Source organism: Callorhinchus milii, unplaced genomic scaffold (assembly GCF_018977255.1).
Source record: "Callorhinchus milii isolate IMCB2004 unplaced genomic scaffold, IMCB_Cmil_1.0 Scaffold2, whole genome shotgun sequence".
NCBI lineage: Eukaryota > Metazoa > Chordata > Chondrichthyes > Chimaeriformes > Callorhinchidae > Callorhinchus > Callorhinchus milii.
In genome coordinates, this window is record NW_024704743.1 from 37,228,240 (window position 1) to 37,344,823 (window position 116,584).

A 116,584-nucleotide genomic window follows, 5' to 3' on the forward strand; every position below is an offset into this window, starting at 1 on the left:
GAGTTCTGGATGATCTGCAGCCTGTGGAGGGAGGAGTCGGGGAGGCCGACAAGCAGTGAGTTTGCATAGTTGGGCTTCGATGTAATGAAGGCGTGCACGAGGGTTTCGGCGGCCTGTGGTGTGGACAGTGGCAGAGCCGGGCGATGTTGCGGAGGTGGGGGAAGGCAGAGCAGGTCATGGCGCAGATGTGGGGTAGAAAGGATAGTTGAGGGTCAAACAAGCCCCCAAGTTACTGGACTGACTTAGTAAGGTGGAGTGTGTAACCATGGATGGTGATGCTGTCAGCGCCTGAGGTGTGGAGGCGCTGACCGGAGCCAATCAGGAGAGCCTCGGTCTTGCTGACGTTCAACTGTAGAAAGTTAGCTCTCATCCAGGACTTGATGTCTGACAGACATTCTGTGGTCCAGTGGTCCTGGAGTCAAAGGTGGAGGCAGAGAGGTAGAGTTGGGTGTCATCCGCATATGTGTGGAAGTTGACCCCATGTCTGTGGATGATGTCACCAAGAGGGAGCCCTGAGGAACACCACACGAGACAGTCCGAGGGCTGGAGGAGAAGCCGTTTGCTCGCAGTTGGCATTTGAGGTGAGGATAGGTGAGGTGTGAGAGGGTGGGCGGAGGAGTCGGTTCGTGATGGAGAAGAGGAGCCTGGGGTTGTCCTTAGCCTCCAAGATTGTCTTGGAGTAGAACGACGATTTATTGGAGATGAGGGCGGAGCAGGAGGATTTGACATGGTCCAGCCAAATCTGCCGGTGGACAGTTAGGTTTAATTTAAGCCGGTGCACTCAGCGGAATACGCCTGGGATTTAAGGGAGCGGAGGTGGCTGGTGTACCAAGGTGATTTGCGTGAGTAGGAGATGGTTCGGGAAGAGAGAGGAGTGAAGGAATCGAGAGTGGAGGAGAGGGAGCTGTGGAGAAGGGTGATCGAGGATGATAGGTCATTGCGGGAGGACGCCCAGAGGGGAAGGAGATCAGATGACTCCAAGGCAGCCGAGAGGGAGGGCAGTCATGACAACATCAACAACTTGCATTTATGTAGCGCCTGTCGTGCTGTGTAGTGGTATAGAATGTTTAACAATGGCATAGTTTGGTACAAACCAAGGAGAAAGGGGAGATGACTGTGTAAGCCCTCTGAGACACGAGCTACCCTGCGTGAGAGCCACTATATAAATGCAAGTTGTTGTTGTTGTATGCATGGTTGAAGAGGAAAAGTCTTCAGGTGTGATCTGAAGACGGGCAAAGAGGGGGTAAGATGGAGGGATTGAGTTCCAGAGAGTTCCAGAGGTTCGAGGAGCAGTGACCGAAACCACAGCCGCTGATGGTGGAGTGGTGGGTGAGATAATGTCAAGAACCAATACTGTATATTCAAAAAAAAGTTTTTAAAAAAATTAGATAGAACCTATTTAATAATAATAATAATCCTTGAATTTGATATAGCGCTTTTCACGTCAGGAGGACGTCCCAAAGCGCTTCACAGAACACACTGTAAAGTGAATTGACTGTATATTTGTGGGCGAACGCGGCAGCCAATTTGCAACCCCTTCTGGTTATTTCTATTTTCCTCATGATGTGTATGTGAAGTTTCCGTGTACAAAGTACATTTTGTTCTTTTATCTTTCAACGAAAGACCCTCAAGGATAATTTGATAATATAATTTCATGCAGGTTCACAGTGTTAGCAGTAGCTCAAATGCAATGTGCTCACGAGGACCAATGGTCATGATATGTAAATTCTGAAGAAAATCAGACCCCAGACTTCCTTCAATATACAAGAAGCTATGGGAGCTGGGAATGTTTGCATTAACCCAAGGAGGCTCGCGGGAGATTTTTTTGAAGTATTTAAGATTATAAATGTTTGACACAGTCAACAAATCGAGAACAAAGAGATAGGGAGAAAAGCTCCAAAAAACACAGGTGAACAGACTGGTTAGATTTGTCTCTTCACTTTCACAAATTTCTAACATGTAAACCAGATATCAACAGGCTATTGTATGAAATACATGCTTTTCTCACTTACTTCTACCAGAAGTCTTATGAGATAGAAGTCTTAATTGTTAAAAGTCATTAAAGGTTAAGAAAATTATGGAGGTAAAATTACGGAGGTTCAAAGTATTCCCCTTCATCCTGTCCTGAGATGGAGAGGGGAGACGGATATTTCTTTGGACAGCCGGGTGTCTGGCACATATGCAAACCCATCACTATGCTTAAGTGACTTTAAACAAGACTGAGAGTTCGACATAGTTATGCCACCTACACATGGAAATTTCTGTGTGTCTGGAATAAAATTCCCACAGTTTGCCCAGCTCGGGCTCCTGAAGATCTTTCTCTTTGAGTGTGCCTACAGTCACCTCCCCGCTCTCCCTAGCTTGGCATCAAGCACCACCACTGTTAAGTGCTCTAAGATGCTATCCCGTGTGAAAGGCACTGTATAAATGCAAGTCGTTGATGTACTGCGTTTACATTGCCACATGGCACCGCTCCAACTTCTACTCTCTGCCCTCAAAATCTTTTTACTAAAGTAACTTGCATTTGATGCCGCGAGCTTCACCTCAGGCAGACATCTCAAGGTGTTTCAGAGGATTTCCTGTCAATAGAATAAAAAAATAAAACTGATCGTTCACTTCATGGCTGTAGAGTATAGTGACTGTGTATTTTGTGGGAAATTGCGGCAATCAATTTGTGAGCAGCAATGTTCCACAAACAGCCCTGAAGGGAACGACCAACTTTTATCTACCAAGCAGGGAATTTCAAAAAAAAATTCCTCTCCTTAAAAGTTCCACTCAACAGTGACTCTTAAACCCCGAGATTTTCCTTCGTGTTTGATTATTCTTTCAAATATCGTGAATGAGAGAAAAAAAAATTTTTTTTTTGGGTGTGGGGGGGGGGGGTCCAGCTTTAAGAGCGGAGGTGCAGACTGAGCGCATTGCTCTGTATTTCCCCCCCCACCCCCCCCTGCCCGTCCGCTACACACACACAGACAGACACACAGACAGACACACAGGACCGTACGGACGGTCCTGTGTGTCTGTCTGTGTGTGTGTGTGTCTGTCTGTGTGTGTCTGTCTGTCTGTGTGAAACGTTGCTCATCGCAAAGGGATCGGCGGCTGAGGTCAAGCGTTTGAACGTCACCCTTCAATGAACAAAACACAAGAGTTTTGAGACTCGGTGCTCTTCCCCCCCAAAAAAACATTAGGGTATTCGTGTTGTTGTTTTAGATATCCGGATATAAAAGTTTCCTAAAAAGGGAGAGAGAGAGAGAGAGTGTTGGAGGGAAAGGAAAGGAAAGGGGGGGTTTAAGAAGTTGCTGAGAAACTTCCGCAGTGGGCGCGCCATTGTAATGCACGGGATCACTCGTGAGCCCAGAGCCCGACGCAGCTCCCAGGAGGATCAGGATCAACAACAACAACAACCACCACCACCACCACCAGCAGCAACAACTAACTACAAAGCTACGTTTATGCAGCGCCATTCACGTCGGAGCGACGTCCCAAGGCGCTGGACGGTGAAGCGTCTGCACCCGACCTGGGGAGTCGGAATCCAACCGAGATGTTAAATGGGGGAATTGGAATCGATTGAATCGGGACAGAAACTGGGAGCCGGCGGTCAGGCCCCGGAGAGAGAGTGTGTGTGTGTGTGTGAGCCGCAGCTACAGGGGAGGAGGCGGAGGAGGAATCAGCCCGGTCTCCCCCTCCCTCCCTCTGTCTCCCCCCTCCCCCTCTCCCCCACCTCCCCTCTCCCTCCCCTCCCCCCCCCCTCCTCTCCTCTCTCTCTCCCCGCATCCCTCCCCCCCTCCCTCTCCCCCTCCCTCTCTCTCCCCCCCTTCCCTCTCCCCCCTCCCTCCCTCCCTCCCTCTCTCTCCCCCCTCCCCCTCTCCCCACCTCTCTCTCTCTCCCCCCTCCCCCCCCTCCCCTTTCTCCCTCTCCCCCTCTCTCCCCCCTCTCCTCTCTCCCCCCTCCCCCTCCCCTCTTCCCCCCCTCCCTCCCCTCTCTCCTCCCTCCCTCTCTCCCCCCCTCCCCCCTCCCCCCCTCCCCTCTTCCCCCCCTCCTCCCCTCCCTCCCTCCTCTCTCCCCCCCTCTCCCCCCCTCCCCTCTCTCCCCCCCCTCTCCTCTCTCCCCCCTCCTCCTCTCTCCCCCCTCCTCCTCTCTCCCCCCTCCCCCCCTCCCCCCTCTCTCCCCCCTCTCCCCCTCTCCCTCTCCCCCTCCCTCTCCTCTCCCCCCTCCTCTCCTCTCTCCCCTCCCCCCCTCTCCTCTCTCCCTTCTCTCCCCCCCTCCTCTCCCCTCTCCCTCCCCCCCTCTCCCCTCCCCCTCTCCCCCCCCCCGGGGTGGGGCCGTGTCGCGCGGCCCCATTGTTGCTCGAGAACAAACGAACGGACGACCGATTTGACTTCACTGTGGAAGAGTGAGAGACGCCTCTCTCTGCGGAGGGGCGGCGCTGTGACTGGTGGGGGGTGTGAGGCGGTGTGAGGGGGGACCCGGTGTCACAGACCCATCACCGGCGGCGGCGGCGGTTTAAATCGCTGCTCGGAGTCTGTCGGCGGCACCGAGTCAGTCAGTGAGTGAGTGAGTGAGTGAGTGTCACTGACTCAGATCAACCCGACCCTCGGGGCGTGGAGTTCTCCTTCCCTTTGCTGCCGCGCCGGCGGGTTCCCCCTCGAGTGGGGGCGACCCTCCCCTCCTCCTCCTCCTCCCACCCCCACCCCCCGGCGGACCAGGAGTACTTCTCCCCCCTCTCTCGCATCGTCACTTGGCCGTGTGTGTGGCCCCGTCGTCTCGATGTCCCGGGAGCGGAGACCCGGGAAACTTTTTGTGAGCGGGTGAACTTTCCACTGGAAGCTGTTTTGCTTCGCTCCTCCGCCGTCAAAGTGAAGTTCTCTCTCTCTCTCTCTCTCCCAAACACACACATATATATATATACACCAAATATATATATATATATATACACCAAATATATATATATATATACACCAAATATATATATATACACCAAATATATTGATATATATATATTTATATATATCTATTTAAAATGGATAAATACGAAGACCTGGGAGTGGAAGCGAGTAAATTTATCGAAGACCTGAACATGTACGAGGCGTCCAAGGATGGGCTGTTCCGAGTGAGGCAGGAGGCCTGCAAGCCCGAGTTCGAGGAGACCAGGCGGGTGTTCGCCTCCAAGATGAACAGGATCCACCTGCAGCAGCAGCAGCACCACCAGCACCGGCACCAGCAGCACCAGCAGCACCCGGAGGAGATGGTGATGGTGATGGCGGCGGCGGCGGCGGCGAACCCGGCTCCGGCTTTCGCGGGATGAACGGCGACGGCGGCGGCGGCGGCGGCGGCGGCGACCCCGACTGCCTCCCCTCGGCCGACAGAGCCGCGCTCGCACCCCACCAGCACCACCTCCTCCTCCTGCTCGGCGGGCAGGCGGCGGCCACCAAGCCGCCGGTGCGCGGATCGGCCGCGTCCAACCCGCCCGCCGCCGCCTCCTCCTCTCCCACCCTTCACACCCCCCCGCCGCCCCCGCCGCCGCCGCCCCTCCATCAGCGGCTGCCCGATCTCCCGCGGCCCCCCGCAGGCGGCGGGTACTACCCCCGAGACGTCAGCCCGAGCCTGAGCCCGAGCCCGAGCCTGAACCCGCGCTGCGGCGACGGGAGCGGTTGCGAGAGCGACGGCGAGAGCTCCGGGAGCAGAGACCGAGCGCTCGGTCGCTGCGAACCGCCGCCGCCGCCGCCGCCGCCCTCGAGCCCGACCCGAGCCGAGCCGTCAGCTCAGGGAGACCTCCCTCACCCTCACCCCGGGCCCGGGCCCGGGCCCCGCCTGATCTCCCCCGACCAGGCGCCCCCCAGCCCCAGCCCCAGCGACCACCGGCAGCAGCACCGCTCCAGCCCGGGCAGCCCCCGCGCCAGCCTCGGGCTGTGTGAGCCCGCGGGCCCGGCCCCGGGCCCCCTCGATGCTGTCCCCGCCGCCAGCCCCAGAGACCCCCGGACCCCCGGCGGCAGCTCTGACCAGAGACCGCCGCCACAGCCACAGCCAACCCGGCGCTCTCCGCCCCTCTCCGCAGCTCCAGACCCTCCGCCCAACCGGTCCGGGCCGCCGCCGCCGTCGGTCGCCGCCGGAGCGGGAGAAGCCGCCTCGCCTCGCCGGGGGGAGCCCGGGCCCCACAGCCCGGGGCAGACCCACCTCTGCCGAGCCTCCGCCTCCGCCCCCTCCCGCTCCCTCTCCCTCTCCCTCTCCCTCCAGCAACAGCAGCAGCAGCAGCCGCCGCCGGACTGCGGTGTCCGTGCGGCGGGCGGCAGCCCCCGGGAGCCCCGGGTCCGCCTGCCCTGCCACCCCCTCGGGCAGAGGGACCCGGGCCCGAGCTCGGCCGAGTTAAAACTGGAGGCTCTGACCGAGCGCCTGGAGCAGGAAATGGACGCGCATCCCAAGGCGGAGTACTTCGGTAAGGAAGCGGTCGGGATCCCGGGGGGTGGGGTGGGGGGGTCTCTGCACCATCTCTGCACCACCCCCCCCCTCTCTCTCCCTCTCCCTCTCCCCCCCCACACAGTGTTTTGATGTCGGTGTAAATGCAACAGGACCCCCCCCCCCCCACCCACCCCACCCCGGATGGTGGGAGAGCGGAAAGTTGTGCCGCTTCTTTCCAGAACCGAGTTGGATGGATTTCCCATTAGGAAATTATAATAATAATAATAATAATCCTTGCATTTTGATCTCGCGCTTTTCACGTCGGGAGTTACGTCCCGAAGCGCTTCACAGAACACACCGCAAAGCGAATTTGACTGTGTGTTTGTGGGCGAACGCGGCAGCCGATTGCGCACAGCAATGTCCCACAAACAGTCGTGGATTGAAAATGACCAATTTATTATTGTTTTGGTTTTGGAGGGATTATTATTAGGCTCTGTGTGGAGTAAGGAAAGTTGCCCAAGGTTTCGCCCTCTGCCTGGAATTGAACTCAGGTCTCTCACTTGCAAAGCGAGTGCTCGAACCACTGAGCTACAGGACTCCACATAATGTCTGGAGATACGCTATATAGTTTGGGGCAGGACCATCCCACTGTTTGGATGGTGGAAGGTCAAACTGGATGGACCTCAAAGCCTTCTTTGCCCCTCACAAATGCTTATTGTAATGCGGAATCAGGTGTCGGGCCGCCGTGCGGAGAGCGCACGGACCTGGGGTGGGGTGGGCTTGGGGAGGGGAGGGTCGCCTCGCCTCAGGTGCACTTGTTTAAACAGGTCCTGTTGTCTGTCTCTGCTGACCGACTCGAACCAGATCCCTTCCGGATCACTCCACGCAAAGTTGTGCAGATCTTTAGAATTAGTCTTGCGGTTCAAGTGAATTTCACATGTTGTCTCGTTAAAGGGATAATAAGTACCCTCAGCCTTTCACTTAAAAAAATAATAATTTGGTCACTCAATCCTCCACTGTTTGTTTGACATTGCTGTGTGTTATTTGTGTTAAGCTCTCAAAACATATAGTCAATTATTCACTTTACAGCGTATTCTGTGAAGGGCTATGAGACACAACAAAGTGATAAGGTACTACATCAAATGCAAGGATTGTTATTACAAGGATTATAAAGTGCGGAGTAAATGCCAGTCAGTACTTAACCAATACTCTGATGTCACCAGTACCCAATGATCTCATGCCCTTCGTGAACAGTTTAGGTTAAAGATAGAATCTGGTTATCAGTGACTATTTTGTTTAAAAAAATCAATACTGTTGTTATGAAAGATCCTTTTATTATTATGAGAGATCACTTTATTTTTACTGTCTTGATTGCTGTTGACATAAGATGAGCAGTGGTGATCTGAGCTGACTAATTTCTTTGAGTAGTTACTGAGCTAAATGATGTGAAGCAGGGATGGTTATTAACCCAGAAAACTTCAGTGATCTTGTCTTTGTTAACTGTTATTTTCGCTCCTGCGTCATAATTATTATCACCCCTTTCTGCCATTTATTGCCTCCAATTTTCTACCTACCTACTAAAACATAAGTCACGTCACTTAACAGTGTATCCTGTGAAGTGCTTTGAGATGTCCTTTGGGACGTTGTCCCGACATGAAAGGCGTTATATAAATGCAATTTGTTGTGGTTGCCCTCCCAATGTGAAAAGCGCACAATATCAAACATAAGGAGAATTTATTTACCCCCCTTTCCTCTCCCGAAGATTTTTTTTCTACTGGATTTCGTTTCACAGACACCAGCATCTCTCCACTACGTTTTCTTCATGTGCTAGCATTGGCATGGTATTTGAACATGTGAGCCATGACATTCTGTGCTCATCTGACCTGCACACTCGTACACCTTGCAGGAAGGGTCTCCAGATAGCAGTCAGGAGCAGAACCCCGGCTGATTCTCCCCCTCCCAAACCCAGGAGCAGATAAGGCTCAAATGTGTTTGTCCACAAAACACACATTCACTGCACTTTTCAGCAAATCCTGTGAAGTGCTTTGTGACGTCTTCCTGATATGAAAGGCGCTATGCCAAATGTAAGGACTATTATAAGTGATATTCTGTCTGAAAAGAGCTAATTTAGTGCTGACTGAGGAATATTAATGGACTGGGAGACAGTGATGCAGTGGAGATTTTCTTTTAAGATGGAAGCAGAGCAGAGAGTGCTGCACTGGTCGTACTAAATTTGGCCAGGGACTGCTTCATGCTAACCCTGGGGCCTGCAATGGAAACTATTTCCATTCTCCAGCTCTGATATTTTGCGCCTCAACGCTGAATGCAAACATATTTTTCTTAAAAAATAAAATCAAAAATTTGCATTCAACGACCACCATTTATGTAAAAGAACGTCTCGAGGAGTTTCGAAATGTGGACACTGAGCAGAGGAAATAAGAGATTTAAAGATGTTAAGGCACAGTTAAAGAGATGTGCTTTTAGTGGTTAAGACAGGGTGAGAGGTACTGAAGCAAAGTGGTAATGAAAGAGAAATCCCGAAGGTAGAGTCGTAATAATAATAACAAAAATCCTTAGATTTGATATAGCATCTTATCACATCATTGAGACTTCACTGAATATACTGTAAAGTGAATTGACTATATTTTGTGGGTGAAACGCGGCAGCCAATTGCGCACAGCAGTGTCCCGCAAACAGTCGTGGATTGAAGCGACTAATTTTTTTTAAGGAATTTTAGAATAGTAACACTTGTAATTTGATTTTAGTAATAAGAATTTTGTGTCTATTATGGCGAGAACATCTCAAAAGTGCTTCGGGTTTCTGTGTAATGACTCCATTTTATTGGTGAACGTGGCAGCCAGTTTGTGCTGAGCAATGCCTTGTAGCTGCAGTGAATGACCAATGTTATCTGGAGGATTATTAGCCAGGGCAGCGGGAGAAACTCCCTTCTCTTTTCAAATAGTTTGTGGGATTTTTAGCACCCATCTGAACAGGCAGAAGGGTTTAATGTCTCACCCAAAGGACGATACCTCTTTTGAAGGAATTAAGATTTGTTGAACTTAGTGAGAATCAAAATGTCTTAGTTGGTCCTGCGCAAACAGGCTAGCTTGATTTACAACAACAAATTGTATTTGTATAGAGCCTTTCACGTCAAGAGGACATCCCAAGGAGATAAGCAGTTAGGGATTTGCACCCGAGCTTGGGGTTGGAATCGAGAAGGTTGGAGGGTAGAGGGAGTGGAAATAGGAATATGGCCAAAGACATAGTCAAAAAGGAAAGTCTTGAGATGGACCTTGAAGGAGGTGTTTAGTTTAGAGTGGCCGAAGGCCCGCCCGCCAATGGTGGGGTGGGCGAGGTGTGGGGCGTGAAGCAGCCCGGAACGCGCTGAGCGGAAGGAGCAAGCAGGATGGTAGGGGATTAGAAGGTCGGAGAGGTAGAGGGGAGTAAGGCTGGAGCGTTTTGAAGGTGAGGACCAGGAGGTGAGGACCAGGATCTTGAACTGTATCTCTGTGTGATGGGAAGCCAGTGAAGTCGGGTGAGGATGGGGTGATAGGGTAACGGAGCCTGGTGTTTGAGAGGACACAGGCTGCAGAGTTCTGGATAATCTGCGCCTATGGAGGGAGGGGTTGGGGAGGCCGACAAGCAAGGAGTTTGCATAGTCAAGCCTGTATGTTATTAATGCGTGTATGAGGGTTTTGGCGGCCTGCGGTGTGAGACAGTGAAAATGCATGTTATATCTTATTATTTATCCAGATACTGAATTCCCAGTAAGTGTTCTTTTAAAAAACAATTGCAGAGACAATTACAGATCATTTGTACTGAAGAAATGTTTTTTAAGATTGGTTAAAGAGCTTGGGGAGTGTGGATTGTTCACATAGGGATAGAAATACCACCTAGTCTAGATTTACTCTACTATTATTATTAATTATTATTATTTTAAGAACTATAGAAAAAGGAGGCTTCAAAGTTATACCTTAAAATTAATATCTAAACAGTCATGCAATGTGTAAGGAAGTCTCACCTCCGTAGTGGTAAATGAAATGCCCAATGAATCTGATATGTGCTGTCCTGTATGAAGGGTGCTATATAATTAAGTTGGTGTTCATCAAATTATATAACGTGAAGTTTTCTCACTTTTTGTTGCTTTATTTCTCTACCAGCCCTTTTCATGGTTGTTTTTGCTGGACTTTGCTTACACAAAACAAAGTCACTACACTTCATAGTAAATTGCCTACAAAAATACATGGTCACGACACTTTATTATGAAACCTCGTCTAAAGGACGTGTCATCAGGCTGTTCAGGCAACCCATCAAATGCAAGGTTATTACAGTACTAGATCTAAAATCCCTGAAGGAAAGGTTGAACCCAGTAACATGTACGCTGGAGGTATATCAACTGACCCTCGAGGTGCCTGGTGCGATCCTAGCACATCAGGACACCCGCAGAAAAGACAATCGTCTGTTCCTGTTGAAATAGTTAATTGAATATTTGGGCTTTGTTCTGTTCATGATCAGTGCTTGAATGAGCTGCCAATTCATTTATTAGTTATATACTTCAAAGAGAGTTGCTGGGACATTTGATGGCACACACAATGGGTCGATGCTGACCGCTGGTTGACTGACCGTTCAGCACCTTGTGTGTCAATGTGTAACGTGTCCACCTCCACAATAAAGTGTTTTGCAGCAGCTGCTTCACCAGTCCAGGGTTCACAAGCTGAGTTTGAGAACACAGATCCTGGGCTCCATCCATTTCTCCCTGATTAAGGGTGAGGTTAATTAAGATTAGGTTAGGCCTGATCACTGGTAGTGAAGCAGGCATGGCGGGGGCGTGCCTGCAGAGCAAAGGGAAGGGACAGGTTCCAGAGGGTGGGGGCAGAGTGGCCGAAGGCCCACCCACCAATGGTGGGGCGGGCGAGGTGTGGGATGTGAATGCAAGTTCTCCTACATTTCCCTCTGTGGTGGTCCTGGTAGTCTGATTGTTGAGCCGGGTACTCCAGGATAATGTTAATAACAGAACAGACCGCTTGGTTCAATGGCATGGCTTGCAAGGGCAGACCAGTCGCTGGATGAAGAGATTCTTCCCACTTGACTCCTATTAACCCTGCAAACCAAAGCCCTAAGGTGGAAGAGTGGCCCTCGCTGGACAAGGGGGAGGAAACTTACAAGCAAGTGCAATTCAATGGCAAAGTAAGTTGAGACTCCAGCAGGTTAAGGTTAAGACTCCAGCAGTAACCCCAACCCACACTTTAAAGCTCTCAACCTGCATCTGATACATTGTGGGATTGGATAGGCAGTGTTTGTCCTTTCAGAGGTTTTCCTTCTTCCCCTGAACCAGTACCAAACCACATGGTGCATTAGCCATTGGAGATAAACAGCAACAATAGGTTCTTGAGTGAGATTTGTTCCGGAGACTCGGGTCTGGTTGGGAATTTGAAGTTATTGTGTATTGTTTCATGAGAGTCGTTCTATTTTTAGATGAAGATAACCTCTGCAGTGTTCCTTGGGGGGCATTTGCATCCAGATGTGTGCCAGCATTACACACAGGACTTTGGAATTGTTTTAAACAACTCTTGAATAAGATCTGCAGCAAAGCATTGATTTCAAGCCCTATCTCTCTCGGGAGCTAATGGGCAGCTTTAGAATTAGGTCATTGACTTCAAGGTTCAGGGTCCAGGGTCTGGGCAAAGGCTGCATTGTGAGAGGGATGAGCTAATTGGCAAACGTGCTGACCATGGCTATACAAACTTCGTAGCTGAAGGTGCAGCCCTATTGTACATACTGATCTCTTTGTTTTGTCCGTGAATGCAGATTCCACACTCAGCATTGGCACAGCTGTCCAAACAAACCAACTGTGAAGCAACCCCCCCCCCCCCCCCCCCTCATTCTCTCTCTTCCCCCTCCCCATTTTGGCACAGCGGTTGTTCTAGATGGGTGTGTTTCTGACACTGTGAAGTCCTGTGTCATTTTTAACTAGTGAGAAAAGCCCCGAGGAGGGGTGAGGTCAGTAGACGCTAGCATTCCAGCAGGATCCGCCCTTGCGTGTATTTCTCTCCTGTGGTTTTGAAGATTAATTATAGGCTTTTAACCCTGCCTCTCGCTGTTGCCGCAGACGCGTGTTCTGTGCTGGAGTTGGTGTGAGTGGAGAGCGCAGGACAACTTAAGGGGAAATGTGGTGACAGCGGGATTTTCTGCACCTCCACCTTTTTTGTTTCCTTCCTGCTTCCAGTTAAACACAACAGAGGAGCAGAGAAAGACAGAGGGCAATGGGGGTACATATTAACAGTCACCCCATCACATTAGCAGTTAGTGCTCTGTGTCAGGGCTTCATTAACTTGGAGTCAATATTATTCTCAGGATTCAGCACGCTTTACCCTACAGAAAGCTGCTACTGCTCAGCATCTCCACTCCCATGCTGTAGCAAAGGAAGTATTTTAAATCAAAACCAGTGTTGTATTGGGAGGTAAGATGGAAAGAATTTTCATTTATACAACCAAGGAGTTGTTCTTTGCTTTTACAACCTTTTAAGTTTGAAGTTGCTGATTGGAGTAGGTTGCTTCACCAACCTGTCCTCTCCCTCCATGCTGCAGGCACCGTGTGTGTTTGGTGTGTGGTGTCTGCGTGGCTTTGGTGCAAGCTTACAGAGGACAGGCTTTCTCTCATAAAGTAGCATGATTGGAGAAGGAGTACTACCACCCCCCCAGTTGTGTCAGGGAATCCTTCTCCACTCAGGGATCTCTGGAAAACCATCAAGATCCTTTGTAAAGTGTTGTGACGATAAACTAACCGCATCACAGGGCCCCAGTGGACGATCTTCTCACCTTCACGCTCCCAAATTGTGCTAAGAGCGTTATAAATCTTTCCAGAGCAGGTCAGCTATGGGCCAAACCTCTGTCTGAAGGTCGCTTTGAAAGCGTTTCTGTCATTATTTGGAGAGCCTTTCTTCATATGTTTATTCAGTGGATTATCCGAGGAGATAATTTAATGGCGAAATATGTCCTTGCAACACAGAAATATTAAAACAAAAACAGAAGTCGCTGGGAACACTCAGCAGGTCAGAAATGTTAGTACCTCTCCACCCCTCTGGCTGAGGCCTCTCTCTCTGTGAGTTAGTTGTATATTTTAACTGATAAATAAAAATGGTATATTCATAAACTGGATTTTTTGCCTTAACTCTGGGCGTTGTGAAGTTCTTGGCTCTCTGTACAATATTATCGTTCGCCCACAAATATACAGTCAATTCACTTTACAGTGTGTTTTGTGAAGCGCTTTGGGACGTCCTCCTGACGTGAAAAGTGCTATATCAAATGCAAGGATTATTATTATTATCATCCATGGTATGATCAGTTGATTCGCCAAACAGCTGATCCTGAAAGCCGACAGAGCTTGTAGCGAGTGAGCATGTTTGCTCTCCGCACTTTTTCTGCCTTTGGGATTCCCGAGCAAGGTGTCTTGTGAATCTCGCGCATCGGAACAGTTTCCGATATACTCAGCAAATCTGCTTTCCAAATATCACAAACTTAGATCTGTGAGTGGTGCTGCTGGGCCTGCTGTGATTGGGGATCTTTGCGTGCAGACTGCGGCTGATCTAAAGACGTTAACTAACCTCCGTCTGTTTTCTTCTTCCAGGGACTTGTGTGAAATGCAGCAAAGCGGTGCATGGAGCACACCAGGCCTGCCAGGCCATGGGGAACCTGTACCACGATGCCTGCTTCACCTGCAGCGCCTGCAGTAAGTAACATTTCTACATGCATCGCGTCCACCTGGTCTTGGGCAGGAGGAGCTGGGAGCACAGGACACAGTGGATGTCTTGAGTCCATGGTGTCCGTCGTGGAGTGCTTGGCTCTCTGCACATTATTACGCTCCATGTTACGCTGGGAGCTATTTTATGCATCAAGCACGCATAAAATGACGTCAGCAGTAACCTGGTGAGCCAGGAATTTCCATTTATTTTGCGCCTCGTTTACAACTTGGTTAGTGGTCGCACTCTCATCTCTCAGTCAGATGGTTGTCGGTTGAAGCCCCATGTTGGGACTGGAACTCATTGAGTCCAGGTTGATGCTCCAATGCAGTGCTGGGGGTGTGCTGCATTGTGGAGGTGCCGCCCTTCAGATGAGGTGTTAAACTGACGTCCCGTCTGCCTTGTTAAAAATCCCAAGGCACTATTCGAAAAGAAAAGGGTGTTTCTCCTGGTGTGCTGGCATCAATCCCCACAAAATAACATTAACCATTCACTTCACAGCTTTTTGTGAGACATTGTCGTGAGCAAAATTGGCTGTCACATTTGCCCACAAAACACACAGTCACTGCACTTCATAGTAAATCCTGTGAAGTGTTTTGGGACATCCTCCCAATGTGAAAGGCGTTATATCAAATGTAAGGATTATTATTATACCATATTAATAATAATAATAATCCTTGCATTTGATATAGCGCTTTTCACGTCGGGAGGACGTCCCAAAGCGCTTCACAGAACACACTGTAAAGCGAATTGACTGTATAGTTGTGGGCGAACGCGGCAGCCAAAGTATTGATTGATTGGAGGTGTGGATTGGTTGATTTTTTTTATTGGCTGCCGAGGGTTGCGTGAGAATTTGTTTGCTTGCAATGCTCAGTGTAACCTTCAACAGAAGTAGGTTTCTGACTCCAAAGCCTCTGCTCAAATGCACAGTGTCGTTGTGGAGCAGGGGGGACCTGAGCTGGGGCACTGAGTTATACAGTACTTCAGGAAACGCAATGTTGGTTTTAGACCCTGAGCATCTGTTTGCATAATGCAGGGTCTATTTAAAGAGCAGGCTGCTAGCTTTAAATAAAGTGGGCGGGGGAGCAGGACTTCCTCTGCTGTTCCATTCTTCGTGTTGTCTGTCACCTGCAGTTTTCAACTACTAGCATCTGAATGTTAGGCCACGACTTCTGAGTATAGGGGTTACTTGAATGTGTTTCCTTGAATGGCTCTGGCCTCCTGCTTGTTCCTCGTGCCCTCTGTTCCACCATCAATGGCCGCACTTTCAACCACCATGCCCCGAAACTCTGGAACACTCTTCCTCTATCTATCCCTCCGCATTGCCCCTTCCTTCCCCATCTTCAGGTGGCATCTGAGACCTTCCTCTTCGACTGTGCTTAAGGTCACCTCCCTTTCCCTCCGGCTCGGCGTTGTGCTCCACCACTGTCTCAATAAATAAATAATAAATTGGTCATTCATTCCACGACTGTTTGTGGGACACTGCTGTGCGCAATTGGCTGCCGAGTTTTGCCCACAAAATATACAATCAATTCACTTTACAGTATATTCTCGAAGACGTCTCGAAGACTTGATAAGGCTCTATATCAAATGCAAGGATTATTATAAGTGCTCTGGGATGCTACGCTGTGTGAGGGGCACTATGTAAGTGCAAGTTGCTTTTTGTTATTGAATGGTGACCTGGCTCTTTTTTTAAATGTTGCAACAGTTAGTCACTGAGTCAAAAGCTTATTTTTGTTGCGGAGCAAACATATTCCCCTCCGCTGGGGCTGCTCTTCCCAGTGCTGACTGACAGTGGGTGGGCAGGTGCGAGGATAAATTAGTGCTGTTACCCATCAAGTATTATCTGCATTAAGCTCTGTGAGCTGATCACCCCCACCCAGCCTCGCCCAGCTTCACTGGCTCCTTATCCCCCAGACGATCCAGTTTAAAATCCTTGTCCTCACTTTTAAAGCCCTCCACAGTCTTGCTCCTCCCTAATACCTCTTTGATCTCCTAAAACCCTACCAACCTTTTCACTCCCTCCGCTCAGCAGGTACTGGGCTGCTCCATGTCCCTTTAGCCTTTCTGTCTCCCACTCTCTGGAATTCGATCCCCAAGCCGCCGCCTTGCTCCCTCCCTTTCCTTCTCAAGACCTTCCTCTTTGACCATGCCTTTGGTCATCTTGCCAACCCCCTTGCCCTCCTGACTCTAGCCCACACTCGGGTGCAAACCTTTTATTACCCAACATCTTGGGACATCCTCCCAACATGAAAGTTGCTATATAAATAGAATTAGTTGTCATATTGTTTCTGCAGATTCACAGACCGACAGATAGAAACATAAATACGCAAATGTATGTAGGTTATACAGAGTTTCACATTGTTCCTGGGGCGAGAGTCTGGGAAGTTCCAACCCACTGTGTCTTGTGCCCGGCGGCTTGGTGCTGTGACACTTTTTGATCTCTCAGTACTGGGTGGTGGGGTAGGGGGGTGCAGAGCGGAGTTTGCATGGGAGGGGCAGAGGGGAAAGGGTGAACTGTAGGCGAGGCTCTCTGAGATCTTCTAAGCAGGAGTGGAAGAAGCCCGCGGCTGAGTTAAACAGCAGATTTGTGTGGGATGACCATGTTGGGGTGGGGGGAGGGAGTAGGTTGTGGAGGAGGAATGGACTATGGGAGTCCAAGCCTAGCCAGTTGCCTCCAGACTCTCTAAACCAGGAGATTGTTGCTTGGCACAGCCCGACCGGCAGAAAGGACACAGACCCAACTCTGCTGTGAGAGTTTGATGCATTATTGTCGAGTTTAAAACTGAGAAAATAGTCCCAGTCTGAGTGAGGCCTTATTATACAAGTCAGCTGCTCCAGCCCAGTCTCTGGGGACGTTTGGATTCCACTCCTTGCGTTGTCAGCCAGACATTCGTCGGCCCACCCCCACTCGATGAGTGTGGAACGTTCTGGAATGTTAATACCAGTCCAACGAAGGGAGATTACTACAGTCCAGTACAAGTGGGATCAGCTGCGTTTTTCTGGTTAAAATTAGCAATCGCAAGGCTGTCCAACTGGGGCCCAAGTTCCATATTCAAAGTATCCTCTCGGTGATCTGAAACTGACGGGAATCAATCCCTTTCCCACGGTAACTGAGGTTTTATTAACCCCACAATTCCTCGCACTTTAATCATAATAATTCTTGCATTTGATGCAGCACCTTTCATGTCAGGAGGACATCCCAACGCACTTCACAGGATTTTAGTGTGAAGTGCAGTAACTCTGCACTTCGTTGAAGGTCGCAGCAGTCAATTTCCGCACAGCAATGTCCCACAAAAAGTCATGAAGTGAATGACCAATTTTATTTGGCGGACTGTTGACCTGGCAAATCTCCATAACCCCATCTCACCAGTTCCAGCCAGGCTCCACTGGTTCCCCATCACCGAGCGGATCGACTTGAAGATCGTAACACTTGTGCTCAAATCCATTCACTCCCTGACCCCTCCCTACCTCTCCGACCGCCTCACTTCCCAATTCACCACCCGGTGCCTCCGCTCAACTAGCACCGGCCTCTTACTTGTCCCTCACATACTCGCTCCACCATTGGAAGTCCCGCTTTCAGCCACTACACCCCAAAACTCTGGAACACTCTCCCTCAATCCCTCTGCCTTACCTCCCCTCTCCCCTTTTTCAAGTCTCGTCTGAAAACCTTCCTTTTCGACCATGATTATGGTCACCTCCACCCGCGGCTCGGATTCAGGCTCCGCCACTGTTAAGCGTTCTGAGACGTTACCCTGCGTAAAGGGTACTATATAAGTGCAAGTTGTCACTGATCAGTGCTCCACATGTAACTGAGTTCTACATCTGCCTTGTAGTGAGCGGGAGGTTTGTGCATTCTCTAATGCTGTTAGGTGTTGTATACAGATAATTACGCCTCTCAGTGGGCTCATGCCAGTGGTCACGCTGCAGAGACCACCATAAAGCCAACAGTTTCCCAAAGGAGTTGCTCTCAGCAGCATTTGCATAGTTGGAGTTAACTTGATCCTCTGTTCCTTCTCCTCTCTCGAAGTATGTTCGCCCACAAATATACAGTCAATTCACTTTACAGTAGATTCTGTGAAGCGCTTTGGGACGTCTAGAAGATGTGAAAAGCGCTATATCAAATGCAAGGATTATTATTATTATTACTTTTGGTGTTGGCCTGGCTCAGTTGGTAGCACTCTCACTACTGGGGCAGAAGATTGTAAGCTGAAGCCTTAAGTCAGGACTTTATGCTCATAGTCAAGCGCCCTAGGATATTTTTCCGAAGTGAAGAGCGCTATACAAGTGTAATTTGTTGTTGTTTTGTGTTTTTAGTCATGGGAATGAATAGTTCCTTCACTTTTTGTGAATGAAAACAGCATATTTAATTTGTTGCTTGTTCTCCGCAGGTAGAAGATTGCGTGGGAAAGCGTTCTACTTTGTCAACGGAAAAGTTTATTGTGAGGAGGATTTTCTGGTGAGCGTGATTTCTGTGCTGTGACCTGCCCTGGTTCACTCCACACAATCAACAATGTCGCTGGTGTCTTTGGGAAGAGGGCACCACCACGCATCCTCTTGGGTTCATCCAGTGCTTTTAGTACAACACAGTACTAGTTTACATTTATATAGCACCTTTCACATCGGGAGGAAGTCCCATAGTGCTTAACAGTAGTGCCTGGGCACCCTAGCTGGAGGTGGGAGCCAAGTGGGGTGGGATCAAAGTGTGTTTAAAGAGGTAGATCTTGAAATGGACCTTGAACGAGTTGAGGGTGGGAGTGAAGTAATCCCCCTCCCCTGTCCATCCATTTAATTTCCTTCCTCAGAATAGCTGTCGGCACTTTGAGCTCACAATTTAGGTTGACGCTCCAATGCAATACTGGGGGAGCACTGTATTGTCAAAGGTGCCATTCGTCAGATGAGGCTTTCAAACCCAGATCCTGTCCGCCTGTTCAGGTGGTTGTTAAAGGTCTCCGTGGTGCTATTCGAAAAGCGAGAAGTGAGTTTGTCCTGACCAGCTGTGCTCCAGATTAGTTGGTCATTTATCTTATGCCAGTTTCAGGGACATTGCTGTGCAGCCACGTTTGAAACAGAATATAGTCACTAATAATTATTCTGAAGGGTTTATGAACCCCTTATGAACATGTTGAAGTTTTGGGTGCTATAAAAACGCAAGATTCTTACGGGTCCGGGGGAAATCACACTGCTGTCAATCAACCCAGATTCAGAGTAATTAATTAATCGCACACTATGGCTCAAGATAGAAGGTGACGTTTTTGGAGGAATGAGTCTCTGGGATGGGAAACTAAATCTTTAAACAATCTAAATACACATCCCATTGTCACCTTGTGTTGACTATAAGCAGATCAGTGGTATCTTAAGTGAATCTCTCTCCTCTCCTGCTCACACTCTTATCTCTCTTTTTCTCCACAGTACTCTGGCTTCCAGCAATCCGCTGACAAATGCTTTGCTTGTGGGCACCTGATAATGGAGATGGTGAGTGCTGCAGAACACCTCAGGCTGAGTTGTATGCTATCCCTGGGTGTTTAACTGCCTCTTCACCAATACTGTTTAATGTTCTCCTCCTGCACTCCTTCTGTCATGCCCTTAATTCCTCACTTCATGGCTTCCACAACTGCCAACCCCAGTTCCTCACCTGGGGGATGTGCAGCTTAAATACCCCATCCAGTCATTCCAGACATAAGAGTGGACACAATCTGCAGTTCCATTTCTGGGTGACCACTCCAATGGACACAGTGTGGCTATTGCATAGACTTGTTTGTTTTGCCAGCCTTATATGACAGTTGAATTCCTGAGCGCAGGTACAGGAGGAGGCCATTCAGCCCATCGAGCCTGTGCCATTAGTTTATTAGAACGTGGCAGATCTTTAATCCCATTATTCCACATTCCTTCCCATTTTTCTTAATAACCTTCCTTATTAAGTATCAAGTATTACCAAGTAACCTTTTAAATATCCCAGTTGATTCACGTACCAGCTCTTTCCCTTAATGGTTTTACTGCTCAGACGTGTGTTCCATTCCCCTTTTGAATGATCAGCCGAACCTGGTTGGAGTTTTGAACATAAACTGTGCCAGAGATTGATCCCCAGTGGAGGGGACTGCTTGCAGAGGAAAAAGCACTTCAGACACCCACAGCTTGGTATAGCAGGTATAGGCGTGACCTACAAAATACAACAAAAACTTGCATTTATATAGACAGTAACTACACTTTACTGTAAATCCTGTGAAACACCTCCAGAAGGCGATGTGAAAGGCGCTATATCAATGCAAGGATTGTTATGTGATTATTATAACTAGTTGCTTAAAGAATGCTCTGAGGTTGAGGGTTGCGCACGTTCCCTTATGGTATAGCGCTCTGGGCCATTCCTCCTCACTGATGCCTTTTGTCCACATTAGATTCTCCAAGCCTTGGGCAAGTCATATCACCCTGGATGTTTCCGATGCGTTGAATGCAACGAGTGTCTGGATGGAGTCCCGTTCACTGTAGATACAGAGAATAAGATCTACTGCATAAGGGATTACCACAAGTAAGCCTATCTCTCTCGTTCAGTGCTAGTAACACACAGGATCTTGCTGGGTGAAAAATGGGCAGCGTGTTAGTCTACACAAATAGTCCGTACACTTTTTATATGTCCGTACAGCACCATTTCTACTTAAATAGCATTTATGTAGCCGTTCACTTGGCTAATGTCTGGGAAAGCTTTACGGTGACAGGGTTGTATACTGAGAGTGGGAAGAAAGGGAGGGAAGCTCTATTGAGATGTTTCGATGCTACAGACATTTGTTTATGGATGGACATTATTTCTGCATCTCAGTCCTAATGTTAAGATCATTGCGTTAACATTTAAGATCGTGGAGAATGTTTGGAAAATTCTTAAATTGAGTTATAAAGTGGAATTCATAACTGCAGAAAAAACAACTTCAAATTAAGACCAGAAGAATCTTGAATTGTTGTAAGAATTTTCATAAATTGGGCACGACCTTAAACTTTATGACGACTGTCTTGAGGCTTATATCTAAGGTCTTTTAGACCTCTGTAGTCTCCTTCCTCTCATCCAGCTGTTTCTCCTTAAGATATTAGCTGTGCTCAGGGTGGCCAGCATTCTTTGATGGTGTAAAGTGAGACGGGTGGATGAGATGCCTGTTGTGCGTCATCACTGTCAGACCATTTACCATTAAAGATGTTGGAGGAGTTTCCATTATTCAGGCCATTAAACGGGGATCTTGAGTATTGGGGTCAGTGTCAGGAATGTTGAGTTCTCATCCCTTAGGTGAGCTGAAGCTATTCAATTATTAACTGACTGGCATGGATTACAGCACAGGACGGCTGAGCCCAGCTCTCAGCTTGCTCATTAATTACATTGTGCTTTGTTTGTTAGCTGGTTCCTGCCTGCTTCACAGTCTGAGTTATTGCTGTGGTTGTGTGGCCCATCTCCAGGATTACTTCAGGTGACTGTTTCATGGCTAAATGCCGCTGTCCCTGCTCCCAATGACCAGGAAGTTGTGTGTCTCTCTGTGTGGACACTGAAGGTGACAGCACGGTTCTAGCTTTGTTTTGACACTCGATGTGTTTTACCCACAAAATACACAGTCAAATCCACTTTGCAATATATTCTGTGAAGCGCTTTGAGACATCTCAACGAAGTGATAAGGCGCTATACCAAATGGCAGGATTATTATTAAGCATTTGGAAAAAAAACGACACGTTCGGGAAAATGACGATGAGACTGACGTGCCAGAAAAGGCTCTTGGGGATGTGAAGGAAATAGCTTCTCCTGGGGATAAATCCATGAGTGTGACTTCAACCCAGAGGAACTCACTCAGTGGTGCATGGCGATGGGTGGGGATTTGCACTTAGGTCCTGAGATCCCTTTTTCCCTGTGACAAAGCCTTACTTCCACTGCTCTTTTTAACCCCAATAATCATGTTGGTTCGGACTCTTGCTGGGTGACTTTTCCGTGGGTGGATGCCAGTCACCCTCTGGTATATTACCTGAATGCCATTATTTACCTCAGAGCCTCGCCGTTGAATGTAGGTGAGCTGTTTATCCCCAAAGCAGAGCAGGGCATCATAGCTGAGTCGAATTCCGGGTGTAAACCAAAGTCCCACAACACCTCTTCCAGCAAGTGTTACTGGGTTGGAGCTGATGGATTTTTCCCCTACATCTGATGCCCTTTCTGAAAAAGAAAGGTAGGATGAAGTTTTGGCCTTCAGAGTGATACAGTATATACAAGGCTGTGTTGTCCTGGCTGCTCTTTCACTGAGGCTCGGAGCATTCAGCACCATTAGGCTTTTTAGTGATCATTGCTCCTGTTTTCTGGTTGAAAATGTTGGAACCTGTAGAGTAGTGAATGACGTTGCAACAGCTCAGAGGATCTGTGAGAACTGGGAAAGGGGCCAGAGACTCTTCAGTGAATACACCAGGATGGCATCTCAGTGACAACACCTGCTTTTCATCAGAAACTGGCCGGGGAGCATTTTTTAAAAATTATGCCGTAACTTTCCAAAAAAGCTAAGGCAGAATTTTCCATTGTGTCAAGCCCAGCAGTGCGCTTGTTAATTAAACTGGCAGTGTTTATAGGTCCAGACACAGACATTAGTTTTCCACACAGAGGTGCCACGTGTTACAGCAGATAGAAAACAAGCACGAGAAGTAAGATTATTCTTTGCACCTGTGTGAAGCCCGTGAAAATAAGTTGCTGCTGTGACAAAATAGCATTAACGGGCAGCTCAGGCTACAGCCTAACACCCCTTAAAATGATTTAAGAAAAAAAAACAAGCTTGAAGTGTTAAAAAATGCTTTGAATCACAACTGTCTTCCCTCAGCAGTGTCTTGTCATAAATGTTATAAATGTATCTCTGCTTCAGAACTTGAAAAGTATGTAAGCTAATTAAATTTAATGCATATACAAGCTACAATAATATTGTTCCTTCACCAGACAGACAACCAAATGAAATGTGGCAGTCTTTGATATGCCAGTGGATCTGATCGATGTCCCTAAGATGTGACAATGATTTTTGTTATTGACTTTGTTGTTCAGGCTCTTAGTCATTTAATGTGTCTTGCCTATTTTAAAGAAAACAACTGCTTTGGTCAATGGAATGTTTAAATAGTGCTGATTTTCTAATATTTTAGGATGCCAGTGTGGCTCAGTTGGAATTGCTCCTCCCTCACTTCAGGGTTATAAGGTTGTGAGCTCAAAGCCCAATATTGGGTCTTGAGATTAACAGTCTAGACTGACAGTCCAGTGAAATGTCTAGTGAGTGCTGAATTATCAGAGGTGCATCCATCGACTTTTGGGATAGAGAAAAGATCTCTTTTTTGTGCCTATTTTAGAAATCCTTTGAATATTTGTGGAGTCCTGTAGCTCAGTGGTTAGAGCGCTCGCCTCTCAATCGAGAGACCTCTGTTTGATTCCCAGCAGGATGAAACCTTGGGCAAGTTTCCTTATAATAATAATCTCTCAAGAAAAAAATAATAAATTGATCACTTCAATCCACGACTGTTTGTGGGACACTGCTGTGTGCAATTGGCTGCCGCGTTTCGCCCACAAATATACGGTCAATTCACTTTACAGCATATTCTGTGAAGCGCTTTGAGACATCTAGAAGACATGAAAAGCGCAAAACAAAATGCAAGGATTATTATTATTATTCTCGTCAGGAACTGTGGCCAACGTGTGACTTCACTAGACTCTGGTGTCAGCCTGGCTCAGATGGTAGCTTGCTCACCTCTGGGTCACAGGATTATTGGTTCAAGTTTGAGCTCGGGTGTTTGAGCTCGTCATTGTAGGCCGCCACTTCAGTGGACTGCTGCATTGTCGGAGGCGCGTCCTTTGAACGAGATGTTAAACTGATGTCCCATCTGCCTGTTCTTCGTAGATGTTAAAGATCCCATGGCACTAGTAACAAAGATAAGGGAGTTTCTCCTGGTGTCTGACCAACAATCCTAGAAATTCATTGGTCATTCACTTCATGGCTGTTTGTGGGTCCTTGTTTTGAACAAATTGGCTGCCACATTTTCCCTCAAATACACAGTCATTAAACTTCATAGGAATTATTTGTGAAGCACTTTGAGTTGTTTTCATGCTATAGGTTGCATTTCAAGGAAAGGTTCTGTTACAAAACTGAATTGGTTCTTGTTTGGCCAAGTGAATGCTGCATGTTGTTGTACATGATGTTTTCAGTGATTACTGACCCTGTACAGTGTTCATCTAATCTGGAAAATGTATGGAATGAGCTCCTTTGAACAAAGTGAGCTGAAGAGTTCCCAGTGTATGGTGGGCTTTGTGATGTGTGTGGAAGCTTATGGTTGTGTGACATATAGCACTTTTAACATGTTTTCTCTTTCAGAGTGTTGGCTCCAAAGTGTGCAGCGTGTGGTCAGGCCATCCTGCCAACCGAGGTCAGTATTACGGGGGGGGGTTAATAAGATTCATTAATTACAGTAAAACTTGCCATAAGTCTGATCTGTATAAACCTTATAATTGCCTAAATCAGACGTATGCCCAAGTCCCGTTCAAGAGTTTATAATTTGGCTAATTTACCAGACACAACTGCTCACTCCTCATACCCTTTAAATATACAGGCACCACTACTTCAAGCTTCTATCCAATTCATTTTGAAATAAATTATGAATTCCACATTTCAACCATCCTCTGCGTAAAGATATGTTTTCTAACCTCCCCTTTAATATAATAATAATCTTTGTATTTCCATGTCAGGAGGACATATTAAGTGCTTCACAGGATATATTGTAAAGTGTAGTGGCTGTGCATTTGTAGGCAAACACTGCAGGCAATGTGTGCTCAGTAATGTCCCATAAACACAAGCGAACATTCTGCTAACTTTCACTATTGGAGTATTGGGTAAAGTATAATCACTGGGGTCTACTGGCGCTACGTGTAACTCTACCCCAGAAAATGCTAGACTCCTGAATCTTTTATTGGCAACATTTGTGCTGTATTGAGTCAGCTGAACGATTGTGTTGCTGATCCATCTGGTTTGACAGGTAACATAAGGAACATGTTTTGCCTTAGTTTGTGATATCAGATTAGTTTGTTGACAGCAGGGAAATGCATAACATTTGATAACAAATTCTGGCATACATTCAGGAATTAAACCTGTGCATGATATACCTGAAGGAATCCGTAAATAAACATGAAGGAATTTAAAATCCTTTGCAATGCATTTCTTGGCTACAAGGTATGCAGTCACACCATTTGACAGTGAAATCTTGCGGAGCATTTTGAGACAGTCCTCATGAGGTGAAGGACAAATGCAAAAAATATTATTATTATTGGCTGTCGTACAGACTGCATAGAGCAGTCCTCACTCAGCATGTGGCTCCTGTCACTTAATGAATGACATTGAGCAGAATCACATCATGGTGTCAGATTGTTTTCTGACTTATTTGGGAGTCATTGTGAGGTGGGAAAAATCATTGTCTTCACGTATTACAAGTTGTCAAAAGATTTGCTAACCAAAAGATTTGCTAATTTGCTAAATATCTCTGGGTTTGGAACATCTCATTCTCCCAACTTGTACACAATTGCGCAAAACTAAACAATTACTGATTTTACAGTGTCTAATTTCCACAATTTACTGAATATTTTATTGACTGGTTGTAGGAGGCACCAGCCTCCTGCTCGTCCCTCGCACCCTCCGCCCCACCATCAGAGGTCACACTTTCAGCTGCTACGCCCCAAAACTCTCTCCTTCAATCTCTGCCTTGCCCCCACTCTCTCCCCTCTTTCAAGTCCCGCCTGAAGACTTTCCTGTTCGACCGTGCTTACGGCTGCCTCCCCCTTCCTCGGAGTCAGGCTTCGCCACTGTTAGGTGCTCTGAGACGCTACCCTGTGTGGGAGGCGCTATATAAGTGCAAGTTGTTGTTGTAGTGTTTACTGATTCATTTATCGACTAGTTCTGTGGGCTAATTGTATAATATTTTCTGTAATTCTGTAGTTTATTAATTCATGTATTGAATAGTTTGGGATTTTACTGAATAATGTATTCATGAGAAATATTGATTTAATTTTTGGACAAGTTTTAGAGTTTATTCATTTAATTCATTGTCTAGGCCTAGAGTTGCCTGATTAATATATCACCTTATTTACTGAAGTCTACAATTTACTGCTGGCAAAATATGAGGGACTAGCTTTTAGAATTTGTTTGTAAACTGTTTCCCATCTCAATAAGTTAATACTGAGCCTTCCATCAATGCGTCTGGTAAACTGGTCAACAAAATTCTAAAACTATTTGGGATTTTGGTCAGGAATTCCAAGAATGTTGCCAGCATCCATTGACTTCATGTGGATGGGGTGATTGAATGCAGGCACAGATTCAGGCCTAAATGTTCTCCTTCATGTTCAGGCTCAAGGAAAATGTGTGTCAACAGCCAGTAGCAGTGAGGATCAAGGAGGAAACTAGATTTTCTGTAACCTTCTCATCTGAGGAACGATGGGGAAAGCATGGGAAATATGGTGCAGGTGCACACTGGATTTCCTTTGTCATTTGTTAAACATCAGTGTCAGATTGGTGGGCGATTCCCTGTTTTGGGGTTGCTTTCACACATCTCCTAGCTGACCAGTGCCACTGCTGGAAGCCACAAACAGGTCCCGCTTTCTCCCCTCTTGGCCAGGATCAGTATCGCAATAAGAGATGACAAGTGTGACTTAGCAATAAAGTAATTGTCTGTGTTTCTTTAGGGTTCTGATGAAACAATTCGCGTTGTTTCCATGGATAAGGACTACCACGTGGAATGCTATCAGTGTGAGGTAGGTCACTGCATTTAAAGAGGTAATAGAACAAAGGCCTCATAAATGAATGTTTAAATGCCTTAGATTTGGGGAATGCATGCTCTCTGATCATTTTAATATCCGCTATTTCTGTCTTCATAAATAGTAGTCTCTTGGCAAACAATGATATCTGTGTATTTTCAACACACTATTATTTAGTGAGGGCATTTTGCCTTAGTTTAAGTGTGTGTAACTTTAGCACTCACTTCACTAGCTTTTCCTTTCCATGCTGAACCTGTCTGGTGTCTGTTGTGCACCATGTGTATTTTGCTCCATGTGTAAACCTTGGGCCTGTGAGGGAAAAGCAGGTGGTCTTAATTATATCATTTAACAACCTAATGAAAAGATTAGTTTTGAATTGAGCAATAAATCTTTTTCATTGTTTTTTCTACGTGAAAAGTGCCATATAAATGTAATTTTGTCGTCGTTGGTTAATGACACGATTACAGCACTTAAGTTTCCCTCTGTGCACGTGGTTTATATGTGTCATATACCTGGTTTAACATGGCCCTGTGTGTGTGGATTCACTTTTTATCTTGTCTACACTTCTCCTCACTACCTCTATGAGCTGCTAACTCCATACTGAGCTGGACACCTCCTCCGCTCAGCGGGCTCCTTCCTGCTCCAGGTTCCCTGTCCGGCCCAACTCACCAATCGGTGTCGGGCCTTCAGCCTCTCGGCTCCCACCCTTTGGAACTCCATCCCACAGTCCCTTTGTCTCGTTGGCTCCATTCCTGATCTCTGTCTTATATCTTTGTAGAAAGCTGTGTATGGTGGAGGGGGGATTAAGTGAGGACATAGAGGGAGGGAGGGGACGCAGAGTAAATTAGGTCAGGGCACAGGAGGAAGAGCTGGAGAAAATGGCAAGAACAGTGGGATCCATTGTGGGTNGGGGGAAACTGAGGGGTCTTCAAGAGAGCTGGTGGGGGTGATGCCAGCAGAATGTTATCACTCAATAAAGACATATTATCCCTCGTCCCGAACACAAACGGAACTAAAGAGAAAATACTAAAGAGAATATCAATGTTTAACAAATGACAAAGGAAATCCGGTGTGTACCCGCACCATATTTCCTTCCAATGCTTTCCCCATCGTTGCTACAGCTACAGAATTCATTATGCATTTCAAAAAGTAGGCTTTGCGCGTCACCTTGAGAGCAGAAAGCTCACCAGTTCAGTCTGTGAACCGGTCTGTATTAAGTCGGGTGTGGCTTTTGAGATGATCTGAGACGATGTTTGATACAAATATCCAGTTGGCAATTGGCCAACATCACTGCATTCCACAACTGACTATTCTCAGCAATAATGCTATCGTGTGAGGACTGCTTGTTAATAGGGGAGTCAGGAGGCTACCACACAGAGAAGGGAGAGGGGTGGCGACAGTTCCACAGAGGGGGAAGGTGGGTGAAGGTGAATTATAATATGGGCTTAATTAGCTTTTTGTCCACTTGGCTGAAGTAGGACATCTTTCTTGCACACATTCAGTAAAGTCCCTTTCGGCCCTGGGATCCGTTATTGTGAAGCGCTCTGAGACGCCGTTCGGCGTGGAGGGCGTTATATAAATCCAAGTTGTTGTTACCACCTTATTCCTGCCTTTTTTATCGGTCTGCGATATATAGGGAGATATATTTAGTTGCTGACGTCAGTGCAGTGAGCTCACCACAGAATGGCATGCTGATTTCCTGTGACCTGCTCTAGTAGTCAGTTAACTTTGTATCCTGTCTACACTTCTCTTCCCTATCTCTGTGACCTGCAATATGATCTCCATCACATTGCCCGCCTCCGTCCATACATCACAACTAACGCAGCAGAAAACTTCATCCATGCCTTTGTCACTTCCTGGCTGAACTATTCCGATGCCCTCCTTGCTGGTTTCCCCAGCTCCACAATACACAACATTCAATTAAAAACTCCACGCGGATACTCACCCACACAAAACTCCATACCCCCATTACACCAGCCCTAGCCAGACTCCACTGGCTCCCAATTGACGAACGGATCAACTTCAAGATCTGCTCACTTGTTTTCAAATCCCTTCATTCCCTCGCACCTCCCTCCCTATCCAATCTGCTTACCCCCACTCCACATCCCGCTGACTCCGCTTGGCTTCGGCCTCCTGTTTGTTTCTCGTCCCCTCCGCTCCACCATTGGCAGGGCCTTTGGCCATCAGCCTCTACGCCCTGAAGGTCTGGAACTCTCTCCTTCAACTTTCGCCTTGCCCCCCTGCCTACCCCTCTTTCAAACCCGCCTAAAGACCTTCCTTTTTAATCTTGCTTACGTTCATAGGTAAGCACAATCAAAACTCCCCTGGCTGATTGCCCACCTCCGTCCGTACACCGCAACTAACACAGCAGAAAACCTTGTCCCTCTCCCGCTGGCTCATTGTTAGATTCCACCATTGTCAAGCTCTCTGGGACGCTACCCCGGGTGAAGGGCGCTATATAAATGCAAGTTGTTGCTAACTCTATACTGATCTGTCCGCTCTCCCTGCTCAGCACTCTCCGGCCCGCTCCATGTTCCCCGTCCGGCCAGCCCCACCATTGGAGGTCAGGCCTTCAGCCTCTCTGCTCTCACCCTCTGGAACTCCATCCCACAGTCCATTCGCCTCGCTCCCCCCCTTGCCTCCTTCAAGGCCCGTCTAAAATCCCTCCACTTCCACCGGGTCTTCGGCACTCTCCTACCTCTACCCTCCCTAATCCCAACCCCCAGCTTGGGTCTCTGGATGTCATCGTTCTCTCTCTTTCCAGGAATGTGGCATGGAGCTGAATGATGAGGAGGGTCACCGTTGCTTCCCGCTGGATGGACACTTGCTTTGCCATGCCTGCCACCTCAAACACATTGACAATGGGATGCCTAGCTCCATTTACCATCCGAAATATTAGCCGCTCCCACAGGTGGCTAGTGCAGGCCTGATCCACTTCAATATTGAAGCCACCCTTAGGACACTGAGGGCCATAGAGACCCCAATGATGCCTGGGGTTTGAGTGACTGTTTTGCACAGAGCTCTGTTCAGGTGCTGGAGAAGAGCGGCCTGGAATGGGGAAGCCTTCAGCTACTGCCGAGTAGTGAAATGGAGCATATTTTTATTTAAACAAAACGTGCTGTGAAACGCTATTTTACTGAATTCTAAACACCACCAAAGCGTGACTTTGTTTGGTGACTGCGTTAAGCCACAACAGGCCTCCAAAGTGTATTTAAAGGCAGACTTGTGTGTGAAGCTTCTGACATTATTAGTGAGTCTTTCGGAGACTCACAAGACCTGTAATAAAGAAACTTTGACTGAATGAACTTTACAGAAGAAAGAAATCCATGAAGAAAGGTCACGCATGGGAGTAGCACATAAATCACTCATGACTGGAACCGGGGACCTGAAATCGCTCATGATCTTAGCCTTAAAACTATTGTTTGAAAATTTAAGCTTGTGCAGCATTTTGGAAAATGTTTACATTTCTGGATTTGGGAGTCGGATTTCTCGCATTACCCTAAAAAAAATTGTGAAAAAAACAGCTTCCAAACTAAGACCGAATTTGAGGATTTTCCAAACCATCATATGATCTTAAAATTTTGAGACTGCAAGGAATTTCGAGCCACAAAACTCTCTCACGGATCAACAAATCAACGGCTGTTGCCAGTGCTGAATGATCCGATCTTGGACATCCCGGATACACTTCACTCTCATCACGTGATCTTTGAGAGCCAAGAATTTTGTGTCAGCGCGCCAGAACATAGCATCCATCATCTATGAAAACCATTATCTTTACACAGAGATAGTACAGTATTGTAAATGAAAGGGTTGATTCACATAGATGTTTCAGACACTGTCTGGTTCTCACCAACTAACCCATATATATGTTGTGAGCTGAGCCGCTGACACAAGCACCACTTTGTGAAACAGATAATACAACAAAAATACATGTGATCAATTTACTGTAGGTCATAATTTTTTTCTGCCAGTTTTTCTTCCCTCTCTTGAAGTTGCTTTGATGACTTTTTCTTTCTACTGGGATCCAGTTCTATTTCTGTGGGACCATTACTCATGTGGCCATTATTTGTGTGAGCCTCAGCAGCCAGTTTGCATTGGCAGTTCATCCCCAGGGAGCACTACAGCCCTGTACCACCCTGCCTGTCCTCACCCAAGGTCCACGTACACATGCCTCTTCCAGCTGGAGGCCTCTGAATAGCAATGCCCCCACCAACTAAGCCAATTGTAGCACTTCCATCTGTTGCCCAGGTGAGATCAAGCAATTCTGTCAATGCAGATCAAGATCCAAACCTGGACAGTTAATTGCTGAACAGATGCCTTGACCCACTAGGACCTGTAGCTTATAGTTCCAATGGGTAAAGACACCTGGTCACCAATTGACTGTCCAAACGTGGATCTTGATCCACATTGATTGAGTTGCTTGATCTCATAGGGCAATAGATGGGAGTGCTGCAATGTGTGTGTGTGGACCTCGGGCAGGACAGACAGGGAGTTGTAGCTGGTAATTAAAACATTCCAAAGTTGGGTGTTCAAGAGGCTCAGTGGTTTATCTGTCCTTTCACGTCTGGGGCATTGGGTTTGTATCCAGACTAATGCGTTGAAAGTTTCCTCTCATTTGACTGGAAGGGTCTTGTTCCTTGAAGATGAGGCCCAAGGTACAAACTGGTCAATATTAGGGCATGGTCAATAGTGTGCTCAGTCACTATGAAGCAGCTGGAAATGCTCAAATGAACTGGATTACAGCTTTTGGTCGGAATTTTCCAGGTGATGACAGAATCGTGTTCGAGTCTTTTGAATGATCTCTTTGTCCTATGCAACTTGAGTTTATAAAGTGCCCTTCACACAGGATAGTGTCTCGGAGACCTACCCCCTCCCCGTCAGTGAAAGTCACCTCTTGAGGTATGGAATTTTACATTTATTTCATTTAAGGGAAGGAGGTACATTCCCAAGCTGTTATCCTGCATGAAGGGCACGTATAAATGCAAGTTGTTGTCGTCAGTGGTGGGTGAATAGCTATTGGAAAGTAAATCCTGGCAGCTCCACAGCACTGTGAATCCCCAGTATCGTACTCAAGGACCCGTTTTGCAAATCTGACCTTAGACCATGAGGTCCATTGTGCTCCGAAGCCAAAATTAGCAGCCTTCACTGCTACACGTTTATAGTGGGAGCCAACCATTGTCAACATGTGCAGAAAAGATTGCCATTGCTGGCAAACGCAGTGTAATAGCCTGCAGTGTTAGCAGAATGTTCAGCAGCTACCAAACCCACTCCAGCTTTCATCACTCACACGCGTCTCACACACACTAACTAGCACAAGTCACTCAAATAACGAATATGTCTGTGAATTTAACTCCCATTTTTTTTCATCTCTTCCCTAGCTCATAAGTGATGAAGGCAATCTACCACTGCCCTAAGTTAGCTCAGCTAATTCAGCACAAACCAGGGATTTCAACCCGAGACCATTCCTGATCTGCACAGCTCAGTACCTCACTGGAATGCAGAATTTCTCACTGATCCAGCGGTGGATTTGCATATGTTATTTGATGTCTCATGAAATTATCTAGGTATGAGATTAAATGGCTCTTTCATTCTCCTACCCTCCCCTCCCCCCAGTTCATTATGCCATTATGTGGGCGGCTAATCCTTTGAACATTTTAGAGGCATCAATGATAAGGCCATCAGATTGTAAAGCGTTTAAAATATTTTGCAGATGAAGCAACATACTAAGGAACAATTTTGATCCAATAAATCCAACATAAGTGCATGAGAATGCATTGTGGTATAAATATCCTGGAGCTTTATATGCAGTAATGGTGCCAGCAAGCTGCTTGTTGAGTGTGATTTTAATCAGTTTACAGCCCATTATTCCAGCATAAAACACACTGGAATGTTTACGATGTCTATTTACAATGGTGGAGTGCAGCCATTCAGTTGTGTCTGTGGAATGTGTGTTAGTCCTTACTGAATGCCCACATTCTCTCAGCTGGTTAATATCTAATGCTGCATATTAAATGGGTGGAGAGGGGGGAGTGGGGGGCTGTGCAACGTCAAAACCTTGCAAAGTACTTCACAGTGAACGGCTTGCAAGTTGGCATTCCAGGTTTTAAATTCTCATGTTTGGTTTTGGCCCCAACAAAGTGATGTATTTCTGAAGCGCTCCGAGATGTTATCTTAGGTGAAGAGTGTTGTACAAATGCAAGTTGCTTTTGTATGTAAATGTGGCAAATATATATGTAAGATGATGAGCTGATTGCTTTGTGAAACACTAGCAGCAGATTTAAGACAAGAGTTCCAGTCATTGTTTACAATAGCAAAAAGCTCTGCTCAGCAATGTAAAGTGTGCTGATAAAAATATGTCATCCGAACAGCCATCACAATTGAATTGCTGGATTGGACAGGGTTGTAAATGATGGAACGAAGCCCTCCAAATCCATATAAAATCATAGAAATGTATGACACTGTAGGAAGCCTCTCGGCCCATTTTTACGGGTTGATGTTCCTTGAAGCATTCATCCCAATGCTATATTGTGTGGGTGAATTATTATATTAAAAAAAGTATTATTTTTCACTAAATACTGGATTTCTGCGTTCAGAGTTTTAAGAAAGGAAACTCTTGGAATTAAAATTGAATCCTAACTCCACCGTGTCATGGGTATAACCTGAAGTGCCTTCTGGAGTTGAATCAGCACTAACAGTGTTCGTAACCAGGTATAACACTTCTCTGGTGAGATGGGGGTGGTGGGGGGGGGGGGGGGAGCGGTTAAGAAGCCTTTGAGCATCTCATCTTGGGGACGAGGAGAAAAAATCTGCACCTCTCCATTCAGTCAACTACTCATAAGGCAAATGGAATTGTGAAAATTGCTGGAAAAAACACTACTTTGGCTGCAACTTATTTGGCGTCAAGAAACTGCTCAGGTTTCTCGTCCTGGCGCTTAATAATAATAATAATAATAATAATCCTTGCATTTGATATAGCGCTTTTCACGTCGGGAGGACATCCCAAAGCGCTTCACAGAACACACTGTAAAGTGAATTGACTTTTTGTGGGCGAACGCGGCAGCCAATTAATAATAAGCCACCTATCAGTGCTCTCAAAAGAAATGGAGAAGTTCAGAGCTTGCTCATACCCAAAGTGTGTGTGGGGGGAGGGGGGGCAAAAGCAAATGTAACGCCCAATGTTAGAAAACGTTACTTCATAGAGATGAGCAATGTTCCCTATTCTTCCAATTGGAGAGCAGTAGGAAGGATCCCAGTTGTATTATTACCTGATCTGTCAATGATTATCTTGAGAGTCTCTGTCCAACTCTGCACTTCTTAAGTTTGTTTTTTTAGGGGAACATATTTTAGTGCTCAAGAAATGTAATGCTTCAAATCATCATCACGGCTTTGAACCATGGAGTAAAAAAATTAAGGAACTGATGTTCGGAATTAAAAAAAGAGACTGTGTGTTAACTTAAGCACTGTTAAACCTGTTGTGGAGGGAAGGCTGTTCAGAGGGAATGCCTTGATTTTAAATGATTTGAATGTAATGTTCTGACTTTGAGATCCTTTAATTCTCTAACTGGTGTTGAACTTTATGATCATGAGTACACTAATTTTATTTCTGGTGACCATGGTGAATATGGCGCTTTAGTTATAATTGATGTAACATTGATTACACTTCACAGTAGCCAAACATCTATGCCACGATGTTTTGCTGCAATTGGTGGGTTTCCAACAAACCTTGTGCTGTTCTCAGTATATGTGCTGCTTCACTCTGTGCAATGCTCAAAGTGGTCTCGTTCATTATCCTTATACTCAACAACTAAAAATTAGACTTCGTATAATGAATTTGTTAAGAAATATTATTTAAGGTTTTAAAAGTTAAGAACGGAAGCAAAATATTGTTCAGATGGAGTGCCTTGTTTATGTTTGCCTTTATGTATTTCTCACATTATTAGTTAATAAAGCAGATAACAGATTAGGGTGAAGCATTTTTAAAGGGATGGGACTGGTGGAGACAACAGTGCAAACATTCATGGAAACGTAGAAGATTTGAATGTAATGTTGTGACTTTGTCCTCCTTCATTCCTCTAACTGGTGTTGTATTTTATTGATCACTAGTACATCAAACTTATTTCTGCTGACCAAGGTTAACACAGACAACTCCTGATAACTTGACCCTGGCTTAACTTGTCACGACCACTTAAGTCATCATTCTGTCAGCATTTATTTACATATTTCTACGTATGCCTAACTCACCAGTGACTCTGTTTACTGTAACTTTTGGAACATTGAATTTGTGTTTATTAAAATCAGCGTGATTACCAACCAAACATCCCCCAAAATACCTGGATTCATGCATCCTGTGCCACAATATTTTGCTGGATTTGGTGTGTTTCTGTCAAACCCTGTGTGGTTCTCATGAAGCGCCATGGAAGATGAAATTTCCTTTAGTTGTTCAAAGTTAGCATTTTATCTTCTGATTCTTCTTTTGCCCTCTATCTCTTCAATTTACAACGTGTATGAATGCACGCGCACACACACACACAATCACTCAATCCTTGGGGGGGATGCACAATGCAAACAGCCGCGCTGAGGCAAGCCCAAGCTTGTCAGTTTTTTTTCTATTAAAAATGAAGTAACCGAGCTGTGCAGATCACAAATATCCCTGTTACAGTTTGGGTTTGTGTTGGGTTTCTAGTCCTGGTTGAGGAGCCGAAAACAAATCAAGCAGGGATCCACTGACCCCTACTGGAGATGTGGGCAGGATCAGCCTTGACTGCAACACTGGTGGTTAAATAACCTGGGGACACCTTTAACATGTGAATAATGGCCATTTGGATCCTAGAGGTTACATGGATCTGTCCTCCAGCAGAAAGCAAAAAAGGGGTGAAACACCCTCAGAAGATTAGATAAAATTTCACAGCACCTAAATGGGCCATTCACCAGCCTGTAATGATAGCGAAGAGTAGCTCCTGAAGACTGCTCTTACAACCCACAACACACCAGAAATCTGATTAAAGGGAGTAAGAAATGTCCAGCCCACACATGGATCTAACTGCAGCGTATCTGACATGCAGTTAAACTCAAACTCTGATGCTGCAAATGCTCAAACCGGTGAAACCATTTTTCACAATGGGATGCTGTACACTTTGGTTTCCACCAGCAGAACAACAACCTAACATGCATCATTAGGTCACCTGGATGGTCACTAAGCTCTCCGAGACGCTGCCCAGTGTCAAGAATGCTATATAAATGTAAGGTGTTTTAAAATACTTTGGTAGTCAGGACAACTCACTGATACAAACTGCTTCCAACCTCCATAATCTTCAGCGATTCAAAATATAACAAAGTGACTCTCTGGACAGTGACCCTCTCTCTAGATACAGTGACTCTCTCTGAACACAGTGACTCTCTCTGAACACAGTGACACACTCTGGACACAGTGACACACTGGATACAGTGACACACTGGACACAGTGACTCTGAACACTGACTCTCTGGACACAGTGACACACTCTGGATACAGTGACTCTCGACACTGACTTTACGGACACAGTGACTCTCGCTGGACACAGTGACTCGCTGGACACAATGACTCTCTCGTTGGACACAGTGACTCTCTCTGGACACTGACTTTCCGGACCCAGTGACTCTCTCGCTGGACAGTGACTCTCGTTGGACAGTGTATCTCGCTGGACACAATGACACTCACTGGACACAGTGACACTCGCTGGTCACAGTGACACTCGTTGGACACAGTCACACTCGTTCTGGACAGTCACACTCTGGACACAGTGACTCTCTGGACACTGACTTTTTCTCTCTGGATACTGTGACTCTGTCTCTGGACACAGTGACTCTCTGTCTCTGGACACAGTGACTCTGTCTGGACACAGTGACTCTCTGTCTCTCTGGACACAGTGTCTCTCTCTGGACACAGTGACTCTCTCCTCTCTGGACACAGTGCCTCTGTCTCTGGACACTGTATCTCTGTCTCTGGACACAGTGACTCTCTCTCTGTCTCTGGACACAGTGTCTCTGTCTCTGGACACAGTGACTCTCTCTCTGTCTCTGGACACAGTGTCTCTGTCTCTCTGGACACAGTGTCTCTGTCTCTGGACACAGTGTCTCTGTCTCTCTGGACACAGTGCCTCTGTCTCTGGACACTGTATCTCTGTCTCTGGACACAGTGTGTCTGTCTCTCTGGACACAGTGTCTCTGTCTCTCTGGACACAGTGTCTCTGTCTCTCTGGACACAGTGTCTCTGTCTCTCTGGACACAGTGCCTCTGTCTCTGGACACTGTGTCTCTGTCTCTGGACACAGTGACTTTCTCTGTCTCTGGACACAGTGACTCTCTGTCTCTGGACAGTGTCTCTGCCTCTGGACACTGTATCTCTGTCTCTGGACACAGTGCCTCTGTCTCTGGACACAGTGCCTCTGTCTCTGGCCACTGTGTCTCTGCCTCTGGACACAGTGCCTCTGTCTCTGGCCACTGTGTCTCTGTCTCGGGACACAGTGCCTCTGTCTCTGGACACAGTGCCTCTGTCTCTGGACACAGTGCCTCTGTCTCTGGACACAGTGCCTCTGTCTCTGGACACAGTGCCTCTGTCTCTGGACACAGTGTCTCTGTCTCTGGACACAGTGCCTCTGTCTCTGACACAGTGCCTCTGTCTCTGGTCACTGTGCCTCTGTCTCTGGACACAGTGCCTCTGTCTCTGGCCACTGTGCCTCTGTCTCTGGACACAGTGCCTCTGTCTCTGGCCACTGTGTCTCTGTCTCTGGACACAGTGCCTCTGTCTCTGACACAGTGCCTCTGTCTCTGGACACAGTGCCTCTGTCTCTGGACACTGTGTCTATGTCTCTGGACACTGTGCCTTTGTCTCTGGACACAGTGCCTCTCTCTGTGGACACTGTGCCTCTCTCTGTGGACACAGTGACTCTCTCTGTGGACACAGTAACTCTCTGTGGACACAATGACTCTCTCTGTGGACAGAGTGACTCTCTCTGTGGACACAGTGACTCTCTCTGTGGACACTGCCTCTCTCTGTGGACACAGTAACTCTCTGTGTGGACACAGTGACTCTCTGTGTGGACACAGTGACTCTCTCTGTGGACACTGTGCCTCTCTCTGTGGACACAGTAACTCTCTGTGTGGACACAGTGACTCTCTCTGTGGACACAGTGACTCTGTCTCTGACACAGTGCCTCTGTCTCTGGTCACTGTGCCTCTGTCTCTGGACACAGTGCCTCTCTCTCTGGACACAGTGCCTCTGTCTCTGGACACTGTGTCTATGTCTCTGGACACTATGTCTATGTCTCTGGACACTGTGTCTCTGTCTCTGGACACTGTGTCTCTGTCTCTGGACACTGTGTCTCTGTCTCTGGACACAGTGACTCTCTCTATCTCTGGACACAGTGACTCTCTCTGTCTCTGGACACAGTGACTCTCTCTGTCTCTGGACACAGTGCCTCTCTCTGTCTCTGGACACTGTGCCTCTCTCTGTCTCTGGACACTGTGCCTCTGTCTCTGGACACTGTGCCTCTGTCTCTGGACACTGTGCTTCTCTCTGTGGACGCAGTGACTCTCTCTGTGGACGCAGTGACTCTCTCTGTGGACACTGTGCCTCTCACTGTGGACACTGTGCCTCTCTCTGTGGACACTGTGCCTCTCTCTGTGGACACTGTGCCTCTCTCTGTGGACACTGTGCCTCTCTCTGTGGACACAGTGACTCTCTCTGTGGACACTGTGCCTCTCTCTGTGGACACTGTGCCTCTCTCTGTGGACACTGTGCCTCTCTCTGTGGACACTGTGCCTCTCTCTGTGGACGCTGCCTCTCTCTGTGTACACAGTGCCTCTCTCTGTGTACACAGTGCCTCTCTCTGTGGACACTGTGACGCTCTCTGTGGACACAGTGCCTCTCTCTGTGGACACAGTGCCTCTCTCTGTGTGGACACAGTGCCTCTCTCTGTGTGGACACAGTGCCTCTGTCTCTGGACACAGTGTCTCTGTCTCTGGACACAGTGCCTCTGTCTCTGACACAGTGCCTCTGTCTCTGGTCACTGTGCCTCTGTCTCTGGTCACTGTGCCTCTGTCTCTGGACACAGTGCCTCTGTCTCTGGCCACTGTGCCTCTGTCTCTGGATACAGTGCCTCTGTCTCTGACACAATGCCTCTGTCTCTGGACACAGTGCCTCTGTCTCTGGACACTGTGTCTATGTCTCTGGACACTGTGTCTATGTCTCTGGACACTGTGTCTATGTCTCTGGACACTGTGTCTATGTCTCTGGACACTGTGCCTTTGTCTCTGGACACTGTGCCTTTGTCTCTGGACACAGTGCCTCTCTCTGTGGACACAGTGACTCTCTCTGTGGACACTGTGCCTCTCTCTGTGGACACTGTGCCTCTCTCTGTGGACACAGTGACTCTCTCTGTGGACACTGTGCCTCTCTCTGTGGACACTGTGCCTCTCTCTGTGGACACAGTGACTCTCTCTGTGGACACAGTGACTCTCTGTGTGGACACAGTGACTCTCTCTGTGGACACAGTGACTCTCTCTGTGGACACAGTGACTCTGTCTCTGGTCACTGTGACTCTCTCTGTCTCTGGACACAGTGCCTCTCTCTGTCTCTGGACACAGTGCCTCTCTCTGTCTCTGGACACAGTGCCTCTCTCTGTCTCTGGACACAGTGCCTCTCTCTGTCTCTGGACACAGTGCCTCTCTCTGTTTCTGGACACAGTGCCTCTCTCTGTCTCTGGACACAGTGCCTCTGTCTCTGGACACAGTGCCTCTGTCTCTGGACACAGTGCCTCTGTCTCTGGACACTGTGCCTCTGTCTCTGGACACTGTGCCTCTGTCTCTGGACACTGTGCCTCTCTCTGTGGACGCAGTGACTCTCTCTGTGGACACTGTGCCTCTCTCTGTGGACACTGTGCCTCTCTCTGTGGACACTGTGCCTCTCTCTGTGGACACTGTGCCTCTCTCTGTGGACACAGTGCCTCTCTCTGTGGAAACTGTGCCTCTCTCTGTGGACTCAGTGACTCTCTCTGTGGACACTGTGCCTCTCTCTGTGGACACTGTGACTCTCTCTGTGGACACTGTGCCTCTCTCTGTGGACACTGTGCCTCTCTCTGTGGACACAGTACCTCTCTCTGGACACAGTGCCTCTCTCTGTGGACACTGTGCCTCTCTCTGTGGACACTGTGCCTCTCTCTGTGGACACAGTGACTCTCTCTGTGGACACAGTGACTCTCTCTGTGGACACAGTGACTCTCTCTGTGGACACTGTGCCTCTCTCTGTGGACACTGTAACTCTCTGTGTGGACACAGTGACTCTCTCTGTGGACACAGTGACTCTCTCTGTGGACACAGTGACTCTGTCTCTGACACAGTGACTCTCTCTGTGGACACAGTGACTCTCTCTGTGGACACAGTGACTCTCTCTGTGGACACAGTGACTCTCTCTCTGTGGACACAGTGACTGTCTCTGACACAGTGACTCTCTCTCTGTGGACACAGTGACTCTGTCTCTGGACACAGTGACTCTCTGTCTCTGGACACAGTGCCTCTCTCTCTGTGGACACTGTGCCTCTCTCTGTGGACACAGTACCTCTCTCTGTGGACACAGTACCTCTCTGTGGACACAGTGACTCTCTCTGTGGACACAGTGACTCTGTCTCTGGTCACTGTGACTCTCTCTGTCTCTGGACACAGTGCCTCTCTCTGTCTCTGGACACAGTGCCTCTGTCTCTGGACACAGTGCCTCTGTCTCTGGACACTGTGCCTCTGTCTCTGGACACTGTGCCTCTGTCTCTGGACACTGTGCCTCTGTCTCTGGACACTGTGCCTCTCTCTGTGGACACAGTAACTCTCTCTGTGGACACAGTGACTCTCTCTGTGGACACAGTGACTCTCTCTGTGGACACAGTGACTCTGTCTCTGGTCACTGTGACTCTCTCTGTCTCTGGACACAGTGCCTCTCTCTGTCTCTGGACACAGTGCCTCTCTCTGTCTCTGGACACAGTGCCTCTCTCTGTCTCTGGACACAGTGCCTCTGTCTCTGGACACTGTGCCTCTGTCTCTGGACACTGTGCCTCTCTCTGTGGACGCAGTGACTCTCTCTGTGGACACAGTGACTCTGTGGACACTGTGCCTCTCTCTGTGGACACTGCCTCTCTCTGTGGACACAGTGCCTCTCTCTGTGGACTCAGTGACTCTCTCTGTGGACACAGTGACTCTCTCTGTGGACACAGTGACTCTCTTTGTGGACACGGTGACTCTCTCTGTGTACACTGTGCCTCTCTCTGTGGACACAGTACCTCTCTCTGTGGACTCAGTGACTCTCTCTGTGGACACAGTGACTCTCTCTGTGGACACAGTGCCTCTCTTTGTGGACACGGTGACTCTCTCTGTGTACACTGTGCCTCTCTCTGTGGACACAGTACCTCTCTCTGTGGACTCAGTGACTCTCTCTGTGGACACAGTGACTCTCTCTGTGGACACTGTGCCTCTCTTTGTGGACACGGTGACTCTCTCTGTGTACACAGTGACTCTCTCTGTGGACACTGTGCCTCTCTTTGTGGACACTGTGCCTCTCTCTGTGGACACAGTGACTCTGTGTCTGGACACAGTGCCTCTCTCTGTGGACACAGTGATTCTCTCTGTGGACACAGTGATTCTCTCTGTGGACACAGTGATTCTCTCTGTGGACACAGTGCCTCTCTGTGGACACTGTGCCTCTCTCTGTGGACACTGTGCCTCTCTCTGTGGACACAGTGACTCTCTGTCTCTGGACACAGTGACTCTGTCTCTGGACACAGTGCCTCTCTCTGTGGACACAGTGACTCTCTCTGTGGACACAGTGACTCTCTGTGGACACAGTGTCTCTGTCTCTGGACACAGTGTCTCTGTCTCTGACACAGTGCCTCTGTCCGGGTCACGTGAGGAGCCACGTCAGTGGGGAGGAGCGCGCGGTCACGTGGTGCTGAGGGAAGATGGCGGCCGCCGCGCACCAGAGCCTCAAACTGTGAGTTTCCCCCCGACACTGCCCCCTCCCCCCCTCCCCCCGACTGCCCGCACAGGGAGGCCTCGGCGGGCGGCAGCCTCGCCATCTCGCACTGACGCCGTGTCCCGCTACTCCCCCTTCCTCCTCCCTCTCTTTCTTCCTCTTCTCCCACCTTTCCCTCTCCCCCTCCACCCCTCCCTTCCCACTATCTCCTCCTCCCCCCCTTTTCTCCCTTCCCTTCCCGTACCTTTCTTCCCCACTTCTTCCTCTTCTCCCCTCCCTCCCTCTTTCCCTCCTTCCCTCCCCCCTCTTTCCCTCCTTCCCTCCCTCCCTCTTTCCCTCCTTCCCTCCCCCCCTCTTTCCCTCTTTCCCTCCCCCCTCTTTCCCTCCTTCCCTCTTTCCCTCCCCCCTCTTTCCCTCCCCCTCTTTCCCTCCCCCCTCTTTCCCTCCTTCCCTCCCTCCCTCTTCCCCTCCTTCCTTCCCTCCCTCCCTCTTCCCCTCCTTCCTTCCCTCCCTCCCTCTTCCCCTCCTTCCCTCCCCCCCTCTTTCCCTCTTTTCCCTCTTTCCCTCCCACCTCTTTCCCTCCTTCTCTCCCCCCCTCTTTCCCTCTTTTCCCTCTTTCCCTCCCCCCTCTTTCCCTCCTTCCCTCCCCCCCTCTTTCCCTCTTTTCCCTCTTTCCCTCCCCCCTCTTTCAATCCTTCCCTCCCCCCCTCTTTCCCTCCCCCCTCTTTCCCTCCTTCCCTCCCCCCTCTTTCCCTCTTTTCCCTCTTTCCCTCCCCCCTCTTTCCCTCCTTCCCTCCCCCCCTCTTTCCCTCTTTTCCCTCTTTCCCTCCCACCTCTTTCCCTCCTTCCCTCCCCCCCTCTTTTCCCTCTTTCCCTCCCCCCTCTTTCCCTCCTTCCCTCCCCCCTCTTTCCCTCTTTTCCCTCCTTCCCTCCCCCCTCTTTCCCTCACAGCCCCTGCCCGCCCCCCTCCCTCTTTTGCTCTCCCCCGACTCCGAGCTCAGGCCCTTCCCTTGGAGGGTGAGTAATGATGAGAGGGGTTTGCACAGCCCCCCCACAAGGTTTTGTTTTGGGTGAGGGTTTACTGATCGCTGAGGATGTACAGCCAGAGAGAGAGAGAGAGAGAGAGAGGAGAGAGAGAGAGGCACCAGGGATGCAGAGGGTATGAGTTCAGGATTGAAGATGGGGAATTTTGTTTCTGGAATGTTCTGTGTGGTCAGAGGTGCCAATGTTTCAGATGAGATGAGCTGCTCAGCAAAGGCGCTGTCTGCCTATAGCTGTAATCATCCCGGGTCTACATTCAGAACGGGAGGGGCAATTCTCGGGGTGTCCTGGCCAACAATCCCTCAAATAATATTGGTCATTTACTTCACACAATGCAGTACAAAATTACATTTTTATAGCGTCGCTAGGACGCTAATCATGTCGGTAGCTCGTCCCAAGGCGCTGGACAGTCAGGGATTTAGACCCGAGCTGGGAGTTGGAATCGAGGAAGGTGAGGGGGCAGGGAGGGTGGTCGAAGAAGAGGGTTTTGAGACGCACCTTGAAGGAGGGATGGGAGTGAAGTGGGCGAGGCAAAGGGAATGTGGGATGGATTTCATGAATGTTAATGGGATACTGATGTGTGCAAATTGGCTACCACATGTCTACAAAATGCACGTACTGCACTTTATAGTAAGGTCCTTTGAAATGCTTTGAGACATTCTTCTGACGTGAGAGACAATATCAAATGCAAAGAGTTTCTTTAGGGTTCAGGGGTATGTATGTAGATACCTCCTCTGGGGTAGAGCAGATAGTGTCTGCTGGGGAGGATGCTTGTGGCAATGGGAAAGTGTTGGAAGTTCATGGGCTCTGCGCTATATGTTGTTATTCTCAATCTGTATCTTGTGTTGTTTCTGCATACCTGTCTCTGAAAGGTTAATGAATAGCTTCCTGGGAGACCATCATTGTGTTAAGTCAAATCTGTCGATATTATGAAAATCTTAGATATATGATATTTTTGGTATATTTTTTGAAGACAACTGAATCACATTGGGTCACATTTAAAAACTTACCTGCCCAATACGAGTCAGTCTTGAAAGGTCAACATGTACTTCAAAAATGGTTTGAAGAATAGTGAGCTATTCAGCTATAACAGCTGGAGTGTTTTTGTGTCATGTCACAAAATGTGTCCTTCGCTTCCTTCCACAAGCTACAACTTATTTGAAATCCTGCCTTCCACATTGTTACCCCACCAAAACTTCACCCTGTCCTCGCCAGTTTCCACTTTCCCCCCGTCTCGGATTCCAAGATCCTCACCAACAAATATCTTTATGCCCTCACACCTAATCTCTGATCTTCAGCTTCACTCTCTGCTCATCCCCTCCACTTGGCAAACTTGGGCCTGCTGTATCTCACTGCCCCTCTGCTCCATTATTTATGGCCGAACTTTTCAACAGCTATCTCCCTCGACCCAACCCCCTTCATGATAATCAATTGTGACACAATTTGCAAATTCACTTACAAAATAAACATTTTTACAGAGTAAGACTTCAAAACAGGACTTCAAAATCAAATTTCCGGTGATGGAGTTTTGTCAGGTTGAATGAATATGTTAGGTCTCTAATTTTAACTACTTTGTTCTCAAAATAAGTAACTACATATAATAGTATTCTGCATTCTCTGGAAATGCATGCAGCTTTTTTTCACTCAGTTGGTAGCACTTTCCTCACTGAGTCAGAAGGTTGTAGGTTCAAGCCCCATGTTGGGATCTTGAACTTAGATTAGGTCCTCCTGATTGCCTTGCGCCAGCGCCTCAGCACCTCAGGCTCTGGCAGCATCAACCTCCATGGTTGCACACTACAACTCACCAAGTCAGTCAGGAACCTCGGTGTCTTGTTCGACCCTCAACTGTCTTTTCTTCCCCACATCCAAGCCATGACCCGCTCTGCCTTCCCTCACCTCTGTAACATCGCTCGACTCTGCCACTACCTCACCACTCAGGCCACTGAAACTCTTGTTTATGCCTTCATCACCTCCAGGCTCGACTACGCACATGCCCTGCTTGTCGGCCTTCCCAACTCCTCTCTCCACAGGCTGCAGGTAATCCAGAACTCTGCAGCCCGTGTCCTCTCCCGCACCAAACTCCGTGACCCCATCTCCCCTATTCTCGCCCGACTCCACTGGCTCCCTATCCTTCAGAGGATCCAGTTCAAGATCCTGGTCCTCATTTACAAAGCCCTCCAAGGCCTCGCCCCACCCTACCTCTGCGACCTCCTAACCCCCTACCAACCCACCCGCTCAGCCGGCTCTGGCCTGCTCCACGTCCCCCGACCCACCCGCCCCACCGTTGGCGGGAGAGCCTTCAGCCACTCTGCCCCCAACCTCTGGAATTCCTTCCCCCAGTCACTCCGCCTCACCCCCTCCTTAGCCTCCTTCAAGTCCTGCCTCAAAACACCTCTTCGACCATGTCATTGGCCACTTCCCCTCCCCTCTCCCCCTCCCGACCCCAGCTGAAATGCTGTACGCTGTCCAACACCTTGCGACGTCCTCCCAACGTGAAAGGCATTGTACAAATGTAATCTTGTTATTGTTGTAATACAATTCCTACTGCATATTTTTATCCTCAATTCACATTCAATTTAATTTGCCACTTGTCAATGTCCTAATCTATCCAGCTCCCTCTACATTCATTCAGCTTGTTGTTTGGATCTCCTCCTAGCTTTGTATGTTGAGCAAAGCTTGGTTTTATCTACACTTTCAGTTCACTTATGTACCAAGTAAATTACATCTGTCCCAGCAATGATCCTTAAGGTGACCTGCTAGTTAACTCCTTCTGTTCAGTGCCACATACAATTACCTGTGATTCAGCTAATTTTGAATCTAATGCAAAAGCTTCTCGCATCTCCTTATTCTGTGCCTTCTAAACGTGTAAGGTATCATTTTATTAAATTCAAAATATGTAATGTTCCCCTTGTGCACAAGCCAGTTATCTCTTCAAAGAATAACCATGAATTGCCATGTGCAGTTTTTCTTCCATAAAATCGTATTTAAAGAGAAGACAAAAAGAGTAGGGGAAAGAATGGAAAGTTTGGATATGTATTTGCCTCGAGTTGAGGTAGTAGCGACAGCATAGGCTTGATGTGAATGCTGTTGTCACCTCCTATGCTGCTGTTTCTGTGATCATTTGGGTCATATAGCTTCTTGTCGAGGAAAAAAAATCTTTTTCTCCGATTGTTCTCCCACTTCATCCAAAATAAGATCATATCATCCATAATAATTGTGTGTTGATTCCTCACGCAATTCTCTTACTTGGGAATAAAGTTTCTGATTTGATGGACCAAATTTACTTAGTAAACTTTACTGTGAAGTGGAGCGACTTTTTATTTGTGGGCGAACACGGCAGCCCATTTGCGCGCAGCAATGTCCCACAAACAGCCATTAACGGATTGACCAATTTTATTTGAGGAATTCTTGGCTAGGAAATTGGGAGAAACTCCCTTCTCTTTTCGAATAGTGCCACAGCATCTTTAATATTCACCTGAATGGGCAGATGGGGACCTCGGTTTAATGACTCATGTTCCAACAGTGCAACACATCCTGATGGTCCAAAACTCTGACAGTCCAGTGCCTTGGGATGTCCTCCCGATGTGAAAGACATTATATAAATGTAATTTTGTATTGTATATTCAGCAATGCGCTGGAGTGTGTAAACTCGGATTGTTGGGACAGGGTTGGGCCTTGGAAAGCACTGTGTTTGTTGCTACTACATCTGATTCCCCAGGTCTTTGTTCTCCATTCTGTGCTATGTGTACAATGCATAAATCAGCTTCAGGGTGGGAGACGTGGAACTTGACTGTTAATTTTTGCATTGGGATGATTTAATGTACTTTCTAAAGGGACATCTTATCAGTACAATTAATTAACCAGTGTTACCGACTGGATGTCCCAGTTTATGATTTTGCACATTGCTACAAAATGCAGCAATTTAATACACTGCCTTTTGTTGTCCAAAGTCCAGAGTTTTGGATGATCTGCAGCTTGTGAAGGGAAGAGTTAGGAAGGCCGATGAGGAGGGAGTTCCCGTAATCGAGCTTTGATGTGATGAATGTGTGGGTGAGGGTTTCTGCAGCCTGAGGGGTGAGGCAGTGGCGGAGTCTGGCAATGTTGCAGAGGTGGTGGTAGGCAGTGCCGGTCATGGTGTGGATGTGGCGGAGAAAGGACAGTTCAGGGTCAAACAAGACACCCAGGTTCCTGACTGGCTCAGTGAGGTTGAGTGTGTAGCCGTGGAGGCTGATGCTGCCAGCGCCCGAGGTGCGGAGGCCCTGGCGCGAGCCAATCAGGAGGGCCTCGGTCTTGCTGGCGTTGAGTTGGAGAAAGTTGTCCCTCGTCCAGGATTTGATGTCGGACAGGCAGTCGGTCAGGGCGCCAGTAGTCCTGGAGTTCAGGGTGGAGGCAGAGAGGTAGAGTTGAGTATCATCCGCATACATGTGGAAATTTACCCCATGTCTGCGGATGACGTCACCAAAGGGAAGCGTGTAGAGGGTGAAGAGGAGGGGACTGAGGACAGAGCCCTGAGGAACTTCGCACGAGATGGTGCGGGGGCCGGAGGAGAAGCCATTTGCTGAGTTTGCTCAGTCAGTACATTGTGCAATTTTGAAATGTTAAACAATGAATGGGATTTTGGGTTATTAGATAGTAGATTATTTGCCTTTTAAATGCAATTTTCACCATGTTTCAACTGACCTTACCACCTTGGTTTGGTTCAGGAAGTGGAGTAGAACCTTATTATAATGTGGTAATCGTGGTCCATAAAATCCCAGTCCACTTTATAACTGGATGAGATTGCTGGTCAGTTCATTACACGTGAACAGAAAAAAGCCGTTTGCATCCCACACTAAATTAAAAAAAAGCCGGCTTTTGGGTCATCAGGACATGTTTCCGTCCCTTGCTGCTTCTTGTGCATAGTGGTGTTGACGGTACTTGATGACTGAATAGTCCCTCATTTTTAAGTGCATTGGAAACTGGCTGGTGTTTTAAATCATGACGCTGTGATTTAAAGCAAGTCACCGGTTTCTGTTTGCATTTTGGATTTTTAGGAGCAAATGTTGAGGTCCACCCTCCCCAATTACCCCACTATAACTCAGTGTATTATACCAAGGTTCCACTTAATGTGTATTGATTCCCTTTATGGGGCCTGCTATCATTCTCAGACTTCATCCTTGGTGAATGTGTGTGCTCATCAAACTGAGGGATGTGTGCTGAGTAATGGAACACTGTACGAGGCTATTTTTAACAGCTGCAGGTGAATTCTCTGCTAATGGAAGGATGGTTTACAGAGCTCCAGCATAATGGCTCAGTAACTACTAAGTACAGCAGCATATTTCCAACTATCACTCCCAAGTGTTTGCATCTTGAGACCTAACATTTGATAATGGTACTTGTATGAAGTGGAGTAGGAATAGCAGCCGCCAATGATTGAATCTCCCATGAACTGGTTAGATCCAGTGCGAAGTTCTTCCGCTATTAAATATCTCCTGATCTCTCAGGATTGAATTTCATTACTTGATCCTTTGTGAATTTCTTTAGTTGCAATGTATCCGATTTAACACTTTGATGCTCCATTGTGACACTTTTGTCACTATCTCTGTTTCTTAACTGATGAAAAACAATTATTTTCCCCCAAAAGGAAATGGATACAATAAACTGAAGGCTTTGCTATCCACTTATCTTTGAGTTATTTGTGAGTCATCTCTGAATATATGGAGTTAGTACTGAAGCATTTTACCCGATAACAATGACATGATTTGGTAGAAACGCCTCCATTCGATAATGTTTGTTTAAGGTGTAACAAAATACTGCTGGCGGTGCATTATCCTATACAAGATGGCTAATGTGCCATCTCTCATATTGTGGACTATCATACTCGTTCTGTCTAAGTGTTCACTGTTTCCTCAAAGGTAATTGTGTGAAACTCCAAAATATTCATTTGTTTCCACATCACACGTGTTCAGCTTTGCCCTGCTAACCTTCACAGGCAATATTTCCTCATCCCTTCCACCACCAAACCAGACTCCAGCAACACTGAAGTCATCATGTCCCAGTAATTAGCTTGGTAACTTGTATTATTAAGATGAATATTTGCCAAAAATCTGTGGGATATGTTTTATATTTGCCTGTGGTGCTGACCATAATTAATTTGTGACATTACTTGCGCCCCTCTTTTTTTAAGTAAAAACAAGCAGTTATAATAATTATAATCATTGCATTTGATATAGTGCTTTTCACGTCTTCTAGACATCTCAAAGTGCTTCACAGAATAGACTTATAAAGTGAATTGATTGTATATTTGTGGGTGAAATGCGGCAGCCAGTTCCGCACAGCAGTGTTCCACAAACAGTCGTGGATTGGAATTACCAATTTAATATTTTTTTTCTTGAGGGATTATTATCAGGCGTGCAATAGAAATAAAATGAATGATGTAGACTGAAATAGCCATATTATTTGTGACAGTAACACTCTCAAGTTATTTCTCCCCTCTTGTTAGAGGATAGGAAAAGTAACCTACCTCCAGATTCTCATTGATGTTGATTGAAACTGCTGCCCAAAACTACAGGTTTCAAAAGTGCCCATCAGTAGTGTAGAAATAATCCTCCCTTCGAGAAGCAGCAGCTATGCTCTGTGTCTGAATAATAATCCTTGCATTTGATATAGCATATATTTATATATAAAGAATCATCAGATGCCAGGAGGCTAATTGTCATGGCCCGCTGCAGGCCTTGCTGTCATCACTTAACTCGGTGAAAGAAAGAACTTTTTATTTTTTTATGGAATATATTATCACATTCAGTGTCACAAAATGCTTCACAAATAAGTGAATTGAATGCTTTTTTAGGCAAACACAACAGCAGTTTATACAGAGCAGATCAAATAATAATAATTTGGTCACTTAATCCACGACTGCTGAGCGCAATTCGCTGCTACGTTTCGCCCACAAAACATAGTCAATTCACTTTACAATATATTCTGTGAAGTGCTTTGAGACAACTCAATGACATAATAAGGCTCTATATCAAATGCAAGGATTATTATTATTAAGGTCCCATAACAGCCATTAATTAGATAGAACCATAGAAATTTCAGCACAGAAGAATACTGTTCAGTCCATCATGTCTGTGGTTGCTGTTTTAAGAGAAATCCTTTAAGTGTCTGCTCTTTCCCCATACACTTGTATCTCACTCATTTTAGGTATTTTATATAGTTCTCGTTTGAAAGCTAGATGTATGACCAGTTGATTTGGAGGATTGTTTGCCAGGGATCGGAACTCAGAGGCTCAATATTTATTTGTTTAAGATAATTTTGTCATGACGTTTAAGATTGTACAGAATTGTAAAAAAAACTTAAATTAATTCCTAATTTGGATGCCAGTTGTTTTTAAGAATTGCAGATAACCAGCTTCAAAATTAAGATTGGATTTAAGAATTTTCCACAACGCTTCACAATCTTAAAATGTTAAGACCAGATCACATTACGTCTGATTCGATGGAATATTGGGCATTTGACCTTCCCAGCCTATAGAGGTGAATTTTACAGTTATGTCCATGAACTGTCAGGGACCTTTTCCTTCCAGTTGTGACCGACATGCTGAATGAACATTGTTCACAAATCAGGATTTTATTAAGGTTTTTCTGGCCCCGACATCTGACTGTTCAGCGCTTTGGGATGTCCTCCCGACATGAAAGGCGCTCTATAAATATAATTTTGTTGTTGTTATTGTTGTTGTATGTTCCTTTAATATTGTTATTTATTGAGGGGATCAGGAGCTGGGAGCAAGTTATACTCTGTGGAAGTGACAGGATCGTGTGAAGTACAGCATGTCTGTAATCCTGTACTGGCCCACAAATCTAAAATACCAGGGTAGATTTGAGTTTGAAAGTGAGACTGTACGTAGCAGTTCCTAGAACTGATCACGCTGTTTACCTTGTGACAATGTCCTGTTATTCCAACCTACTTTAAAAATAGGCTCAACATAATCCTGGTATGAGCAATTGTTTGGTTTGCAAGAGGTGCTGCAGAGTTTGGAAAAATGTGAGCTCAGAATAGCTTTTGAGGGTACGCAGTAATTATTCATTGGATTATGCAGTTAGTGAACACTTTTGGGTACCTGTTTTTAATTCCCTTTAAAGATATACATCTATCCATGCGCTTCAGACTTCCAAGTCTTCTCTGCCTCGCATTCCTGAATCCCTCCACGCACCATTGGTGGATGAGCCTTTAGCCATTATATATACCCCAGATCTCAAAACCTCCTCATTTTACACCTCCACCTGCCTTCAAACCCCTCTTAAATGTATCTTAATATATACCTCATTGGGTCAAAACCACAATTTCCCTCCTTTCCTCCTGTTAAGTGATTCCCATCTTTGAAAAGCACTTTGAAATGTTCACCCTAAAAGGTGCTATATATTTGCAAGTTGTAGTTGTGGATGGCGGGCTTTAAAAAAATCAAAGTTTTTTCTCCCCAGAGGCTCAGTTGATAAGGCTATTCCTTCGAGTTCAACTGAGCTGTTTATACCTGAATTCTCAATTTGTACAGTGAGCTATTCTCAGCTGGAGTTGCATTAGAGGTGTTGCAATTAGCTTTGCTGCCCCTGGGTGGGTTACGGTGTTGCCCCTGGGTGGGTTACGGTGTTGCCCCTGGGTGGGTTACGGTGTTGCCCCTGGGTGGGTTACGGTGTTGCCCCTGGGTGGGTTACGGTGTTGCCCCTGGGTGGGTTACGGTGTTGCCCCTGGGTGGGTGACGGTGTTGCCCCTGGGTGGGTTACGGTGTTGCCCCTGGGTGGGTTACGGTGTTGCCCCTGGGTGGGTTACGGTGTTGCCCCTGGGTGGGTTACGGTGTTGCCCCTGGGTGGGTTACGGTGTTGCCCCTGGGTGTAGAAGAGAATATCAGCCCAGGGTTCCCATTCCTGATTGCTGTCCACTGACCCATCAGAAAGTGCATGTATGATAGGATCTGGCTTGTCTGCAATGCTCAATGGTCAAATAGATTGTTGACAAGTGTAATGCTTCAAGAGAAAAGTAGCATCTGGTGACTGTAGAACTGTTAGTCAGCAGCATAGGATACGGAAATGACAAAATTTACTTTACTACATAACTTTAATATGAATTCGTAGAACTGAGAAAGACAGAATTTGATCATTCCGTTGGGATTTCCTGTTGTTAGTGCAAGGTAGACTTGCATTTTAAAGAATAACATCTCTTGGAGATTTTTGCATTCATCATCCCACACAGCAACAAAGATTTCATTACCCTTTAGCTGAAAAAAGTTCCATCAGTTTTGACTGGAAAGAATTTCCATTCAGCAAAAAAAAAATGTTTCACTTCACCCATTTCCTCACCTCCTTCAAAGTCTGTCTCAAGACCTTCCACTTTGATCGCACCTTTGGTCTTCCCACCTCTCCCAAATCCAGTCACCAGATTGGATGCAAACCCTCGACTGTCCATCAACTTGGGATGTCCTCCCAAAGTGAAAGGTGCTATATAAATGGAGTTTGTTGTTGTTGAAGAAGTTAATATTTTTCACTTGAAGCATGATGCGATTTTATTGGTAAATGTTTGACATAATACTTGATTTCACACCTGATCACATTATCAAGACATCTCAAAATGCTTCACAGGTTTTTATCGTGAAGTGCATTGATTGTGTATTTGTAGGGCAGACAATTTGCAATATTCTACAAACTTCCCTGAAGTGAATAACCAGGGGGATTGTTGGCCAGGACACCAGGAGATACTCTTCCCTTTTCGAATAGTGCCATGGGATCTTTAACATCCACCAGAGCAGGCAGAGGGGACCTCAATTTAACATCGCATCTGAAAGATGGCACTTCTGACAATTAAGCACTTCCCCAGCGCTGCACTGGAGTCCTGTGGGGGGTCAACCTGCAATCTTCTGATTCAGAGGCGAGAGTGCTACCAATTGAACCAGACTGATGTCTTTTTGTTAGAGATAGAAGTGCTCTTGTACAATGATTACTGGTTCGAAGGAGCTACTGAAGGTGTAGGCGTGCTCAATATTCAATACATAATTTGTGCATTTTCTCAGTTTAGATATTTATAGCAGCAAGAAGCTCCATTGACATATTGTTATATAGCACATCTTTGTTGATTTGTTCTCCAGCTGCAGTGAATGTGTGTAATTCATTTTGTTTAAATTTCTATTCTCGGCTTCAAATATTTTGCCAATAAAAACACGTTGCACATTCGTTTATCTCATTTTTAATTCACGTCTTTCCTCTTTTTGAGTTTCCATTGCACGGTTGAATTTTCTACAACAGAGAGTTGGGATCCGTTTTCTGATCTGTGACTAGCATGACAGTGGGTTAGGATGACATTTTCGTCTCCCTCCCTTTCTGATAGTTTCCTTTGATAGAAAATTGAGGTTCTACATAGGTTGAGAGAATGCTGGGTGTGAAACTCTATCCTGCCACTCTGTGGTGCTGTGTGGCCACGCTGCCTGACCTGATAGTTTTCATGTTGCTTGTAAGGAACGCAGTAAGTACATGATTTGGTGTATAACCCGTTTTAATTTCTAACAATGAAGTATTTGTTAGGATTTAAGGATAGACTGTGTAATCTGTTCAGAACAGCCCTGTGTTAATTGATCTGGTGTGCACCAACCACACACTAAAATTACATTCAATGCTGGCTTTGTATTCCATGATGACTTAACGTTGGGAACTAATATGCACCAACTCCTTCCCTCTGCCTCCATCCTTGGCTCAGTTGGTAGTGTTTCTGCCTCTGGTTTCAAAGGTTTCAGGTTCAAACCCCGGATCTGGATTTGAAAATACTCCCATCACTGTCCTCTACCCTGTAATACTCCCATTCTGTCTTCCTCTCCCACCGTCCTCCTCGCCTCCTATCCCCACTTGACCGTCCCACAGCCTCCCTCTGCTCTGGTCTGGGAATCCTCTGTCGGGCTCACCATGGTACTCGTCTTTCGCTGTCCATTTGTGCATTAGTTGAATGTTAATAAGACAGAGGTTCTCCTTCTTAGCTTCCTTCAGCACCTTCTCACCACAGTCACTGACAGCATTAAACTACTTGGATGCACATTCACCTCCCGGAGCCTGAACAGAACCTCGGTGCCTTTAAATCATTCCACGTTCTTGCCCGCCCTACTTCTGCAATCTCCTCACTGTACGAACCCGGCAACCTGCTCAACGGGCACCAGCCTGCTTCACACCCCCTGCCCCACCATCGTCGGTTGGGCTTTCAGCGTGTCTCCCCCTTTGCTGGAACTCCATCCCAAAATCCCTTTAACTCATCCCTTCCCTTGCTCAGAGTCCGCCTGAAGACCTTCCTTTTCACCACGACTTTAGCCATCTTGCCCTTCCTCCAACTCGGGTGCCAACCTTGGTCCGTCCAGCACCTTGGGACGTCCTCCTAATGTGAAAAGAGCAACATAAATGTAAATTTGTATTGTACTTTATTAATACCCTCTAGAATTAGGTAAGCAGAGTGCATCCCTCTACGGAGAGAATCCACTTTCCATTCCAGACATAGAAAATTTTCCATGTGTAGGTGGCATACATGTGAAACCCTGGTTTGGATACTATTATGCTTGGTGATTAGTTTCCACGTGTGTCAGACACCTAGCTGACCAAAATAAATAACGTTTTTTTAAAAAAGATCCTGTGTGCGCGCGTGTGTGTGAGAGTGGTGAGGATGTGTCTGTGCGCAGGAGTAATCCAACAGGCTCCTTTTAATTTTCATTGGTTATTTACATAATTAACTGCGCACATAATTCTCCTCCATATACACAAAGTTTACGCATCCATTTGCACAGAGTTTATACTTGATGCATAATACACTTGCGGGGACACGGCCATTTACTGATTGTTCTGAGATTGCCACGGCTTTAGGAGAATCCCATCTTTCAAAGAATCCCCTTTGAGCAGTGACATTACAAGGCTGAGGGTGTGGAATGTCAAATGTACCTGTTAGGTAAACCGATCACAGCAGCACATGTTCAAAATGCTTCAGTTGTGATCGGAGGGGAAAACCTATTTTGCAGGAACCTCTGATAGAGGCGCTCAGATCGTATAATCAAATTTAGCACCATATTACATTCCTCCCCTTTTTCTCTTCCCCCATATATTCTAATCTCAGATTCTCGTGTACTGTCACAGAAACGTGTTGATCAGTTAGCTGTGGGACACTGGCGCAGCCGAGATGAGTTAGTCAATGTTTTCGTGCTCATCAATTAGCTCCAGGCCATGTGAGCGTGTTTCTTACAGATATTAGTCCACTCGTAATTAGTGTATGGATTCATTGAGTTTTGCTAATGTTTTTATTTCCACTTCTTTGATCCTGCCCACTCCCTCCGTTCAGCGGGCTCCAGACTGCTCCATGTCTTCCGCCCGACCCACCCTACCATCGGTGGCCGAGCTTTCAGCCTCTCTGCCCCCACACTCTCGAACTCCATCCCACAGTCCCTTCATATCGCTTCCTCCCTCGCCTCCTTCAAGGCCGGTCTCAAGACCCTTCTCTTTGATCGTGCCTTCGGTCAAAACTTTCTAAATCCTAATGTTTGGAGATTAATATTGGTCAGACGCAAATGAAAATGCAATTTTCATTGGAGTCCTGTAGCTCAGTGGTTAGAGCACTCGTCTTGCAAGCGAGACACCTGGGTTCAATTCCAGGCAGGTCAGGGCGAAACCTTGGGCAAGTTTCCTTACTCCACACAGAGCCTAATAATAATCTCTGAACCAAAACAATAATAAATTGGTCATTTTCAATCCATGACTGTTTGTGGGACACTGCTGTGCACAATTGGCTGCCGCATTTCACCCACAAATATATAGTCAATTCACTTTACAGCATATTCTGTGAAGCACTTTGAGACGTCTAGAAGACGTGAAAAGTGCTGTATCAAATGCAAGGATTATTATATTATTATAATTTTTTTAAAACTTACTTTTGGGACTGTTTCACCTTGCCTTTTTTATTGTTTCCAAACAATATAGCTGTCAAGCATTTTATTAAAACACAGATTACATCACACTTTTAACAAGAAAAAAGAGCAAAGGTTTCGTCATCTGAGAAGTTAATCCCAAAACCCGGAGGAGTTTCTGGAAAAGGAATTTCTGGAACCATCTCGCTGAGCTTGAGTTGATTGAATGGCAATTCTTTGTTGTAAACACACAGTATATCCTGTGAAATGCTTTGTGACGTCTCAACAACGTGATAAGGCGCTATATCAAATGAAAGGATTATTATTATTAAAAAATCTATTTGAGGTTGGTAGGTGGAAGTAGTCAAACTGGTTTATAATGGCTTTTAATCTAGTTGTATAATTGTCATAGCGCATAAGTACTAGCCACCCAATTGCTAGCAGGTAAAGACAATACCTCATCCATGGGGGAAGGTCTATATTGGTTCGCCCACAAAAAACACACATAAACCCACAGTCATACCACTTTACAATATATGCTGTGAAGCATTTTGGAAGGACCTCCTGATATGAAAGGTGCTCTACCAAATTATTATTGTAAGATGAAATGGCCACAATTTTAAAATGAAATGGCCACAATAAAAGCCATTTCATTTTAAAATTCGACTCTAAATAGAATTGAGCAATGAGATCAACTGGGCTATAATGAAACCATTATAAATAGTACCGGGACTGTTCTCAAAACTCGATGGAGACCAGAAAATTTCATGTTTGAATCTCAGTCTGTATATAGTCAGCTGATCTCAGCTGGAGCTACAATGCATTAAAATGAGCCAGATGTTGTATGCTGTAGATGTTGTATGAGATCAGGAACTGTATTAGCTGTGCAGACAAATAGTCTCAAAGCATTTATTTTCCTGTGAAGCTCACTCACATATGAATAATGGCTACCTGGATGACTTATTGGAGGGAGTCTGGGACCTGTGGAACTATACCCTAGCAAAACAAAATCTTTGAAAGTAGAAAGGGAGAAAAGTTGATGCAAAATGTTCTTAATGTTTCTTTTTCATTTTAATTTTTAGGCACACAACTCCAGAGAAGTTCTACTTTGAGGCATGTGATGATGGAGCAAATGATGTGCTTGCCATTGACCGTGTCTCCAATGAGATCATGCTCACAGGTAAAATATCTGTGAAAAGCAGGGCTTACGTTTTAATGAAAAGCTACCATTTTTAAGTTTTGTTCTGTGCACTGTCAAGGTTTGCACAGTTAAACTTTTTTTTCAATTAGCAATTTAACATAATTTAAAAAAAAATTCTATTGGTCTCTATTGGACCTATCAGCCAATGAAGAGATGTACACCTTCCCTTAGTGAATTTTAAGCTGCACTTGTTACTGTTGCTTGGAGCTGCTACAGACAACATAGCTGCTCTACCTGTACTTCTCAGAGTATCAAGGAACTGACTTGGCCTGTTTCTGGCAGGGTGATTCATCCATTTATAAGTGAACTATGGATGGTCCTTGAGCTTTTGCTAGCTTGAGTGTTTTTTTTAAATTATTGCAATTTTTTCTCACTAAGTCGAAGGTGTTCATTTTAGTTCAAGTTAATTTTTCCTTTTTTAACAAACTTCTAATTAGTGGCTGAGGTGTTTGATTCTGCGATTGACTGCAGAGATTTGGCTCTAATTGACAGTACATCTGCTAGGATTGCTTGGGAGTTCAATGTGCTCAATGTATGTAGCTATGGTTCTGCACTATTTAAAGGCTATGAGTGTGGGGTTCCCAATTTATGAATGTTTCTTTTTTAACCGTCATGTTTCCCTCCCAAATTATTTTCTTCTTACCCCTTTATCCCCGAAGTTGCTAGGCATGTTTTAGCAAAGGGGGAACTGACACGACTCCTATCTTGGCCAAGTTGTCATTACTCTCTTGAGAGATTGGACAGTTTGACTGGAGACTGTGGCTGAGCTCGGTCCTGACCTGACCGAAAGCTAGAAATAAACACTTCCACATAGAATTGCCATTGGGAACCTGTCGTTTTTCTACTAAGCTTCGTGTCACTGGCAGCAAAGATCAGAGATCCAACCTAGGATTTTCCAGGTCTGTTTGTTCCATTAGAGTGATTAAAGTTTGCAAAGGGACTGAAACCTCACTTGATTCAACAAACCCTCCAAATTATCATGTGCAAAACAGTAAATATGAAAACTCAAGATTTTATGAATTTACCTAGCTCAAAGACCAAGGCAACACTTGTGTATTACTTGGATATCATATATGAAGGCCTAAATATATGTAATTCAGTAATATGTCAGCTGATCTTTCAGCTTCTCTGTGGTGTGTTGATTTGTCACCTAGAATCTGTCTCTATGGTTGTTCATGGTGGACATTATTTAGTATAAATCTGCCTCTACGATTAATATCTTGTTTGTTAATTATGGAGTCCCCTCGTATAGTGGTGAGCATGCTCACCTCATAAGTGGGAGGACCCAGGTTCGATTCCCAGGTGGGGCGAAACCTTAGGCAAGTTTTCTTACTCCATGTGCTTCTGTTTACCTTGCAGTAAGTAGGAACCCGGTTCTTTGTTGATTGCCGGATCACTTTTTCGGGGGTAATCACTCCACCAAAAAAAAGTGTGGTCACTCAATCCACGGTTGCATGTTTGTGGGATACTGCCATGCACTATTGGCTGCCGAGTTTATCCCACAAAATACACGCACACACTTTACAATATATTCTGTGAAGCGCTTTGAGACACCTCAACGACAAAATAGACGTCTCAAAGACGTGGTAAGGGCTATATCAAATTTAAGGATTATTATTATTAAGTTATATATAAACTTGAAGAAATTGCAACTTTCTAGTTATTATTATCTATCTAGATTCCTCACATTCCTTTGGCAATTTTAATGGGTGTTGTTGATAACTTTATCTCCAGATAAATTGGAGACATTATTGCAGACATTTTGGCCACAGACAAGGGAGTTTGGTGCACTTATGTTCTTAAGTTTGGTGCACTTTCTTATGTTTTTCTTGTAAAAGTAAGACAAATTTATGTTTTTTTCCTTCTGTATAGTTAAGAAAGACATTCCGCCATCTGCGGTTACGAGATCCGTTTATGGAATCATGGGAACAATTCGCCTGGTTGCAGGTGGGTGGATTTAAGACAAGTCATGCCCTGTTCTGAGATGGTGTGATGCTGGTGGTGTGTGTGGTCCTTTATTAGCTTAGCAGTCTTTCTTTCTCCCTCCAGTTTCCCCCCTTCCTCTTCTCCTTAAAGTGCTCAATCCCAGCATTAATCTGGGACGTGGCTTCACTGTTGCTGGATGAGTGACTCACATGGATGAGACTCGGTGCCCGTCATTAGCACTAGGCTATTTGAATCTGGGGACACCACCACTGAACCCGATGTATACAGTGGATTTTCTGGTGAACAGGGCAGGGGCTGGCATTGAATTGTGATCAAGAAGGTGATCTCTGCCTGATTTTTCCTATCAATTGTAGTACTTCTACTGCTACCCAGCTGAGGTCAGTTAACTCGGGATAGACCAGAGAATGAACTTGGGAGCTTCCAAGGTCTGTGCAGTTCAGTTTTATACTACAAGCCATCTGTAGACAGCCTCTTCGCCATTAGGAGAAATCTCCAATGATGCTGCTTGCATGAAACAACAACAACTTGCATTTACTGCACCTGAGCGCTTAAAACAAAATCTCAGTGTGTTGAGAAACAAAGGGATATTTCTTAGGCAGTAGTGAGATATGAAAATTATCTTCACTTGAGGATGATTAACTAATTCATTAAAACGTACATCTTTATAGTAACTTTGGTTTGCCAATGAAGCTGACTGTTGTTTACGCAGCAATATATTTGCAGAAGCTTCTTCCCATTTAAAAGAATGTCCACATATAAGGTGTTGAGATCAGTGTAGCATTGATACTATGTCCCATGTATTTTTGCGATAATAGATATATACTGTATTCTTATACTGTATTCAGTATTCCATCTTATATCGGCTTCCTGTTTGCCCCTCGCCCCTCCGTTCTACCATCGGTGGCCGTGCCATCAGCCACTACCCCCCGAAACTCTGGAACTCTCTCTCTCAATCCCCCGCTTTGCCCCCTCCCTCCCCACCTTGAATTTCTGTCTAAGGACCTTCCTTTTTGACCATGCTCACCTCAATCACCTCCCCCCTCCTCGGCCCCTGGCTCGTTGTCAGACTCCCACACTGTAAAGCGCTCCGGGATGCTACCCCTGCGTGAAAGGCACTATATAAATGCAAGTTGTTGTTATAGAAAGCCTTACTGCAGATATATACTGGAAATAATGTATGTTCTGAAAGGGATAAATAATATTCAGGACTCCACACAAGGCTTAAAACAGTGGGACGTTGGAAAACAAAGTATACAATCTTTATGAATGGTCTTGTAGCTCTTGATGACCCCATACAGCACTAGACCACACAGATCAGAATGTCTGTTTGAATCATGGTCAGCACTGAGTTAGCTGATCCCAGTTAGGATACTAACAGTACTCAATACCCTTGAGTTAAGGACTTGAAAATAATCCAGGTTCCTGCTCCTGATCCCCATCTAGATAGTCCTGCCTAAAGGCATGTAGATCACAGATGAGGCCATAATAGGGCTTGGTAGCATGATGGCATAGCCTGTCAATACTCTGTCCAGCCTTGCCCAGGAATAATGACCAATTGGCAAGTTACCAAAAGGGATTCTTCAAACTTTACCCCAATAAAGAAAAAAGATGGCAACTGCTTTTTGGGCAAAGAAAAGTGGAGAAGAAAAAATGGAGAAATAGAAGTATTCAACAAACTTTCCATAAAAAGGATTGCTAGTTGACATTTATTTCCCAAATACTTAACATTTATCATCAATCCATGCTTCGAACCTTTTATCCAAATCTATATTAACAGATCAAGTGACATTCAAAATAAGACCTCTTCTACTTTAATACTTTCCATCTCCGTGTTGTAATCTGAAAATTGCTCAGTGATTCTTGAAGCACAAAGTACTTGTTGTTCTGCAGGCATGTACCTTATTGTCATTACCAAAAAGCAGAAGGTGGGAGATATGTTCACTCATCCCATCTGGAAAGCAACGGAATTTGACATAATTTCCTACAAGAAGACCGTTCTGCACCTCACGGATATGCAGGTAAATACAGCTTTGAATTCAGGACTTTAAATAACCACAGACAGCACTGGATTTGGGGTTCATTTTTTATTTATCAAATTCTATACAAACTAGCTGAAGGAATAAAGAAAATTTGAAAATAAAATGAAGCACTTCATATTCATTTAGTAGTTGCAAAATGTTTTTTAATTAGTGAATTACAAATTTATACTGAGAAATGCTTTCTGCTGCTGACAAGTGCATTTTGAGGTCAAAATACAGAGAGCTTTGTTCTCCATTTTGCCTCTATTATACCTAATCTAAGAATGCTTATGAGTGATTGTAGGTGTAAATGTTTTCTTACACTGATACCTTAATTTTAATGAATGAAATGAAGGACCCAAAAATATATAATTTGAGATTCAGTGTTCATTATTTCATCCGAATATCCCACTTCCGGATAATAGACATGTCAACATGACTCACTTGTTGTGAGCTTAGTTTAATTGTTAGAAGTTTATGTTGAATTCACTGTCTATGCTGACACTCCAATCCATTGCTTGGGAGAAGATTGCTGCATTGTCAGAGTGCTGTCCTACGGATGAGATGTTAAACTGAGGGTCCGTTAACGATCCCTTGACATAATTCGCAAAGAGCAGGGAGTTTCTCCTGTTGTCCTGCCAACAATCCTCTCGTTAAATTGGTCATTTATCTCATGACTGTTTTCATTCATGTTGTAGAATTGCTGTGCACAAAATGGTAGCTGCATTTGTCTACAGATAAGTTACTACAGTTGACAATAGTTACCATGAAGCATTTGGAGAGTTTCAGCGTGATAAAAATACAAGTTATTTCATTCTGCGAGCTGGCTGCATGCACACGTAAGTGCACTGGGATTTGGGGAATTCCTGCTGCCACACAGCACTGCTTGTTTCCTTTTTGCCAACTAAACCTTCTCCCACAGTCATATACGCCAGCACTGGGGTGAGTCTGCACGTAGCAACAGAAAACCTATTTTTCCCATTCTGCACATACTTGATTATGAATGAAGTCCATTTACTTCATTCTCAATTTCTCAGTAGAAAATGGCAGCGGCCCTCTGTATCGGAAATTCTTGAAATGCCGTGAGTGTGAGCCTCCCTGTTGGCTTGCCCAGGTGTTTGTTCATGTGTGAGCCAAAACAGTCAATGCTGACAAGCAGCTTGAGGGGGTTGGAGGAGAAATAACAGCTGAGGCACATCCTGTTCTTGCCTTGTCTTATCAAAATTCATGAATGTTTTACAGCGAGGTCATTGCATAGCGAGTGGAAGTGAAAATCCTTCTTTTGTTCACTCATTCTCACATATCCCAGGCTGGCATTGAATAAAACTGTACTAACCCAGATAAGATGAGCTAGCACAGGAGATAAATCTAACCTTGGACTTTTCTGGTCTGTACAGCTTGGTACATACCTCTTTTGCCAGGATATTTAGATGCGGTTTGTTTCCCCCAAAATGTTTTCCCCTCTTCCAAAAGGCAGTGGCTCAGAGTATTGCTCCAAAGGTAATGGCCGTTTTCCAGTACCTCATCCATTCTATCATGAGCATCAATGGCTATATAATAAGCGACAGCGGTCTGATCTCTTTGCCACCTTTGTCACTGTTAACCACTCTGTTTGTCTCCACTGCCTCTCCTCTCAGCTTCACCTTTATGATTCTGTCCTTGCTTGATTTCACTCTTACCTTTCCCATCATCTCCACTTTGTATCTGTTAACAGCTTCTCCTCCAGCCATCGCATTATCACTTGTGGCATTCCTTAGGGCTCTCTTTCATATTTAAATGCTCCCACCCAGTGATACGATGTGCAGGCGTGGGGTTAACTTCCACATGTTTGCGAATGATACCCAATTCTATCTCTCTGCCTCCAACCTCGACTCCATGATTATTGCTATCCTGATAGATTTGGAGATCATCAAGTCCTGGATGAGAGCCAACTTTCTCCAATTCAATGCTGACAAAATGGAGGCCCTTCTACTTGGCTCCCATCAGCACCTTGTCACCTCAGACGCTGACAGCATCACCATCCATGGATGTACTCTTCACCTCACTGAGCCAGCACAGAACCTCACTGTCTTGTTTGACCCTCAACTGTCCTTTAGTCCCCTCATCCGTGCCATGACCCGCTCTGCCTTCCCCCACCTCCACAACATTTTCCGCCTCCACCATTACCTCCCTACCTATCTGACCTGCTTACCTTCCATTCCCGCCAAATCGCAGCAGTCAATTGCGCACAAAACTCTGGAACTCTCTCCCTTAATTAATCCTTGCATTTGATATAGCGCTTTTCACGTCGGGAGGACGTCCCAAAGCGCTTCACAGAACACACTGTAAAGTGAATTGACTGTATATGTGTGGGCGAACGCGGCAGCCAATTGCGCACAGCAATGTCCCACGAACAGTCGTAGATTGAAAATGACCAATTTATTATTGTTTTTGGAGGGATTATTATTAGGCTCTGTGTGGAGTAAGGAAACTTGCCCAAGGTTTCGCCCTGACCTGGAATTGAACTCAGGTCTCTCGCTTGCAAAGCGAGTGCTCTAACCACTGAGCTACAGGACTTAATCCCCCCGCCTTGCCCCCTCCCTCCCCACTGTCAAATCCAGATTAAAGATCTTTTTGATCGTGCTTACGGTCTCTTCCCCCCACCCTCTCCCACACTAGCTCGGGGTCAGACTTCTCTACTGTCGAGCGTTTCGGGACACTACCCCACGTGAAATGCATCATATAAATGCAAGTTATTGATGTTTTTTTTCCACCCAAAGGATTGTGGAAATTCACTACCTAAAAGTTTCTACATGCGGGATCACTTGGAATAGTTAAGAGGGAGGTAGATGAATATTTAGTAGGCAGTGATATCAAGGTGAAAGGGCAGTGAAAATAGTACTAAGTTGCAGGACAGCTGTGAACCAAAACAATGGTAGAACAGACTGAACAGACTGAATGGTCAACTCCTGTTCCTGTCTTATGTTCCTAGAAGAGCGATCTCTTTTGACTTCATATTTGTTTAATCATTAATTGTTAAATACCTGTCAAACCCTCACTACTTAATCTACACTTGAACTTGTAAATTGAATTCTTGAGGGTGCTTTGACAGTGCTTTACCACCCAGCGGCATTCAAAGCTAACTGATGAAACAACAGTAGAATTCCTTCTGAATCTAGTGTTTGTCGTCTTTCACAGAGAAATTGTGAATGGATTACAAAATAAGACGAAACTGAATGTGGTGTATGTGTCTCTTATAGGTTATGGAAATCATACTCCATTACATTCGAACTGCTTTTGATAAGTCATGGTACTGTTGTACAAAGGAAAGGGTATTTTATGGAGGACTGGAACATAGACATGTACAATTTGATACATTTTAGATGGTCCAAAGGTTTTAATAAACAGTAGCAGGATTATTTGAAAGTCATTAGAGAAGAGTTTTATTCCTGTATGATTTATTATTGATTCCCGGGCAGGGCGAAATGTTAGGCAAGTTTCCTCACTCCACACATCTGTTTCCTTAACAGTAAGTAGGAACTCGATTGTTAGTGGTTTGGCGGATCGCTTTCCGGGGGTAATAATCGCTTCAAAATAATAATAATAATAATTTGGTCACTCAATCCACGACTGTTTGTGGGCACTGCTGTGCGCAATTGGCTGCTGCGATTCACCCACAAAATATACAGTCAATTCACTTTACAGTATATTCTGTGAAACCCTTTTAGGACGTCTTAATGACGTGATAAGGCACTTTACAAGAATTATTATTGAGCCTAAGCAATTATCATTCCCCGTCAATATACTTGCATTGAGAAACCTGGGTAAGGGACAACAAGGCTTCTAGTAATTTCAGCACAAAACAGTGCTTCGTGTGACAATAACTTCACAGCTATTTAAATTCAACTGACATATCTTGTAACACTAGATTTGTGTGGAACAAGCTGGGGAGGAGGGTGAGAAGAAAGGACCAATAATAAAATCAATGAAAGATTTGTATTGTGTCTGTAGACAATGTGCACTGTCCCTAACCTCCCGCTCACGACCCCTTCTTTTGAATGTGGGAACAAAGCAACAGGTGCAAAGCAATTATTAAGTCTGCCTTTGCTCCCCCACTGACCTGATTCAGATACGATATTGAAAAGGCTCACTGCTGATTGTTTCTCTTGTCTTAATAGATGCAAGATAACAAGACCTTTTTGGCGATGCTTAACGGTGTTCTCAACACAGATGGATTTTACTTCTCCACAAGCTACGACCTCACTCACACTTTGCAGCGTTTGGCCAACACCAGTCCTGAGTTTCAAGAAATGAGTCTACTGGAAAGGGTAAGGTTGCTGTTGCCTTCCATCGGATTGTCTCTCCGGAACATTCTCAGCAGAGAGGCCTCTGCTCCGAACAGAAATGCAATCTAAACTACAGCAGGACTGTAAGCAATGCGGGATCATTTCCAGTAGGGGGTGCTCAATCCTAAAAAATGTGATGTATTGAACACTTTTTAAAGAAACCTTGTGAAATAGAGCAACAACAACGCATTGCATTTATTTAACGCCTTTCACATTGGGAAGACATCTAAAGGCACTGGACAGTCGAGCTGGGGGTTGGATTCTGGAGGGATCTGGGGTGGGGTTGGGGTACTGGAAGATGACTGAAGGCAAGATCAAAAGGAAAATCTTGAGATGGACCTTGAAGGAGACGAGGAAAGGGGAGAGGCAAAGGGATTCCGGATGGAATTTCAGAGAGTGGAGGCAGAAAGGCTGAAAGCCCGACTGACGATGATGGTGCAGGCAGGGCGGGGCATGTGAAGGAAGCTATTGCCTGCCAAGTGGAGGGAGTAGATGACTTAGTAGGGTTTTAGAAGGTTATGGAGGGCAGGAAGGGCAGGACCGTGAAGGGATGTAAGAAACGAGGCTGAGGATCTTGAACTCAATTCTCTGGGTAATGGGAAGCCAGTGGATTCAGGCAGGGATGGGAATGAAAGGCTAGTTAGAGCCTAGTGTGGAAGAGGACACAAGCTGCAGAGTTCTGAATGGTCTGAGTTGGGAAATCTGGTGAGCAGAGAGTTGGAGTAGTCAAGCCTGGGCGTATTGTGACTTGAACTCACATAGTCTACGGTGAAACTCTAATACAGCGCTAGGGGGGTGTTGCATTGTTGGAAGTGCTGTCCTTTGGATAAACCGAGGACCCGTTTACGTGAACATTAAAGATCCCATGGCACTATTCAAAAAGAAAAGGGAGTTTCTCCTTCTATTCTGGCCAACAATCCCCCAAATAATATTGGTCATTCACTCCATGCCTGTTTGTGGAACGTTGCTGTGCATATGCTGGCTGCCTTGTTCGCCCATAAAATAGTCAATCCAATTTACAGTACATCCTATGAAGCACTTTGAGATGCCTTGACAATGTGATAAGGCACTATATCAAATGCAAGAATTATTAAAAGCATGGATAAGGGTCTCGGTAGTTTGAGGGGAGAGGTAGTGGCAGAAGTGGGTAATGTTGTAGAGGTGGTAGAAAGCTGAGAGGGTCAAGGTACGGATGTGGGATTTAAAGAACAGTTGAGATTTGAACAAGACACTAAGGTTTTCATTTCCTCTGTGAGGTAGATTGCTGCTGTCAGTGCCTGAGGTGAGCCAAACAGGAGAGCTTCTGCCTTGTTGACATTCAAGCGGAGAAAGTTAGAGCTCATCCAGGACTTGATGTCTGACAGGCAATCAATCAGATAACACCAGTTGGAGCACCATATGGAATTGAGGGCAGAGGCTGAGAGATACAGTTGGGTGTAATCCAAGAACACTTCAATCCCACTACATAAATACATTTTCAGGATTTTAAATGGCTTCCTTCGTTACAGCTGTGACTTGGAGCCTTTTCCAGGGTTTGTGGAGGAGACAATTGTATTGGTGTTATTAGGCAGGAAACTATTTGTGTAACCAACTAGTGGGCAATAAGGCTAGCCAGCGGCTGCTCTTCCTATTGCCGCTGAGATACATTGTGGTCTAGTCTCATTCCCGCAGCTTTAAACATTGTTCTCAGTGTTACACAAGTGCATTCCTTTTCATTTTGGAATCTAAATAAATGCTTATCATCTAGTGCACTGAGATATTTATGCAAAATGGTAGAGAAACACAAACATGGTTTAGCTTATCCTCACTGCCAGCTCCTAGTGTGCTAATAAATTGCACTAGTATTGTTCACCAAGTTGAAAGAAAATCCAGTCAAATGTAATTCCCATTTCTCAAATGTGTTGTAAATGTGTGTAGCACAGGATTGCATATGCATTGTTAGTGGGTAAAAAGGGAATAAAATGTCTGTTTGTCAAAACCAGCCATTCCTTTGAGTGTCGTTAAAAGAAAATTTAAAAAATGGGAATAATTACTTTTCTGTCTAGTAATTCACAGTGAGAACAAATAACAGATTGTGCAAGCACAATGTACGTGCCAGAGCGAGCTAGGCCAGTCATGCTCTCTCCTGGCCCCCTGCTCCTGTATTATCCTTTCCAGCCTTAATCCCCTGGTAGCGTTGGCATAATTAGCCAGTTACACTTCTTCACTACATCACCATTTTAGTTTTCAAGCACATAGCATAGTGTCTCATAGCACAACATTCATTTTAAATAAAACCCCAAATAATTCCTGCAGAGCACTACGCAGAATGCACAATTTAAACTGGACATCCCAGTGGTTAATCTGGTTAATGTATAAATAGGAATTTGCATTATATTTTAAAAGATTTACCGTCAGTCATTGAAAGAGTAAATTTAGACAGACGAGTGGCCGTTTTGAGTCATGAAATTACTTGTAAATGTCCAGTGAGGATAGAATCAACCTCAGCTGTAATGTCTCTCACAGTCAAAAAGTCTGCCATTACTTATTGTCCAAGATTAACAAGAATAACCACTCGGGTCAGGTATCAGGTGCCAAGCCAGATTAAGCACCTTGATATCCTCCTGATATGAGAAAGGAGCTATAGAAATGTAAAATTGTATATTATCACTGGCACCTGTGAGCTTGTACCCCATCAACAATCACCACTTTCAGGAGCGGTGGAAAGAATGTTTTTTAAAAATGAAGTAAAAGATAGCTGACTCAATTTCTTTTTTGAAACCATGCTGTTTCCCATGGCACATTTGGAAGGTACTGCAAGGTAGATCTATGAAGCATTGAATTGTATTAAACTGCAGGTTTCCAGCTGCATGCGTTTTCTTTGTCAGTGGTATGGTAGTGTTTAGCTCCTTATACTTGAATTTTAATGTCATTGTTTGTTCCTGCAGGCAGATCAGCGCTTTGTATGGAATGGGCACCTCCTGCGGGAATTTGCTGCACAGCCAGAAGTGAGTTGCTTGTTGATCACATATTCTATCTAAAAATAATTCGACCTTTCTTTTTAGTGTTGTTTTGACCAGCTCTTATTGTTGTTGTCTCTGCTTCCTTCCGAGCTGGTTAGTCCTGCAAGTAGATGTCTATAAACGTTTGCTGAATTAAGCCTGTGTTTGAGTGGAGTGCAAAGCAACAAATAGTTGGTTTTGTGATTCACCTTGCTGTGTGAAATAGCATTTCTGAAGGGGAAAAACAAGTGGCCTCACTGGTCTTGTTGGTTTAATTCATATTGAAGTAAAATTGCAATATTCCTAAACACCCATTCTGTTCTGGAAGTGTTAGTCTGTTCTGAATTCTGACTCCATCCTCAAGATAAGTCAAGTATAAAGATAGAATATTGTGTCTAGTTTTGGGGCATTTCACTATAGGATTAATATCAACATCATAGAAAGATGCAGAGGAGTTTCAGAGGAAGGCTGCAGAGGAGCCACTCCAGAGCCCCTCCTGTCTCACCGACAATTTTCAAATTTATTTTCTTCTTCTTGCCAATTTTCTCTTTCTCTCCCATCCCAACCTCTGCCGAAGGCATTGACTTGCTCACTGGGGTACAGATCCACTGGTGCGGGTCTTCCTCTGATACCCAGCCCAATTAGCCATTATTTTAACATGAGCCTTGACTGTGAGTGCAGTCAGGTTATTCTCTTCTGGGAGACATTGTAGCGGAGCCTGGCAGGTTTCCTGTTCTTTCATGGTATCATTTCTACGGCTGAGATCATCTTACTCAGCAAAGATCAGGGGTCAAACTTGTGATTTTTTTGGTTTGTATGGCTTATCAACTCACTAAGCCATAAGGTAAACTATGCTCTATATACTTTGTAGATGTGAGTTCTGCAATGTGTCTTGTGATTCAGGCCAATGAGTGATAAGTAAATGTAATAACCTTCATTTCTATCTTCCGATTGTGTCCAAAGTAGGGTTGCCATTTTTTTTCCGCATTCTAAAACCAATGAGGATGGGAGAGAGAAAGTGAGATTGTGAAGCGTGCCCTATTAAGATTGTGAAGACTGCTTGGGATTAAATGCAATTAGGCAAAGCATATAAATCATGACCCTTGGCAACCTGTTGCAGGCTACTTTATTGTAGGATGCCTAGAGATCAGAAGATGAGCTATCTTTTGTCTCCTGGATGAGAATGACTCCTGCATGGCATTAGGACTAAGGGTAATATTCCTTCAACAAAAGTGAAAAAAACACTTGGTTTGATAACTAGCTTTATCCATTTTGTCTCAAAATTTAAGATCTCCCAGAATTGTGGAAAATTGTTAAATTCTGTCTTACTTTAGAAGTCAGTTCTTTTTAAGAACTGCAAGAAACTGGCTTCTAAATTAAGGCAGAAATTAGAATTTTTCTGTAATCTTAAATTCTAATAAAATGATCTTAAGCTAAGACTAAATGGCTTTTTAGGCCCTTACTCTCCACACAATTTGTATTTAGACATTTTGCAGACTGTTCATCCCAAAGCTAGTGGAGTGATAATCATAGTCCAATACTTGGAACACCCAGAAAGGTGAAATATACTGTACCAGCTTTTGGGAAAAAAAAACTAACCTCATAGTTACTGTAATGTATTATATCTGTACTAACAGGAAAAGTAACAACAACTTGCATTTATATAGCGTCCCTCACGCAGGGCAGCATCCCAGAGCGCTTCAGTAAAATAACTGTACATGATCTGGTTAAGATTTTTAAATTAAAAGTTGATGCATTTTTATTTATGTGACATACTAAAAGTTTTTGATTAATTTCTCTCCTTCTAACTTCCCTCTTCCCAAAGCCATTGTCTCTATTGTTATAACATGCCCGGCACGTTCCAGTTTATAATTATTATGTGTGCTATTCGCAACTTCCTCAATAGAAATAGAGGGTTTTGTGAGTTTTTTCCTGTGCAGAACAGGCCTGTCCTAAATGAATGGGCTTGCTGCCTGGCTGTAAGATTGAAGCCAAGCACAATTCTCGTTTGTCCCAAGCCAATGAGTTGAGTTCTGACCCAGAGGTAATAGCTTCTTCTTATGTTGTTTGCTATTACTGTTATTGCAAAGAAACTGCAGCAACACAGACGTACATTGTGAAGAACAATGTTCTCGGTGGCTATTCCACAAGGAATTTCCACAGGAACACTATAGAAGATGAGAAAAAAATGCATTTTAACGTCCACATTTTAATGTCACTAGATTTCAATTTGCAAAATTCATGTTTATTTGACAACGATCACAATCATTTGTGATTTGGAACTTGTTTGAAATGCTGCATCCCCAATGGGCAAATATTGATAGAACTCATCCTTTCTCTCACCGGTAATTGACAGCTGAGTTAATGTATCTTCTTTTCTTACCAACAGCTCCACAGATTTGCTGTTCCAGTGGTTCATGGTTGTATCCTTTTACAGAATGGTGATGGAGCCAACTATGATGAATAATAATCAAATTCCCACACTAAAGTACATATTAGCAATCATAGGCAAGGGATATTACTGTCCATTTACATTACTGCTCTGTTCATTTATTTCTGACTCAGTGTTCATGCCTGTTTTTTTGGTCAGCCAGGTGTCTGACACATGTGGAAACTCATCACTATGCTCAAGACTATTCAAACCAAACTGAGAGCTCCATACGTTCCATCTATAACATGGAAATTCTCTCCCTGGAGGGTGCATCCTGCTTTCTTAATGCCGGAGAGTATTAGGTGCAGATTGGCAAGAACAAAGGCTTGGGAACGCCAGAAAATGCATGGGATACTGCTGGAGTTTAACCTACTAAAGTTGCATAACTTGCCATTAAGAGCACTATCTGGCAAGCCTTCCCATTGCTTGTCTAGCTACCCATTAGGACTTTGGCTTGCAGGAACTGAGTGGTAAGAATTCCTGCCCCAGTTACTCGTCTGCCCCTCCAGGTCCTGCCGATGAGCCAGGATGTGCTGTCATCAGCAGTGCCCTGGAATACTGCATACCCGCCTGGCTTAGGAACTGGATTACCAAGCCCACCACAGAGGGCTGGCTCGATTCTGGCATTCTGTTGCCAAGCATGTCACGTTGGAGCCAGTTTAGCCACCCCCCACCCCCCACCGAGGAATACCCGTAACAGTTAAAACTGTGTATTTTATTTTGATCTCACTCCCTCTTTAGCTGAAATCCCTATCCATGCCTTTATCAACTTTAGGTTAGATTTCTAAATGCTCTCCTTGCTGGCCTCACTAGCTTCTCCCTCCATAATCTCCAAATCATCTGCACAGTAGTTACTCTATTACACATTTCTTATCTATGACATTTTTCAATAAAACATAAAAAGATAATTGTAGCATTTAACACAGTCTGTATTCTTTCCCACACTATGCTCTGCACACCCATTATCTCCTTCCTCACTAGGCTCCCAGCACTGCAGCAGATCAATAAATCCTCATCCTAACATTCCAGTCCCTTCACAGCCTTGCTGCTCCTCAACCTCTCTTCCAGCACCATTCTCCCACCCTTCCGACTCTGGTCTGCTACTCGGACTAACTTTTTTTGCTCTGGGTCAAGTTTCCCTATCAATACAGAAAGCTGGTAATAAATGTCCTTTTACTAAATAACTTTTCCATATTTACATCTCATTCAGAACTCCGCAGTCTGCATACTGACCCGGACCAAACTCCGTAAACCTATCTCAGCAGTTCTGGCCAGACTCCACTGGCTCCCCATCACCGAACAGATCGACCAAGATCCTCACTATCCTGTTCAAATCCCTTCACTCCCTGGCTCCTCCCTACCTCTCCGACCTCCTCACTCCCCAATCCACCACCCGGCGCCTCCACTTGACTGGCACCGGCCTCCTGCTCGTCCACCGCACCCTCCATTCCAGCCCCTACGCCCCGAAACTGTGGAACACTCTCTCTTAATCCCTCCACCTTGCCCCCTCCCCTTTTTCAAGTCCTGCCTGAAAACCTTTTTTTTCGACCGTGCTTACGGTCACCTCACCCCCCACGCCCCAGTTCGGAGTCAGGCTCAGCCACTGTTAAGCGCTCTGAGACGCTATCCTGGTGGAGGGTGCTATATAAGTGTAAGGTGTTGTGTTCCTCCCGAATGCAGTTACTAGACTGTGGCAGTCCTATGGCACCTTGTTTCAGTGATGCATCTGAATGTTATACATCACCATGCTTTTTAACTATATGAGAACCAACACGACTAAGATCGATGTTCTCTTCTGACACCCATACATATACCATCTGGGATGATTGGATAACTATTAGGAGTTGGAATCCTATGTAAATCCTTCCCCAATCCACAGATGTTAAAATTAACTTTAGTCTCCCTGAGTGGGGTTACATCTTAGTTTTTCACTTTCTTTTATGTTCTGTCTTTCTCTTCTATTTCATACATAAATGTTTCGGATTCTTATTTGAAACACAATATTTTGTATCATTTTTGGACCAATTTTACTGCTTACATGAGCTGTTTTCTGAGTATTTGTTAGAAAAGAACAAGAGTTAAAAACAATTGGAGCAAAAATATTTACTGAACCAAAATGCAGGTATCACTAACATGAGTTAGTTGGACCCAGTGGCTCTTTTTCATGCTGCGTTAATTTATGTAAAATAGTTCTTTTTTTTAAATAAGTAGTCGCTTATCAGGTATTAACTAAAGTGCGAATGACTAAGTTGACTTTACTTCCTTGTTATATCCTCACTAGCAAATTAATACACTCTTATTAATGCAATGCTGTATCCATTGATGACATAATTCCCATTACGTGTTACAAGCTGCACAATAGTGAACCATTGACATGGTTGTTTGTTGGTGTAATTGGATCTCTCCTGCATATTCTATGTCAATTGTTTTTTTTCCCTCCCATTGCTACTGTTTGTGATTTGTTTAATTAAGTGCTGTTTGTCACTTTTTGACTTCCTTATTCTCAGCAGACTGGCATTGACTTTTTGGTTCTGATCTTCCCTTTATCATTAATTCCTGCTTGTAGTCTCTAGTTATTGCACACGTCCATGCCTGTTATTTTCTTGTCGCATGAGTCAGTTGCAATGGTTTCTAGGTTCTTTTAAGTGGGGAGTGAAATTGCAATCTCCACAAAATTGATGTGGAGTCACTTACAAACTCTTGAATGACTTATTTGATGGAAATTTTATTGCATCACTGTTCATTGTGACCGCCTTTCAGAGGAATCGTGCATGGAGGTTGATTTCCTAATATTGCTGCTTCACACTTAACTGTCTCTTTTCATTTGGCTGACAAATTGAAAGTGACAGTAACAGACATCCACTCTATTTCACCATGTTTCCCAACTACTATCTTTTTTTTTCTGTTTTGTTAGTCATTATTTCTTTATATTTCTCTCTCAGTTCTACTTTTTTTTCTGAATTGCTTTAAATTATAAATTTAAAGAATCCAACTTCCCTGTGTATTTAGTGCAATTGTATTTATATTTTTTCTAGTATTTGATAATTTGAAGTAAGGTATGAGCGACTGTTTTGTTTGCCTTCAATTAACAACGTATGAATTTGTTTAATGTACATTATAAATGCTCTATTGTTGGTTCATGACTTCAGTTTGCACATTCATATCAGTGCAATAGTTTTATAGTGGCAGATTGTTCAGTTCATAACAAACTGTCTCAACAGAGCTCCTTACAAAACAGGATTAGCTTTTTCACGCGCTGTGTGTTGCTCCGGAGATTTGTTGGATTACCCAGCACAAAAAATTCTTTTTAAGGGTTATTTCTTCTTTTAGGGACCAAAATTGAAGGCAAATAACTTGGCCTAAGGTACTTATCCCCCGACTAAAGGAGAAGCTGTACAGGTTGTGTAGACACCACTGATAGTACAAATATTGGAAAACCTGCACTTTAATTAAAGCCACAATAGGCTGGTATGATGAACCTTTCTATTTTAAACATTTACGATCAAAGTTGTTGACATCTTTAAAAAATTGTGTTAATATTTGATCTGTTAAGATGAAATAAATTATTTAGGTACATTCTCTATTGAGACTATTTTAAAAATATATATATATATAGTATTCAGCCGTGAGCATTCTGAATGTGCATCTAAGCATAATTTCAGACTGAAATTGATGATTGTTTGAGTTTTCTACTTGTGGATTATAGCTGGTGTCGTGGTTAATGTTATTTATTATGGTGCTCAATAAATGAAAGAGCAACTCAACTAATGGCAGGGCATGGCTCATTATTATGATTAAAATCGTCTTTTCAAATAAATTAGCTGCTACTTTTCACTCTTGTAATGCTTTTTTGAGAAAGCTCTAGGTTTTAGGTAGTAAAAATAATCCTTGCATTTGATATATTCACTATCAGGCAAGGGTAACTCGGAAACAACGTATTTGAGACATTATCTTTGTGAAAGGTGCTATATAAATTCAAAATTTTGGTTTTGTTGAAGACTGGTGCAGATTTCAACTCTTAAATTATTAAACTTATTATGCTTTTATTGATAGCCTCTTCATCTAGATATTTTAGGATAAACTAACTACTATATCCACAGTATTATTTATTGGAGAGGAAATAACTCATTGTATGTAGGGCTTCAATAGACATGTCTAAACACTCTGCCCGAAGCTCAAAATAATTGGACTTGTGCTAATTGTCTATAATTCATGAAGGAAATTAGAGGCTGCTATCGCTTGAGGTTTCAGATGTCATGTTCTGACCCTAGAAGGGCACAAATATGCGTTTATCAGAATGTTTTAAGTCTTATCAGACTTAACGCGTCTCAATGGTATTGCTTATGGTGAGTGTTTAGAAATCAAGCTGTGGTCACCATTTGGGAATGGATGTTGTATAAAGTTTTCTTTGTTCCCTTTATTCAGGTTTGGTTGGTCTCCCATTGTTTTGACGATTAAACAAAACCTCCCCTTCAGTTCTCTGACTTTTGTTGTTTATAGGCCATTCCTCCGGCTTCAAAAACATCCAGTCACTATGACTACACATTGGGTTGAATCTGTTCAGCACCTTGCGGCTAAACCTTATGTTTGGTTCACTTGTGTGAAAATATTTTGCATTGTGCTTAATCCTTGTGTTTTGGGGGGTAGAGAAGTTGTACAGTAATTCACTTTGTTTGAATTAGGAACTTTCTCATTTAATAAATGTTGCATCCAGTCAGTTATAATGGTCAAAAAGGTTTTCCAATGAGGGCTGACTATGTTACTGTAATAATGTCTGGGCATGGGGAAAATGGCTTGTACTAGAGCTTTCCATTTCAAATGGGTTTGACTGCGTGTTTTGTGCAGTATTTGTGTGTACACAAACTGAATTGTTACAGCAACAGCAATTTACACTTATATATTCCCTTTCATGTAACAGAATATCTTCAAGTGCTTTGCAACGATGGGATGGGAGCTTTAGCTAGGTGGGAAAATTTGGAAGCCAAAGGTGCAGTCAAGGAGAGAGTGTTTTGGCCCAGGATTTGAAAGTGAAGAAGGAGAAATCAGGGATTGGGATGGAGGGATTTGTTGTTTGGTTCTCACAATGCCTTCTTGACTCTTACTCTGATTCTTATCAACATCCCTGGTTGCAGGTTCTGGCTAAGTGAGTCAATGCTTGGCATTCTGCTTGACCCTCAGTCCAACTTCATATTCTACATGAACCTGCGTAAGGAGTCCTGGAGCTCAGTGGTTACAGCACTCGCCTCGCAAGCAAGTGACCTGGGTTCGATTCCCGGCAGGGCAAAACCTTGGGCAAGTTTCCTTACTCCACATGCCTGATAATAATCCCTCAAGAAAAAAAACAATAATAAATTGGTCACTTCAATCCACGAATGTTTGTGGGACAATGCCGTGTGCATTTGGCTGCTGGGTTTTGCCCACAAAATATATGGTCAATTCACTTTACAGACGTCTTGAAGATGTGAAAAGCGCTATATCATGCAAGGCTTATATTATATTATATTATATACATTCATGATCAAAACCTTGCCCATCTGCATCCTGTCTCTTACCCCTGCTTCCTCCCCCCACGGCAGGTTAGACTTCTCCAATGTTCTCTCTTGCCAGCCTCCCTAGCTCCAGTCTCCACAAGCCCAACTTATCTAAACCTCTAGCCCGAATCCTATCCTGCACTATCATGAGCATGGCCAGACACTGCCCAATCTCTGCTAAACTCCCTTCACTTTGCTCCTTCTCTTCCTATTTTTACAACCCTCTTGAAAATTCTTCCTCACATTCCTGCTCGGTGCTCTGATCACTGTGAAGTGATACACAAATACAAGTTGTTGTTTGTAAGCTAAGGAAGCAATCGATCTAGAACACTACTCCTTGTTCGGGAATTGTTTTAATGTGTTAACGTTAATTTTTTAACAATCTATGCTATGTTCCATCCTGCTCTGGTAAACAAGTATGATAAGGAAATTTTACTTTGGTTAAATATGATCCTTAACCACCTCCAATGTCAGTCATGCTGGTGAAATGTTGCTGCGTAAATGGAAAATATTTTGACTGGATAATTATCTCCAGGAGGAGTTGCTTCAGGGCGGGAGTTCGATATTACGTTCGTGGTAAGTAATGATATCTTTTAACTAACTAATGAAATTCTCTCTCTGCTTCATTCACACACTGTGCTCATATTTCTCTCTGCTCTTCTTTGTATGTCATTGCTTTTCTTTCTATCTCATTATGTTTGTGTGTGTCAGCTTCTCTGATTTTTATTTAAATTTTTCTCTTTCTTTCTTTCTTTCTTTCTTTCTTTCTTTCTTTCTTTCTTTCTTTCTTTCTTTCTTTCTTTCTTTCTTTCTTTCTTTCTTTCTTTCTTTCTTTCTTTCTTTCTTTCTTTCTTTCTTTCTTTCTCTCTTTTTTTTTCTCTCTTTCTCTTTTTCTTTTTTTCTTCTTTCTGCATTTTTAGACGCGGTTGTTTGATTCACCTCAGATGGGTGAAGGGATGGGTAGGCCATCTGATTTCAAACTCCAAATCTCTGGCAGCAAGTCTGGTACTCAAGTGACTGACAGTTGCAGTTTACATTTTAAGTCTTCACTCAGGTGGATAAACAGTGCAAGTTGCTTATTGTTGTGGGTAAAAGTGCGGTGATCAATATGTGCCGGTTTGGTTGTGACCCACAGGCTCCAGTAGAAAAGCTAATTCAAGAAAACTATTTTGCATAAAATTTGACTGCTTAATTTTTATGTAATGGAATACATCTCATGGTACACATTTGGCACATCACAGATTTTGTTTTGATTAGGCCTTGACCTTTGACTTAGGTTTCAAAATTATATGACCCAGTAATGGGTGTCCCATGTGATTTATTGAAGATTTACAAATATTGTGTTCATTGAAAGGTCAGAAACATTTAGATAAGTTATGCTTTGATGTTGCATCTTTTTATAATTTTCGGCTTTAAATCAAACATTGTGGATACTGAGATGCAATTGTTAAGACATCTTATTCAAAGGTCAGATGCTGAGGTTATCCTGAACTTCCTGTGGCTCAGTTACTTAACTCTCATTAACCCCTCTCTCTCACACTAATCTTTCCTGTTTTGCACCAGCCAAGATCAGCACAAATATTAGGAACGAGAGGCAGTATCTCATCTTCAGTCCATTGATCTGAGCTTTGACTTCAGCAATTTCAGACCTGAGTTAGGGATTCCACCAGTAGATGGCATTCACATTCTGCTGCTTTCCCTTACACTTTGGACCTGTGTCCCACTCCATCCTATGCTTTTCAAATGCCTGTAGATCTTATCCTTCTCTCAGATGACCTTCCCATAGCACTTTACACCTCTCAATAGAATTTCACAATCTCTAAATGGATAATTGACCCATTCGCTGCCTGTTTGTGAAAGTATGTTTGAATTAAATAATAAAAATAATCCTTGCATTTGATATAGCCCTTTTCATGTCTTCCAGACATCTCAAAAGCGTTTCACAGAATATGCTGTAAAGTGAATTGACTATATTTTGGGCAAAATGCGGCAGCCAATTGCGCACAGCAGTGTCCCACAAACATTCGTGGATTGAGTGACCAAGTTATTATTTTTTTTCTTGAGGGTTTATTATCAGACATGTGGAGTAAGAAAACTTGCCCAAGATTCACCCTGGTGGGAATCAAACCCAGGTCTCTCGCTTGCGAGGCGAGCGCTGTAACCACTGAGCTACAGGACTCCACTTTATTGACCTCTTCCTGTTCACCCTTCTGTTGGGTGTATTGTGATTCCTACGTTTCCATCTTTTAAATGGGATTCTCTTTCAGACGGTGGTCAGTATGCATTACCACCATTTTTATTTTTACTTTATTTTCATCACTCAGTTTTTTTTAAATTAAAACTCAATGTTTCCATTTTACTGTGCAAAGCAGGAAGTGATGTCGGCAGCAACCTGGAGTCGGTCATTTTAGTTCTCAGGAAGCTACAATTGTCAGCCTCCAGGTCATCGGATCTCTGCCATCACGTCCTAGGCTTCACATAGTGCGTAGAATACGAGGACACTGGTGACCTACAATAACAATAATCCTTGCATTTGATATAGCGCTTTTCACGTCTTCTAGACATCTCAAAGCGCTTCACAGAATAGACTGTAAAGTGAATTGACTATATTTGTGGGCGAAATGTGGTCCTAATGACACAGAAGGTGTCCATTTTAGCATGAGAGCCGGATGGCACATGGGAAGTAAACAGGGCGACTTCTGTCATGCACAGTCAATGGGGTCCCCATCTCAACCACATTATAACCGAATTAGCACTTTGGAAATGTGTTATAACAGAGCTATATTTAATATGATAATGGATGGACCTTTAATATTAAAAAATCAAATATACAGAAAATTATTGTAATAATCCTTACATTTGGTACAGTGTCTTTCACATCGGAAGGATGTGCCAAACCACTTCACTATTTGCTACGTGCGGTGACTAATTTTTTTGTATGATTGAATTCGACAGCCAGTTTATGCACAACAGTGTGCCACAAACAGCCACAAAGTTAATGACCAATTGTATTTGGGCGGTTATTGTTCAGGATACTCGGGAGAACCGCTTTCCAAATAGAACTGACACTAATCTAAGTAAGTTATGCTGTTATGTAGTCACAGAAGGTCGGTTATACAAGTTACCACAGCAGTCTGTTTTAGGCTTGTGCAAATGATTTGCTATAAGATTACTCATTTTGACAGCTGGTTGGATTAAGCTTGACAAAAGTCTTACAACAGATCGTTTCCAAGTTCTCTTGATCATAAGATGGTACTTAAGTTTGCAATGCATTGGTGCATTTCATACAAGTCACCTTGAATGTGCAGCAAACAAAATTTTGATCAAAGATAGTCAGCCTTTCACAAAGTGTTCTACGACACCCATATTTATCCAGTTCATGTGGATCCTTTCACATCTTCAAGACTGAGGTAGAATAACTATTTGTTAGGTCAGGATATTGAGGGATACAGGGCAAAAACCGGTAATTGAACTTGAGGTACAGATCAGCCATGATATTATAGAATGGCAAAACAGGCTCGAGGGCTGAATGGCCTACTCCTGTTTCTATGTGGCTATTTAAGGGTTCAGGAATTTCAGCTTGCATTTTATTTTTTAACCCTGAAAAATTGAACCTGGAACCTTTTTTTAAAAAGTTTGCTGTGTTGCCACTAAATAGTGCACAACAGTAGCATGTACTTACAAAATAGCAGCTACTGTGCATAGTTTGCATGTCCTGTGTTTGCAATAGTCTTTTGGATTATCTTTGAAACAATTTTGATTGATGTTTTGTACACTTGGAATTCCAGAGACATTTTGAGTCCATTATTTTCAGTCATTTGCACTGTAAAAAATAGCGAATAAGAAAAGTTTGCATACTGTGCTTATGGTTACCCTGCAGAAGGTAGAAGTTTCTAACATCAAAATTTTGGCATGTGAAGTGGAATTAATTGCAGTTACAAAAATCTGATCAATAATTAACATTGGATTATTTTTAAAGAACCTTTCAACATTTTATTTTCAATGCTTGTTAGGTATTGATTCTGAAGGACATGCTGCAAACTTTGTGGAGACTGAACAAATAGTCCAATACAATGGCTGGAAAGCATCCTTGGTGCAGGTAAGTGTGTGATAAATGGGTAATGTTATGACTTTTGTCACCCACTGCACAAGTTGATACCAAGCTCTTACTGAAATTGACAATTCAGGCCTGTTTGTGTTCTGTTTTAAGTTTCTTTTGGAAGAGTGATTGGGATGTGTTCTGTTAAATTCACACTCCAAACATGCAAGGAGTCAATGTAACTCCTGAATGCAAGCAATGAGAATTCATTTTAGAGCATTATCTTATCTGGGTTGCTACCACATCAGCTTGTCTTCCATGGTGCTCATTCTACCCAAAGTCACCTGAAAATTGAATAAAATGCTTGATGTTTGAATGAAGTAATCTGGTCAATCTTTATTGAGTTATTTTCTGATTAGCTGCAAAATAGATTATGAAACCAATGTTCAGCTAATTGGAAACTAATGGACCGGTGTCAGAAAATGGACGGGAGGAGACAGAGAAAAACATAAATATTCTTGCCTGTTTGCTAAAGCCTCAAGAATAAGTAATTGGTGCACAAGAAATGTGGATCATAGAAAATAAAAGGTTAAACAGAGAATAATCAAAAATCAGACAGAGCAATAGTAGTGGCTTATGATTAAAATCCTGTATATTGATTTTAGGGAGTACTAAAATTGCTCCTAATATTTCAGTTTATTTCTGTAATGTCATATCTGAGCCTCATTGTGTGTAATAAATTAGCATAATACTGTAGCCAACCTGGAGTTACAGAGTTCTCCGGGAATACTAGTGCTGTAAGTGTTAAATCTTTGGCGAGCTGTGTAAGGAGTTTTGAGTCTACAAAAATAATGAACTGTTGAGAGTTTTTACTTGGCACTCTTTCCAGGTGGCTCAGATGTTCTTTTGCCTCCTAAGTACATCAAGTACCTTTTCCAACAACAATTGTCAAACATTTAAGTGCAATTTTAACTTACCATCAACATTCACGTTCATTTTCCAAATGAGGGAATCTCACAGTTGAAAAAGATTTATTAGGGACGTCTGCAGTTTACAGTTCACTGTAAATCCAAAGCTAATATTTCTGATTGTAATATATGTTACATCCCTTCTCTAAACACTGGGTCATGATACGAGAAGGCGATAAGTAACTAGGACGTTAAAATTAAGTTTCCTTATTTGTCAATTCACTTTCAGAAAAGTTTTCACTGTAAGCACAATTTAAATTCTTACTTGTAGAATCAAAAGTGCAGCACTGGTTGTTAGTACGGCTGCTATAAAGGCACTCACTTTACACAAGTCAGTATTCTAGAGTATTCAAGCAGCTGCACTCCCACCTTCTCAATTTTTGGCTATAGGAGGGTCTGCACTTGAAAATGATAGACTGCCAAAAAGAAGACTGATAGACCATGGCAAGTTGTTTCATCTTGTCCAGAACAGGAGAACTGGAGGACATAGCCTGCAATTGAAGGGGGGTAAATTCTGATTGGCATTATTCCACACAGCATTATTTCCCCGTGTTTGAATTTTATGTTTCCTTTGTGGGGCTCGGTATTGTATAAAAACATTCTTATGCAGTGAGCCAAAGATCAGAAGACTGAAATTCTCTTGTGAACATGAGTTAAAATTTTGATGTAACCCAACCTACAGGCAAGACTAGTAAAACTAAAGAACATTTCAAAGCCTTAATGAAGATGGTGTTCACCACCTTTTGTATGGAATTAACAGAGCAAGTCGTTCTGCGAGAAGACTGTAAGCTTATTACATCAGTGAACTGGCTCTGCCTATTCTTCTGCTGAGATTGAGAGCAAACAATAACTACTTCACTTTACGAAGAATTTATATAAAGCAACAAATGGAGCATCATGTGCCATGTGCAAAGGTCAAGATCCTATCCTGCTTACAAAGTAAAGCGACAGCCGTATTAACACCAGTTTTGATTCTGCAAGTAAGAATTCAAATTGAAAGAGCTATCTAAATTAGTTCCACTCCCCCGCTCACTCCCTATAGCCCTGCAAATTCGTCCTCCCCAGATATCTATCCAAAGTAATTTCTATTGCAAAGTGACAGAATTTCCTTATGTCTTTTAGCTAACAATAAATTTTAACATTATCTCTTTAAGAATTTGCTTTCCTTTAAGGAAGATAATTTTATTTCAATCCCGATATTTCTGACCTCCCACTCAACCTCTTTTTTAACATTTCAAGTTTTAAAAAAAGTTATTCTTTATCTTATCAGATTTTGGGGGCAGAACAATGTGGTCTAAATTTATAAATTTCCATGGTATCAATTATGAATTACCCAGATGTGCCATGGGTGGACTTTTCTTTGCTCTTTTGTTCCACCCTTCCCCCCATTCTTAGTGCCAATACCTGTGAAGCTGGGTTGTCTATTTGTTTATGGCATACAACTTTACTTTGTTTTGTTTGGCAAAAAAAAACTAATTTGTTACTAATAATCCAATTCCATGAGCCGGAATTCAAATGCACAATCCAGAAATGTACAGATGACAGGACCTCAGGATAGCAATTATTTACTAACTACAGCTTCTGTGTTTGCCTTCAGGCTGTTGCCATAACTACATTAAATGCTCTTGTGATGTTCATTGGCTAGGTTGATAAGAATATAACAAATGCTGGGAATAAGAAAAGGCATTTTTTAAAATCCAACAAAACTGTCACTTTCCAACATCTTCCCCCCAACCCATTTCCTCACTCTCCAGAATTGCAGTTAATCAATAATCCTTGCATTTGGAATAGCACCTTTTTCCATCAGGGAGACGTCCCAAAGCGCTTCACAGGATATACAGGAAAGTGCAATGACTGTATTGTGTAGGTAAATGCGGCAGCCAATTTGTGCACAGTAATGTCCCACAAACAGCCATGGAGTGAGTGAGTAATTTTATTTTAGGAACTGTTGGCCGGGTCACCTGAATAAACTCTCTTCTTTACGGATAGTACTTTGGGACCTTTCATGCCCACATGAATGGGCACATGGAATCTTCGTTTAAAGTCTCATCCAAAGGACCACACCTCCGACAATGCAGCACACCCCCAGCACTGCATTGGACGGTCATCTTAGACTATATGAGTTCCAAGTCTTGACATGAAATTTAGCCCATTTCACCCTCTTGAACCCAGATGCTAAACCTTTACGCATCACTGGTTTAGGCCTCAGCTGGTGTATTGTGTGCAATTCTGGGCACCACACTTTAGGAAGGTTGTCAGAGCCTTGTAGAGGATGCAAAAGAGATTTATCAGAATTAACCAGGGATTAGGCACTTCAGTTATGTGGAGGGAATGGAGAGGTTGGGATTGTTCTCCTTAGAGCAGAGACGGTTAAGGGGAGATTTAATAGAGGTGTTCAAAATTATGAGGGGTTTTGATAGAGTAGAGTCCTGTAGCTCAGTGGTTAGAGCACTCGCTTTGCAAGTGAGAGACCTGAGTTCAATTCCAGGCAGGTCAGGGCGAAACCTTGGGCAAGTTTCCTTACTCCACACGCCTAATAATAATCTCTCCAAAACCCAAAACAATAATAAATTGGTCATTTTCAATCTACGACTGTTTGTGGGACATTGCTGTGCGCAATTGGCTGCCGCTTTCGCCCACAAATGTACAGTTAATTCACTTTACAGTGTGTTCTGTGAAGCGCTTTGGGACGTCCTCCTGACGTAAAAAGCGCTATATCAAATGCAAGGATTATTATTATTATTATAGAGTAAATAAGGAGGAACTGTTTCCTCTGGTGGGTGAGTCAGTAACCAGAGGACAGAGATTTAAGATAATTGGCAAAAGAACCAGAGGCCATTCGAGGAGAAATGTTTTTACCCAGAGAATTGTTACAATCTGGAATGCACTGCCTGAAAGGATGGTGGAAATAAATTTGATTGTAACTTTCAAAAGAGAATTGGATATGCACTTGAAAAGGAAAAATATGCAGGTCTGTGGGGTAAGAGCAGGGGAGTGGGGCTAGTTGGATAGTTCTTTCAAAGAGCTGTCACAGGCACGATGGGCCGAATGGTCTCCTGTAAGATTCTATGATTCCATGACTCTATTTACACTATCTGGTCCAATGGCTTCTTTGGTGACTTATTCTACAAATCTTTTACTTTTTTTGTAAAAACAAAGTTCTGCCTGATTCTTCTCCTTACTTTCAAATGTCTAATGTTTAATACCAAGGGAGAGAAGTTAAAAGTTTTGCTGCAATGAAAAATGTGCCTACATCAGATTTGCTGATCCCCTTTTATGAGCTGGAAAATCTCAATTAGGTCACCTCAGAGTCTTCTGTCTTCCAAGAAAATAGGCCCAAACTTCCTAACCCTGACCTCATAACCTAAATCCTGATAACCGGAATGTGTAGTTTGATCTCTTCCATACCTCCTTCTCAAAACCATTACATCATAAATGTTTTAAATGGTACATTTGGTAAAAGAGATATGCATAGCAAGGCTCTCCCATGAGTTATAGAAACTACTGAATCACTGGCAATGGACCGTTAGCCCAAGATGTCCAAAAGTTGCTATATTTTGAGGAAATTGACCAAATTCACCAAAATGTGGGAAGGTAGTACTTTGATCAGAATGTTGGATTTCCCATCTTCCTGGTGTTGGATCTGATGCTGGATCGCCTTGAAGAAAGTTGTATTGATATGAATTGCTGCACAGCATTCAATTTTGTGAAGGGAGATAGATGTCCTTTGTCTTAGTGTACATTCCGCTTTCTTGCAATGCCTCAGACAAAATTATTTTTAAGTGGTTGTTTAGCATTTCACAAGAAGAGCCTCGGCCCACCTGCCACCCCCTCCCCCCCACCCACCCCTCTTGAATTTAGTAATTTGCTGTATGAGGAAATCTAGGTGCAAACTGTATGCATTGTGCAATATTTTCGGTGTCATACATTTTCTGACCCTTGTGCTCTGAGACTGCTGGTCAGAGGCAGCGTGGGCACAGAAATTTTATGTAAATACCCTTGTTCTAAAACAGCATAGAACGTGTTGGGAATCATTCTAATTTATTATCTACTCTCGGGCTGTTTCTGACCAGTGGTTACAAGGCACAAGGGACACAGGGAAAGGCTCTGAAGCTGTTAGATCATTTATTGTTATATGACAATTTTGATGAATGCAGTTTCCCTCAAGCTTTACTTCTGACATTTCATTTCAAGTGATTTTATTTGCTGTGTTGAACCTTTTTTTAATCATTCTGTCTGTGAATCAATTATTCCTTGTTTTGTTTGCCCCTATAGAGCACAAATTTTTTGCCATCAAAATCCTGTAAAATATGACACATTTATCACAACTCTGCAGAATTTACTGCACAAGAATCTTTCATTATTTTATTTAGTATCTTGAAATACTGTCTAAGCCCAGCCACACATTAAAATAGCCTGTGTTAGTAATGCTGAGTTACATTAAAGCTGTTAATCTCTTATATTGTGCCTACTCTGTTTGACAAGTTTTCTTATTCTTTTCTGGTTTCAAGACAAGAGGATCAATTCCATTTTTCTGGTCGCAAAGGCCAAACCTCAGATACAAACCGAAGCCACAGATCAGCAAATCCATGAACCATGTATGTATCCTTAAAAAGTAAAATAAGTTATCCTGGAGCAAAGCAACCTGCCCATTGCATCCAGAAATGTTCTGATAGCATATATGAGGTCTAAGGGAATGGAGAGAGGGTTATGATAGAGGAGTTTAGGAGGGAAGGCTTCTGTGGAGTATAAACACTGCCATGGTCTAGTTTTGCCGATTGCCCTGTTTCCATGCTGTAATGTTCTATATAATTGTTATTGAGGTTTGTACCAAAGTTGCATTTCAGAGGCCGTAAATTTATCATTTATTTCTTTTGGTGAACTTGCAATTGGTAGTTTTTTTTTACGTGTGCCCGCTTGGAAAATCCATTTTATAAATGATATGATGTAGCTAAAAGTTTCAGTTGTCTTTTTGCGGATCATCTAAAAAGTACCCACCAAATCATATTTTAGAGAAACTAAGCACCAATCCAAGACTAGGATGTACCATGTGCCTCAGGCGGTACTCAAGGATATTACTTCTTTAGGATAACAAAACTGTTTGCAATCATAATTTAGGTTTGTCATCAGTACAGAGGAAACATAATTTGCAATATTTACAAACTAGGTGTGAAGAGGCAATTGCAACTTATCAAGTCACCAAAGTGTGAAATGTCTGGAGAACAAAACACCACCTCCCCAAAAACTGTCTAATTCACTCATTCTATCGGCCTTTGGAAAAAGTCGACCTTTCAGGCTGATTGGGAAGTTTAAATTAGCACTCTCTTGTGAACCTCAAAGGTTAGAATCCAGTGATAAGCAGTACTTTTCGTATTTGTTTAGTTTATACAGATTATAATAATAATATTTACATAGAAAGAGCAGAAAAAGGCTCAGAGTCCCATTGAGTCAACTCCCAGGATAGGTGATTGCTTTTGATTTGAGGTACTGTATAGTTTAGTGAAGCATTTTAGTGATTTTTTTTAAAAAAAAAGGCTTCACAGGATCTTTTTATTTCTGATTTCAGATGGATGGGTTTCAAAGGCATTTTGACTCTCAGATTATTAGCTATGGGAAGCAAATGGCAGTAAACTTGGTATGATTTATTTTTCTTATCAAATGGCATCCTAAAAAGATCATCTGTTTGGTTACATTTGATAAAAATGGATTGCAGTTTGACATTTGTATTATTACTGATTTACAGGTTGATCAGAAAGGTCCAGAGAAAGGCCTGGAGCAAGCCTATTCCAAAATGATTGCAAGCTTGGCGAATGTGATGGTTAAGTATGTTTCAGCAGGATTATTTACATAGCTTAATGCTACTCATGTCCCAGCTTTTGGGGGCTGGGGGATAGGTGCACAGAGAGAGTACATTATACATCAGATTGAAATAGCTTCCACGGTATTTAGACTGTCAAGGAAGAGTTTCACTTAAGAATCCCAGTCTGATATAGAGTGAGCAGGTTCTATATTAATATACATCATGCTGTGTCTCATGATAGTATCCTAATATGGCTGGACACATCTGTAAGTAGGTAAGACTCCCTCAAACTATCTCGGACATGCATTTGGGGACTGCAGAGCCTCACTAGTGCCTTTTGGCTTTTGAAAATAGCCAAAGTTGAGTACAAGTTATGTAGCACCAAATGTTCAATTTGGTTTTTCAGTGATTGGTCAGCTGGAAGATCAGGTATTCATTGCATCAACTTGCAGACCCCTCCCTCCTGTTTATCCAATGTGACTGACTGACAGTTCATTGAGATGGAAATGTCTGGCGAGGTTAGACAGATTGCTCTGAGGAGTTAAGATATGCAAGTTCTCCAGCATCATCAAAAGACAATTGGCATGGGCATTGATGTGGCTTCAGATAGAAAGTGGTTCATCTGTGACAGTAAAAGTAAACTCCTTCCAAGTTTGTAAGAATTTTTGGGTTTGATAGCAACCAGTCAGATCTCTGGAAAGAGTCTTGGATTTGTTCTCCAACTTAGGAATCTTTGCTTTCTCTTGATAGAAGTTTGGAGGTCGGTGTCTGAAATGGAAAGGATGTTGATAGGAAATCTTCTTTTGGAGGAGTGGGAGAGGCAGAATGGATGTCCATTCTGTCAGAACATTTCTTTGAACTTCCTGAAGGAAGTGTTATAAAAAGGAGACGGTACCTAAAGCTTATGTCACTTCTGTTGAGGACTTCTGAATATTTGAAGTTGACACTGACCTGCTTCCTTCCTTGAAATTTGTTTGTAGTTGTGAAAGGTGTACATTTCCCTCAGTAATATCTTCAAGTGTTCTTAGATCAGCTATACTTTATATACAGCAAATAGGTTAGATTCAGTTAAAGTCTATTTTTAATAATCCTTAATGTTCTATTAAACCCAATTTGTTTAAAGCACAGTATGAACAGCGATTTTATTTACATAACACTCATGGTGTAGGCCATTAGTCACTCTAGAGTATTGTTCCTGAGGTGTCAGATCAGCTCATTAATATCCTGTGGGTCTTCATAATGTACTCACAAGATAATCATAATTGTTTCTGAAAAAATTCAGTCAAAATCCTTCAGTAATCACTGTGCTGCTCCTGTTTTACAGATACCACGCATTTGACTTCCACAAGGAGTGCAGCCGTATGAGGTGGGAACGGCTTCAAATTCTCTTAGATCAAGTAGCTGAGCAGCAGGATGAATTTGGGTAAGGTGTGGTTTCTGTTTCCAAACATCCCATTAGTGCATTTACACACACATCTGTTAATATTATAAATGTTAAGAAACTTTAAAGATGTAGCAAAATTTGTTGTGGTTTTTCCCCCCAAAATAACAGTGAAACCAATCACTGATTTTGTGCTCACTTTGGACAAAACAATTGCACTTTCTCTTACCTTTAAATGTTTTACCTGTTCACTGTTTAATGATGAGCTAGTGGAGGCTTGGGGGTGAGGCGGGGCACGTATTAGGAGAGGGGGCCAGTTTTAGAACTAGATGCTGCCCAAGGGGTAAAGGAAATGCTTCTATACATTTTTCATAGAAATACAGGTTTAGTGCAAATGATCGCACCTAAAATGCTACTTGTTGCAATACATTGTTAAAATTTTCATAAATGCACTTAGTATTCCCCCGACTAAAAAATTAAATGACCCATTGTGAAATTGAGTCAAGTTACATAATGAGCTCTCTGAATTATTTAAATCATCATACTGTGACAATGGCAAAGTATTCTGAAGTATTCTATAAGCTTCCAAAGGGAACTAGATAAATATCTAAAAAGGATTAAATTACAGGGGTATGGGGAAAGGGCAGGTACAATGGACTGAAATGATTGTTCTTAAAAGAGCAATGATCAGCCGAATGGCCAGCTTCTTTGGTGTAAATTTCTATGTTTCTATTGATAGATGACACTTACAACTTTCATCTGTTCAGTGATGCTTGCTATAGCTATTATAGTACCTGTATCACAGCCACCGTAGATACCCACTTCTCTCAAAATACCTTACATTTGATTTTTGTTAAAGTTATTTTCTAGTGGATTCCGAAGGGTCGATTCTGTTGCAACAGGAAGGAGTTTTCCGGACCAATTGCATTGACTGCTTGGATCGGACAAATGTGGTGCAAAGTTTGATAGCCCATCGTTCCGTCCAGTCACAGCTTCAGGTGAAGGCCCTTTACAGGAGCAGGTTGCTCCTTTCTGACTATTTGATTGGTTGAATGAAATGTTTCTTTTATTCAGGAATACCAAAATGTTTACAACAATTGGTCAAATAGGAGCCTCAGCACAGGCCTACATTCAACAACAACAACAAAATTACATTTAGAGAGCGCCTTTCACGTCGGGAGGACGTCCCAAAGTGCTGAACAGTCAGGTGTCGGGGCCCGAGCATGAGGGAGAGGTGGTGTAGGGGTGAGGGAAGGCAGAGAGGTGGGAGGGTGACCAAAGGCACGTTCGAAGAGAAGGGTCTTGAAACCGATCTTGAAGGAGGCAAGGGAGGAAGCGAGGCGAAGGGACCATTGGATGGATTTCTTGCTTCTGGTGAGCCCCAAGTAACTGTATCTACGATATATGTATTTATTCTGAAATCCCACTTGTCGTGTTCCTCTGGAGTTCTGTTTTCATTCACTTAATGCAGGACTGAAGCAAGTAGGGGGAGTTTAACATCTGAAATAGATGCACCACCGACAAGCCCTGTATTCATTAACAATCATTTAATGTCCTATCAGTTATTACTGGAAGCAATGTTATGATCAATTACAGTTTGAGATGGTATGGAGAGAACAGACTGACAGCTTGCAGTAAATCAAGTTTAAATTAATGTAGTGGATCCTGTGCCTACGGAAACGTGGGTCTTTTGAGGTGAAGTAAACACCCGAATTATTTCAAATCCGCTTTCTAGTAAAGTGAAATGTGAGACCAAAGCATTTGATACTCCTGAGGCAGTTTTGAACTTTTAAAATTTATGAACACCACAGCAATCCAGAGGGAAGGAGGAAGGGAACAGTAGAGATTCAGTCTTCACCAAGAAACTTTAGGCTATTTTTGTCCTTTCCTCTTTTGAAGGGGCTATTCTTTCTGAGGTACGGCGCCTACTGGCTATTCTTCACTTAGAAGCTGAGATAGCGAGTGTTGGCAGGTGCAATGCAACCAATTCTGATTCTATTCTCACTTGACGTCCACAACCTTGCAAAACCAGCAGGGGCCACTGGATAGCAATCAGGCGGTGGAGCCCTGGCTGATATTATACCAGAGGCTATGGTTGTATTTGAGCAGTTTTTATGATTGTGGCAGTCGGGATCAGACACAAGATTCAACAACTGCTTTCTCCACCAAAGATTTTCTTGCAAAGTGAGGCTGCCCCTGTGTCATGTCAATGCAAACAATGTAAGATTTGCTCTCGTTATAAAAGGATGACTTAACTTCATGTCTGATTAAACAAATTCACCTGAGTGCGGAAGCCTTTGGTAGTGAAGAATAACTGGAGAGTGTAAGGTTTCAGGGAACAATATCAGAATGCAAGATTGCATACAAATGAGAATATCCTGATATTAGAAGCTATTTATTATAAAGGGAATGGACAGCTGCATATGTTTACAAAGCAATAATCCAATTGAGGTGTTCAGGTGATAAAACTGCACAAGCATCACTTCACAGTCTTATAGGGTTCTGATTCCTGCAGTAAATTGTTTCCCTGAAATCAGTGGAGTAGTGTTTTTCCATGAATTTTGCCAGTAGCAGCTGTGTTGCACAGAAGGTGCATTGTGTTGTTGAAATGGATGATGTTCGAGGATCAGTGGTTGTGACGCACAAGTTTGAAAAACAATTTGCAGTTGATTTTACAGGATTTTAATGTAAGAGTCAATCAAGTGAACACTGTTGTATATATTCTGGTTCATTATCAGTGATAACTCGAGTACTGTTATTGCACATTTCTATGATGCTATTATTTGAAGATTCTGAGTTTACCAGTTTTATAAGCTAGATCCTGTTCAAAGCGTTTTTTAAAAAAGTTGTTTTATATTTTTCCTTTTTCCTCCTTTTTTCTGTTTCTCTCCAAAAGGTAGCAGTTTAATTTGAAGTAGGGTTTCACACCTGGCAATGAGCCTCTGATACCAAACCCCAAGTGTCCATACTTCATTTGCTGTCAGAATATTTAATTCCATGGGGAATCAGAGATAGGTCTGATTCCCTCTGTATCTGCACTTTCCAGTGGTGCTTATTGAATATTGATCAGGTGTGAACCGCCTGCTCCCCCAACTCCTACCATTCAGCACTACTTCACCTGAGAATAGCTAACCCAACACAGGCCAGAGACTGATCCTGAGTCTTGCCTAGCTGGTATAGTTCAATATTAGCCATTTATCCACTGATTCATAGGGTGGGCCAATAGAAAATTGTGAAAATGTTTGCCATAAATTGCAGAGCATTTGGCAGAATATTGCGGAAAATTGCGGATGTTTGGCTGGTGCTGTTGAGAGACGCATTTTGTGAAACAACCTGAATTAAAACTATAGGCATATATTTCCTGAAAATGTAGCTATGTTTAAAATACTAAAATTGTTAATGTAAATAGTACAGCACTTACCAAGAATTTGTCGCAGGAGCTCAGTTTTGGCCGGGCGTCGAGCAGGTACATGGCAGTAGTGTCATGCAGATGGCATTTCTATTGTGGGTCCCTCACAATAGTGAGCGAAGCTGATTTCCCGCTATTTCTACGATCCCAAAACTCCCCGCGCCGGGCACCTGCGACCAGAGCCGCTGCACCACAGTAGCAGCAAACACAGAGGCCCGGGGCCTAACACACTGTGTACAGCTTTGTAGCGGAGGAGGGCGTGTGTAGCGGAGGGGGTTGTGTGGGACAGATTCCACTGAAAAAGTGAGGACGCACTTTTCTATTGGCCCAGGTCACAGGGAAGTTTTGTGTGTATTTTAAAGCATAGAAAGTTTATCCCAAAATTAATTCTAAGTATATTACAAATATCTAACAGTTAAGCAATTATTGCTTACAAACTAAATTAATGAAACATTTTTTTCTCTCTGCTTTAGAGAATTGGAGTTCTTCATGTTGGCCAAAGAATAGAGGAACAAGCAGATTTTGAAAAGATTTACAAAAGTTGTGAGTTCAAATTCAATTTTCAATAATTATTTTATTGATTGTTAATAGAAACCCCCAATTGTTATAAATGTCCATTTTTGCTGGCTAATGTTCTGGAGCTCAGTGGTGATTTGATTTGTTCACAGCATGGGCTGATAATGCGAACGCATGCGCCAAGCAGTATTCTGGAACTGGGGCCTTAAAGACTGACTATACAAGGTAATTATCTTTGAGCTTTAATTTTGAGTGCAATGGTTAGATTGCCCTTGTATCAGAAGCAAAATGAATTTGGTTAGGCAAGAACCGAGGTTAAGGAATATTATCTCTGAATGGCATTTTGCCGTTTTTTATTCCATAGGATTCATAGCTATACATGAAATGACTACCAGTGAAGTGACTTAGCTTGCACTCATCCACCAAATAAATCTCTAATAAACAATTTTAGTTGAAGCAGCTTCAATTGCCATTTTTTGAGGTCATGTGGGATTCAACTAACTTCTGATAAATTGAACTGGACCTTGGAAAAAAATGATGCTTTCATTAGCTTGCGAGTTCACATTCTAAGTCAGGACTTTAAGCTCATTTATAGTCTAGGCCAGAGGTCTCTAACCAGTCGATGGTGATTGACTTCTTAGAGTGTCAAGACATGGCCAGTCAAACACCTGTAGCAATCCAGGCAAGTCCACGCCAAATCAATATCTTGTTTCCAGTAGCTACCGAGCAGCGATACTCATGTCGTAGCCGTAAATGAAGAAAAATTCAATGGAGCTGCCGTCTTTTGGATGTGGTGATAAACTGAGGTTCCGGCAGATAATTTGTGTGTCTTAATCACTGACCCAGAAATGTGGTGTCCAACATGTTAATTGCCCACTATTTTCTGAAAAGCTTTACTGACACTTGAGTAAGGGATTGGGAGAAGGATTTATTTGTAGCTGCAGAACCTTCTGTTCACATGTTAAACATAAAGATAATAATAAATATATAATTTTTATCATAAACGTTAAAAAATTGTACATGACTAATTGCACTGACTTTGTATAAAACTAAAATACTAAACTATAATCAGTTGAGTTACTCACCAAATAGTTTTCTTATTCTCTCTTGAATGCAAAGCAGAATTAATTTCTCAAGGTTTACCGTTGGTTCCTGGACGAGGCCAGTAGGATGTCACCATGCTGCATGAGAGTCTCTGATGATGTTGACATTGGAGTCTATACTCCTTGAGTGATTTGAAATTGGCTCAGTGTGGCTCACTTGATAGCACTCTCACCTCTTGAACAAAAGGTTGTGGGTCCAAGTCCCACGTTGGGTCTTCAACAACAACAACAACATCAAATTACATTCGTATAGCGCCTTTCATACTACAGTGATGGGGGATGGGGCTGCATTGCTGGAGGTGCTGTCCTTCAGATGACACATTAAACCAAGGTCCCATTAGCCTGATTCCATAGCAGGAATTGACTATATTTTTGTTGGCGAAATATGTAATGCATGTTAAGCATCAATGATACTACTCGCCGACATCATTAACCTCTCCCTGTCATCTGGCACTGTTCCTTCCCCCTCAAAACAGCCACTATTGCCCCAACCTTGAAGAAACCTTCCCTCGACCCTATCCAGCTACCGGTCCATCTCAAATCTCCCCTTCCTATCCAAGGTCCTTGAGAGAGCCATTACCTCCCATCTTCGCCCTTTCCTCTCCTCTCACTCCCTCCATCAACCCCTCCAATTGGGTTTCCGTGCTGCCCACAGCACAGAGACTGCTCTGGTCAAGGTCACAAACAACATCCTGACCATGTGTGACCAGGGCTCCCTCTCCCTCTGCCTCCTGAGGCTCTCCTGATTGGCTCGCGCCAGCGCCTCCACCCTCAGGCGCTGGCAGCATCAGCCTCCATGGCTGCACACTCAACCTCACTGAGCCAGTCAGGAACCTGGGTATCTTGTTTGACCTTGAACTGTCTTTTCTCCCCCACATCCGCGCCATGACCAGCACTGCCTACCATCACCTCTGCAACATTGCCAGACCCCGCCACTGCCGAAACCCTCAGTCACACATTCGTCATATCAAGGCTCGATTACGGGAACTCCCTCCTCATCGGCCTTCCCAACTCTTCCTTTCACAAGCTGCAGATCATCCAAAACTCTGCAGCTCGTATACTCTCACGTACCAGGTTCTGTAACCTTATCACTCCCACCCTCGTCCGACTCCACTGGCTCCCCATCCCCCAGAGGTTCGAGTTCAAGATTCTCGTCCTCACCTTTAAGGCCATCCATGGCCTTGCCCCCTCCTACCTCTCTGACCTGCTGACTCCCTACCAACCTGTCTGCTCCCTCCGTTCAGCGGGCTTCGGCCTGCTCCATGTCTCCCACCCAACCATCGGTGCCCAGGGTTTCAGCCTCTCTGCCCCCACACTCTGGAACTCCATCCCACGGTCCCTTCGCCTCGCTTCCTCCCTTGCCTTCTTCAAGGTCGGTCTCAAGACTTCTTCAACCGTGCCTTTGGTCGTCCTCCCACCTCTCTGCCTTCCCTCACCCCCACCCCTACCCCATGCTCGGCCCCAACACCTGACTGTTCAGCGCTTGGGATGTCCTCCGTACGTGAAAGGCGCTCTATAAATGTCATTTTGTTGTTGTTGTATAATAACCATTGATGCTTAACATGCTTCGTCACTTGCCTGCATCTTTCACAGGACTGGGAAGAGGACCAACTGGGGTCTCTTAATGGATGGTTGGAACTCAATGCTAAGATATTACAAGAATAACTTCTCTGACGGATTCAGACAGGTAATTGGAGCTTTATTATATTTGTTTAAAATGGCTGTTGATCCGTGATACCTATGATTGCATGTTTAAAAGGAATTATATACTTTTTTAAATATTTGTAACAGAAAATATAATTGTATGTATTTCACTTGATTCAAGTCTGGCCTAAGGCTTTTCTGGCCTAAATAAGTTGTGCCTTACTGGGAACCTTTCCACTAAGAGCTGAGTGTGCTTTATGCCCTTTGAATAATTGGAAGTGAGGAGCTTTGTTGCACTAAATTTGAAATGAATACAGTTTCCTTTCCTGAACTCATTTGGGGGTTGTGTGATTTTAAAGCAGTCTCAACTACCATCTGCTTCTAAAAGATGGTGCCTTCAAATAAAAAAATCTTGAGAATATTTGCCACTCTGGTCCCTCATCATATGCTGAAAGTGATATCTGACACAGTCCCAATATTCTACTCAAGTCTTTCATTTAGTTCAGTGCCTGTGAAATGAGATCTAGTATTCAGTATAATGCTTTAGGTGATGCAAGGCTCAAATGGCAATCTTATAAGCAATTTCTTTCAATGAATTAAGGTAATTGCTGATCAGATCGAAGTTTAAGCATAACACAAACAAAAACATCAATTAAAACTTGAAATTCTCCATGCAGAGTTGAAGTAATTGATACTTTAATAATAATCTCTTTTAAAAAAGGGCAGGAAGAAATCGGATTAGAAACGAGATTGAATGTTATAAGGATAAGCAGAGGGAAGAGAGCTAATAAAATGCTGTGCGGAACATGATAGTTTTTCAAGCTGCTGAGATCATGGAAATATTCACCAATTGGTTCAGGATTAATGATGTAATCGTGTATGGGTATAGGAAACAACAGTATGTGCTTCCTGTGGTACCAAACTTGTCCTGTGATTCCCGTTGCCTTTGAGACATTCGTCCCATTTGAAAGGTACTATACAAGTGCAACGTATATTAAATGTAAGGAATTTCTATAAATTCATGACTGGGAATTATCTGCTGGCTCAACATATTTTCAGATGTGATAGTGACAGATTGTCTGGTTGGTAATATATTCAATACTTTATTGCTGTTCTAGGATTCAATAGACTTGTTTCTTGGAAACTATGTAGTGGATGAGACCGACACAGTTGTTCTTCTACAAGACCAAAAAGAGTGGAGGTATCTGGCGGTGAGTTTTGCATTGGTTGTTTATTTTCATGAATATATTTATTATTGAGCACGGATCGAGTTTTCTTAAATTTGAACCACGTTCATGCAAACTTGTAGTTAATATACTTTGAATCAATACAAAAAGATATATTTCTGAAGGTTCAGTTAATTACTTTTGTGTGTGTGTTTTTAATGTGAAGATGCTTGCCATAACCTAAAACATATGTGTTGGTCTGCTTAACTGAGCTTTGCAGTGTAAAGCATGAGGTCAAGCATTGTAATGCCACTTTATATTCTGGTCAGTGTGCTGGAGGCAGAGTGTAATGAAAGGAGTCTGATTTTCCTTGCAGACGTTCTGCTATCTCCACATAAGCGAGTAATGAAATCTTCTTAATGACCTCTACCCGGATGGAATTAGAATGGGGAAATACCTGGGAGCAAAGTCTCCTGAACAGCAGATCTGCCCTATTGTATTATTTCACTATTAATTGATGGGGGAGAGTGGGGGAGAGGAACTTTTAAAGGTCTCGTGCCTGTGCATTGCATAGTATATGATTGCAACTGTGCCTGGGATTTTTAATTATAAAAGCGGCAGCTGTACTAAAGAGCGACACTCAAATGTCAGCACCTCCGCTTCTTGGTACTTTGGCTGCTGAGGTAACCCTCAACTCTCTTTTCTTCCCCACATCCAAGCCATAACCCGTTCTGCCTTCCCTCACCTCCGTAACATCACCTGTCTCCACCACTACCTCACCCTTCAGGCCGCTGAAACTCTTGTTCATGCCTTCATCACCTCCAGGCTCGACTATGCATACGACCTGCTTGTTGGCCTTCCCAACTCCTCCCTCCACAGGCTGCAGATAATCCAGAACTCTGCAGCCCGTGTCCTCTCCTGCACCAAGATCCGTGACCCCATCTCCCCCACTCTCGCCTGACTCCATTGGCTCCCTATCCTTTAGAGGATCCAGTTCAAGATCCTGATCCTCACCTACAAAGTCCTCCATGGCCTTGCCCCACTTTACCTCTGTGACCTCCTAACCCCCTACCAACCCGCCCGTTCTCTCCACTCAGCCAGCTCTGGCCTGCTCCACATCCCAAGACCCACCCGCCCCACCGTTGGTGGGAGAGCCTTCAGCCACTCTGCCCCCAACCTCTGGAATTCCACCTCCCAATCGCTCCGCCTCGCCCCCTCCTTAGCCTCCTTCAAGTCCTGCCTCAAACCCTCCTCTTCGACCATGCCATCAGCCACCCCCCTTCCCCTCCCCTCCCTTCGCCCACCCTGACCCCAGCTCGGGTCTGAAATGCTGTACACTGTCCAACGCCTTGGGACGTCCTCCCGACGTGAAAGCCACTGTACAAATGTAATCTTCTTGTTGTATAAAAGCAGCAAAAACTTTTGGTTCAAAGAGACAGTCAGACTGAAAACAATTTACATAATTACTGATTCCAAGAAGTAGCTATACAATTTCTCAGGGTGGCTGGAAATGCACGTTTTCAAATATGAAACGAAGCTGCATATATACTGTTGTATAACTTTCCCTACTTGTTTCTTTCTCAGCTGCCGATAATCATGGTAGTGGCTTTCTCTATGTGTATCATCTGCCTACTTATGGCGGGTAAGTAAACTTTTTGAAATGTCGTATTACTTTGAAATGCACTTAAGTTAAATTAAATTATCCAGGCATGTAAACTGGAAAATTCTATTTCTCCTTTGAAGTGTTGCTGGATCTGTTTTGGCCTGAAATACATTAACTGTTTGACCTGCTCCTTCATTGATGTGGTCAATGCAAACCTGTGTGGGATATGTCTCACATTGGGCTGAATCCTGGTTCTAAAAAACAGCATCTCAGACAATCGGACAAGCCACAACAAATAATGCTTGTCTCCATTCCAGAATGGACAGATTTGATGTAGGTGGAGGAACCAAATCACTTTACTAAATCAAATACCTAAGAAAGCAGGCAAAATCAAGAGAGAAATAGAGAATTAGATGGTAATAGCAAAAATGGAATATGGTAGGAAGACAGAGGCAACACGTAGAGCAATATTAAAGCAATTAGAATGGGGGTGGAGGAGAGGGAACAGGGAATTCTATGAATGGGCAAAGTTGTAAGAGTTAGATGGATTTTACATTTTAATTATTTGTTTAAAAAGATCACTACTTCTTTTGATAACTGCTTTGGAAATGCTGATGACAGACCAGCCTAATCTGGGGGAAGGATTCTTCCAACTCGGGCTCCTGTTAACACTGCAAGATTTTCGTTGGTCAGGCGGGTGTCTGACATATAGAGAAACCCATCGCCATGCTTAACAGTAACCAAACCAAGCTGAGATTTCCATGCATCCCACCTACACATGGAAATCCCTGTGTTAGAAATGAAAGGCTGCATTCTCTCCCCGGAGGGTTACATCCTGCTTAGCACTCTGGGGTACTGAGGACCGGATTACTGGGACCACCTCAGACCTTTGACTCATTTCTGACATCCCATTGCCACGCATGTCACCCTGTAGCCAGTTCATCTCCCAAGGAGATCCCGGGTTACTTTTCCCTCCCCCACCAAAGGAGGATAGTCACTAGTCCCAGCTGGACAAGAGGCAGGAAGCTTGTCAGGAGTTTATCTCAGTGGCAAACTATTCACTTTTAGCTGTTTAAGCTCCCAACAATACCCAACACACATTTTGGGATCCTCAAGAGTCATGGCTGTCACCAACCTGAGCCTAATACATTTGAAAGTTAGTTAAGCAGGGTGCATCCCTCCAGGGAGAATGTACACTCCATTCCAACCAAGAGAAATTTACATTCGCAGGTGGTGTGCATATGTGGAACTTTGTCTGGTTTGAATATTCTTCAGCATGGTCATGGGTTTCTGCGTGGGTCAAACACTTAGCTGACAAAAGAAAACATTTTTTTAAAAATTCTGTGTTTCAGGTACTGTTAAATACAAAATCAATACATCCATACTTGCTAGCTTATCGTTTGTTTAAAAAAAAGTCAGTTACAATTTTAAGTGTGATCTTTCATACATTTTCTTTGGTCTTGATATTAGGTGACACCTGGACGGAGACCTTAGCTTATGTGCTGTTTTGGGGAAGTGCAAGTTTTGGAACTGCAGCCATCATCCTCTTCAATGGAAAGGAATTTGTTGATGCACCGAAGCTGGTACAGAAAGAAAAGGTGGACTGAATGTGTACCTGTGGAAAGCAGCTTGGTCAAGATTCTGCCCCAATGTGGAGGGTCTACTGACCTGCTTTTCACACCAAACATGTTGTTCTTTTTAAAGAAGTTTGATTTCTACGAGTGAAAATAATGGTGGTGGAGTGCAGTCAGGCTCCGATCGTTCAGCCTTAGCCATGATTAATGTTCTTTTTGTCATTCTGACCGTTTTTTCAGAATCTCACTAATGAAACAACAAAATTTGTTCTTCATTCCATCTTTCTATCTTGACAGCTGAATTTGAGGTCCAAAATGTTAGCAAACATGGTATCAGTGTTTAAATGCAACAGGTGTATTTTTTTTTCCCCACTCAGCTTCTCTGTATATATCATGAAATAGATATCTAGCAATAACACACTTGCGAGTGATGAGTTATTGCCTCCATACTTCAATTTGCTGAATTTAAGGTTTTATATAAATGCCTGCATGACCTCATATGTCTTCAACAGTTTGATGCATAAAGCTGCTGCTTCACATCTTTAGTGCGAACATCTGTTAGCAATAAAGGTAACTTGAATAGTTGGCTGTAATTTACATGCAAAATTGTACAGTGAATTTTAGACCAATATGAAATTTATATTATGTTACAGGATCTACTGTATAGCTTGTTTTCTCCAGTTGTGCATTGTTGCTATTTTCTTTTTATTGATTACAATATAATTGTGGAGTCTTGTAGCTCAGTGGTTAGAGCACTCGCTTTGCAAGCGAGAGACCTGAGTTCAATTCCAGGCAGAGCGAAACCTTGGGCAAGTTTCCTTACTCCACACTGAGCCTAATAATAATCCCTCCAAAACCAAAAACAATAATAAATTGGTCATTTTCAATCTACGACTGTTTGTAGGACATTGCTGTGCGCAGTTGGCTGCCGCGTTCGCCCACAAATATACAGTCAATTCACTTTACAGTGTGTTCTGTGAAGCGCTTTGGGACGTCCTCCCGACGTGAAAAGCGCTATATCAAATGCAAGGATTATTATTATTATTATTATAATTCTACCATAGTTGAAGTGTTTATCAGCTCATAGATGAAATATAATTTTGCTAGTCAATAGAATACATCTCCAGCGTACATTTACTAGGCTCCGCTATTACCTTTTTATTACAGAATTAAGATAATATTTAAAAATCTGACAAACCTGTCATAATGTTCATAATGGAGCAGTTTGTGAGTTAAGTGTGATTGGTAAAATAATGCACTCTGATTCACCTTTTCCCAAACACTGCCTAGTTTTGTGAGCATTTTTAAAAAAGAACACATTTAAATAGATTTATAGAGCGCCAATGAATTGCAACAGACACTACCAACCGTTATGCAGTTCGTCCCGCTGGAGTTGCAGATTTGGACTGAAAATGTACTGAAAGCAGCAACCTTGCAAAACGCCTTCAAATTGTTGTGCAATCATTGAGGGTTGGTAAAGGGTGATTTAATCAGTGTATTCATAAATGGAGAACTAGAATTGTCTTTCTGAATGGAACTAAGGAATCTACTTGTATCAGATTAGCTCAAACTTTTACCTGTAAAAGCAGTGCAAAATACTATTATTATTTATACAAGTGAAACTGTAATCGGTTTTCTAACTATTTCCATTCCATTGTTATCCTGCTGTCTTTTTTTTGTTTTGTGTTCCTTTTGGAGTAAAGAATAATAAAATCCGAATAAGTATAAAACGTTTCTAATTTTCTTCCACTTTACACATTACAACACCTGCAATCTTCAGTTTACGAACGTAAGTTCAGTTCAGTGCAATACATAATTACTCCATATTGTTGCCCGAATTATTGCTGTAGAGGCTGCTTGTTATTGGTGAGTTTTCTGTACCAGGGAAATAACGCATTGGTCATCTCAGCCTAATTTTCTTCAGGAGAGCTCACACCTTGGAGGGATTATTCAGAAGTGACCAGGACACCGTTAATTATGTCTAAATTGCAAAGATATGATTGTCAAAATAAACTCATTTGCAGGATTACAAAAATAAAATATTAGCTGGAGTTACCACGTCATAAGTTGCGTCTTGTATCCACATCCTCTGCTTGAAGGAGTTCTTCATGAACTCTATTAGATCTATTACTAGCTATCTTATACATTTAGGTGATTTAGCAACCTTGAAAAACGACTTCAAGTTGTTGTACAATCATCGAGGGTTGTAACGGGTAACTTAATCAGTGGATTCATAAATGGAGAACTAGAATTGTCTTTCTGAATGGAACTAAGAAATCTATTTGTATCAGATTAGCTCAGACACCACTGACTGAATAGCCTACCCTGCCGACAAAAATTGTACAACTGTATATTTTCTGTGATATTGTCTGAACTAGAGGGCATCAATTCAGGATAGTTAGCAAACAAGCAAATGAGGAGGTTAAGAGAAATATTTTCACAAAGTATTTAGGACATGGAATGCCCTACCAAGAGCAATGGTTGAGGCAGAATCTATATTAGCTTTCAAAAGGGAACAAGATGAATACCTAAAAATGAGTCAAATACAGGAGTATGGGGAAGGGGACTGGAACGGGACTGGAATAATTAAAGCACCAGCACAGACCCAATGGCCTTCTGTGGTTGTATCTGAATGTGCGTCTCATCCATGCTTTGGATGAGATTTTGAATCTGCATGTTCAACAGAACAATAACAATACCATTGCACTGCACAGAAGGAAAATGGAAGTTTCTCCCGGTGTCCTAGCCAACAATCACCCAAGATAAAATTGGTCATTCACTACATGTGGGACATTGCTGAGCACAAATTGGCTGCCGCATTCACCCACCAAAAAAAACACTTTACAGTAGGGTGACCATACTTCCACGATTTCCGGAGCCAGTCCCCAGATGAAGTATTGCCAAATTTGCCCTGTCTTGAGTTCAGCAACAAACTGAGGAAGAACAATAAAATTCTAAAACTCATCACAGAAATACAGCCATTAATCCAAGAAGCTTCTCCAGTACTGCCAGCATCAGGAATTGTGGTGAATTAAATTTGTTTTATGTGTCCCCGGATTTGGTTTAGAAAATACGGTCACCTTACTTTACAGTAAATCCTGTAAAGCGCTTTGGGACATCCTCCTGACGTGAAAGGCGCTGTACCAACAACAACAGTAAAAGTTGTATTTATATAGTGCTTTTCACATCGGGAGGCTGCCCAAGGCGCTGAACATTGAAGGTTTGCACCTGAGCTGGGGGTTGGAACCTAGAGGAGTGCAAGAGAAGGGGTGGAGGTGGGAGGATGACCCAAGGCACGATCAATAAGAAAGGTCTTGAGGTGGGCCTTGAAAGAGGCAAGGGAGGGGCCGAGGTGGAGGGGCTCCGGAGTGGAGTTCCAGATGCTGGGGGCAGAGAGGCGCAAACTCCAATGGTGGAGTGAGCAGGTTGGGGGACACGGAGTACTCCAGGGAACGCCGAGCGGAGGGGGTGGACAGGTTGGTAATGTTTTAGTAAATGGCAGAGTTAGGGAAAATCAAGACCATGGAGGGCTTTAAAAGTGAGGACGAGGATCTTGACCTCGATCCTCTGGGGGATGGGGAGCCAGTGAAGCCGGGCGAGGATGGGGGTGATCGGCTCCTGGAGCTTAGAAGAGGGCAAGTCAGTCATATTATCATCACATCATAACATTAACAATAATCATCATCATCATCATGTGGAGTCCTGCAGCTCAGTGGTTAGAGCACTCGCTTTGCAAGTGAGAGATCTGAGTTCAATTCCAGGCAGAGGGCGAAACCTTGGGCAAGTTTCCTTACTCCACACACAGCCCTAATAATAATCCCTCCAAAACCAAAAACAATAATAAATTGATCATTTTCAATCTACGACTGTTTGTGGGACATTGCTGTGTGCAATTGGCTGCCGCGTTCGCCCACAAATATGCAGTCAATTCACTTTACGGTGTGTTCTGTGAAGCGCTTTGGGACGTCCTCCCGACGTGAAAAGCGCTATATCAAATGCAAGGATTATTATTATTATTATTATTTATCCTCACACTTGGAAAATCACCGTACGGGGGTGATGGCCATCATTGTGATTTGGTATCTCCGCGGTGTGATAAGATACTAATATCAAGTACCAGAGGAGTGTATGACAGGAGGAGGAGGAGGAGGAGGAGGATGGTGGTGGTGGAGGAGAGCGGCTCTGATTGATTGACAGGTCGCCCTCCTCCCGCGGGGGGGGGGGATCATCCGGGTCCCTGCGCGGCGCGGGCAGACTCGGGGCCGCCATCATGAAGTTGGTGCGGTGAGTGAGAGAGAGCGCGCAACGGCCCCGCGCCGTACCGCACCGCACCGCACCGGGGGTACCCCCCCCCCCCCACACACACACACACCCCGGGGGGAGGGGGGAGGGGGCGAGGCCCCGGGGCTGAGCTGCTGAGCGGCTCTCGAGGGAAGCGCCTCACAGGGCGGGAGCGCGCGGTGAGGCCTAAGCACAAGGCTCCCGCACAGGGCCCGACCCGAGGGAGGAGGCCCCGGGCCCCGGGCAGCGCCGGCCCGCCCGACAGCCTCCCCCTCCCCCTCCCCCTCCCCCTGGGGGTGACTCGGGGCTCATAGCGCGGTTCGTAAGGTGTGTGTGGGGGGGCGGTGTGAGTGGGGGGGCGGTGTGTGTGGGGGGGGCGGTGTGGGGGGGGGGGGTCGGTGTGTGTGTGGGGGGGGGCTGTGTGTGTGGGGAGGCGGTGTGTGTGGGGCGGGCGGTGTGGGAGTGGGGGGGTCGGTGTGTGTGGGGGGGGCTATGTGAGTGGGGGAGCGGTGTTTGTGTGTGTGTGGGGGGCGGTGTTTGTGTGGGGGGGGGCTGTGTGTGGGGGGGCGGTGTTTGTGTGGGGTGGGGGGGCTGTGTGTGTGGGGGGTGGGGGGCTGTGTGTGTGGGGGGGCGGTGTTTGTGTGGGGGGGGGGCTGTGTGTGTGGGGGGGCGGTGTTGTGTGGGGGGGGGGGGCGTGTGTGTGGGGGGGCGGTGTGTGGTGGGCTGTGTGTGTGGGGGGGCGGTGTGTGGTGGGCTGTGTGTGTGGGGGGGCGGTGTTTGTGTGGGGGGGGGCTGTGTGTGTGGGGGGCGGTGTTGTGTGGGGGTGGGGGGGTCGGTGTGTGTGGGGGGGGCTGTGTGTGTGTGTGGGGGCTGTGTGTGTGGGGGGGCGGTGTTTGTGTGGGGTGGGGGGGCTGTGTGAGTGGGGGGCGGTGTTGTGTGGGGGTGGGGGGCTGTGTGTGTGGGGGGGCGGTGTTTGTGTGGGGGTGGGGGGGGTCGGTGTGTGTGGGGGGGGCTGTGTGTGTGGGGGGGGGCTGTGTGTGTGGGGGGGGCGGTGTTTGTGTGTGGGGGGGGGTCGGTGTGTGTGGGGGGGGCTGTGTGTGGGGGTGGGGGGGGTCGGTGTGTGTGGGGGGGCTGTGTGGGGGTGGGGGGCTGTGTGTGTGGGGGGGCGGTGTTTGTGTGGGGGTGGGGGAGCGGTGTGGGGGTGGGGGTGAGGGGGCTGTGTGAGTGGGTGTGTATGGCCGCACACACAATGTGTACTCCTGGGGATGGGAGACTCTCAGGTAATCAGCTCATTGGGGATTTGTAGCCATAACCAAACTGTATCCGTGAGCAGTTTAGCCGGGGATGGTTGTGGGTGGAGGGGGAAGTGAGAAGAACAATCCGGTTTAAATAGGATTACGGTAAATGTTTGAAAATGAGTTAGTAGGGTTTGGGACGTGCTGGATTAGGGTTAGAGTAAATCTGACCATTGGAGGAGTTGGAACCATTTTAGTCTGGTTGGACCAAATGGCCCTTTTCTTTGCTGTAATGTTACGGTTGGATGAATCCTTTCATCACACATTAAATGAAACTCCCGGCTTTGTTTTTATAGCTCAGCCAGTTTGGGCCTTCTACCCATCCCTCGCCCCCACCACACCATCATTGGCTGCTGTGCTTTCAGTCAATACGCCGTCTCCATTCCTCTGTAACTCCCTACCTCAATTCCTCCATCTCTTTGGCTATATACAGTTTGCACTTGAAGACTTCTTTCTTTGACCAAGCCTCTGCCTTCTCTCTGGCTCAGTGTCAAACTACACCATTGTTAAGTGTCTGAGATATGTGAACAACAACTAGCAATTATACAATGGCCTTCACACGGGGTAGGGTCTCGGAGCACTTAAATGCTCGTGAAGGCATACTCGGAGCCTGTGAAGGGTGCAAGTTGTAAATGCAAGTTGTTGATGCAGTCATGTGGATCTTTGCTGGAACCTAAATAGGTTTTTTGTGTGTAAAAGAGACTTTTGTATATTAAAAAAACAGCATTTGATATTGTACTCTTATCACATTGTTGAGTGTTTCAGGTGGGGCTCATTGTTTTTTGGGTCAGCCAGCTGTCTTGACACATGTAGGATCCCATCACTATGCTTACGAGTATCCATCTCAATCTCAGGAGTTCCATGCTTGCCACCTACACATGGAAATTCCCATGTATTGGAGTGGAAGTGTATTCTCTCCCTGGAGAGCTGCATCCTGTTTACCTAATTCTGAAGAGTATTAGATGCAGGTTGGCGAAGCAAAGTCTTCAGGGATCTCAGAGTGTGTGTTGAGGTACTGCTGGAGTTTAATCAGCTAAAACTGCATTAGCTTGCCGTGAAAGCAAATAGCCATAATATGAATGATAAAATTAACCTGGAGAATTGTTGGCGAGGACAGTGGGAGTAGCTTTCTTTTATCAAACAGTATCATGGGATCTTTAAACGTGCAGGATTTTGTTTTAATGTTTTAAGTACTACCTTTAATTAAATTGGTCGCTCACTTCATGGCTGTTTATGGGATAGTACTGTGTGCAGATTGGTTACCGTGTTCGCCTACAAAACACAGTCACTCCACTTTACGGTATATCCTGTGAAGTGCTTTGGGACGTCCTCCTAACATGAAAGGTGCTAATTCAAATGTAAGGATTATTATTATATTCATTGTGTTTTTTGTGGCTCTTCATGGAAAAGTTTGACTTTTTCCTTTTACTGAGTATGTTTCCAAGGGTGCCCTCTTGCACCTCACCTATACTACATTATACCTGGACCTAAACAGAGAGCAGTTAGTGGGGTACTTTGCAGGTAAGCCAGATTCTATCCTTGCATATAAAACATCTGTTATATTGTATTTTGTTGAAAAATACAATACTATACAATACAACAACTTGCACTTTTCCAGTGCCCTTCATGCAGGGTAGCGTCTAGAGCGCTTAACAGTGATGGAGCCTGATGCTGGGAGGGGGGAGGTGGCCATTAACACGGTCTAAGATGGAAGTTTGCAGGCGGGACTTAAAAGAGGGATTTAAAAGAGGGGACATTGAGGGAGAGTGTCCAGAGTTTCGGGGCGTAGTTGCTGAAAGCGCGACCTCTGATGGTGGGGTGGAGGGTGCGAAGGACGAGCAGGAGGCCGGTACCAGTCGAGTGGAGGCACCAGGTGGTGGATTGGGGAGTGAGGAGGTTGGAGAGGTAGGGAGGTGCCAGGGATTGAATGGATTTGAACACATTACCATATAGCGAGAAGACCCGGGTTTGATTTCCAGACGGGGCGAAACCTTCGGCAAGTAGGCTTACTCCAAACACCTCGGTTTACCTAGCAGTAAATAGGAACACGATGGTTGCTGTTGTTGTTAGTCAATTGGTGGATTGCTTTCTGTGGGTAATAATTCCTCCAAAAAAATTATTATAATAATTTGGTCACTCATTCTATGACTGTGGAACACTGCTGTGCACAATTGGCTGCCATGTTTTGCCTACAAAATATAGTCAGTTCACTTTACAGTATATTCTGTGAAGCGCTTTGAGACGACTCCGTTATTAAAAATACAAATTCTGAGAGTTGAGATTTGAGAGAGAATCTGAGAAATATGGTTGGGTTTCAAATCATGAAATCTGTGGAACAGCCCATGGGAATCATACGGGACAACGTAGCGATGCAGCCCTGTTATAACATCTTCTTTGTGGCGTGAATTTGGTTATAATGTGGTTGCAATGTGTTACCAGTGCTATTTATTTGAAAGTCTTGGTAACAGGTGATGCCGAACCCTGCATCCTTTACCTTAAAAAAAATCTCTTGATTGTGTTTTATTTAGGTCAGCTTACTTATGTTCCTCTCTTCACCCTGATTGGTGATCCCAGTGACCTTTGTAAATCACTTTGAGATATTATCCAACATGAAAAACACTAGATCGGTGCAATTTGTACATCTTTGAGCACTGTAAGGGGTAGAATTCATGGTTTGGAGGCCACAGGAGATGGGGTTTCAGGATTTTCCAGTTCTGATGGAAATATTTTTCTTTGGCAGATTTTTGATGAAGTTGAGCCATGAAACTGTGACTATCGAGCTGAAGAATGGAACACAGGTGCATGGAACGATCACAGGTAAAGACAAACCAGGGCTATGAAACCATCTGCCGCTCCTTTGAAAATCATTTAAAACTCAAGAAATAAATCTGTAGCCTGATATATTGTTTTGGTATCAATGTGAAACATTTATGACGTGCAGTGCATACAGTGTTGTATTTTCTTCACTTCCTGCCTGTGGTTTACCTCGTTTTTATGAATGTCCCTGTAAAATTATTAATTTTCAGTTAAAGAATAAGCCATTATCACCCAAGCTAAAAATGTATTTTACAAGGTCCAAACCATGCAGTTGTTGAATCTTAATAAATGCCTTGTGCAGAATGAGCTGTTTCATCCTGGTACACCAGTGGAGGTACCAGTTCAGTAAGAGAAACTATACTCTTAGCTTTGTCCTGCCACATAGTTGAATTGGGTTTATATCTCTAGAAGTAGATTACAGTGGAAATGGTGTTCCTGTTGGCATGTCATACTTTGGTTCCTCATGCAAGGATCATCCTAGTTCCTATCCTTAATCCCATATTCCGGCCCTTTCCCGTGTCCCTCAACTTTATTCTCCCTCGACTATGTGTCCAGTCTATTTTGAATGTGCACCTAGTTACCACCCCAACAACTGACTGTGGCAGAGAATTCCACAATTCCATCACGCTTTGTGTGGAAAAAGTTTCTCCTAGTCTCTGTTCTGGATTTTCCAGTTATATCTGGAGTGGGTGTGAAGAGATCCTGCTTCCCTCCTTCCTTGAGGATTTCACAGGTGGTTTATTTGACATAGAAAAGTGCAGGTGTGAATCCTCACTTAAATGAATAGAAAGCCTGCAAGCTGCGTCACAGTACAAATCAATTTCACATTGACTAAGAATGTACAGCTTAATCCCGTGCTCTTTTCAGTTGACCATGAGATAGGATGTAGAAATTGATGCTGCAATGATTCTCCAATTTGCAAAACCTTACTGTGTACAGAGGGCATCTTAACTAACTATTTTTGCTTATCTCTTACTCTAGGTGTGGATGTCAGTATGAACACTCACCTGAAAGCAGTGAAAATGACATTAAAGAACAGAGAACCTGTACAGTTAGAGACTTTGAGTATTCGAGGGAACAACATTCGTTATTTTGTTCTCCCAGACAGCTTACCATTGGATACTCTGTTAGTTGATGTTGAACCTAAAGTCAAGTCAAAAAAGAGAGAAGCAGGTAATCTTTGTTTTTTTTCTCACCCTCTTCTGAAAGTACAGAGCCTTGCTGGGGTAGCCATTGCACTGACAGCTCTTGGGTGCTTCCCTAAGTGGCCATTCTTCATATAGCGGATTGGCAGTCTGACCCTGGCAAGAGCTGCAACCAAACCAAATTCTTTCTTCGCTTGATATATCTGCTTAAGCACTCTTTAGCAATAGCAAACAGAAACAATGGCCCTTTTACTTTCCCTACCCATTTTGTAGCTTTCATACAATTGGGATTTGGAAGATTCGCAGTGGGAGCTGTAGCAAGTTTATTCCATACATGACTGAAGATTTCCTCAGTTGGGAAGCAGAAGAGAGCCTAAATATTTTACTGTGTGCGCGCATATACAGCAGTTGTGCAAATCATTTTATTTAAACTGAGTTGATGTTTAGTTTAAACAGGAAGGCTTATTTAATTTGCTCTTCTAAGTTAGCAATGTCTTCGTAGTCCGGTTTCCTGAATCAGGCTGATCCATAGTACTCCATGGCACTATTAAAAAGACATGGTTCATCGGCAGGCTGTGTGGTTACTCCACTTTGCTAAAGATACTTGATTTCAGCATCCAACCTCACAGTAAAGCTGCTACTGGTAATAGTAATGATGGTAATGATGGTCTAGATTTTGTACAGTAAACTGATAACTTGATCCTGGCTTAATTTGTCACTACCACTTAAGTCATCTCTTACTCTAATATTAATATTCCGTCTGCATTTCTTTCTAATTCACCACTCCTGAAAACTCGTCACTGAGCTGTGAGTTACCAGGAATTTACTGTAATTGATTTTTCTCGTTTCTTCACTAGTTGCAGGGAGAGGCAGAGGGAGAGGTCGGGGCCGAGGACGAGGTCGTGGAAGAGGCCGAGGAGGACCAAGACGATAGTGTACCAGCTCTACTCTGTGGATTCTATTGTAGAGACCAGTTGAGATTTGTATGCGTTTTGTTTGCTAAAGAAGAATTTTGCATCCATATTTGTTTTTAATAAACTTAATTCACGTAACTTTGTTTTCCACTGTTTTTGTGTTTGGTCGGTCCTTAAAAGCACAAGCTTAATTTTCTTTTAACACAAAATGGATATTTTTAACTCCATTATTTTGTTTCGAATGCCCCGTCACTTGGTGGTGTAGTTCAGTATCTTCAAGGCCCAGCCATTAAGTTTGTATATTGACTGTTTTGTCTCCCCTCACAACCTCCCAATCATGCACTTTCAACTTTTCTCTTTCACCACCATTCAACAATCAATTTTGACTTCAAATACAGGAGGCCAGGATATTCTAGATTAGCTGCTTCCAGCAGTCTGCAACTTGTGAAGGGAAGAGCTGGGGAGTCTGGCAAGCAGGGCATTAGCATGGTTGAGTCTGGATGTGATTGAAGCCCAGATGAGGGTCTCAGCGGCTTGAGGGGAGAGGTAATTGTGGAGATGACTTATGTTACAGAAGGTAAGGGAAAGCTCAACACCTGAGGTGAGAAGGCACTGAGGGGAGCCAAACAGGAGTGCCTCAGTCTTGCCTTTTAACTGAAGAAAATTAGCTCATCCAGGACTTGACATCAGTACCATGTCTCTCCTGCATCAGGCTCTGCGTGCTTATCAGTCCCCTGCTTGCTCGCTCCATTGGCTTCCCATCCGCCAGCCCTTGTTCTCACCATCAAATCCTTCCATAACCTTCAACACAACCATGCTTGGCCTGCTTCATGTCCCCTTGGCGCTTTCTTCCACCTCTGACACATCGCCCGTCTCCTCCAATACCTCTCTCCAAAAGCCGCTGAAACCCTGGTCCATGCCTTTGTCACCTATTGGCTGGACTATTTAAATGCCCTCCTCGCCGGTCTCCCCTCCACTACCATTCATAAAATCCAGATTATTCAAAACTCTGCGCCTTTGGTCACCTTCCCCCCGGCTCGGCCCCAGGATCCATTACTGTAAAGCGATCTGAGATGCCGTTCGGCATGGAGGGCGCTATATAAACCTAAGTTGCTGTTGGTCAAGGCTTCCAGCCATTCTGCCTCTGCTCTCTGGAACTCTTCACAGAGGATCACAGAGATCCTCTGACTCCTTCCATGTCCCTTTTAAATCTCCACTGAAAATTTGGAGCTTGAGAATAGAAACGAGTTCAGAAGAGCAATGAGCATAAACATTGACACAACCAGCCAGATATCTTGATGCATAAAAAGCATCACCATGCTTCTAATTATCCAAATCAAATGATTTAGAGCTCCGTGTTTGTATGGATTGTTTGATCTGGAGTATGCACTCTCCCAGAAGGGATACACTGCTGGTGAATTCAGGTACAGGTTGGTAAGAGATACTGAAGCTTAAGTACCCCAGAGTGCATTGGGGATCCTGCTGGAGGTTACCAATTAAACCATTGCAAATACTGGAAAACTTCTTGCTGCTTATCTATCTGCTTATCTAGATACCGCTTGGGCTTGCAGGGTCTAGTTGTGCTTTCAGAAATTGCCAAGTACCGAACAAGATGGGGAACTGAACAAGACGGGGAAGGACAAAATACAAAATACTGCAGAAGCTGGAAATCTGAAACAAAAACAGAGAGACCTGGGAAAACTCAGAAGGTCAGGCAGCATCTATGGAGAAAGGAAAGTGAGTCAACATTTCGGGTCCACGAACCTTTGTCAGTTTGTCAATTCTGACGAAGGGTTGTGGACCCGAAACGTTGACTCACTTTCCTTTCTCCATAGATGCTGCCTGACCTGCTGAATTTTCCCAGGTCTCTCTGTTTTGTTCAAGATGGGGAAGGAGTTGGGGAGTTCAGTGAACAGTGCATTGGAGTAGTTAAATTTGGAGATGATGGTATGTATGAGAAGCTCGGTAGCAAGGGGTGAATGGTAGTGGCAGAGATGTTGCAGAGATGAAGGAAAGAAGGAAAGCAGAGCGACTAAGATGTAAGGTTTGAAAGAGGTCAAACAAGACTTTGGTTCCACATTGGCTGCAGGAGGTGGATGAGAATCCATGCAGTTTGATGCGGACAGTGCCTGAGATGAGAAAGTCATGACCTGAGCTAAGCAAGCAATTAAAACAGGGTACAGAGAATGATGAGCGTGTATTTAGCTTTGTGATAATAGTTATTATAAAAGAAGAAATCTTGGAACCAGAAACAGCGATTAGAATGCAAGTATTCTATTTACGATTGTGAAGCCAAATATGGTTGGATGTTTGAGAGACAATACTATGGGTGAGAAATTCCTACTTGGCACATGAAAAAATGCGGTAGCCAATTGTGCACTGGAGTGTCCCACAAACAGTCGTGGATTGAGTAACCAAATTCATTGGTCACCATGCTATAAGTATCCAAATCTTACTAAACTATTAAGAGCTCCAAATACATATGGCTTGTTTCGTCTCCCAGGAGAGTACAAACACCTGATTAAAACTATCAATTGTTGCTGCTTTGCAGAATTGTTATTGAAGTTCCTCAAATTCTGGCATAGAATGGTTTGCCAAAATAAATGGTGAGTTACTTCAGGTCTGAATTTTGCAAATGAGAAGATGCTTCAATTATTGTGTAGTTAACCTCACAGACGACAATAGTGAGGGGTGACAGGTGATTCCGAAAAGCCAATTTCACACTGCAGTGTTCCACAAACAGTCATGGATTGAGTGACCAAATTTATTGGTTTCAGGGGAGGTCAGAGTATTATCTGAATGGAATCATTCACATCCTAACAGAAAAGCAAGACTGATCCTATTTACCAAAGCAGGAAAGGATTGAAGCCAAACATCTGCTCAGCTAAAAGAGGTTTGTTTAACAAAAAAACCCTTAAAAATCTTAGCAACTTAGTCAATTAAACTGTGAGGATATAATGGAGTCAGGATCAATATGGAGGTAAGTTTGAAGGGATACCAAAATGGTGGGCTGTAACGTAACCAAAAAAATGTTGGTAAGAGCTAGAAACAACTGTAATGTGAGCGGGAAGGTAAGTTTCCCTGATCTTGCACTGACTCAGTGAGCTAACATTAGAATGCCAAGGTTCCCACCTCTGGAATGAAGTTGTGCTTCCCACTCAAAGATTGGTTAGCAAACACTGGCCACAGATAATATAGCGGCTTATCAAGTGTTTGAGAGTCTCAAAGTGTTTCACAGAATATATGTAAAGTATATTCAGCTAATAAATTATTATTTATTTTTTTGAAGTGATGATTACCCTCAGAAAAGCAATTCGCCAATCGACGAACATCAGGTTCCTATTTATTTGCGACGTAAATAGAGGTGCACCGAGTAAGGAAAGTTGCTCAATGCTTCACTTGTATGAGAACCATGAATGATTTTCTTTACNAAAAAAATCTTGTAAACAAATAAAAAGGAGACATTAGAATTAACAAACCAGTAAATGAAAATTAGGTTACATTTTGAGAGCTTGAGAATAGGATTTTTGGGATACAGAATGGAATTAGTGAGCCAGGTTTAGGATCTGGAGATGTGAAAGTTGCATTTTATTATAATCCTTGCATTTGGTATTTGCCTTTCACGTCGAGAGGACGTCCCAAATTGCTGGACAGTCAGTGTTTTGGAACTGAGCTGAGGGTCGGGAATGGTGAGCTCAAGTCCCGACTTGGGGGCTTGAACCCACAAGCTAGGTAGAAATGAGAGTGCCATCACTGAGTCAGACTGACTCACAATGCCTTATCACGGAAAAATGTGTCAAAGTAACTATACTTCACGTAATTAGTCCAGAAATTAACAATTTTCATAGGCACACAGCAATGTTATATACAGTAAGACCCCATATATGGTATAGCAAAGAGAATGTTTTCCAGTTTGTTTTCACCCATTCAATGTTTTTCAAAATAGATGAAAAGATTTGCTGAATCAGAGAAAATAAGTGTGAAGGGAGGTGGCTTAGTGTTCAGCAAATGTATAAATTGATTTGAAAATGGGGACTGAAACCAGTATCAGAATCTGGAGGATGAATGAACAGTTAGGCAAGTACTCAAGTGTGTAGTTGGAGGGAATAAGATTTTGAATGGCTTCTTAACATTCAATTACCAAAGAAAGCAAATCTAAACCACCCTTGTTAGCAGTTGTGAGATATGAGAATGATTTGCAGTTTGCCCATTGTTAGCTCCAGCAACATCTTTGTTATCTGATAATATTATTTTAGTTTTGAATTAGGAATGGGTTCCTGGTTCTGATCTCAATCAAGTGTCTACACAGCTCATAGTTGTAACATGGTTAGGATCTTGAGCTAAAAAGGTGCAGCAGGATCTGCACCCTGAAGATTCGAGGCATTTTGCTTTACTACTGTAATGTGCTTTGAGACAGGAAAAACAACAACAAGATTCCATTTATAGAGCGCCTTTCACGTTGGGAGGACGTCCCAAGGCGCTGGACAGTTGGGTCAGGACCCGAGCAGTGGGGGAAATGGTCAGGGTGAGGGGAGGGAGTGAGGAGGGGGGAAATGGTCAGGGGGAAGGGAGGAGGGGGTAGAGAGTCGAGAGGGGAGCTGAAGGCACGGTCAAAGAGAAAGGTCTTGAGACCGGCCTTGAAGGAGGAAAGGGAGGAGGCGGCGAAGGCACTGGTGGTTAGAGTTCCAGAGCCTCGGGGCTGAAGGCCCGGCCACCGATGGTAGGGCGGTTGGATGTGGAGCAGACCGGAGCCAGAGGAATGGAGGGTACGGGCAGGTAAGTAGGGGGATAGTAGGAGGGAGCGAGGCTGTGAATGGCCTTGTAGGTGAGGATGAAGATCTTGAAATCGATCCTCTGGGGGATGGGGAGCCAGTGGAGGCGAGCGAGGGTGGGAGTGATGTGATCGCGAAGCCTGGTGCGGGACAGTACACGAGCTGCAGAGTTCTGAATGACCTGCAGCTTGTGGAGGGAGGTGTCGGGAAGGCCGGCGAGGAGAGAGTTCCCATAGTCCAGCCTTGAGGAGGTGATAAAGGCGAGGACCAGAATTTCAGCAGCGTGAGGGGTGAGGTAGTGCCGTAGTCTGGCGATGTTTCGGTGGTGATGGAAGGCGGTGCCAGTTGTGGCGCGGATATGAGGAAGAAAGGACAGCTCAGGGTCGAACAGAACGCCGAGGTTCCTGACTGGCTTTGAGAGGTGGAGAGTGCAGCCTTGGATGCTGATGCTGTCAGCGCCTGAGGTGCGGAGGCGCTGACGTGAGCCAATCAGGAGGGCCTCAGTTTTGCGCACGTTGAGCTTAAGGAAGTTGTCTCTCGTCCAGGACTCGATGTCAGACAGGCAGCTGTCAGGACATCGGTGGTCGTGGAGTTGAGGGTAGAGGAGGAAAGGTAAGAGTTGGGTGTCATCCGCATACATGTGGAAATTAACCCCATGTCTGCAGATGATGTCACCAAGGGGGAGCGTATAGAGGGTGAAGAGGAGAGGACAGAGCCCCGAGGGACACCGCACAAGCAGTGCGGGGGCTGGAGAAAAAGCCGTTTGTGGAAACAAAATGAAGACGGTGGGAGAGGTACGACCTAAACCACTCAAGGACAGGGCTTTGAAGGTTGAGGTGGGAGGACAAGCGGCGGAGGAGGATAGCGTGGTCGATTGTATCGAATGCTGCCGATAGGTCGAGGAGGCAGAGGGAGCCCTGGTCTCAGATGGTCAGGATGTCATTGGTGACCTTGACCAGGGCGGTTTCTGTGCTATGGGCAGCACAGAAACCCGACTGAAGGGGTTTGAATAGTGCATGGGTGGAGAGGAAAGAGCGCAGCTGAGAGGCGACAACTCTTTCAAGGATCTTGGACAGGAAGGGGAGGTTGGAGATGGGCCGGTAGCTTGATAGCTGCGACGCATCAAGGGAGGTTTTTTCAAAGTGGGAGTGATAATGGCAGTTTTTAGGGGAATGGGAACAGAGCCAGAGGAGAGGGACAGGTTGATGATGTCAACACCCTGAATAATACAGACCGACTGTCAGTCAGAGGCTCAATAGCAAGGGTGATGCAACATCTGTAACATTGTGTGATTTGATGAGGTCAACTCAGTGAGATGACCGAATGAGGGAGGCGAGAGACCAACCAGGTAAGCCTGTTGCAAGATCCCCCAATAAATCCCATTAAGTTCTTAAGAAAGCCCATTTATAGTATTAGCACACTGGAGCGAAGTTAGCTAAGGTCTGACTGCTTGTAGGACATAAGGAGCTGTCCATTTCTTGTCAGTAGGGTTTGTGAAAGGCACCATTCAAAATGATTGGTTTACTTTTAAACAGATGCTACTCACATAATTGTAACCATTGCTTTTCAACATCCTTCCTGAATCTTAACTCTTTCAAGCAGCATCCAAGACAGTACAGAAAACATCTTGGGTTCAATTAATAGGTGTTAGGAATATCATGATAAAAAATACTCAAGGAGGTATGGCAGGTGCAAATTAATGAAGTAACAGATTGGGAGGAAGGTTAAATGAATTTTCCAATAAGTTTTACAGGGATAGTAGAAAGTGAAAGCTAAGACTGCATCTTTAGTGAGCCCCAGGATATGCTCACTAGATTCAAACCTAGTTGGGAGTTTTTCCCCTGTGATTTTAGCAGAAAGTAATCAGTTATATTGTATTTGATGAAA

At 44.2% G+C, this 116,584-nt stretch overlaps 3 protein-coding genes across 3 annotated transcripts; all 3 read left to right on the top strand.

Moving 5' to 3' along the window:
• The first annotated feature begins 4,968 nt into the window (after nt 1–4,968).
• On the top strand, nt 4,969–30,848 carry limd1a (LIM domains containing 1a). Its single transcript, XM_042346506.1, has 10 exons — nt 4,969–5,254; nt 5,539–6,099; nt 6,235–6,433; nt 14,023–14,124; nt 18,526–18,593; nt 19,547–19,609; nt 20,530–20,660; nt 24,487–24,538; nt 26,841–26,909; nt 29,677–30,848. Exons 1-10 carry the CDS (start codon nt 5,021–5,023, stop codon nt 29,809–29,811), a joined length of 1,614 nt encoding a protein of 537 aa, XP_042202440.1. The 5' UTR covers nt 4,969–5,020; the 3' UTR covers nt 29,812–30,848.
• An 11,008-nt stretch (nt 30,849–41,856) lies between these two features.
• LOC103183929 (SAC1 like phosphatidylinositide phosphatase) lies at nt 41,857–100,365 on the top strand. Its single transcript, XM_007901691.2, has 20 exons — nt 41,857–41,921; nt 56,919–57,016; nt 58,910–58,984; nt 60,875–61,002; nt 65,160–65,309; nt 68,255–68,314; nt 70,698–70,731; nt 76,745–76,846; nt 80,284–80,369; nt 85,789–85,875; nt 86,844–86,912; nt 87,021–87,100; nt 88,402–88,500; nt 89,318–89,456; nt 92,341–92,410; nt 92,536–92,608; nt 95,080–95,173; nt 96,249–96,341; nt 97,881–97,938; nt 99,370–100,365. Exons 1-20 carry the CDS (start codon nt 41,890–41,892, stop codon nt 99,504–99,506), a joined length of 1,764 nt encoding a protein of 587 aa, XP_007899882.1. The 5' UTR covers nt 41,857–41,889; the 3' UTR covers nt 99,507–100,365.
• A 3,327-nt stretch (nt 100,366–103,692) lies between these two features.
• snrpd1 (small nuclear ribonucleoprotein D1 polypeptide) lies at nt 103,693–110,063 on the top strand. Its single transcript, XM_042332599.1, has 4 exons — nt 103,693–103,757; nt 107,790–107,866; nt 108,848–109,039; nt 109,869–110,063. Exons 1-4 carry the CDS (start codon nt 103,744–103,746, stop codon nt 109,943–109,945), a joined length of 360 nt encoding a protein of 119 aa, XP_042188533.1. The 5' UTR covers nt 103,693–103,743; the 3' UTR covers nt 109,946–110,063.
• The last annotated feature ends 6,521 nt before the right edge of the window (nt 110,064–116,584 follow it).

Coding starts and splice junctions, on each gene's coding strand:
- limd1a (XM_042346506.1), top strand. CDS start 5,021: ATGGATAAATACGAAGACCTGGGAGTGGAAGCGAGTAAATTTATCGAA. Junction 6,100..6,234: donor CCGGGCCGCCGCCGCCGTCG/GTCGCCGCCGGA, acceptor CTCTCCCTCCAG/CAACAGCAGCAGCAGCAGCC. Junction 20,661..24,486: donor TGCATAAGGGATTACCACAA/GTAAGCCTATCT, acceptor TTTCTCTTTCAG/AGTGTTGGCTCCAAAGTGTG.
- LOC103183929 (XM_007901691.2), top strand. CDS start 41,890: ATGGCGGCCGCCGCGCACCAGAGCCTCAAACT. Junction 65,310..68,254: donor AAATGAGTCTACTGGAAAGG/GTAAGGTTGCTG, acceptor TTGTTCCTGCAG/GCAGATCAGCGCTTTGTATG. Junction 80,370..85,788: donor GGAAAGCATCCTTGGTGCAG/GTAAGTGTGTGA, acceptor TCTGGTTTCAAG/ACAAGAGGATCAATTCCATT.
- snrpd1 (XM_042332599.1), top strand. Junction 107,867..108,847: donor GGTGCATGGAACGATCACAG/GTAAAGACAAAC, acceptor CTCTTACTCTAG/GTGTGGATGTCAGTATGAAC. Junction 109,040..109,868: donor GTCAAAAAAGAGAGAAGCAG/GTAATCTTTGTT, acceptor TTTCTTCACTAG/TTGCAGGGAGAGGCAGAGGG.